At 46.8% G+C, this 144179-nt stretch overlaps 1 protein-coding gene across 2 annotated transcripts; it reads right to left on the bottom strand.

Moving 5' to 3' along the window:
* Positions 1-68359: 68359 nt before the first annotated feature.
* PLPP3 (phospholipid phosphatase 3) lies at positions 68360-137796 on the bottom strand. Of its 2 annotated transcripts, none has more exons than XM_046660194.1 (6): positions 137666-137796; positions 107673-107830; positions 94015-94295; positions 93277-93334; positions 82982-83158; positions 68360-70281 (listed from the first exon to the last, which is right to left on the bottom strand). In XM_046660194.1, exons 1-6 carry the CDS (start codon positions 137739-137741, stop codon positions 70156-70158), a joined length of 876 nt encoding a protein of 291 aa, XP_046516150.1. In that variant the 5' UTR covers positions 137742-137796; the 3' UTR covers positions 68360-70155. The 2 variants fall into 2 exon arrangements, with proteins under 2 accessions (XP_046516150.1, XP_046516151.1); XM_046660195.1 differs by lacking the exon at positions 137666-137796 and adding an exon at positions 108544-108658.
* Between the last annotated feature and the right edge of the window lie 6383 nt (positions 137797-144179).

Genomic DNA, 144179 nt, shown 5'->3' with positions numbered 1-144179 from the left:
GTGTCCTGAGGAGGCCCCATCAGGGAGGCTCGGCCGTTCTGGATGTGAGGAGGTGTCCACAGGGCCTCCGATTTCCTGGGCAGTGGCCCAGCAACGCCCAAGTTGCAGACACGCACACTCCGCGAAGGAGAACCTCTGGAACAGGACGGAATTCTCACAAGTAAACGGGGAGGAGACTCAGACTGGTGATCTGGGCAGCAGTGGGTGTGACCAGGCGGCACAGGGACCGTCCAGTCCAGGTGTAGATTAGGAGAACTTTTATTCCTTTTGTTTATCTACCCAGCAGGCCCCCTCCAGCTCCCAGCCCTCGGCACTGCTGTTTCCTCTACCTGATTCCTGCTCTTCTCCGTGGTCGCCCTTTGTCTTCACTCTCTACAGTGTTTATCAATAACTGATTTTACTTGTTTGTTTATTTTTCTCTGTTCCCCCCTCCAAAATATAAGCTCCATGAGAGCAGAGACCTCCACTAAACACACATTAAATCAGTGAGGAGTTGCCTTGCTGCCTCCTGCTCAGAGGCCCACCCCCTTGAAAGGGCTGACTCAGTCTCATCAGTTACTATCATTCAAATGTGACCTCCTCAGGGAGGCCTCCACCCCCTCCTGTACCGTAACCCTCCCCTCGCCACACTCTGTCAAGGCACGTGCTCGTCTCTTCCTTAGCCCTGCTCACAGTATAAAACCATCTCCTGTATTTGCGTTTACTGGTTTGCTATCTGCTTTCTAAAATGAACGGAAACCTTATCTCATCCCCGCTGAATCCCCAAAGGCGAGATGACTTCCAGAAATTAAGTAGGTGCCCAGTAAACTCTTATGGAAGGAATGAAGGAATGAGGAAGAGAGGGAATCTCCAGGGCCCGGGAACCAGTGGACGTGAGGAGGAAAGAAGGAATCAAGGTTGCTGTCAGAGGATCTTTGGGAGGTAACCAGGCTTTGCTCCACGAAGAAAGCATAGGTCGGCCACAGTCAAAATACCATGTCCGGTGAAGTTCAAATTTGAACCCAGGTCCCTCTTGACTTATTTTCCAGTTCTCTTTCTACTGAGTCAAGCAGCTTTCCTGTTGAAAACTTATCTACATAACTGCTTAAAGGATCAACAGTCTCGTCTCTCACCCTCGCTGGATTCTCCGAGGTGGAGACTGGCTGTTTGAGAAACCATAACTGAATCTCTTGTTGTTTGTCTTCACAATGCTTCAATTAAACCACTTTAGTGAGGCCCCAGCAGCAATACCAGCCTGATATTTTAAAAGTCTGTCCACACCTTCATGCCACAGCCATGCCTCTGGGCTCTCCCTCTCAATTATTACCTTCACATGCCCTGGAGACCTAAGGAGCCAGTTTATTTTGACTGGGAGCTTGTTAAACTGCAGGAGGCACATCCAGACACTGGCAGGCTATGATTCCCATTGCTCCATGTCCACAGGGTGCTGAGAATAGCCAGGGCCCCTTCCTGCTGGAGGAGGAAGTGGTGGTTTCCTCAGCTCCCGGAACAGCACTTCCTCTCTGGTGCCTAGCTCCGTGTCAGCCGGTTAGACAGCCGCCTCCCACCCCGAGCCCGCTGAGACCGGCCCAGCCTGCGGAAGACATCCTGTTTCCCCCCGAGGAAGCGGCCAGCTGGACAGAGGCTCCGGAGTATCTGAGTGAGGGGTGAGTAGGTGGTGGGGCAGGAAGGAAAGGACCAGTAGTAATAATGGCAGCGTCATCCAGTGTCAGCCGAGTACATGCCCCTCCCCACTCCCTTGTCCTGACGCTCAGACCTGAGTAAACTTGACCTGAGCTCTCACTGGCCTTTGATAGTCCAAAGTCATCAAAGATGAAAAATCCAGTTCTTTTCTTGTTTCTGCAGAAAATCTGCCCACGCACCGCACAGTCCAGGAATTTAGAAACATCGCAGGGGAAGTGACTGGTCACAAGGTGGAGCGTAGTTCCTGGCAAGTGGCTTCATGGGGTCGGCTCTGGAGCCAAGCTTCCTGGGTTCAAACTCCGCTTCATACTCCCTCCTCCCTATTAGCTGTACACTATTGGGCAGGACAGGGTCTCTGGGCCTCGGTTTCCCACCACCTGGGGAAAAAGTGGTATCTACCTCATCAAGATTCAGTGAGAGAAAGCACTTAGCACAGAGAACTTGGCACGTAGTTCAGTACTCAAGAAATGTTCCTCCTTGTTTACCCTGCTTCCTGCTCCTCTTTCAGAGGAAAAATAACACAGCTTCCTTGTCTCCTGAAGAATAATGGCGGCCCTTCTCTGAACCGTGGCATCAGCCCGTTTCTATGCCTGTGGAATGTCAGCTTCTCTAGGAATAGGCCCTATCAGGACATTCCTCTGAGTGCTCTCCTTGTGGGCCATTTGAGTGTTTAAAAATTTCTCTATTTCATTATTGTTTATTACCATTTAATAGCAACCACTCACCAAATGTTTTTTTATGGTATTATCCCATTTTTAAAAATAAACTTCATATTTTAGAATAGTTTTGGATTTGCAGGAAAACTGTGAAAATAGTACAGAGTTCCCACATATCTCACACTCAGATTCCCCAGTTACTAACATTGTATGTGAATGTGGTATATTTATTATAATTAATAAGCCAGTATTGATTCATTATTATTAAGGAAAGTCCATATTTATTCAGACAGCTTTGATTTTTAGCTAATATCCTTTTTCTGTTCCAGGATCCCACCCAGGATAGCACATTATATTTAGTTGTCTTGTCTCCTAGGCTCCTCTTGGTTGTGAGATTCTCAGACTTTCTTATGTTTGATGACCTAGACAGTTTTGAGGAGTACTGGACTATCCCTCAATTAGGCTTTGTCTGATGTTTTTCTTATGAAAGAATGGAGTTTGGGAAGGAAGAAGCTTTACAGAGGTAAAGCACCATTGTGATCATATCATGTCAAATGCACACCAGCACCATGACTTAGCATTGTCAATGTCGACCTCGATCGCCTGGCTGAGGGAGTGCCTGTCGATTTCTCCACTGTACAGTCACTCTTCTTTTCTCCCTCTCTATACTGCACTCTCGGGAAGGAAATCACTTTGTGCAGTCTCCACTTGAGTGGGGAAAAGTGCTTCACCTCCTGGATGTCAGAGTGTCTGCATAAATTATTTGGAATTCTGCTGCATGGGAAATTTGTGTGTTCTCCTCCACTGATTTATTTATTCAATCGTTTGTTTATATCAGCATGGACTCATGGATATTTATTTTATATTTTGTGCTACAATCAAATATTAATTTATTTATTCTGTTGTTCAAATTGTTCCAGCTTTGGCCTCTAAGAGCTCTTTCAGTTGGTTCCTGCCTCCCTTTGACATATGACATCATTGTCTCGCTTTCTTTCATTTTATTTTTGAGCACTTCCTTACTTTCTGGTCCTGTGAGATGCTCCAGGTTCATCTTATGAATTTCCTGCCCAAGACTTAGGTTCAGCCACTTCTCTAAGGAGAACTGGCTCCTTTTATTGTAGAATGGTGTTAGAAGCCAAGATCGGGACCCTAGGTGTGCTCATTGTGACTGGAGTGCCATTGCCTCTAGGCTCTCTCAGCTGACAGCAAGGACGTATATGTGTATATACTAACCACACTGATAACCCGTGTATTTGTACATATCTATAAACATTTCCATATGTAATCGTCTTTATCTATATTAAGCTAAACATGGTTCATACTGATGTCTCCAGTTTTTGTCCATTTCCACACGGATCATTCCAGCCTCGTCCTGTTGCTCAGCTCTGCACTCTCACTCCAAAGGAAGAACGCTGGCTCCACCATCCATTTATTTAATTGTTCAGTTCTAGTATACGGGCACAGCAGCATCAGAATTGTTAACCCATATTCTCATGGGAAACAACTTTTTAACTAGAGTACAGTGCTTACATACAGGTTCTTTTGCCTTTAGTTTTATGAACTCCACTCATTTCCAAAGTTACTTAGGTCAGGAACATTTTCCTCCACCCCATTCACTAAAGTTCTCTCATACATTTGTAATACAATTAGATGGTTTTGTCCCATTCTGTATCCTATCCTGGGATCCCTTGACCTCCTCTGATTTCATTTTTACTGCACGTACATTAAGGTTCACTCTGTGTTGTGAAGTTCTGTGTGTTCTGATAAATGCATGTCATGTATCCACAGTTACGATATCATACAGAATAGTTTCAACACCCTAAAAAATCCCTGTGCTTCATCTGTTCAAGCATCCCCCGAAGCGTCTGGCAACTACTGATCTTTTTAACCCACTATTGTTTTGCCTTTTTCTAGAATGGCGTATAGTTGGAATCATAGAGGATGCAGTCTTTTCAGACCAGCTTCTTTCACTTAGCAATATGCATTTAAGATTCATCCGTGTCTTTTCATGGCTTAATAGCTCTTTATTATTTTATTGTGGAATAATATTCCGCTGTGTATATGTACCACAGTTTATCCATCTGTTGAGGGACATCTTGAGTGTGTGTGTTGGGAGGAGGAGGTTCCAGTTTTTGGCAATTATGAATAAAGCTTCTATAAACACTGATGTGCAGATTTTCATTTGGACGTTAGTCTTCAAATCAGTTGGAGAAATAGCTAGGAGGGCAATTGCTGGACCATGTGGTGAGATATCTTTAGCCTTAATCATCTTTTCATGCGATTATTTACCTCTGTCTATCTTTTTTGGTGAGGTATCTGTTTAGATATTTTGCCCATTTTCTTATTTTTGAGCTTCAAGTGTTCTTGTATATTTCAAATGTAAGTCCTTTATCAGATGTGTTCTGCAAATATTTTCTCCCAAAGGCCTTTGGTGTTGTCTCTAAAATCTCATCACCAAGCCTCAAATGATTTCAGATATGTTCCCTTATGTAATCCTGATCCCACTGCTCTTAGGCAAGGGATGTTACATCCATTTTATAGGAGAAATGGCTGCTTCTCACTCTTTTCTCTGAAGTATCTTTAAACAGGCAAAAAAAAAAGAACTAAGAGAGAATGTGTAGACAAAAGCAGGTCAAGACACACATGAAATATCTTCACATCTCCTGTTCAGCCTTAAAAGTCACGAGCACGTGACTGTCTCCTCGACCACCTCGCTGGATTTGTTTTAATGTAAACATCACGCTCTTGTTGCCGGAGTACGCACACGAAGACGGTGCCAACGTTTGAGAAAACTGGTGCTCCATCGGGAAATCCCATGTGTGTTGTCTGGGTGACTGCAGCTCCCGGCACAGCGACATGCTCCTTCCAGGAATATTTGTACATCAGTTTGGGGTGCAAACAGGGCTGAGGAAGGGACAAGGCTCAGTAACTGTCCGATGTCACCCAGCTAGCAAGTGACAGATCAGGATTCGAGACCCGAATGAGCAGACCCCCAAGCCAGCCCTCCCGCAGCCTGTGGGGTGCAGCGTGTGTGCTGGCCCTTGGCCAGAGACGGCCTGGCTCAGGGAGGCTGTGCCATCTCCCTCTCAAGGAGGCGGCCTCCTCCCTCCCGGGAAATGGCCTTTGCAGCCTCCAGAATCACCCCATGTAATTGCGGCTTCCCTCTCCCTCCAGAGCACAAACGAGCAAAGGAAAAAGCAGCCCGGGATGTGCCTATCACAGAAGCGTGTGAAAGTGGGGGAGAACCAGCCTTATGGGGATGAAAAAGAAACTGAGAAAAAAATGGTAATTTTTTTAATAACAAAAAACTTTCTATAGCCAAACAATTTTTGCTGAAACAACAATGCACATAATAAGTCGTATTGAGAAACTTATAATTACGCCAAATTAAACTGTGTGGAAGCGTCTCTCTGGCCGTGAGAACCATTCATCTCTTGGTGCAGTCGCATTCAATGGCTGGGACCCGGGCAGCCGCAGTGCTGAAAGGAGCAGCTTCCTGAGAGAAAGAGGTCATTCTCTCCAAGGAATGGCCTCTGCCCTCCAGAGCCAGGAGCGGACTGGCTCCTCTGGGGAGAGTGGAGCGGGAGGCAGCTCTGTGAGAGCCTGCTTTCAGAGGAGTCCATTTGCCTCCCACCCCTCTCATCTGGATTGTATGCATTCAGCACACATGACCATGGATGGGTGCAGACCCGCGCTCCAACCTCCTGCTCAGGGCGCAGTGGCCTGGGAACTTCCCTCGAAGCAACCCCCTTTCCCATATGCTGTCCTGGAGCCCAAGCCCTGAACTTAAATCTCTGCCACACCTGCGACTAACTCTGTGACCCTGCTCCACCTCTGGCCACTTTCCTCTCATCGGCTGAACAGGAGTAATAGGACTCCAGGGGCTGGGCGGGTGCTTCCTCCTGCCAGTTTGAAGAAGATTGCTATTCTAGAGGAAGAACTGACAGGGCGGTGGCTCCATCATTGAGACAGGCCCTCAGAGCTGGCTGCAAAACTTCTAGTTCCCTCTGGTAGTGAGTGCTTCCTCTCAGGTGTATGTAAAACTCGGGCCGGTGTGCAAACTCAGTGAGGGCGGAGACCTTTTCCTTCCCTTTTCTTGTGCCTGCTTCAAAGAGCCCCCACCCTCTTTTGCATGCCTCACTGCCTGGGACCAGGCAGCTCTCCCCATGGCCTGCTCATGCCCTGATCCTCAAGCTTCAGGGTGACTGCTGCCATTCATGTTGCAAAGACTCCAAAATGGGGCTCTAAGTCCCGAGCAGCGTGACGGAAAGACAGAGCGGGAACAGGGGGTTTTGGGGGATTAACCAGCTCTCCCACTGAGAGGCCAGGCAACCTGCCTCACTAAATCCTCCTACTGGCTTAAGGCTGAGCCCGGAGATCACGACAGCCTTGAACAGATGTGACACGATGGGACACTTTCTGGGCCTTGGTCCAAGGAAGGAGCTAAAAGTAGATGGCACATGGGCACTTGGCACTTGTCACTCTCTCCCTTGGGTTATTTGTAGAGGCAGCAGGGTGTCTTGAAAAGAACAGGAGACAAAAGACCCGGGTTTGCCCCCAGCTCTGCCACTTGCCAGCTGTGTGACCTTGGGTGGGTTACTTCACTTCTCTAGGCTTCAGTACCCTCAACAGAAAAACAGAGTCTTGAAGGATTCTGAAATATTATCAAAATTTAGTTTCCTCAAAGAACATGTGCATGAAACATGAGTGAGACTGCTTCTGGCTGGGATGAAGTCCTGGCTCCAATGTGGCCTCCTATCTGTGGCTTCCCACATCTTCCTGCCTCCTCCATGCTTAATGGTGCCTTGCACACACTTCGATCTTAACACTCTGGCCTTCAAGGTCTGTAGTGTGTATCCTTGCTTCCCCACACTCGGCCACACCTGGGTTCCTAGAAAACTAAACCACCAAAGGAAAAAGACCCTGCGACTACCGGCCCCACTGGGGTCATTAACCAGTGTATCCATCAGCGTGCCCGCCTCTCCTCCTCGGCTACAGACTCTCCAAGGGCAGCGACCAGGGCTGATGACCGGGTATTCACCACGGCGCCAAGAGGACACACGGGGCGTGTTCAGAGAACACATGTGGAAAGCAAGAAGAAAGATGGGAAGGGAGAGAAAGAAATAGAACCGCCCTCCCCAACAGCAGCTCCCCCAGCCAGTCCTCCCTCCCTCTCACCACCGGGCAGACCCACACTCTCATTGTCCCTCTGAGACCAAGATCCAGATGTTTTCTTAGTCCTCCTGGCCGCAAACTCTACAAAATTCATAAAGTCCGGCTATGGCTCTTTTTTCCAGCAGGACTCTCCTGTATGAGGTTTAATGACTCAACCAGTCACCCAAAGCCTGCAGTCGCTAGGGACTGCCAGGGTCATGAGATAACCCATCCTGGCTCCATCGTGCAGGAAGATCCCCGGTATAATCTCTCCATAAAATGGGAGATTTCATTCACTCCCCCACTTAGACCCGACCTGCTGTGTTCGACCTCTGTATCTTTGCATGTGCTCTTCCCCTATGCCTGAAATGCCTTTATTCATTCCCCAAACCACCCCCCCACACTCTGAAATTCCTACAACCACCACTCTTGCCACGGCCAATTTGCCTGGTTGACTCAGACTTATCTTTCAAAATACAGCTCAAGGGAAGCCTCACCAGCCGGGAGGCTGCACAGCAGGCATGCAGAACAGTTGTCGGGACCCTGGGCATTAGAGTCGAACCTCAGTACTAGCACACAGGAGCTGTGTGACTTTGGGGAAGTCACCTCCCAACTCTGAGCCTCAGTTTGCACATCTGTAAAAAGGGAATGATAACACCTTCTTCATGGAGTTGTTATGAGAAGTAAATTGGTTAATGAATGTAAAGAGCTTGGCACAAAACTTGGCACGTGGAAAGCTCTCCGTGAGTGGCAGCTCGAGTTGTGTGTGAAGCATTCCGTGGACCCCAGCCTGGGTTAGTGCCCCTACCCTATAACCCTACAGCACCCTGTGCTTTTCCCTCTAGTTGCCATTTATCTCACTGTTTTGGTATCTGTTCATTACTTGTGGCCCTCCTAGACGGGAAGCAACTCATGGCGGAATCTCTCCGACTTGATACTCCCAGGACCCAAGAGCGGGTCTGTTTGTTGCATGAGTGAATGAATGGGTGGAATGAATGAACGCATGCATAAATAAAGTGCATTAACAGACCTTTAGGCTACACTGACAACGACGCTTATTCTAAGCCCCACGAGGGCTGGAGTTGGATCTGCCTAGAGCGGCTCAGGTCTGAACCATGCCTATGACATCGCACTGGGTCCATGAGGACACAGAGCAGTGGGGACAATGAGAACTAAAAGGTGGGCTCCAACACGTACTCTGTCACTGCTGAGCTCGCCCCTCTCACCTCCTCTCAAGGCCCACCAGCTGGTTGACCATCAATAAACATTTGCTTGGAATTCATAGATTTATTTATTCATTCAACAAATATTAATTGAGCCAGACACTGTTCCAGGCCATAGGGTGCAGCAGCGGATAAGACGGGCACATTCGCAGGAGAGACAAAAGGAAGTACGATTCCTTAGAGGTGACACAAACCAACATCACCTATGGCTGTGGACGCCGGAAGGGAAGGAGCAAGAGCAACGGACAGGGGGTCAGGAAGCCCACGTTTGTATTTTCACTACAGGCACAGCCATCTCAGCCAAGTCTTTCAGCTTCTCTCCGCCCCTGTGACATGGTACTTACACATGGTGGCTGTGTCTGCCCTACTCACCACAAGGTCAGATAGTCATACTGGGAATGATAGAAAATGCCGTGGAGTCATGGAAAGATGACAACTTGTCATCAAAACGATCTGACTCTGTGACCTTAAGCACATCGTCCACCTCTCCAAGCCTCCACTTCTTTGTCTGTAAAATGGGGATCAATACTCACTGGGCCTACCTCGCAGAGTCCTTGTGGGTCTTACCCTAGACCACAGCCGGAAGCAGGGTGTTATAACCGCAAGGAGCCCTGACACTGGAGCTCCCTGCTGTGGGCCTGTGCTTCAGCCCCCCTATCTCAGGCTCAGGGACTGGGTTTCCCTCAGGTGGATCAGTTAGCCTCTCTGACCCTCAGGGTCCTCATCTGTAAAATGGGAACAGTAATCCCTGCCTGGCCCAGCTCACAGTGTTGTGAGAATCTAATGAAATTGTGGGTGTGGGAAATCTTAGCAAAAGTTGACCTGCTACGTAAATGATAAAGTGGTCTGCAAATTTGAGGAATGGTTATTCTTTGTGTCATGAGGGATTATGCCCATTAGAGTAGAATTGAACTTGATCCCACATCTGTGACTCCCCGTCTAGAAAGAAAGAAAAGAACCATTGAGATGGTCTCCATGTATCCCAAACTCACAGAGACTCTCACTTTATTTATTTATTTATTTATTTATTTTTTTTTTTGCAGAGGAAGATTCACCCTAAGGTAACATCTGTTGCCAATCTTCCTCCTTTTTCTTCTTTTTCCCCTGCCACAAAGACCTAGTACCTAACTGTACATAATTGTAAGTTCTTGCAGTTCTTCCATATGAGCTGCCACCACAACATGGCTACTAATAGACCAACGGTGTGGTTCCACACCCAGGAGATTAACCCAGGCCAGGAAAGCAGAGCACAACAAAATTTAACCAGTAGGCCATCAGAGCTGGCTTCTCACTTTATTCTTGAGGTAACTCCACGTGCTATGCAGGAGAAAAAGTTTTTTCCATTATTAGAGAGGAAAATAGGAGAATCGGATTCTAGGCTGCTACTGTTGTCCCTACTGTGTGACGTTGGGCAAGTTACATTCCCTCTCTGAGCCTCATTGTCCTCATTTGTCAAGTAAAGAGGTCAGATTCTATTTAAGTTAGGATGCCTTTGGAGGGAAGAAAAAAATAGTGATAATCAATAATGCTGTTTTCTCACATAGCAAGAAGTCCAGGTGCCAGGGTCCCAGGGTGGGTACTAAGGGGTCTCAGAGATATCAGGGCCACAAGCCAGTTTCTATGTGTTTCTTTAGTGGTGTCAAGATGGATCCTGCAGCTGCAAACTTTACCCCTCTCTCAAAAATGCCCAAAGGCAAGAGGAAGTGTTTATTCTCTTCTTAAGAAAAGAATAAGGAGAACTTTCCCAGATGTGCCCTTGGTGTGTCCTGACGGGGGCGGGGCAGAGGGGTGGTCACGTGCCCCTTACCTAAAGAAGTCAGGAGAAAGGGAAAGGAATTACCATGACGAGCAACGGAATCAGCGTTGTGATGTCAAGAACCAACGTGGGAATGGCCACTGAGCAGGCACCCCTCAGGGCCTGACACAGACTCGGGATCTCTGAAGTCCCTTCACACCCCAAGGTCCAATGCTGAGACCCGCCCAAGGTCATGGACCTCCACAGGGGGAACTGAGAGCCCCTTCCCAGCCTCCAAGCCCGCCCCGTTCCTGCTGGATAGGACCAGCTGGGAGGTGAGGCTGGCGAGTGAACCAGGACCCCACAGCCGTGAACGGTTCTCTCGCCTGAGGACGCCCATTCGGCCAGGCCGCACCTCCGGCAGCTTTCTGGATTCTATTTCTAAAAACAGGCTAGTTCGGCAGGCCGCACTGACCACTTGCTTTCCTTCCTGCATCTTCCGATAAATAAACAGAAACTGGTAAGAGTGACTGGAACGAAATAGAAGTCTATTTTTTCCTCATGTAACAAGCCTAGGGCTCCAGGGTCCTCGGAAACTCAAGCTCCTTCCGTCTTTCTGCTGCTCCACCCTCAGCACATGTGCGCCCTCAAGGTTATATCCTGGTCCAAGATTGCTTCTGCAACTCTGTTACGATCATTATGTCACATTCTACAAGGAATAGAGAAAAGTGAAAGAAAAAAGACCTTTATCTGCCATACCCTCCTGCTTTTTAAGGAGCTTTCCCCCACATCTCACCCCAAAACTTCTTACGTCTCATTGGACAGAACTGGGTCACAGGGCCACAACTTGCTGCTAAGGAGGCTGGGAAATGTCCTTTTTAGACGGGGCATATGGCAACTCCCAGTCCATTTAAATGAATAAGCACGATGAAGAGAAGGGATCCTGGGCAGGCAGCTAGCAATCTCGGCTACAGCTCCAGGGCTGGTCAGCGGAGTAACATGAGTTCTGGATAAAGGGTCCGGGCGGTGGGTCACTGCCAAGTGTCGGAGGACAGGGGACATCGGGTGCGGTGGGGGTTGCTTTGTTCACTGGGTTTGGGCTGGCTTTCATCTGGCTCCCTATGAGATTTTGAACGCATCGCTTCATCCCGCTACATTTCCTCAGGTCTAACACGGACGGAGAGTCTACCAGGTCCACTGTGGTGAAATGAATCTGAGGATGAGATTCGTTCTTCCATGTGTCCGTGCATTTATTCCACGAGAATCTACTGCACGGCTTCTATAAGCCGAGTGTTGTGCTATACATCGAGGATTCAGAGATTCACAAAAACCCTGCTTTGGGGAGTTTATAGTAGATTGATAAAAGCCCAGGAAAACATCCATTACGATAGATTGTGCTAAATCTTACGTTAAGGATAAGTACAAAGAAATGGGAGGTTGGAAGAAAGGCACCTAATGCAGGCAGCGGTCCTCAAAAGCATCATCAGGATGCTTAAAGTATGAACAGGAGCTGGTGGATAGAGGACGAGGAGGTGGACAGCATGTGAACAGGTATGAACCCGTGAAAAAGTCTGTCATGTTCCGGAAGCATTTTCCCACTGCACACTAGCCCTCAGGGGAGGCTCTGCTCTCAGAGCTTTGTCTGCTGGCTGGTATTGTTTATTCTACTTGTTTGAATTCAAACAAACCTGAAATTAGATCTCAGCTCCACCACCTCACAGTGTGAGCTCAGGCGCAGAGCTTCGTCTTGAACCTGACCTTCGTATCACATGAACTTCAGTGTCTTTATCTACGAACACCCCCAGCCGTTGGTGGTATGGACGAAGGGAGATGTGAACGTGCCAAGCATGGTCCTGACACTCAGTCAGCTTTCAGTCCGTGCTTCCTCCCCGCTCCCTTTCCCCATGGCTACGTGGTGAGCCTAATAGGTTTCGGGGAAACCAGAAAGAGGAGACAGCCACAGGCAATAGCTTAAGGAGGGCAAGAGTGGTTTCTGTGTTGTTTCCAAGTGCTTACTGGAACAGGAAAAACTCAGGTGAGAGAGAAACCACGACGCCTGCCAAGCAGTAGACTGCATTGCTCACCCCTGGTAAAAGAGATGCAAAGAGCTTTTAAAGCAAGGGAAAGGTCAACCTCTCCAAGTGATCAAATGCCAAACCTGTGGCCCTGTGACCTTCCTCCTGCAATTCCCATGTGCTGGTTTCCTCCTCTGGAAAATAGGAGAGCGATCTCTGCCCTGCCAGGGCTGTCTGTGCTGTGTGCATAGGCTTGCAGGGGGGTTTTAGGTGCAAACTACATCAAGCCCCTGACGAGGGGCGTTACTTCTGTCTCGGTGCCTCTGCCAGGCTGGCCCCCTCATCTCCACGCTGTTGGCTCAGTGCTGCCTCTGGGCTGTCCTTCAGGCTCCCCTTCACCCAAAGCTCTCTCTTCTTCCTTTTACCTTCCAAATTCTCCCCATCCTTACCAACCGCATCTCCAGAAGCCCCTCCTGATGGCACTCGTCCACACTGATCTCACGCCCTCAAGAGGTCTTCAGACTGGACCGCACCATGAGACAGTTACTCTCTTTCTTCTGTCTTTTTCCATTCTGCCGCATCCTCACCTCACTCAGACAAGGACCGCCTGGTCTCCCACTTCCCCCATATCATCACTTTCAGAGGGCCCTCCCTCTGCTCCCACCTCTGCTCATTCCAAGTCTAGCGTCACCTTCATGCCCTAGTGAAGCCACTTCGTCTCTGTGCTCCGCCACGACCATTTCAGTTCCCTAAATGTGCCATGCCCTGGCTTGCCTCCCCTGCCTTTGTCCTTCGGGCTTCAGGTTAGATGTCTCCTCTTTTGGAAGCCTTCCTTTGATCCTCAGCTCCAACCTGACTCAAATTACGTACCTCTACTATCAGTCCCTTTTGCACCTGTTTCCCCCATTACTCCTCATCTCAGTGCTGAAATTAACAAGTTTATGCCTTTCTCTGCCTCTGACAGTAAATTGTATGAGAGCCAGGGCTTGTCTCTCCTATTCATCAGAGTCGTAGCTCCAGCACTGAGCATAGTGTCTACCCAGCTAGGTGTATGCATGACCTCTCATGAATTCCCCTACCTTCCAATGATTGCACTGAACTCATAACAGATGCACAGCGAATGTTATCATCAATCCAGTCAGTTCACAAGCACTTATCCAGTGCCTACTATGTGTCAGGCACTGGGCTAGGTCCCAGGATAGAATGATGAATAAGACGGACCATGCTCTCAAGAAGATCCCAGGCTGGAGGAGGAAAAAGACCACTGCAGTGTAGGGGGATGAAGCCCTGTGTAGAGATACAACCCTCTAGAAGTACAGAGAAGGAGCCAAAACTTCATCTGTGAGAGTCAGGAAAGGCTTCTCAGAGGAGGTGGCAGTTGATGGGTCCTTTCAGCTAAGGAGGAGTTTGCCAGATTTAGGAAAGAGGACTGGGCTGGCCAAGGTGGAAGAAGCAGCATGTGCAAAGATGGGAGGGAGCAAAAGGGTCACTGCCTCCAGGGCAGGTGAGGAGTTCAGGGTCCCTGGGTGTGGAGTCCAAGGTGGGGGTGGAGGCCGTGAGGCTGAGATGAAGGCAGAGCCCAACGGGGAAGGGCCTTGCCTGCCAGGCGATGCAGCCCTGATCCTGCAGGCAGTGGGGAGCCATGGAGGCCTTCGAGCACATTAGTCATGTGTCCAAGTTCGAGTTTCAGAAAGATGACCCTGAGCACAGTATAGTCTCATTTCCTACCCCCCACCCCGACCCCCGCTTCTCACAAACCCTCACTCACCTTTCCATCCTTCTTCCTGCAGACCAGAGGTTCTCAAAGTGTGGCCCTGAACCAGCAGTCCATATCAGTTGGGAACTTGCTAAACACGCAAATTCCCTGGCCTCATCCCTGACCCAGTCAATCAGAAGCACTGGGAGTGGGGCCGGCACCCCAGCTTTAACAAGCCTCCAGGGGACTTGAATGCACTCCCAAGCTCAAGAACCCACACGTCAGACAATTCTACCTTACAAGGAGGGAAATCCAGCCCCGGTGGTCTCACCACCACCACCACCAACGGGGTTTGTTTCCTGGTCAGGGAACCACACCAACGTCTGTCGGTTGTCACACTGCAGCAGCTGCGTGTTGCTTTGATGCTGACAGCTCTGCCACCAGGATTTCAAATACCAGCAGAGTCATCCGTGGTGCACAGGTTTCAACAGAGCTTCCAGACTAGACAGACTAGGACGAAGGACCTGGCCACCCACTTCTGATGAAGCTGGCCGTGAAAACCCCATGAACAGCAGCGGAGCACTGTCTGGTACAGCGCGGGGCGGTAGGAGGATGGAGCGGAATGACCGGGCAGGGGTTCGCTCTGCTGTCCACAGCGGTGCTACAAGTCAGAATCCATTCCATGGCGCCATTGACAAAAGAAGGGAAAAGACTAAATAGTGATATTCTTCCATTAGCTTCCTAGTTCTCCAGAAACACGCCAACGTGAAGGCCCCATCGCAGTGGACTTATTCTTTCTCCTAGCAAACATGATAATGCACTTATTACATAGAGATGGAAGGAAGAACGCTTCACCCCTATTCCTTCTCTGATTTATCCCACAGATACGTATTGAGCACCTGCCATGAATGTTTCCAGCTTGAACTCAGACACATCCGAGTTTGGGTCCCAGCTCCACCACTCATTGCCAAGAATGGAAACATGGTGGGGCAAGGACTCCACTGGGGAAGTGAGACGACTGCTGAGGGAGCTCCGTATCCGGCTTCGCCTGAGGCGGGGGCAGTTCCAGGGCACCTCTCTTAGGTGTGCGTGGCTGCATCCCCCTGCACCAAGCTCCCGCAGATGGAGCTCCCAGCTGTGCAGGGAAGGCTGTGGGGTGGGGCACGCCAGCAAGCATCAGTGACACATGTTTCATATTATACGCAACATTCTTTGTGGGAGCCCCAGTGGAAAGTGCGCATGGCCAACCATCCCTTTCTCAGAAGAAGGGGGCCCCAGGAAAGGGGATTTTGGCTGCTGGCTTTATCAAGAGTTAGAAACAAAGTGACGGCTCTGAGCTTGTTAGAAAAACAAACTGTCTGTGCTTGGGCTTTGCATTTTGAGGATCAGGACATGGTCAGGATATCAGCGGACCCCTGAAGGGCCCACCTGGGTCTCAAGACAATGGCAGAAAGCGCATGGAATGTGGCATCTACCCCAGCTCCCTGACTGCCTTGCTGTGTGGCGTTAGGGGATCCACTCACCTAGCTGAGCCTCTACTTCCTCATCTCGAATACGATAGTAACATTCCCCTCCCAGGGGAGACACTAAGAAGACCCTATGAAATGGCATTTGCAAGAGTGCCCTGTAAAACATACTACGTAAAAGGGATTTTTATTATCATTATTCTATGTTGACAATTCAGAAGGAAATATTGTCTGTCATCATAAACTAGTGGAAGAAATATGGATTTAAAGACATACAGAACTGGATATAAATCCCACCTTCACCACTTACTGGCTGTGTGGCCTCAGGCAAGTTACTTTGCTTCTCTGAGCCTCAGCTTTCTCATCTGTAAAATGGAGTAGAGTGTTCCCCACCCAATCTGCTTGCTGCCAGGACTAACTTGTGCCCTCTGTAAATGCCCCTGGCCTAGGGAAGTTGCTCCACACAGGTGAGCCCTGCAGTGCAAGGGTGTCTGCCAGGTTTGAGGCCACTCCCAGAGTCAGCTCTGCTGTGTACATGGCCTCACTTGAGGGGACACGGCTGCCTCCTCCCCCTGACACTCCTCTGAAAAGCTATTCATCCTCACAGCTCTGGCGGCCTCCTCTCACCACCTCCATCAAGTTACAGACGCCTTTGTTTTCCCCTTACCAAGCGCAAGGTCTGCAGCTTCTCCCCTTTCCCCTCCAGCCTGGTGAGCTGGGCCAAGAGCTCAGCCCCGAGCAGCACAGCCCAGCACCTCTCATTAAGGCACACAGAAAATGCCACAGCTGCCCCGTCCTCCTTCCCTGGTAAGTGTCTTCATCAATTGGCAGCCCCGGGAAGCAGTTCCCAGCCTCCACGTCTTTTCAGCTGAGTAAGATCCCTGGAGGGCAGCGGGACTTTCTTAAACCTGCTCAAACCCAGCCAGAGTTGGGACAGACCTGATCCAGGCCGGATGGGGCAGGGACTAACGTTTGCAGACCACCTCCCACGTCCAATCCCAGCGTGAGCATCGCCCTTCTGCAGGCGCCTCACCTGACCCCACAGGACTCAGTGAATCCGGTCACCCACTCCCTCGGCAACCTGCGTTTCTTCTTGCAGGACTTACGGGTGTGTGATGACCGTCCTTCCTGCTGGGTGAGCTCCCCGAGGGCACAGTCAAGTCTACCTCATTCTACGGTGTTCCTTTAGCACCTGCCACAGTGTCTGCCACACAGCAGGTGCTTAACAGACGTATATTCAGTGAACGGATGAAACCTCGTGCAACGCAGTGGGGTAAATATCATCATTTTCCTGATTCTACAGTGGGGAACTGAGACTGAGGGGCCAATGTCATACCCAGGCTGACACAGCCCACAGTGGTGGAGCTAAGATTCAAACCCAGGTTTTCCCCAGGCCTCCCTGCATTTGATTGACATTAAGATCAGGCCGGAAACGTTAACAAAGGCAATTTTTAAAACTAAAGAAGCTGAAACTGTTTGCCCAGAATTCCCTCTCCACCCCCAACACAGCGGGATTTGTACTGAGCAAGAGAGAGGATTCTGAGAGCTTTGTGCCACCCACGCAAGGCCGAGGAAGGGGACAGGGGCCGCCCTTGTCCCTCAGCTGCTGGGGACTGGACCCTCGCACGGAGCCCTCCCCGGCTCGTCCCCACCAGAGCAGCACTGGGATAAAAAGTCTTAGGAGAACAAAGACCACATTTTCCCCTGAGAAGCGGAGAGGCCGGTGCTGGGGAACAATGGCCGTGCTGGGATCAAAGACAGCTGGGGACAGAGCTGGATGAGAATGACAACCTGCTCTCCTGCTCCTTTCACAAAGGTCTCCGGAGAGCATGCAGGCCAGGCCCTTGGAGGGCCCCTGACCATCCCACCTCCTCTCCCCCCCCCCCCCCCCCCCCCCCCCCACAGAGCCCCTGACTGCAGCCTCAGGCTCCTCCCCACCGGCCAGCCAGCCGTGTCCTCCTCCGTGTCCTCCTCCGCTCTAGGCCGCAGCTCAGGCCTTTCCTCTGCCTCTCCCTCCTTTCCTCGTAAGTGCATGGAGTCAGCTTCAGTGTTTCGCTCAAAAGCAGCCTCCTCTCTGCCCTCCACACCACCCCCCCTGGCTGGAAGCCCTGGACCCGGGGCACCCTGAGTGCTCACCCAGAGCCCGCTTCCAGCCTCTAATTACAGCACGGACCGCACCAGACTATCACTACCAGTGTCACCGCCTCCCCCACTGGACTGTGACCACCACATGCAGGCTGAGACAATTTCTTAAGGATCTTGTGAATGCGTTGCCCAGCACAGGAGGAGGCTGATGGATAAAGGTTTGTTGAATGAATAAAGCAGTGAATGGTGGAGAGCGAGCTCTCCTAAGGCCTGGAAATTCACTTGGGAACCATGTCTTTGGTGTGAATCAAAACCTCCCTGACCTCTCGATCACCTTCGTTTAATTTTCTTCAGCTAACACTCTCACAGTGCCTCCTCTGTCCCGGGCACGGCTGGGAGCTGAGAGTGGAGTGTCAGCAAGCCAAGTCCCAAGTGACAGTCTAGTGGCCGGGACAGGGGACAAACAGTAAGCATTTGCTTAATTAGAAATTATGGTAAGTGCTGTGAAGACAGAGCACGGGGCAGGACAGTAAACGAGCGCATTAATTTGTGCATCAACACCTGCTGAGAGCCCACCACGTCCCAGAGGAGGTCAAGGCTCGGGGGGCGTACATGGGGAGCTATGTGTCTGTCACGGAGCGAACCTGGCCTCTAAGGGGGAAGCTGGTCCAGGCTGAGAAAGTGGCAGTGGAGCCAAGATTGAAGGGATGAGCCAGCATGGAGGAGGCAAAAGGCAGAAGGTGGGGAGACTAAAAGTTTGCTTTGATTGGCAAGAGGATTGGGTTGCCTGCAGGAAAATATAAATGCCTTTGCACTAAAAGGCCCACAGAGGACATGGTAGCAGAAGTCAGCAGAGCAATCAATGTGTGACGATCAGACTCAACTACCCACAGAGACTTTGTCTTGCCCAAGGTCACCCTGAGGCCCCTGGCAGATGGAGAAAAATGGAGCCCCAGGGCCCTGGCTCCAGCCACTGCCTCAGGATGCCCTGTAACTGTGAAATGGATTGGGGAGACCCTTCTCTAGCCCAGAGATGGACCCCTGGGATTGGAGAGCAAGGCATCACCAGGATGTGCCTCTCTGGAGGACCAGGTTTGACCTGGCATTTCCCATAAAGGGACTGCCACTTACCATAGCAAAAATAATGAGTGATGCCTTCTGGTGTGTTCATTCAGCATTTACAGTTGGCAATGCTCTTTCGCGTAGATAGTCCACCTCTTCTAAGAGCAATCGTCAAGCCCTAGGTTTCAACGAGACTGAGTTCTACTCAAGTCTTCTTGTTAACTGTGACCTTGGACTTGTTATTTCACCACTCTGAGCCTGAATTTCCCCATTTGTCACCTGGGACCAATTCTCCCTCCTGGCAGGGCTACGGTTGGGATGGTGTATGAGTCAGCCCAGCCGCCATAACAAAGTACCACATTCTAGGCGGCTTAGGCAGCAGAAATGTGTTTTCTCACAGCTCTGGGGGCTGGAGGTCCAAGATCAAGGCGTCAGCAGGGTTGGTTTCTTCTGAGGCCTCTCTCCTTGGCTTGTAGATTGTCTTCTCTGTCTTCACAAAGCCTTCCCTCTGTGTCCTAATTTCCTCCTCTTATAAGAACACCAGACACAAGGGATCGGGGCCCACTCTAATGACCTGACTTTAATCTAATTCTGTCTTTAAAGGCCCCATCTCCAAACACAGTCACATTCTGAGGTACTAGGGGTTAGGACTTCAATGTATGAATTTGAGGGGAACACAGTTCAGCCCATAACAGATGGAATAATGTTTCTAAATTTCTGCATGATGCCTGGCAGACAGCAGACACTGGCTAGATGGTAGGTGGCACTGGCATCGTTGGGAGAGACTGTGGGGTAGATGACGAGCGCTTCTCTCTCGTGTCCTATAATGGACGAACAGGAGTCGGGAGGTGCCTTAAGTCCTAATGCTGCCTGGCTGCCTGGATGACCTCAGCAAGACCTTGGTGCCTTCTCAGTAACCACGAAGGGGATGCACCTCATAATATATACATTCCTTTCCTTCTCACATAGCGCCATTGTATAAGTAGAGAAAAATGAAGTCCCCAACACTGGCCGCTCCAAGAGCAGGACAGCAAGGAGGCTAAGGTTCTGCCATTTTCAGAACCAGCCACGCTAATGTTCCCCAAGGGCTCAGCTTCCTGCTGCTGCTCTGAACATTCTTCTGCAATTGAAGCAACTCCAGAAAACGTTCCTTTCCTTACGTCTCCCCTACTGCCCTCCCCAGCATGTGGGAGACAGCATTTTTCCTAGAGGCAATCAGTTACATTATCAGGCACAGAAGATACAACTTAGGGAGCAGTCCTGATAAGACTCAATTGTCCCCAGGTCACCCACTGGTATCTTAGACCAGATTCATTCGTCTGGCAACCTGCCCTGCCCTGACCTGCCCTGGGGTGCCCAGGACAGCTAACCTTCCAGGAGCAGGTGACAAGGCCAGAAAACAACCTTTGAGGTACCTTTCCCACCGTGCTGCTTGCTCAGTGAGATGCTAAAGAGGTTGTTGGTTTTTCATGGTTTTTTTTTAAAGACTATATCAGCACATCCTTTTTGCAACGTGAGCCCAGGCAGTTCCTAAAGACTGGCTTTAGTCTATTGTATTGGCTTCCTCTTCGAACCCAGTCAAATCAAGATCGTGATGCCCAAAGAGATGAGTGAGCAGAGGAGAGATGCTGAAATGGCACTTTGGCATAGCAGGGGGCAAAAAATGGATTTTGAAAAGGTGTTAATTGATCTTTAAGCCAGTGAGGCCATATTTGGGGGGAGCTCTTTGTGCTCCATTCTGAGCCCCATATTTTGTGTTGATTTTCAAAATGACCCATGTTCACAGGAGAAAATTTGGAAAATAGAAAAATGTAAATAGAAAAATGTAAAGAATATACACACGCACACACACACACAATCTGTAAGCCCATCATCTTAAGAAAGTTGTTGAGATAAATTGTTATCAGTGTTGGGATGTATCTTATTCCAGGCTTACTTCTTGTGGAGCTGAGATCATACTAAAGATAAAGTTTCATATCTTGCTTGTGGTTTTTTTCAGCTTTGTTGAGGTATAATTGACATATCTTACTCGTTTTAATTAGTACTTTATCATAGGCATTTTTTTTTTCAAGAGAAACATCAATATATGTCTAATATCCCATTAAACTGATGTACCACTGTTTCTTACCCATTCTCCTGTGGTGGATGTTTAAATTGGTTCTGTTTTCTGTTTTACTGTGGATAGCTTTTCTTTTATTTGTTGGATTCTTATAAATAATGCTACCTTGGACATCCATATATTTTATCTACTTTTTTCTAAGGAAGTATCACTTCCTTAATTTCACATGCTGTATTCTTAAAACAACACTGAGAATTAGGTAGCATTCACACGGAATAGATGAGGATTCCAGAAGCCAAGTGCTGAAACATAGTTTGTAACCCCAGAACTGAAGCAGAGCCCACTTCTTTAGACCTCAAAGCCCACGCTCTTTCTACTACTCTGTGCTTCACGTTACAGGTGAAGGACCGTCTGATACCAGGTCCCATCAGGAAGAGTTGGAGGAACCAGGAATTCTGCACCTGCAGAGAGAAGACTTAGAAAGCAAAGACATCTTCCAGCATCTGCCAGGTCTGCCGATTGGTGAAAAAGCAAGCAAGCTTGTCCTGTGCAGCCACAGAGGGCAGAACTAAGACATCTATACAGACATTAGAGATGATTTCGCTCAGCGTAAGGAGAAAGTGTGGTGCCGTGGGTGTGATACAAGACAGACTTGAGTGTGAATCCCTGCTCCATTGCCCTCCAGTTGTGTGGCCTTGGGCAAGTCACTTGTGTTCTATGAAACTCAATTCCCACAAATTATAAACCATGTAAGTTTGGTCGGAGGATGAGAAGTAATGTGCATTTAGAATACAATTTGGTGTATAGCAAGGGCTCCAAAACTGGTCACTAGATTTTTTAGCCCTAGATTATGGCTGTCCAGCCCTGAAATGGGCCATGTTGGATGTTCAGCAGAGTTGGGATATCCGTCTGTCCAATATGTGTGGAGGCAGCCAGAGGTGAAACCAAGTGATCTCTAAGATACCTTATAGGAAAAATGTGAGGCAGAGTTAGGATTCCTGGACACAAGACCTTGCTCCATGACTTAGCAGGTGAGGCGTAAGGACAAATGATTTACCCATTCTGGGCCTCCGTCACCTTGCTTGTAAAAATAGGGATAATAACAACGTACTCCTCACCAGGCTGTTGGGAGAGAGAAAAGAGATTGTTGATATGCAAGCACACAATATAACTCCAAAAATTTCCACCAAAGTCCATTAATTGTATGATTATCATCCCAACACAACGACATGATGATTCTCCTGGGGTTGCATGGAGAAAACAAACTGTGCTTCTGATACAACTCCTGCCTCCCGGCCTCCAGCTCCCCTCACAGCAGTCACTGTGTTTTACAGTGTCGTTTAAAGGCAGAGCCGGCCAGGACGACCAGTGCACGCCTGGAGTGTGGAGGAGTTAGGATGCTGCCCGTGGATCTGTGTTTCATCTCCCAGGAATGTCTACATACAGAGCAGACAGCACCTTGTCTCCAGGACCGGGTCAGAGACTACGCGGACCCTTCCCCAGCCCCTTCACCTCCGGCTGTGGGACACTCAGAGGTTTCGGAAAGCTGACCCTTTGCGCTGGAATGCAGTGAGCTAGGCCTGACACATCTTCCATCAAATTCCTTGGGAAAGAAAGATCCCAGAGAGGCAGCCTGCATTCATCCCTCTGATCTCAACCATGCGCGTGTCATTAGGATTTTATCTCTTCCTTGATTGCAGCAACTGCCTGGTGCCCTTCACTGAAATGCCCAGTACATGAGGCCAGACATTCCTGATCCTCAGTGCTCAGACTTCCATCCATCACTTAGGAGTGGACAAGAACTGCATTCAGAGGAAGAAGTGGCTTGTAGCAGCTTCACCCCATAAATTCTGATCAGGTGTCTTCTTAGCCAACATTACCTTTCTTCCATTGAAGACTTGGGGTTTATAGCAATCCCCTATCAGTCTCCTCAAAGCAGAATCGTGCAGTTGAAAGCTCTGAAGGCAGGTAGACCTGATCATAAATACCAGTTATTTGTGGCATTTATTTGTGACACAAGGCAAGCTGTTACGTAGATTAAATGAGATGGTGTATGTCAGACCTTAGCCCACTGCCTGAGCCACAGTGGACGCTGTAAAGGTTGCTGTGACTTAGCTCGTGTAGTAGCTGCATGACCTTGGGCAATTCACACAGCTCTTACAAGTCTCAGTTTCCTCATCTGGAAAAATGTCATCTGTCAAAGGTGCTTGAGAACAAAGCAGTAGGTTCCACACCCAGAGCAGGCTATGTTCATTTTCAGCTTCTTTCACTTAGTAAACCGTGTGTCCTTGGCATGTTATTTAAAGGAACCTCAGAGCTTCAGGTTCCTTTTCTCTAAGTACAAATAATAACACCCATTTTGCAGAGTTGCTGGGAGAATTAGAGATAATATCTGGAAAGCTCCTGGCATGAAGAACAACTGCGACATTATTCCTGAGGGGTGACTGGCAGAATGGTTCCCACCTTGATTTTGAATGGCAGCAATTTAAATTTGGCATCTGAAGGCATTGCCTTCTTCTTCAAAGAGCGGAACAGTGTAATCGCCAGCCAGCATGGCAGCAAGCGGACATTGAGGTAGGTGCTGCGGGTGCAGTTGATGGCCCACATAAATTAAATCAGAACCAGGCTCAAATTACACAGCAGCCACCAGGTGGGGAGCTGGCAAGGGGATGACCACTCTGCCATCAGGGCTTCCCAGCCCCTCCCTGCCCCTGTTCAGAAGTGGACTGTTCCTCTAGACATGAATTCCAGGAATAGCCAAAATAAAATGGCCTCTAGTTTTCAATCCGTCCTCAAGCCCCACATTTACCTTAGTCATTCATTACCTAAAAGCAGCTTTGTCACAGGACTCTCAGCTCACAGAGCTCCAATGATCCCTAATATCTCCCCAATAAAGTTCAAATTCAAACCATGAAGTTAAAGTCTTCTGGAATTTTCCACCACTTATCCTGAAGAGAGTTCACGGTATAGGAAGGGCAGGGGGCTCTGGACTAGGAGGCACACACACCTAGCTGAAGCTTGGCCCATGCCACGCAGCGCCTAAGTTGTGCAGAGCAAATTTCCTGGAAGAAACGAGTGAGTTTTCCTCAAGGGCGACAAGATAAGACCTGGCGCTGGGCACTTCCACGTGTTCCCTCAGTTAATCCTCAGAACTACCGCTGCGAGGTGAGTTCTTATTGTCCCGTTTTGCAGGTGTGGGGACAGAGCTCCAGACCAAGCAACACAGGTCCAGTCTCCAAGCTCACTTCTGTGGGAGCAAACAGGGACCCCAGGAGCGCCCCCACCCCCCGAAAGGATGAGGCCCTGGACACTGTGAGGTGCTATGGTTTTGCCCACACCACTCGGCTGGAGCATTGGTGCTCTTTCTGGCCTCCTCATCCCTCCTTCATCTATAGCTAAACCATAGAGACCAGCATGGTGTCTGGAACTAGTATGCACCTAACAAAAATCTGTAAATATATTTTGGAGCCTGGACTCATCACCAGGTTGCCCTCAGACAGTAAGGAGGAAGTGACTCCTACCAGCCTTGACCAGAGCGGAGCAGGCCTCCCCGTTACACATTCTCAAAGTCCCACTGCATTTACCTTCTAGCTGGTACCATACACACAGTGCGGACGCTGAGGCTGTGGAGTCCACGAAGGTAAGCATTATGCCTGCTGCGCTCATCGCTGCATCCTCAGTGCAGCTGGTTTCTACGCGTCGGAGGAACGGACGGATTCACAGGACCTCTTCGCTGGCAGCAGTGCATGTGCGCCACGAATTGCAGCAGGAAGGAGCAGTGCAGACAAGTCACATTACTTCACACTGATGCAGCTCGGCATCTGCTGGTCAGGGTTTGTTAGCTCATAATAGCAGTGAGGAGATTGAGGTGCAGGTTGGTTATGAACCCCCAGGAGAGCCAAGGTTAGCCCTCAAGGACTGGTTCAGGTTCCACCTCTGCTCCAACTCATGCTGCATGACCTAGGGAGGTGCCACCTCCTGCTGGGGCGGGGCTTCCTCACCTGATATGGGAGGAGGCAGGATCAGGAGAGCTCACAACATGCTCCCAAGCCTCATATTCACCTTTCTCCACTGGCTAATTCCTCTAGCTCCAACTTTTAAGGACATTTTGAAAATACCTGAAAGTGTCTCCTGAATATTAAGATATTAGGGACAGCTACTGGGGGTAAAACATGTTGACCAACCCCCCACCTCAGAACAGTGCAAAGATTTAGGATAGAGGTAATTCAAACAGGACAAGAGGCTCCAAATATCAAGGTTAGGGTTTTTAATGTGATCAGAAGGGATTCTCAAATTGCCTTTCTCCCTTACTCACTCTCTCTCTCTCTCTCTCTCTCTGTCTTACACACACACACACATACACACACCCCAAGCTAATCCTGCTACCTATCTGGACCAAACAAACAAGATAAGGGGTTGGGAGAGGGAATTGCCATTTACTATCCTAGCCACACCCTCCTCGCCAGGTTTTTCTTGTTCAAAACCCAGCTCACTTGAGCAGGAAGCATCGCCTCATCAAAATCACCTGGCGTGGGGGCTGCAAGTCTGTCCAAATGCAGATTTCTAGGCCCCATGCAGATCTTCTAAATCGGATATTTTTCGCACACTCCTCAACGCCCCCCTTTCCAATGCTTCCTAAGTTTTGAGACTCACTGTGTAAATGTTTAGGCCAATGTGGCGACTATTGAAATGTGCCATGCACTTTATATAGTAGCCTGAAGCATATGAAATCGTCAATATTCAACCATTTTTAACCTTCAGAAGTGACAACTTTATATGGTTCAACCTAATCCATTGGCGTATTTGATAGAAACCTCAGCACAACCTTCCAGGTAGGCATCATTGCTCCTAGTTTCCATTTACAAACACGAGGCTCCGAGAGGTCACGCATCTTGCTGAAGGACACATCGTCAGTGGGGGGAAGAGGTGGGATCTGAAGGCAGGTCTGGCCACCTCCACAGCCCACATACGCCCCTCTGTTCCTGAACTTTCCACCACCGCTCCGCAGGACAACTGAAACACTAGACAGATGTGCATGTCTCGGCCACAGTGTCCTAGGTTGGCGCCACCTCTGGCTCAAAACAGGCCCCGAGTCTGTCCCCGGAGGCTTGGGCTGTGTGCGCAAGTGTTCAGAAAGCTTTGTTTCTTGTCAAAAACTCAGCTGATGTTTTTCCTGGAATGGCTTTTGGAAGGGAGCATGATTGCTGATTAAATATGAAGTGGTTTGAAACCTAAGTGTCTCTCTGAATAACGTAATGTTTGCTCCTGACCAGGAAGGGGTGCCAAGGGGCTGTCCCCTCAGGGTGATTTACGGCTCGCTCTCCGACAGCCCCCTTGGAAGCGCTGCAGTGGCTCTCCTTGGGTTTGACACCCCTCAAGGGATGCGTGTCCTGAAGTGGCCTGAGGGCTGGGAGGGAGCACGGCTGTCCCCAGAGCCATCAGCTCTGCTGGCTGAAACCGTGCCTGCCCGAGAACTGGCTGCACTGCTCCACGCCTGGCGGAGGAACAGAGATCGACAGACACACGCTCTCCCGCCGTCTCGGCTGGGGGCCTGTGAGGCTGTGAGGGAGTCCCGGAGGAGAGTGGAAGGAAGAAGAGCAGCTTTGTCTAGAAGGGCTTCGCCTCCCAGGTTACATCTGTCATCTCTCATTTCCTCAAAGACCCCTCAGGATGGTTATTCCTGTTGCCATTTCATGAATAAGAAAAACCAAGACCCAGGAAAGTGAATACTTTCCCCAAGTTCACACAGGATTTGAACCCAGGATTGTCTGATTCCACAGCCCCTGTTCACTTCAGGAAGGAAGAGGAAGCAGGAGGGAAGGGAACTTGTGCCAAGCTCTGTCCTGGATGACTTCCTCTCTATTATCTTTATTTTTCTTTTTGATGAGGAAGATTGTCCCTGAGCTAACATCTGTGCCAATCTTCTGGGTTTTTTTTCTTCTTCTCCCCAAAGTCCCCCAGTATATAGTTGTATATTCTAGTTGTAGGTCCTTCTAGTTCTTCGATGTGGGGTGCCACCTCAGCATGGCTTGATGAGCAGTGTGTAGATCCACACCCGGGATCTGAACCTGTGAACCCCAGGCTGCCCAAGCGGAGTGTGCGAACTTAACCACTACGCCACCGGGCCAGCCCCTCCATTACCTTCTTTATTCCTTCCACCGTTCCTGTGAGGAAGGTAAAATTCTGCCTATTTCACAGTTGAGAAAACTGGGGTTCCGTGTCCTGGAGCATCTGCCCGGGGTCACCCAGGCAATGAGCAGCAGAACCGGCTACCCCCAGGCTGGTTCTCGCTTCCCACTCCCTCAGGCCCCCCGGTCGACCATGAGTCCCACAATCGGGATGTCTCCTAACCCTGCCACTAAGCTGTGTGTGCTTTGCTTGCATGTTAGTCCTCACAACATCTCAACAAAACGTTTAGTATTACTGTGCCCATTTCACCAACACAGCCCCCTGAGGTTCAGAGAGGTTGAGTAACTTATACAAAATCACACAGTAGGCAGCTACACAGTAGCTGGCAGATTGGGAATACGAACCCTGATCTGTTTGACCTCAACACTTGCCGCTCTCCATAACTCAGGAGGCCTCATTGAGGAGCTGCATCAACACCCCAGTCTTTGCCCTTATTAACTGTCACCTTGCTGAAGGCGTTCAGCCCTCTGAACTTCAGTTTCCCTGTCTGTGAAATGGAATTGTGTGGGGACCAGGAAGACTAGATCCATTCATGTACTTAGCCGGGCATTCCACAAGCACCTATGGGTCTCCTTTGTGCTGTCAGGCACTCCGCTGGGTTCTGGGGTCCAGGAGCTGAATGAGAATCTCCACTGACAAAGACAAAAGACACAGACACAACAGGTGAAAAGGCAGCGTGCTAAGTGGTACGACAGGGCTGTCTGCACAGCAGAAGCACTGGAGAAAGTCCCACGTTCTTACGAACCTTATGTAAAGGATTATTATTGCTGTTCACTGAAACGTTCAAGGCTCATTTTCCTGAGCCTCACTTCCTGGGGTTCCCCCTTTAGGTCCCGCATTCTTCAGATGGACGCCTGGGCCAGCAGGACTTGTATGTGCAGCTGGTTTCAGAACTTGCGACACCCTGGACTTTTTTTAACCCTCCAGGAGCTTTTAACCCTCCTTAGCCTGGAAAACCCCAAAGGTGACTCAGAGACTTTCAGGAAAGGGACTCGAGTGGTAGCCTCTGAAGCCCCCGACTCCCCCAGTCCTGTGGCTGCCCCTGTCCTGGAGCAGACTGCGAGGGCAGACCCCACAGACTTCTCGCCCAGCGAGGGCTCAGCGTCCAGGGTCCACTGCCCCTCAGCCCTGCGCCAGTCCTGGAGCCCTGGGCAGGTCCCTCCAAGCTTGGTGTCCCCAGCTGTGGCATGGGACAGAACTTCGACCCCCCCTTCCTCCCAAGCCTGCTGTGAGGACAGAACGGGGAAGGACAGCACTGTGCGACGATCCTCTGGGATGCGGAGCCCCTCCATTCTCTGTTCATTCAGTGCGCACTTTGTGTCACCAACGCACCAGAATACCTAACACTACTGGGCACCAATTCCATATAGCAAATCAGTTTACAAATAAAACTGTTATTAGTCAATACTTAATATATGGAATTTAGAAAATAGAATTCTAAGAATACTTCGACCTACATATCCTGGCTAACGTAATCCTTGCAAGAAGCCTGAAGGCAGATGTTCACGGATGGGGAGAGCGTTTGCACAGAGCTTGCGTCACCGTGTCAGGCTGCGCATGCGGCTGATAGAGCAGAGCAGAGCCGAGATGTGAACCGGGATGCGAACCGGCAGGACGGCTCCGGCGGCTGTGCTCCTCACCTCCATGGCATCTCTCGCTCTCCACCGGCAAGGTCTGGCCCTGCCTTCCGGGGTTCACCGTCTGGCAGGAGAGATTGACAAGAAAGCAGACAATTACAATATCAAACCCCGTCTGGCAGGAGAGATTGACAAGAAAGCAGACAATTACAATATCATACGATGCCTGCTGTGACGGGGAAGCACAGGGGGCCCTGGGGCTGGAGGAGGGGCTCTGACCGAGCCAGGGGTATCACGGAAGGCTTCTTGGAGGAAGCAAGTACAGAGTAACAAAGTACCCCTGGCCGAAGCACCAGATGTGGGAAAGCTCCGGGGTAAGAAAGAGGCCGGTGCATGTGAACAACGGAGAGAAGTGGGAACACAGGGTGCACGTGGGGAGACAAGCTGGGGCAGAGCGCACAGGCCTGTAATCTGTCTCCGGCAGGGTCTCAGAGGAGAGACACACACGCTCGCCTGAGCCATTCGAGAAGGGAACCTCACCCAGGGTGTGGGCAGGGAAGAGCGAAGGTCATAATGGACGCTGCGGAGCTCCTGGGCTAATGGCCATTACCACCCTGAAGCCTGAGGGGGCGAGTGAGGGCGTGTGGGAGACAGTGGCAGGAGCAATGGACTTGGCAGAGGGACACAGCGCTCCATGGGGACCTGGAGGAGGGAAGCCGGAGGAAAGGCTCTGACGGTTCTCCTCCTCCTCGCCCTTCTCTTGGGGCTTCATTGGCTGAACCCCACTGGGAAAGGAAACGTAAGTGGGCCCGCTGACACCCTCAACACAGATCAGGGTCCTGGGGCCCAGGGCGGGTGGAGAAGGGGGAATGGCGGACCTGCAGGGGGCAATCAGATGACACCCTTGTCCAGGAGATTGTTTGCCCTGAGGACGGCGGGGAGCCACTGTAGAGACACTATCAAGTCTCCATTTCAGAACGGTGGCTCTGATCGCAAAGCGAAGGAGAATGAAAGCAGCCTGTGAGGCTGGAGGCAGGGCCACCAGCTAAGAGGCTACGCAGACGCCCTGGTGGGAGGCTGCGGGCCTGGACCACGGCAGCGGTGTCGAGGGTGAGAAGACTTCGACAGGTCGTTAGGTAAAGGCTTCCCAAACCTCAGGAAGCTGCCACCCTTTCCTCCTCCTCTTCCCCCACCTCCACTGTAACAGCTTTACCCGTACACACCCATGCGCAGGCACAAGCATGCACACATGCACATGCAGATGCGTACACACCCCACCAGCACCACTCCACGTGGCCTGGTGCCGTCACAGCCCGCATCTTCCATTCCTTGGATTCAGATTCAACTCACTCGTCCCGCAGCCCTGGAGTGGCTGACGCTGCCAGGCGTTCTCACTGTGTCATTTCATTCTGCTCCATAGGTCCGTGGTCTGGACGCTACGCCCAGCAATATGAAGCTCAGATGAAGCCAGAGTCTTGTTCAACAGCAAGTAAGCGGCACAGCCAGCACTTGAACCCCAGTCTGCCCGGCCCTGTCTGCCCAGGGCATCTTGGCCCTGATGCACCGAGAGTTGACCCCTCCTCTCTCCCTCCTTTCTCTTGCCCTCCCCTCCTCCCTGCCATGAGAGCCCAGAGGGTGTCCCAGGTGAGATGCATCCTCCCCTGTGGTGTCGTCAACAGACAGGCTGGGTGGCAGCTTCTCCCCATTGCCAGCAGCGGCCTGGTGTGGGCGGAGCCTTGCGGGCCGGGCGACGACCCTGCAGTGGAGGGCCTGCTCTTCCCACCCTCCCGAGCCCAGGCTGTGGCCTGCTGCGGGCCTCCAAGGCCCTTCCTCTAGGCTGGGAGCTATTTGAAGTGCTTTACGACGTTTAATCGTCACAAACCCTGTGCGGTGTGTACCGTGAGCCCTCCCATTTTACAGATGAGAAGACTGAGGCACAGAAAGTTTCAATAAATTGCCTGAGGACACAGGAGGGCAAGCAGCAAGGCTGGCTCAGAGCTCAGGCAGGGCGGCTCCAGCGTCTGTTCACTGAACATCCTCAGATGCTTTCTGTCCCAGCTGGAAAGCCCCAAAGCACGTCCACACTACCCTTCATCTTGAAAATGAAAAGGAGGCCCAGAGAGACAGAGTGACTTGCCCTGGTCAGTGACAAAGCCTGGGCTAGGCTCTGGCCCTGACTCCCAGTCCAGGGCTCGTCCCCCTCCTGGCTCTGCAGCTCCTCGGGTCTCCCTCCCGAAGCGCCGTGTGCCCCTGGCTGGAAGCAGGCTGAGTCTCTCCGGCTAACAGCTCGATTGCGCTGGGGTGAGTGCGCCCCTCCAGGAAGCCGGTTTACGGGACATTAAGTCCCTTGCTAATGACCTATGCTCCTCACGTCCAAACTGGAGCTTGGCCGGGACTCCAAGCAATGCGCTGCAGGAGTCAGGCAGCTTTTGGCCGGGGAATAACCAAAGCCAAATGTTTCCAGAGGCAGGAAAACCCCTAGGGCCCCATTCCCCAGCTCCTCCTCAGCCCACAAGGGGGTTGCTCTGCAGCCAGTGGAAGACATTATCTATTCTTCCTGAGACTCCCGGGTGACCCCTGGACAGCCTGGGTTACCGTCTCCCCCAGTCCCCCTCAGCCCACAATTATTCTACAGATGAAAAAAAACCTTTAAGATGGGAAACGTTTTTATCCAAACCCTGCACTGAACCAACGGGGAAACTGAGGCCGGCAAGGAGCCTGAGCCAGCTCCAAGCAACAGGAGGACCAGCACAGCCCGCGGCAGCCTGGAAACCTGGCCTGTCCACTGTGAATCCTGCCTCGTAAGGGCCTCCCAGCACTTGGTTTGCCCAGAAGAAATACTTACTGAAACTGTTTTGTATTATTCGTAAAATCCTAAACAGTTGGAGATGTCCTTTCAAAAACATGTTTGTAGAAATAAAGAAAAATAGTTCAGGGAATAACTTATCTCCCTCATCCCTTACTTAATCTGTTTACGCAGGATTCCTGGGCAATGACCAGGCTGTCCCCTGCCCTCCCCTTGGGGCCTTGAAGGAGGTAAATTTAGGATATATCAATGAGCTCAATGGACTGATTTTGGGGAAGCGCTTCAGTTTACACAGCGTTTTCATGTTACGCTTTACAGCTTGGGAGGTAAACACCCACATATTGCAAGAGAGGTCGTGCGGCCCGGCCGGGTCTCCACTGGACGCTGAGTGAGGTAAACCCAGGGCGGATCCCAGCACAACACCCCCAGCTGTGTGAGCTCAGCTTTTTATCAGCTCTAAGCTTCTATTTTCCGCATTTATAAGACAGCCATCACATCCCCCTCACAGACTTGTTGGGGAGATCGAATGAGACGAGGCGCCCGGCACGTGGTAGCACTCGGCAGTGCCCGCACTGGTTATCCGTGTACTATCCTCTGCCGGGGACCACACTACCAAAAAGATGGTTAACCCTGGGGTTTGTCATCCCAATACAGGCAGAAAATGTAAACGAGCACGAGCAGGTTTGATGGCTTCCAGATGACAAACCCACAGTGGGCGCTGGATATGTCCAGGACTGGCACATCACCCGGGTACCCTAATCAGAGAGAACCCACGTCTTGTGTGAGAGCTACTGGGAAGAGGCACGATTTTTTTTCCTGCTCAATGTGAACCTGGAGAATGCAGGCCTGGAGGTGCTGGCCGCCCTCTTGCCACTGAGTATGGATCCAGCATGGAGGGAAGGAGAGCCAGGAGGAGAAGATGGGGTCCCGATGACATCATTTGAGCCCTCCCTTCAGAAATTCTACCCCAGGACTTTTAAACCGTATGAACCAATACGTCCTACTTTGGGTAGGAGAGAGTGTATATTACTTGCAAGTGAAAGAGTCCCACAGTTTCTCCCATCGGCCTCAAGCGTTGTTGAAAGACCAAGAGACACACTAGCCTGCTGAGTGAGGAGGGTCGGCTGAGGCCACCAGAATGAGACACGTGGGGACTCCGGGCACCTGGGGGGATGTTCTGCTTCTTAGACGGGAGCGGGGTATGCAGGTGCTTCTCACGCTATTCTTTGTGCCCTGCATGTACAAAATATCTCACAATATATATTTTTTAATTCTACCTAAACAAGTATAGCTTGGAACAACTTTTCCAGAGACACTTTGGAATACATCTCAATTACAATGCATAAATTTATTCATCAGTTTGATTAATTCAATTACTGATTCAAAATTCACAAATCTTTTAACCCTAAAACTCCTCTTCTTATCCTAAGAAAATATTGAAACGTGCTGAAAGATTTATGTTCCACATTGTTTATAATTTTCAAAAATTGGAATGAACTTATGAGTTTTATCAATAAGGAATTGAGTAAATTATGGTAAATCCTTATAATGGAATATTTACGTAGTCATGAAAAAGAATATAGGAGATCTTTTATGCATTGACAGGGAAAACCATCTATAATATAAAGTTAAGTGGAAGGGGTCGGGGACAGCTGTGTGTCATATAGAAATTGCATCTTGGTTCCAGTCACAGAAGACCTCATCACAGTGGCTTCAAATCACAGGCAATTATTCTCCAATATCAAAGATGGCCTGAAGAAGGACACTTGGGGCTGGTGTGGCTATTCCTTTGAGTTATCAAAGACTCTGACACATTCTTCTGCTCTCCAATGTGTGGCTTCCATTCTCAGGGACCCTCATGGCCTAAGATAACCCTGGAACCGTACCTTCACATCTGTTTTGTAGGCCAGAAGGAGGGCAGACAAAAGGCTAAAAAGACACACCTCCCGTTTGAATTGCCTCTCCCCAGTAGCCTTCTTAGTGGGGTACAACCTGTCTGCTTATATGCTATTGGCCAGAACTTACCCACATGCACACACCTCACCGGAATGGAGGCCGGGAAATGTGGTCTCTATTCCAGGCGGCAACGTGCTCAGCTCAAAATCAAGATGCTGCACTAAGGGGTGTGTGTGTGTGTGTGTGTGTGAGTGTCGATTGCAACATATATGTTCATGTGAGTACAGAATAAAGTCTGGAAGCATATATACCCATAAAAAACGGTTATGTCCAGGAAGTCAAATCACAGAGTATTCTTTCACTTGCTACTTCGTATACTCCTGAATTAACAAAATTATTTTAAACCAACTTATCTTCAGAATCAGGAAAAAAACAAAGACATCTCAAATTTGAAGAATAGTGTTTAAGTCTATAACATAAGCTTCGGTGTGCATGACATAATTGACGACAGCCTTCCATGCCAGGGTTTGCGTGCACGCATTCATCCCCATGCACTTCTTAGGCCGTCTTAGAGCCTTCAGAGTGTGGTGGGTGCCGAATTACAGAAAGGCCAGACACAGTGGACATGAAAACCTCTTTTCTCATCTACAGACATTAGAACCTACTGATGATACTCTTATCGTGATTCAGGGCAGGCTTCCTTTTACGAACATTTCATCTCCTCTTGAGATCCATTCAATAAACATTAGTTGAATGCCTACTATGGGCCAGACGATTCATTAGGCCCTTTCAACCTTTTCTCATTTATCCTTAACAAAAACCCTGTCAGGCAGATACAATCATCTCATTTAATAGATAAGAACACCAAGCCTCAGAGAGATGAAATAAGTTACTTAACCAAATGCAGCTCAACATGAGGTCTGTCTGACTTCAGAGCTCATCCTTTTTCTCCTTCACTGGGGGAGGCCTTCGAGCTGAATCGGCTCCAGCCCCTCCTCTGGAGCCAGTGGATGATAAATGGTAAATAGTCCTCACCCAAGCTCCGTGTCTCGTACCTTAGGAGCCTCCGAGTCTGAGGCTTTCTAAAATTAGGTTGATCGCTTCCTTCCTCACCTCCAGCCAGTTTTAAATATAAGCTCTCCCATCCATCTTCCTTACCCACGGACATTTCCTCCGCATTTCGCGGACCATCAAACCAGCAGTATTTTTCCTATTGCCCTCGCAGCTTCCTCTGGGAGGCTGATCCATTACTCATTTTGGACCCGGTGTCTTGTGAACTTGTCAATGGTCCTCCCGACTTAACTGTCAGCTTTGACGCAAGTTACAAAGAGTCTCCGTGTTTTCGTTGCCCCTCCGGGATAGGGCCCTGGATGTCAGGAGCCCCTTCTATGTATCCTGGAGTGGGTTTCCCACAGGCAGTGGGTGTGGTGTAGAGAGCTGGGGCTTTTGACCCCGAGAGACTTGGAGCTGAAGCTTAGCTGTGCAACATTTCTGAGTCATGGTTTCCTTATGTCTAAAATGCAGGTGATAATACATTTTTTCCAGGCTGCATGTGAGGACAAATTGAGATAATGTGAGTATTTTAAGCCCAGCAGCTGGGGATTGTTCAATAACTTTCATTAATTATCTTCCTTCCAGTTTTCTTGATTGAAAATGCCCCGAAATTCTCACTTTTAACATGTATTATAATTATGCCAACAATTACACAGCATAATAGTTAAAAGCACAGACTGCCCGAGTTTGAGTCTCTGCTCTACCCCTTAGCTGCTGTGTGACTTGGGCATTTACTTAAACCTTCCAAACCTCAGTTTCCTCAACTGCAAAGTGAGTTTTATGATTGCACCTGTCTCAGGGGTTAATCACTTAGAATAATGCCTCGCGCCCTGGAAGCACTCAATTTGTGTGAGCTGTTATTGTTCCCACCCATCGGGCTCTTGCTAACTGGCAGGCTCTGTGTTAAAGCCTCATGCAGTCTCTCTCGTTTTCACAATAACGCAGGTCATATTCTTCGCTCCCCTGAGCTGGGGAAGTTGAGATTCACAGTGGGAAGATGACTTACCCTGGTTCCCGCAGCTAGCAGGTGGTGGAGGTTGGATTCATGTCAGGCAGTCAACAGCAGAGTCTTTTTCACTCCACTATGAGGTTATCTCCCTCTGACTTCCAGCTCATTCTCCAAGGAGCCCCCCCTGGCTCCTTCGCAACTTCCTATCCTGATATCGCAGGGACATTTCCACATTAATCTTGGTTTCCTTTGCTATTTATGTTCTGCTACCTTGCCCACGCTATATCACAGGGTTGACTCATCAGAACTTGTGTCTCGGTGGTTATGACCATAAAGGAAATGTCCCAGGACCCCCGCCAACCTGTCCCTGATCTCGGCTCATAAATGATAGGCTGTTTATTAGAGGGCAGAAGGCAGCCTATTGTTGGGATAGAGAAGAAAGGGGACCAGGTTAGAGTGTCATGCACAAGATGCAGGCCTCCAGGACCTGCTGAGTAAGCTGGTGTGCATGTGGCCCTTGGTAAACAGGATGATGACGGCCCAAATTGCTGACACTCAGCTCTGCTGTGCTGTGAACTGAGGCTTCCAGGAGCAGTGATCATCACCGCAGAGAGACTGATGCATCCATCTAACAACCAGGAGAAATTAAATCAGAGCAGCTACCTCTGACGGAACGCTCCCCACGTGCTAAGGAGGAGACACACATACCTCTCAGGTGTCAGCTCTTCCCAGTCCCTACCATGCTCCTGGAGCTCTGAGAATCCCAAACAACCCCGAGCTCCCCACAGGCACCATGCTGATTCTTGCCTCCGTGCCCTCATCCACTCATTCCTTCAATCAGTCAATGTATTCTGTCTCTCTACTGTGTGTCTTTTGTGGGTTGAACGTGTGTCCCTCCAAAATTCGTATCTTGAAATCCTAGTCCCCAGTACCTCAGAACGTAATCTTATTTGGAAATAGGGTCATTGCAGATGTAAATAGTTAAGATGCGGTTATACTGGAATAGGGTGACCCCCTCATCTATATGAATTGTGTCCTTATAAAAAGGGGACATTTGGACACAGACACACAACGCGGAGGTAATGCCACATTAAGAGGAGGGCAGAGAGCAAGGTGATGAGTGTTTACAAGAGACACCAAAGATTACCAGCAAACCACCAGAAGCTGGGAGAAAGACACGAAACTGATTCTTCCTCATAGCTCTCAGAAGGACCCACCCTGCTGACACCTGTTCTCAGACCTCTAGCCTCCAGAAACATGAGAAATTAAATTTCTGTTGCTTGAGCCACCCAGTCTGTGGTACCTCATTACAGCAGCCCGAGCAGACTACCACAGCGTCAGACTCAAAGTGGTGGGGATCCGCACTGAGCAAGACAGATGAGGGCACTGCCCACACCGAGCTTGTGTTCCAGCAGGAAAGACAGACTGTAAGTACACAAAAGTATATCTCACGTGATTTCAGATCACAGTAAGTGATGGAAAGGAAACTAAAGCAGGGCAAAGGCAGAGAGGGGGCCACGGTGCTCAGAGAAGATGCCTGCGAGGAGGTGACCTTCTGAGCAGAGCCCTGAGAAGCTATGGAGAAGAACATTCCAGGCTGGGCCCTCTGTCGGGACGGTGGTCCCCCTCTCCTGTGCGGCACCCCCGCAAGCCCTCATACCTGGCTGACGTCCTTCAAACCTCAGTTCAGATGTCATCTCCTCCAAGGAGATTTGCTGACCTCCAGGTTAAGCCAAATGCTGCTCCCCTCTGGGCTCCCAAATGCTTAGACTACAGGGGTGTGCCTGAATTCCCACAATGCTTTATAATTTTTTGGTTAGTTGTGTGTCTCTGTGCGTAGATTGTGTTTTCACAGAGGACAGGACCATGTCGAGTTCACTCCTGTATGCCAGCATGCAGCACAGACACTGCTGAAGAGAGGTGTTCAATACAAGTTCATTGGATGGACAGGTGGATGAGCGGATGGATGGAAGGACAGATGGATGGACAGACGCATGGAAGAAGAGATGAGTGGAATTATGTTATTTATTCATCACTACAACCTTGTGACATAGTTACTATTGTGCTCAAGGCATAGACGAGGGACTCTGGGTCCCACTAACGAGGGATCTTGGCTGTTCACACTGATCTTGTTCTAATCCAACTGGTCTGAATTTTGGTGCAGTAGCTGGTTGGGCAAAGCCGCCAATCAGGCCCCAGTTCCTCGAAGTGTATAGCCTCTTACAGATTACACTTTGACTTTCCATTAAATCCTCATAACAGCCCGAAAAGTATGCAAACAGGATAATCGTCTTCATTCGACAGATAGGAAAATCTTGATTCAGGAAGGTGAATTGAATTGCCCAGGGTCTCATAGTTGGTGCATAGAGCAAGCACTCTTGATCGACTGCTTTTTCCATTCATGGTGCTGCCTTCACAACTAATTGACCCTCAGCACCACATCCTAGATGCTCGGACACAAGAGGCACTTCGACTTCATCTAGTCCAACCTCTTACAGAGAAGGAAGAAGTCGCTCAGGGTTGGTGACTCTACGTTAACCATCCTCTCTCTCAGGCCAGTCCCATTTTACTTGCTCTGAAGAAATACCGGAGAGACACTTCTCTGTCCAAAGTCAACAGGAAACACTTGCCCTTTAAGACAAAATAAACAAAGAAAGAAAGAAACCGTTATGTGGACATAGCTCTTTTAAAATCCATTTTTCCCTGAGAACTGCCCTTTCTTTCTCAAAGTCCCTTTACCTTTAAGACCATAGGCTTTTCTAGAGGATTGAGTTGGAGGAGGACAGAATGATGATAAATCCACCAACCACAGTACCCCCTTCCATCAGCCCCTTAATGAGAAACACGTGGAGGTGGAGAGGAATGAAGGGATGGGCAGAGTTCAAGAAGCTCCTCCCTTTCTGGCGTGGATGGGGGTCTGTTGCAGATCGCAAATGGCCCAGCATTCCTGGCGGGAAATGGCAGAGAGCAGAAGTCCCACCGCAGCCAGCAGCCTGTGGGTCAGTACAGGTAACAAGGGCCTCCTCTCAGTCTGTGGATTGCTGTGACTTCAATCCTGGCGGTCCACCTTGCCAAACAGCCCTCGGTTCTGTCCTGGGCCTCTGTGCCCAATTCAGTGTATGGATTTGACCGGAGAGGTCAAGGTCAGATCCAGAAGCTGCAGTCAGCCCCAGGCCCCCATGTGAAAAAATCTTTCAAGCTTACAAAGTATTTTGGGGTAAAATGCCTCAAAACTTGTCTAAGGTTGAAGGCTCTTACCCCTCCCCAAGCCTGCTTCCACTCCTGTGTTCCCAATGACACCAACAATATTCACGTACCATTCAGCTAGAAGAATTCCATTCACGTACCATTCGGTGTCTTTATTCTCTCTCTGTATCCTTCCCATATTCAAATAATGCGCAAAGGCAGCTGAGTCTTCTGGAGAACACCCTCCCCAAGACTCCTTCCTCTCCATTCCTGGAGCCCCTGCCCAAGGTCTGGCCTCCTCACCCCTCCCTCTCCCTGCCCACTCACCCTACCTGTGAGTATGATCTCCCTGCACAATTCATCTGATCAGGTCTGTCCCCTGCTCCAACTGTTGGGTCCTATTTCCCATGAGATACGTCCAACTCTTTATCAGGGAACAGGAGGTCCTGCATAACCTAACTTCATCTCCTCATCTCGTACCCACTTCTGCCTTCCATTTTCCTCTCCAGCAGCTCTGAACCGCCTGTAGTGAAAACCACATCACACCATTTGTCACCTCCATTCATTTCCTCGTGTTATTCCCTTTTCCTGGACTGCTTCCCTTCCCTCCCCATTCCCACTTCCCATTGCCCTGCCTAATTGCTACTCATTCTTTGAGGCACAGCACAAGTATCATCTCCTCCAGGAAGCTTTGTGAGATCTCGCTCATCCCACCCCAGCTGAGGTAGGTGACTGAAGTGCTCCCACAGCCCTCACTTGTACACTATGCACCGTGAGTGATAGCCATCTGTTCATGTGCCTTTCTTCTCACTTCATCGTGAGCTCCTCAAGGGCCAGGGCTCCATTTTACTCATCTCCACATCACCAGCTGCTAGTCAAAGCCCTGGCAAGAGTAAGGACTGGACAAATGTTGAATGAACGAATGAATGGTCGATGGACTCGATATGACTTATGAGGGAAAGTGAGGAGTCTAGGATAATTCCAGGTTTGAGGACACAAGTGGCCGGACATTGATGCTTTTCATAAGCGTCGGAAATACAGAATGAATGAAGGCTTAGGGAGCAGATGGCTGCCCCCATTGGGTAGAGACTTCCACTAGGCAGTTAGACCTATGTACACATCTGGAATTCAGGAAAAAACATTATCTGGACGAGAGATATCATTTGGGGAATCACTGCAGTGGGAAAATTCCTCAGAGATGGGTCTAGAGGGAGAAAAACAGGGGAGGGGACCCTGAGGAACACTGGCATTAAAGCCTGGGCAGAGAAAGACAGTCGCATGCCAATAATAGAGAGAGAATGGCCAGAGAGGTGGACGCTGCTCCATCAGAGTGCGACGTCACCCAAACCAAGGGAGGAGAGCATTCTGAGAACAGCGACCAGCATTTCCAAACACAGCAGTCATGGCCACACTTCTTAAATGATGGGCAAGGCCCTTTATAATCTAGCCTTTGCCTATATTTCCTGTCTTATCCCCTCACACTGTAGATTCCAGCCTGTCTGCATGGCTTAGTGTTTCCTCAATAGACTACACCATTTCACCCTCCTATACCTTTGCTCAGTCATTTCCTCTCCCAGTAAGGTCCATATCCATCCACCCCAGAATTGTCATCATCAATTAAATGCCATCTTGAGCTTTTCCCCCTGTAAAGCCTTCCTGGCCTAACGCCTGCCCAGTGCGCAGACTCGAGCACAACCTCCTCCAGCCCTTCACTCTTCTGTGGATTTGGATCCTGCACATCACCTGTAATATTGCATTTTTATTTCCACGCCTATCTTCTCCACATGATTGACTTGTGTGGGGGCACAAGCTGTCTTATTCATCTCCATAATGCCAAGCAGACACAGGGTCTGGCAGAAAGTCAGCAGCCCATATATTTTATTGAACGGGAAAGAAAGAACAAAGAACTTTGCATATCAAGATCACTCAGAGAACAAATAACAGAAGTGCAAATATCAAAATCTGGTTAGTTGAAAGTTCTCTTTTGTTGGGTTTTGGTTAGCTGGGGTTCCCCTGGAAATCCCTGGGTTAATATTGCACAGGATGCATTGAGTTTTGCCCTGGCCTGGATGAGCTCCTGAACATAGTTGCAAATGAACTAATCTAGGTGGGAGGGAACACCTTTGTGGGGTTATATAGAAACATCCGTTTGTGCTAAGGCTGCCAAACTGCCTTTCGTTTGGCCCCACTGTACCAAGGGTGTCTCATAAATGTTAAATAATCATAATGACCATGCTCAGGGGGTTGTCAGTGGTCATAAAAGCTAGCTTTTATGGACACTTCCCTGCATCTCCTGGTGGGTGGTTAGAAATTGAGCAGGCCCGATGGCCAGAGGTCTCCATACAGGCTGCATCTAAGAGACCTATACGCTTGGGTGGCAGGAAGAGAATCCAATCTCAAGTTGGGAAGCCCAACCATTGATTGATTGAGGAAGGCCACCCACACTGAGCCTTCTGGAATCCATTGGTGAGTCATGGGCCAAAGGCTTATGTCTTCAATATGGGCCATTGGGCCTGATACCAAGGCATTTCCTGCTTACAGCCTAAGGGAGCTCTCCTTAATGAGGGTGATGACCTGTAGGTCCAAGAAATAACCAGACGAGAGGAAAACCCTAGTCTCATTTACACCTCGTGGGACATGGCTTCCTAAGCCTTTTCTGTTTGGTTCTGTATTCTCCAGCAGACCTCAGTTTACATTCATCTCATCATTTATCTGTTGTATTCATTCATTCCATGGACATTAATTGAGTACCTGGGCTAGCTGTTAGAAGTACAGAGAGAAATAAAACACCGTGTCCACCCTTATTGGTCTACTGTAAGGAGATAAGACACCAATTTTCACATAATGTGTTAAGACTATACAGCCACAGAGTTATGTACATAGACAAGAAAGGGGACCAGAGAGGTAACATTTGTACTGAGTTTTAAAGGATGAATAGAATTCTTCCAGGCAGGTAAAGGGAGGAAGAGAGGGTGCCAGGTATCCAGGAGGGTGGAGGAGGCATTTAAACAGTTAGATACATAGAGCGAGTGGAGCGCTGAAATGGGGGTCAGCAGCAGGACCTCCACCTTGCATAGTTCCCGGGGGTGCCACCTCACATCAGTGCCGACAGAGTCATGGAGTACAAAACCTGGTGGGTATATGCCCTTTGTGGCCCTGTCAGGAGACTTGGTCTCTGCTGTTAACTAGCTACACGACCTTGGATGATGCTCTTCCTGTTTCTCAGTCTCTTAAGTGTAGCATAAAGAAGCGGAGTGGATGGCTTCCAAATATCCTCTTCTCTTAAGAGTACTCTATGGGTCTATGAGTCCAAGCTGAGTTGAAATGACATAGTTAAAGCTTGTCATTTCAGGACTGAAATAATTACTGCCCTTGGAAATGACACTTTAATCTTCCCTGTGAGCCTTGATTTCTGTACATTTTTTACATAGTTTGGTTAAACATGATGCATAGGATACTAACACTAAAAGGGGAATTAAAGATCATTTAACCCAAGTGGTTCATTTCTGAGAAGGGGAGACTGAGGCCCCTAGACAGTGAACGATTCACCCAAAGGCGTACGGCAAGTTGGGTCAGGACCCAGACTGAGTAGGATGGAAGAATTCTTTGCCCTGAGCCAAGTAGTTCTCAAATTTGACCCTGACTCCCTCCAAGATATTGTAACCTCCCCGGCCCAAGTTTCAAGCTTATGAAAAAAAAAGAAAAAGAAAGAAAGGCAGTAGAAGGCAAAACTGGCATCCTGTTAAGAAGTGTAATGTTGCTAATGGCGCTGCCTGCAGACCTCCCTGCCTCCTGGCCACCCTGTTCCCACTCTGCTGGCTGCGAAACTGCAGGGCACGCAGTGAATGAACTTGCAGATCAAGGACTGTAGCACCTCCACCTGATATTTCTTTGAAATATGAGAATCCCAAACCCTATTCTTCATAAGTAAATTAAATCTATGTATATTCAAATCATGGTACATATGGCCAAAATATTCCAGGCACCATCCACCTAGGCACTCAAAGGAGAAACCCAAGTGTGATTCTAGCTCTTTCCCCACTCTCTCCCATTCTCTCATTCAAGTTCTAAAACATGAATAAAACATCTACCTATCCCCACCGACCAACTTCAGGGCCACACCCTTTCTCACCTGGGCTATTGCATTGGTTGTCTAACTCGTCTCCCGCCCCCCATCCATCCTCCTCCATCCTGACACCATGATGCTTTTGACTCTCCCTTCCAAAGGCAGACCAGGGGCACTCCCACACCTATCAGATAAAACCCAAACTCTTCAGCATGGCACACCACACCTTTTGTGATTTCCCCCCAGCCACCTGCCACCGTTCATCTCTGCCTTCATACTCCACAAGAGTGCATGATTGTTATTTATGGCTCTACAGATGTGCTGGGCTCTCTCAAGTCTCCAGGCCTTTCCTGAGGCTGTTTCCTATGCTGGGAATACTGCCCGCCCGTCTTCAAATCCGTCTGCCTTGTACGTCCCCCCTGCACTAGTCTGCTAGGGCTGCCATAAGAAAACACCACAGACTGAGTGGCTTAAACAACGAAAATTTATTTTCTTACAGCTCCGAAGGCTGGAAGTCCAAGATCAAGGTGCCAGCAAATTCAGTTTCTGGTGAGAGCTCTCTTCCTGGCTTATTGACAGCTGCCTTCTCCCTGTGTCCTCCCCCGGCCTCTCCTCTGTGTGCACGTGGTGAGAGAGCTCTCTCGTGTCCCTTCCTTTTCTTATAAGGACAGCGGTCCTATTGGATCAGGGCCCCACCTTTATGACCTCATTTAACCTTAATTAAGTCCCTAATTGCCCTACCTCCAAATACAGCCACCCTGGGGGTTAAGGCTTCAGCATGAATTTGGGAGCAGGAGATGCAATTCAGTCCATAACACCTCCGTCATAGCTTTGTCTCTATGTATTACAATGATTTCTTTTCATGTCTGTCTCCTCTACTGGCTTCCGAGTTCTTGAGGAAACTTAGAACCTTCTCTGAATCCTTATATCAGTGAGAATTGGTTCACTTTCGTGAGGCCGGAGGTTTATAAACGTAGTGCGCTCTCTCTAAGAAGGGGATTAAAAATTAGGTATGAAGTGAATTTAGAAAGGGCCCCTGTAAGAGGGGGCCCTGGAGCTGGAGCTTCATAGCTTCACAGTTGATTTTCCTCTGGGCTGAGGAAGGAGGGAGCACAACGAAAAGCCTCACTGGGGACTAGAGAGACCACAGGCTGGGCTGCATTCCAACTTCTCATCTCCCTGTGGGCAGACAACTTCATTAACTGCACCTCAGTATTTCTGCATATGGAAAATGCGCTGAGAATACCTGTCGTGTGAGGTTGTTTTAAAGATATAATCAGATAACCTGAAGATATGTTAAATATTTGTTTACTTGCTTCCTGTCTGTGTTTCCAATTACAATGCAAGCTCCATGAAGAAAGAGGCTTTGCCTTGGCCGCTGCTAAATCCCCAGTGTGCTGTGGTGGGACCCGGGAACAGCTGGATGCTGAATAAATATTCATTGATTAAAAAAATGTAGTACCTTATAGTACCTGAAAGAATGGTGCCTCGTATCCATCAGTAAGTAAGTTCTCCCGCCTGTAACATTTGCTATTATTAACAAACTTTAGTTAAATGAATAAGGAAGAAACACAAAATACCAATGATCAGAAGATATAAAAATCGCTACTAGCTAGACTCTAGAGAGCATTATGATTCAAAATTTCTTATTGTCCTAAATGTTTTTAAACCTAGAATAATTAAATATCTGGAAGGAAGGAAGGAGGGAGGGAAGAGAAGGGAGGGTGGGAGGCAAGAAAAGAAGAAGAGAAAGAGAGAGGGAGAGACAAAAACGAAATAAAACAGAAGAACCTGAAAACCCTTCAGGCAGTGGGGAAGGTCAAAACAGGAAAGCCCCAGAAATTTGACGTGTCTCAGGCGACAAGACAGATACTTGTCCGCTGTCCCACAGCTCCTTCACGCTCTCCAGGGAGCAGGCGCTCTGCTGGGTGCTGAGCGCTCTCCAGTCAGCGGTTTACAGCGGGCAGGCAGAGTCGTCATCAGACAACCTCACGTCACATGAGCCCCAGTCTCTCCCAGCCTGGAACTGTACAGTCAACCCTCCAACATAGCTCTGAACTCTTCACCCCAATCAATTGAGAGCAATCCCATCAAAAACCCCAAGTAAGTTTGCTTGGCTTGACCTTGATGATTTTAGCTAAAGAGACACCACTCCTCCTGGAAGAAACTATTATTTTTAATTGGTTCACAGTGATGGTTGAGGAGTTCAGGGAAAGTTAGACTGAGTCCCGGCACTCCAGAGCCAAGAGGGGCCTTAGCACTCACAGAGGGGCCCCTTCGTTACGACTGAGGCTCAGAGACATCGAGTGACTTTGTGGAGGGCACACAATTTTGTTATTATTCGTGTTAAAGGAAATCCCTTAGATTGATCTAGCTTCCTACACAGTCCATTTAATTCTTACACTTGACCGTGTCTGACTCGTGGTTCAAGATTAAGAGCGTGACCACAGCTTCACACACTTGTTTCAGCTTCTCATTCTGCCTCACATGTACTGTGGGAACTTGGATGAGTGCCTCCACCTTTCTGGGCCTCGATTTCCTCCTCTGCAGGACAGGGTCACAGCATTTATCTGCCATGCGTGTCGTCGAGATCACGTGAGAGAGCATTTACTTACAAGCTGTACTTTAGTGCTTAATAAATGCTGGTTTCCCACCTTCTTCCTTCCTCCCTCTTTCCCTTCCTCCTTCTCTTTCTTCTTTCCTCCATTCCTCCTTTCTCCCTTTGTTCTTAATAGGTGCTATGATGAATGCAAACAAGCATAACCCTGGGTCCTTGCTCACAGGAAGTCCATCTCCATTCGGGCTTCAGTTTTCACATCTACAAAAGAACGTGAAAGTGGGAAGAGTTGGCTTCTCCAGCCGCACGCTCCCCTGCCCTACTGCTCTGTTGTCACATGGGTTTACGTGCACTCGGCACAGACTGCTGAGCGCCTCCTCTTGACCCCGGAGCCAAGCTGCAGGGATGCACGGATGAACATTCCCCGTGCTCAAGGAGCTCACAGAAAACTACAGCTGAGGACGAGCGGGAGAAAACCCATAGTAACCCATAGAAAACCCATAGTAAGCTTGAAACCATATAAACATTTGCAAGAAGTCAGAAGTCATGTAGAGGAAGGGGGAAATAGCCACATCAAGGTCCAGCAATGAGATGTCAGACAGGGAACCCAAGAAGTACTGCAGTTCTCCTTGTCTAGTTAAAAAACAAGCAAACCAATGTTAAAAGGAAGTAGAAATTTGCCAGTTGGGGCAAATTATTTCTGGGCACCACATTCTCTGGAGAGAATCTAGTGCATGCCAACTACCACTTTATTCAGTCCGCTGGGGCCTGTGATTATTAAGCCCAGTGAGAAAAAAATATAAAATCATACGAGACTGAACGAAAAGAAAGAAAATGAGAGGAGGAAAGGAGGACAAAAGGGGAGGAAACTACCTTTGGTTGACACTTCCATCTACCCCTTACCAGGTCCCTTCACTTACTCATTCCATGAATGAAAGAAAAGGAAGGGAGGGGAGGGGAAGGAAGAGAGGGAAGGGGGCAGAAGGAAGGGTGGAAGGAAGGAAGAAACCAGTGAGATGGATATTATCTTCTTTCTAAACATGAAGAATGTAAAGCCAAGAGGTGAAATGCCTTGCCCAAGGCCACAGAGCACTAAAAGGCAGAAGCAGGAGTGAAAGCCAGCTGTGTCTGACTGCAAAGCTCCCGCTCCTTTCAGGATATCCTGATCCCCAGGGCAGAGTCCACTTCACCCCACAAATGATGGCAAAGTGGTAAGGTATAGTCTGAAGAGCCAGGACGCCATGGGATTAGGAATATAAAGAAGAGAGACAGGCGCTCTTCCAGGCGCCCAGTGAATCCGGTGATTATCCACACAGATTAACTTCTCCCTCTGCTACTGACCAAGTTAACTCTGGGCAAGTCACCTAACCACTTTGGCACCCCAGTTGCCTTATCTGTAAAATGGGTCCATCATATCTTCATCTTTTGATGAAGGAGACTGGCTTAGCTAAACTCTTGAGCTTCCTTCCAGCGGGAAGTCTCTAGGTTCTGCTCACATCACAGGATTTTATACCTGGAAAGGGCTATAGAAATCAGTGTTTCTCCAGCTTGAGACCCTTGAGGCAGAGATTTCTATTTGCCCCCTTTATCTTTTTTTGCATAGTGATAGAACTTTAAGTTGGTCACAAGACTGCCCAGCTAAAGAGCTTTCTTGGCTTCCCTTGCAGCTAAGGGTGGCCATGTGACCAAATTGTGGGTAGCGGGATGTGAAAAGAAGTGCTGTGTGCAACTTCTGCCCTTTAAAGACAACAGCAGGCTCTCCCCTTTCCTCTTTCCTGCTGGATGGAATGCAGACTTGATGGCAGGAGCTAGGGCTGCCATCTTGGATCACAAGATGGAAGGCATGTGTTGAGGACCACAGAGCAACATGATAGAAAGAGCTGTGGTCCTGATGCTCATGGAGCAATCACTTTAGCCCTGGACTGCCCATCTGGACTTTATATATGAGAGAAATAAACTCCTATCTTGTTTATGCCACTGTCTTTTAACAAATGCATCCCTTTTAAAGAAAAAAATTCACAAATTCCCCAATTTAGAAACACATTGCATAAAGAGTGAAGTGGGAAACAAATACATTCAAATGAAGCCACTGAAATCTCACGCCTACACCTGGAAATCGGGGTGGGGGTCATCCAGATAATCCAGATTATGTTATGTTGAGTGGGGAGAGGACTAGATAATCATTTCGATGTAAACTCAAAATTGTAGACATTATCACAACTTTTTAATTGCCTTCACTTCTACCCTGAGCCCAGGAGCCAGAGGAGCCCAGTTAGAGGAAAATTGATCTAATCCAATCATTTCAAACTAAATTCCACTATGACTCCTGGCAGTATCTAGTGGGGGCAGAAGTGCTGAGAGGATGAGGCGGGACAAGGCGGAGTGGAAACAAGCAGCACTCCAGGCCCCAACCCCTGCCTCAATGGCAGCGCCACTGCTGTCACCTGGCTTCTATATGGGGTTCCAGGGAAGGGCTCAAAGCCCTCTGTTCGTGTTTGAGAAGGCCCCCGCTCCTGGTTAACATAAAAGGAACTAGTGCCCAGAAAGGGGAAGTAACTTGCCCACAGCCACACAGGGAAGGAGAGGCCAAGTTCTCAGGCCTGGGGACCAGCCTCTTCTACCTGAATCAGATCTACTGATCAGGCCACACATCTTCTAACCTGGGGACAACCCATCCAGGAGTGGCCTCCCGGAGTCCCTCAGCCCTCTAACCCCAGAGACAGAGCTTCCCTTTCGTTCACGATTTTTCGGTGACTCTCATCTTCAGTGGTATTTCAGCCAGAAGAGAAAGAGCCTTTGACTACAGCAGGTACCACAGCCTGAGGATGAGCCAGTGAATTCCTATGCAGGCCCAGGAAGTCACAGGCCATCCAGCCTGCTCAGCGGGCCCCGAGAGGGCGATTTTCTTTCCTGGTCAGGACGGGCCTTGAGAGCAGGACAAGGAAAAGCATCGCAGTTCCCACAGCACTGTGATCATGACCAAAGGTCTCCTCTTCCCAGAAGCAGGATCAGGTAGGCGCCTGGTGTCAGAACAGGCTCCCAAATTCCTGGACGCTAGTGCTGGTCACTCAGATCAAAACTAAAAGTGATTATTCATAGAATGACCCAGATGTTTCCATTCTCCAGGCGCTTTTACTTGCATTATCTCATTTGTGGACTCGGACAACGCTAGAGGGAAGGTGGGCAGAAATCCATATGCCCTCATGATTCCCTAACAGACATGGGGCCAATCAGGAGCGCACTGGAACGTAAATTCCTCAAGGGGAGGGATCATGTGCATTTCGTTCACTACTCTTTCCCTGGGGTTTACAAAACTGAACTTGGAAGGATGCCCACCAAATATTTGCTGACTGAGTGAATAATGAACCACCTCTGCCAATCCTCCCAACCTCATCTCTCTCACTTTCCCCACGACACCACTCCCTCTGCGTCCTGGTCACACTGAGCCACATGCAGGTCCCCAAGTGAAGGAAGCTCTTTCTCAAGCCTGCAGGTGTGGGACATGCTCATTCCTCAGCCTGAAATGGACTCCCCCACCTTGGCCTTCTACTGGGCCTTTATGTCTCAATCTTGACGTTCAGGGCTGCTGTGTCCAGATATGCATGTTGTCCAGGCAAGAGTCTCCAGCCCAGGGGGCAACTAGGGGCACAAATATCTGCTTGGGCTGCTTGCCAGCTATGCATCCTGGTACAGGGCTGCATTTGCCCAGAAAAAGGGGCTCCTTGTTGAAACTTTCACAAAGATTCCAAAAGGGCTAACTGTTGACATCAGTTCCTCCAGGGGGCCTTTGCTCATACCCCAGGGTTGTTTAGAATCTACTTGCAATCTCTGGCCTTGTCTATTTCCCCCTCGAGGCTGTGAGTTCCTCCGCTGCCAGAGCTGTCTTGTTAGACGTTGTCTCATCCTAACGGTGCCAGGCCCACAAGAAATGTTTATTGAATGACAGAATGAATGAATGATGACTGAGCCCTAGAGAGGTGAACTGGCTTTTCCAGGGTCACATAGCCAGTAACTGACAGAGCTGGCTTGAGCCCCCCAGACCTCCTGGAATCTGGTCCAGAGCTTCCTTCCACAGTGGAAGCCCTCCTCCAAATATCCCCTCTGGGAGCCAAGCCCTCAGAGGCGCCTTGGTTAGCGATGAAGACAAGCCAGATGAACTTAATTAATTTTGAGCACTCTCCTGCATCTTGTTCACTCCGTCAGTGAGGGTCACTGACAAACAGAAATATTTGGGGAGACTCATTTTTGCACCCCCAATTCATAATTCTGTCCACGTGCCACCTTCTCCAGATTTAAGAGGTGCTAAGGAAGTTTAGGGCCGGCTCTCCTGACCGGCCGTTCCCCTTTGATTCTCATCCTGCAAACCTAAACCAAAGTTTCGGTACCAAGTGGCTTCTCTAAAGGGTCCCAGAGTTAAAAGCATCTCACACTTCGGTCTTTGGGGGTAATGTGATCCAGACCCCCGACGACACGCTGCACAGGAGGAAGTGAGGAGGAACACCAGAAGTCACACCAGCAGCCAGGAGGCCTGGGCCTGTCCTGCTCTGGCAGGTGACTCCTCACTGCAAAAGTGATAGCTGACAACACAGGCGGGCCAGGACTAGAGCTATTCTGCTGCAGAAGCCAACGTTCCCGAGGCAGAGCTGTCTGAAAGATCTGAAGACTGTCAAGAGGAGGGCTGCGATTGCCTCTCATCCAGGGTGTGGGCTTTGCTGGATGGAGTACAGACAACCAGGCACGGTCTCCGTCAGCTCCTCCACTTTATCACTCTGTGACCTCGGTCAAGTCACTGAACATCTCTGAGCCTCAGTTTCCTCTTTTTAATAAGGGACATAAAAATTTCTACATTGAAAGGGGTTTTTTTTGGTCACTCCCTTCTTTCCTTGTCTACATATCACTCCTAGAGCAGAGCAGGAAAGCACGCAGGGTCTACGCTCCCACTTGCAGCGTGATCTTGGATAAGTTACTTCTCTCTGTCTCAATTTTCTCCTTTGTAAAAACCTCACAAAGTTGTCACACGGACTAAAAGACACAAATGTATATAAAGAACTTGTTTAGTAAGGGCTAATCAAGTGTGAACCACTCTTACATTCGAAGTCTGACTACTAAGTTGTTAAGAAGAAGACAGACCACAGGTTAGAGGGTAGAGGCCCTGGGGTCCAGGCCCGGTTGGCTCCCTCTCTTGTTTGTGACCTTCAATAACTACTTACCCTCTCCAGGCCTCCATTTATTTCCTCACTAAAAGAAGGGCGGGGGGCTCCCTCAGGGCCTTCCAGTTCTTACATTCCCGGGTCCCGGCTCTCTGCCCCTTTGAACTTTCTGCTCCCTGGGCCTGAACTCTCCATCTCTGCCTGTGGAACTCCTGCTCATGCTGTATGGTCAAGTTAAACCTAACTGCCTCTGGGATTTTTCCCTGCAGCCACAGAAACAAGCAAAGAAGCGAGAGAGCATTCACGGGACACAGCACAGCACTCACTACTTTACTGACCATCAGCTCCTCTGTTCTCTCCCCACCCAGCAAAAGGCACCCCTGCAGGGCACGGCTCCAGCGGAGCCCTGGGAAAAGCAGGGCTCTGCAGGTAGGTGGGGGCCAAACCGAACTGAGCTCCTACCATCCAGACGATGCTGGGGAAGTCACTTCAATCCGCTAAGCCTCGATTGCCTTATCTAAAAAAGGGAGACGAATATCTACATCAGAGGGTCGTGAGGATGCCGGGCAGGAACAGCCAAGAGCCAGGACAGGAGGATCAGAGGCCTCACTCGAAAGGGCTGGAAATTGCCTTTCTCTCTGGAAAGGTTCCCAAGGTGTGACACAAAGGAAGTGCGAAATCAAGCTTCGGTGGACCGCACGCCGGGCACTGAGCTGCTTGGAAATCCAAACCCTCCAGATGCCAGGTCTCCACCAAGGATAAACCAGCACCGCAGAGCCAACGTTCACCGGCCCTCTGAGCCGGGGCCTTTCAAGATCGGGCCTGGTGGAGGCCGGGCTGCTCCCAGGGGCCGTGCCTGCGCCCCCAGCTCCCACCAGAGGTCTCCTGGAGACCACAGCCAAACCAAGCCCCTCCGCTGTGAGCTCCCCGTGCACGCTCTCCCAGACAAACGCGCAGCCGCCAAAGCCTTCTGTGCCCGTCGGGCTGGGGATGGAGACCGGAAATTGAGCCGGGACGCAGAGGCCCCGCACCTCGCGGCCCTGGAGACCCTGGCCGCGCGGAGAATCAGGAGGAGCAGTGCGGGGGAAGGACCTGGGCAGCTCCCCTGGTCGCCGTCCCGGGCCTCGGGCGACAATCGGCGCGTCCTTCTCCCTCCTGCACCCTGAACGACAGCCGGAGCGGGAGGAGAACGGGGACCAAAGCCTGCGGAAAAGCCAGTTCCGAAAAAATGGACCAAGCGGGCCACGCAGGCAGCAGAGGTAACACTGTGTGCACACCTGCCAAACCCCAGGATGGTTGAACGCAACTCTCCCGCCGCTGGGCGGCACGCGGCAGAGACTGGCCTCAGTGAGTTCCCTCAGTCCTGCGACAGTCCCGGAGCGGACTCTTCCCCACTCCTCTGCAGGACCATCTTACATCTTCTCTCTTGTCAGCCCCAACACCTCCTCCTCAATTCTTACTCACAGCTGCTAAGCTTGCTCTGATTTTATTGAGGAAATAGAGGCAATCAGAGCAGAACTTCCTGGGGCCACCACCACCCTTGGCCCGCTCCCCCACCCGCACTGCGGCGCTTGCCTGCCGCCCACCCTCCCTCCTGGGAGCCTGCCGAGTCTCCCTGGCCGCCCGTTCATGGGCCTCGCCTCACCGGTACTCTATGCCCACGCTCTTCACCACCCCAACAACTCTCCCTCCTTGCCTGCACCACCTCTTCTCCCCTCTTGTCTAAATCATTCTCTTCAGCACACAAACATTCTGTAATTTCTCTCATCTTTAGAAACAACAGCAAACCAAAACCAAAAATCTCTTTGGTTCCATATCTTCCTCCAGCTACCTACACATTTCTCAGCACCGCTTTACAGTACCACCCATCGAGAACGCCCTGTGCCAGTGGTTTTTGTCAACTTAAAACCAAATTCACCTGTTATTTTATCCTCAAAACCAGTTTATTCAGGAATAGCCAAAAGAAATTGCTATTCAGGATGTACATGCTAAGACAAACCATAGGCAGATCCGAAAAACAAAGGAGAAGAAAGGGGGAGAAGGGAGGGGCTGTATTAAAGGAAAGTCTTTTGGGGGGAAAGTAACAGTTCAGGGTGGCAACAGCTTCTCATTGGCTGGGCTGTGGCATTTCTCATTGGCTGGGCTGTTGCCAGGTTGGGAGAGAAATCTTCCTTCAGTAGTAAAGTAGTTGTACTTCCCTATGGAGATGTACTCTTCCTCTTTGTGTAACTGACAAAGTATGTTAGCACTGGAGAGCTCCCCCAACAGATCATCCTAACTCTAATTTAGTTACTGTTTCTTTTATTAATTTCCACATTTTTCCCTTTTGATCAAATCTTTCACCTAGAGCATCACTGATCAGCAGTCAGATGCTCTGCATGTAGTGGTCTTGTCCCTCCGTGCCAAGAAGGACCTTTCCTGGTTGCCGTGTCCCACGTAGCAGGGAAGGTGCATAGTGGTTGAAAGCCATTAGGCCACATTTGAGTAACAAGGAAGGTTAGGAGGAGAACTCTCAGGTATTTCCCACCTAACATCTATAGTCTAGTCCTGTATCATCCTGTTTCTCCAAGGTCGTAGGCATCAGAAAGCATTTCAAATTGTTGAGTTAATATCACCTTATTAGGTACATCAGCTTTATAAAGGTATGACAGGCAGTAGGTACACAACTTCACAACAAGGATACAGAGTAAGATTAAGAACAATACACCAAGCCTAGTTTGCCAGATGGTTCTAAACCGGAGCCCAGACCTGAAGGTAACCAGCTGAACAAACCAAAAGATAGTGGATTATTAGGTGAAATTCATTGTAGCCCATGCACTTGCTTTCTAATCTTATATAATTGGGTCTCTACTTCCCCAGAGGCATTGGAGGCACTGCTCAGGAGGTAAATAATCAAGGGCTGTATGATTATTCAAAACTACCTTGACTGATGAGGTAAGTGACCATTGCTGAGCTGATTGCTTTGGCTGTGGAGTCAGCCAACTCTCCTAGACTCAGGGAGAGATTCATGATCATTTCTTCATGGGCACTCACTCGATCCGTGGGAAGAAAGCTCTTCCCTTGGAGGCAAACCCAGAGCCACATACGCCTCCTGGGAGTTCTCGTTTAGAGTGACTATGGAGACTCAGTGGGAGAGACCAATGAGAGGTCTCAGCTTGGCTATGCAGAGACAACAGGACAGTGAATACAGTAAGGGCACACTGTCCCTGTCTTCTCCAGCTGTCAAGGCAATGAGTTGTCCAAGCATAAGGGCAATTATAGAAACCTCCACGGGTCAAGATTTAACCAGCGAATGTACATAATTCTCCTGCATAAGTGGAGGTGTCTATGGACTCATTCACTGGCATAGAGGCATTATCATTACCTAATCAAGGCTCAGACCCTAAGTTGTTACATACCAAGAGATTGCCTGAATACATAGACATGTTAAGAAATTACAAACAATTTGACTTATGTTGATGGATCCACAAAATTTTTCACATGAATGTTCAAAAGGCCTTGTTTCCTCCCCCCCCCCCCAAGTCTCAGTCAAATTAAAGCAAGGAACAAGTTTAGGTGAGTTTAGCACCCCGACTCAGTAAACTGGGGCAGCAGAACAATTTAGACAAACAACAGCATCTGGAATCTCGGTGAAATCGCTTACTGGGTGAACTAAGGGGTCATTACTGTCTTGGACAGACCAAGGTTTCTCATGACGAATCCAGCAGTCAGAGAAGTTCCCCCTTTTGTGAGGGATTGGGAAATATGTGCAACGGCATTGTCCTTCCAGGAAAGAGAGGGAGAAATAAAGGAAGAAACAACAGTGGGAAGAGGGTATATAGTCCTGGTCCAGTCATCTTGGGAAAGCTGTCTGCCTCAGATGTCGGCTGCTTCTCCTCTTAGTCGATTTGATTCAGAGGTCTCCAGTGTCTGCACAGGACCAGATGTCAGGCAGAGCCTTCTTTAGCTGTGAGATGTGTACCCAAGGCTCAAGTCCTTCATGTTTGGCTGCCATCTGGGCAGTGAGGAGGGCCTGGTATAGTCGCTTCCAAGGAGATTTCAAGGGCAGTAACATTGGAAATGTCAATTTGGAGTATCATATCCAGACGTTTAAGGGAACTAGAAGATTTGGGATCCAGTCCAGCTTACAGGTATATAACAAAACCTTAAAGACAATTAATAGGACTAGAATTTAACATCTACGAAGATGCAAACATAATTTCTCTCTCCGTGATAGCCTCTATTTTTATTAAAGATAATCATAATAAAACTAATTTGTTTGTATTAAATTTGGCCTGATTATTTATATAAATGCAGCAACAATAGTGATTGATCATATAAACTCTTTTTTAAGATTTCCGGGGCCGACCCCATGGCGCAGCGGTTAAGTTCGCACGTTCTGCTTTGGCAGCTGGAGGTTCACTGGTTTGGATCCCAGGTGCGGACATGGCACCGCTTGGCAAGCCATGCTGTGGCAGGCGTCCCACATATAAAGTAGAGGAAGATGGGCACAGATTTTAACTCAGGGCCAGTCTTCCTCAGCAAAAAGAGGAGGATTGGCGGCAGATGTTAGTTCAGGGCTAATCTTCCTCCAAAAAAAAAAAAAGATTGCTTTGCTGAAACCTTGTAAGCAAGGTAGTAGGCCAATTTTTCAAGCAGTTCTTTAAAGCTACCTGGTCCTATCTGAGTCTATGTACATCTTTCTTGAATAAAACATTCTAGGCAAACCCTCGGTAATGTAGCCAGTATTTCCAACTGTGTTTTGTTACAAGGAGACCAGACCTTCTCTTAACCCGTGTAATGTAAACATATATATTGTCATGAAAAGAATACTTAAGAGTTTCCGAATTCTGGAAGGATCAGGCAGAGAAAAAGATAAATGTTTCAACCCTTGTTGCAAAGATACGCTTTACCAAATTGTAAGTTATAGATAGCTTAAAGGAGAGGAGAAAAAAAGGAGTCTTTCATATCTAAAAAAACAAAACGTTAAAGCAATCCATTCTCCACTTGAGTTCCAGAAATACCCACCAAGTTCAGTGTTATGATCTTAAAGTCCTCAAAACCTGGATTCCAGAGTACTTGTCAAAGTCTTTTCTACCAATTTCTTTGAAAATGAAACATTTGTAAATGCATTAGAGTAAAGCAATAACCGTCTGTAACTGACAAAAGACTTATTAAGAAAAGGCAATGGGTAAATAAAATTGACACGAAAATTTGGGTATTTTTGTGACATACATTTTAGATAATAACTAGAATTACAGGTAACATTATATTAGGACACATCAGATATTTGGGAATTTTATACAATTTCTAGAACACTTTTTAGTAACATTCACCCATACAATGTAACCTAAAAATGTTTATCATTGCTTATTCAACCATGCTTCTCATGTAATTTGACATACCAAATAAGCCTAATTGGTGTAATCTCTCTCATTTTATAAGGAGAGGGAATGAATCTTTAGAGATGTCCCAGGTGCCCTCTGGAAAATCCCAAAGTTACATCCAGGTTGAAAAGATGTCATTTAGAACTTGAACATTTTGGGAAGCTTGTCAAAAATAGCAAAAGGTTTGGATACTTGACCCAATAAGATCAAAGATCATTATAAAATAATATGTAAATATCTATTTGACCAAAGTAACAATAACAGGTTTCAAAGGCAAATACAAAATGTTATATAGTTGTAAGTAAAACTTAACTCCTTCAATACTGAGAAGAGCGTTTTCCTAAGTACTTAAAGACCTGATAGAAACAACACAAAAAAATTATTTTGACAAAACACAAAATCTGTTTTCTAGGCGTATTGCTTAAAAGTAAAGAGGCTTTCACAATCTGTTATCAAGAGCAGACCAATAGCCCGAGAAAATCTTCTCCGAAACAGAAAAGAAAGACAATTTTTAATTTTGCTCATCTTATTTTGATATTAAAACTTATTTGTTCCAATCTTAGCCAGTCCCTGACTGCTCATAAAATTCTTTTTCCAAAATTATTTTCCATAAACCTTCTACACCTTTCTTTTCACATTCAGATTCTGTCCTGTTTTTCTTTTTTCATTCCACAATAACTAGCCTCTCTTTAGAACAAAATTTCTTTTTCCTCGACAGAATGCATCTCCATTCCTCATACTTTCTGTTACTGAAACACGCGTCCTGCTTTCTTTGCATAGAGAGGTGTTTCTCTTTTTGTTTCTAGGATATATATTGTTTTAGTTACATATGTTAGAATTCTTAACCCTTAGAATCCTCAATTTCTAGTAAAAACTAAGAAGTAAGCAACTGTGGACTGGCAGATTTCTAAATACATTTCATAATTTCTAGGAATATGCCCTTTGATTAGTGCAGTCTTTCAATGTGGCGCCAGACATGATTACCAAAAGACCCAAATTTAGCTTTAGTTCTTTTGCAATATGAAGCCAAAAGTAGAGAAACCTATTTTCTGCATCCCCAGCACTTTAACAAGGTACTTGGCACATATAAATGTTCAAAATTTTTTTAATGTTTACTCCTAAAAGTTGGAAAATGTATTTATTTGTTGAAGATTACTTAAATAATTCAAAATTCAAGTTCAAAATGATTTAAAAATTACTGCTTGCCTACTATGTGCCAGGCTCTGGTCTAGGAGACGGGACTATTACAAAGAACAAGGCAAGCTTGAGCTACACTCTCATGACACGTTCTGGTCGGGGTGTGAGAGAATCAACAACAAGAAAAAACAGTGAGAGAACTATCAGACAGCGAGCAGAAATCGGGTGCTAGAGCAGCAAGGGCCTGGGTTTATTCTCATTTGTACTGGGGGTCAGGGAAGTGCTCTCTGCAGAAGCGTTAGCTGGGCAGAGACCTGAATGACAAGAAGGAACCAAGCAGGGGAAGGGCACAAGGAAGGGCATTTCAGGCAGAAGGAACAGGAGCTGCAGAGGTCCTAAAGCAGGAAAGTTGTACTGATGCAGGCTAACGCCATATTATTCCTATTTCAGAGATAAGACAACCAAATCTAAGAGAGACACAGTCATTTGTCCACCTCTCACAGAAGTGGTGGCTAGATTGGAAGTTGAATACAGGCAGAAAGTAATCCTATTTAAGGGGTTTGCAGACCTTTATCAAAGCAGTTCAATCCTCTAAGCTGTAGCAAAACTAAAAAGCTTCTGCACAGCAAAGGGAACCATCAACAAAATGAAAAGACAACCTAACAATTGGGAGAAGATATTTGCAAACCATATATCAGATAAGGGGTTAATATCCAAAATGTATAAAGAACTCATTCATCTCAACAACAAAAAATCTAACAACTCAATTAAAAAATGGGCAAAACGTCTGAACAGACATTTCTCCAAAGAAGATATACAGAAAGCCAAAAGGCACATGAAAAGATGTCCAGCACCACTGATTATCAGGGAAATGCAAATCAAAACTACAATGAAAGGTCACCTCACACCCATCAGAATGACTATAATTGACAGGACAGGAAATAACAAGCGTTGGAGAGGACGTGGAGAGAAGGGAATCCTTGTACACTGCTAGTGGGAGTGCCAACTGGTGCAGCCACTATGGAAAACAGTATGGAGATTCCTCAGAAAATTAAGAATAGATATACCATATGATCCAGCTGTTCTACTGCTGGGTATTTATCTCAACTTGAAAACACGAATGCATAAAGATACCTGCACCCCTATGTTCATTGCAGCATTATTCACAATCGCCAAGACTTGGAAGCAACCTGAGTGCCCATCAAGGGCTGAATGGATAAAGAAGATGTGGTATATATCCACAATGGAATACTACTCAGCCATAAGAAATGGTGAAGTCCGGCCATTTGTGACAACATGGATGGACCTTGAGGGTATTATGCTGAGTGAAATAAGTCAGTGTATGATCTCACTCATAAATAGAAGATAAAAACAACAAACAAACACATAAAGACTGAGATTGGATTGGTGGTTACTACAGGGGAAGGGGGGAGGAAGGATGGGGAAAGGGGTAATTAGGCACACGTGTGTGGGGATGGATTGTAATTAGTCTTGGGGTGGTGAACATGATGTAATCTACACAGAAATCAAAATAGAATGATGTATACCCAAAATTTATATAATGTTATAAACGAATGTTACAGCAATAAAAAAATGATTAAAGGAAAAAAGAAATATCCTGACTGAACTTGCCCACTCCTCATTCTACACTCCCCACCGGGCCGTCTATCTCATCCCCTTCTCATGGTTTTCTCCACCTCCACCATGTGCAGGCTGTTGACTCCTCAAAGTCTATCTCTAGCCCTCTGGTACATAGTAGACACTCAATAAATATTTATTGAATGAATGAATGAATAACTGAACTGCAGACTTATTTATCCAACTATTTCCTGGATGTGTCCACCTCAATGTTCCACGAACACCTGAAGTTCAGCATGTCCAGAACAGAGCTCCTCATCTCTACCGCTCTCTCCTCCAGACCGCCCTTTCCCTCCCCTCACTCTCTCTCTCCAAGACCACTACACGCTCCAGCCGACGGCCCAAGTCGGAAACCTGGACATCGCATCTGATTTCTCCTCTCTGTTTTCACCCCTATCTAACAGGCAAGAACGTCTTCTCAGTCGTAACTCTTTATATTTCTAGAATCCATCTCTGCTTCCACATCCCTTTGGGCATACCTTGGCTAAAAATCTTATCGCTTCTCTCCTAGATTATTAAAATAGTCAGCTAATGGTCTCATTTCTTTCTGTCTCTCCTACAGAAACCTCTATTCTGTACAATGTCTTTAAGAGTGATAATTTAAAAAATATTTTTAAATTGTAAAAGCTAAATATTCTAGAGATATGGAAAGTAAAGAAAAACTTGAAAAAGAGAACGGAAATCACCAATAATCTCATTATGCAGAGGTAACTATAGTTTTTATTTTGTTTTTTGTTTTTGGTACAGTTCTTCCCAATAGTTTTGCTGTGTATTGATTAATTAACTAATTTTAAACCAAAACCAGAATCATTGTACTTAAGCCTTGAATTCTTCTTTTTGGGTTGACACTTTATGCCTCTCAATACCTTTAAATATTGCCAAATACATTTGAATGTTTTAAAATATTACATCAATTGGATGTGTCATAGTTTATTTAATCGTTTTCCAATTGTTTAAAGTTTATGTTGTTTCCAATTTCGTTATTATAAAACAGCCTTCAATGTACATTCTTGTACATAAATTTTGTCTTTATCTCTGATTGTTTCCTTATGATAAATTCCTAGAAGTAGAATTGGTAGATCAAATTCTATGAATATGCTTAAGGCTTTTGACACTTTTGTCAAGTTATCTCAGAGTAACTTTTAAAAAATGCCAATCTAATCATGCTATTCTCTTTCTAAAATCTCTGAAGACACAGTTCAGAAAATAGTTGAGACTTCCTAGGTAGGCATACAAGACTGCATGATTTGGCCTCCACTTACCTCTCTGACTTCAGCTTCTGCTGCTTCCACACACAAACCCTTTATATCAACCTCATCAAACTACAGATCAGCTCATGACGTGGCTCAGGCCTTTGGACGTGGTTGTGTTCTCTACCTGGAACACCATGCTCCCTTTTCTTCATCTAGCCGACTCCTACTGTTTGCTTCAAAATTCATCATTAAGCATCATCTACATAAGATATAATAAAATCTCTTCCATTTAAGTGCTTGCAGTCAGTCAGACTCCATGCTGAAACCTCATTTCATCTAATCCTCACAACCATTTTGCACAGCTATCTTATCTGCAACGCCCAACTGAAGAAGAGGCTCGATCACTGAATGGCTTATGTGGTTAAGTGGCGGAGTGGAGACTTCAACCCAAGTCTGTCTGATATCGTTTGCCAGTGTGAGTGGGATTTGCTTCCTCTCTGATCTTGTCGTCATTTGGATTCCTCTTTTCTGGGTTTCCACAGTATCCTGGGCTTACCTTTTTCTTTCCGTTTGTCCACATATCAATCTCCCTCATTAGACTGTAAATTCCTTGAGGGCAGGAACTATGTGTAATTCACAATATAGGAGCTCTGTGAATGTTCACTGAATAAATGAGGAATGAATAAAAAAACACTGGTTGTACGTGTAACTCTGACCTGGGTTTTCCTTAATTTCCTTTGCTGTCACTGATGATGACTTTATGAGCTTGTCTCCTTGGGGGATCACCACTCATTTCCTCTGCTGTCTTGATTCATGCTGGGGTCCTCCAACTGAGCCGTGGTGACATCATGGTCATAGAACTCCTCTGCCAGTAAAGGTGGACCCCAGACAGCATCCTGTGAATCAAGCCGAAAGAGAGATGTCGAGCAGCAGAGCCTGAAGAAGTTTCTGTTTGCCTACACATGCCGGAGTAATGAGAGAAAAGGAAACCCAAAAATAGAAGGCAGGGGCTTAATGGGATGGAAAGGGGCCCTGTGTGAGGCAGGAACCGGCTTCAAAGGATTAAAAGCAAAATGAAAAGTAAAAACTTCACACTTAGGCTTCCATTGGAATTAAAGAGATCAGGTCCTCAGGAACTGTTGTCCATCAAGGCTGTCCCACTGATGTCAAAACTCCCTCCATCCCCTCCTCCCGACTCCCTGAACCCAAGAGCAGACAGTTCACTTAAGTACAATGGATCCCTCCCCCCTTGCCCCTAGCAGGCACCTTCCACAGGGAGAGTTTCTGACCGAGAGCTGCTTGGACCACATATTCCACAGTTTGGTCACCAAAGTTGCAATTATCCTTTATTTCCTCTCTCCACTGTCACCACAAACATCACAGCATCTCCACAAGTGCCACCTAACAGTTTGTGTCACCCACTCAGACGAATCAGAGAGAACATGCACATATGCATATACTTAAACACATGCACACAGGCTTGCACGCATGTCTGGAGATGCATAATCATGTATTTGCAAATACATACATATACATGCTTGCACATATAATTACACACAGACACACACACTTCCACATATATAAACTAAAGGAGGGACTCTCTAGTCATCTGTTCAATCAAAAAATATTTATCGAGTACCTACTCTTTGCTGGCTATCGGGCTCCATCCTAAGGAAAAAATGAAGGCTAAGACCCTGTCATTGCCCTCAAGGAATTCACAGTCAATAGGTGAGACAGATGGACATATAGTCAATTGAGGAGCAAGAAGACAGTGGAAGGCCAGCAAAGCCATACGACCAACCTCTGGACTCAAAGTTTTCCCAGTAAAGATGGGGGCAGAGGACTAGGAAGAAGTAGTTATATGTGCAAAAGAAAAGTGGATGGGAGAATTACAAGTAGTTCAGCATGGCTAGATTTTAGGGCATAAGGAGAAAGGTAGGTGCATCAAAAGAAATAGGGGTAGAGAGATAGGCAAGTCCCAGGTCATGGAAGGAATCCCACAGTGAAATCCCAAATCCTGCAATGGAGCAGACTTAACTGACGTAGAACTGCCTTCCCCGGAGAAGACACATAGAAACACTGAGTAAAATACATCGACAGCCTCCATTAACAAAGCATGACAGGCCCCCGCCACCCTGCCCTCCACATCAATGCATGGACCAGATCAAAAGAAGTTCCATATATCAGAAATGAAAGGAGAGTACAAAAGCAAGCTAACACCTTCAGGCTGAAGTTCAAGTTGGAGAGGTATGTAGAGGCCACTTCATGCAGTCTTGTATATCTATCTAAGACATCTGAACTATTTTCTGAAATCCTTCTAATAGAGTTTAAAAAGAGAATTACAAGATTAGATTTGCACAGCCCGTGGCCCCCCGGGACTCTTCCTGGCAGGAACAAACACAAAACTGCTTTCTAAACCAGGGTGCATGGGAATCCCACAGAAAACAAAGCTTATGCTGTACATAAGCTCACAAGAAAAAATTATGAACCACACAAGCCCACCCTGTTTGTTTCCAAAATTAAAATTAAAATCCAAAGGGATTTCACTCATCCATACTTATCAGATTGTTAAAATTTAAAAGTCCAGCAATACTGGTTGTTGAGGATGGAAATCAACTGGAAATCTCATACACTGCTATCAATAGTATAAATTTGATACAACTGCTTCTGAGAGCATTTGGGCAATAATATCTATTAAAGTTGAGATGTATATATACTCTACCATCCAGCAGTTCCATTTCTTTGTATTTTGGGGCTAAAATTCCTACTCACCTGAACAAGGAGAAATATATAAGGGTGTCCATGGCTGCATTATTTGTCACAGTGAAAAACTGGAACCATCCTAAGTGTCCACCAATTTTACAATGGATTAATAAGGTACGCCTTTCCCAAACAACGATGTTACCGAGTGGTTAAATGAACATTACAGATCTGTGTGCCATCATGTATAAATCGTAAAAACACAACATTGAGTGATTAGAGTAGATTATAAAAATACATACTACTTTAGTAATATTTACATATTTAAAACTCATAAACTATGTAGGATTCATACATATATTGGGTCAAGTAAAAAACCCTGATTTGAAAGGACACACCAAAATTCAGGATAATGATTACCTGGGGGAGGCACTGTGTGCAATGGAGGGACTTGGCTTAAACTGCATCTTAACAGCTTCTTTCTTAACAGCAACAGTATTTGGTCTGTAACAAATAGCGCAATATGTTGATCTGTTATATCTATGTGGTAGACACATGGTTCTTACATTATTCTTTGTATCATATTAAATTTTTAAAATAAATTGACGTTTAAAAATGAGAATAAATTCCATGGGGAGGATTTTATTCCCTGAGCAGGTGTGTGACATGGTTAGATTTGTGCTTTGGAAAGCTCCCTCTGGCCCCTGTCTGAGGGCAGCCCTATAAGAAGGCAGATGGAGTCAGCGATTTCTGGCAAAGAGGCTGCTGCAATACGCTAAGAAAGAGTTAATGAGGTCTGGCATGAATTAGCGGTCTAGGAGTAAAGGGAAGGGATGGGTTGGAAAACTATTTAGGAAGTAAAGTTGCCAATATACTGTCAGTGTTTTGTGTTTTTTTTTGTCCCTTTGGTATTTAATTTTTTTACTTTTACAAACTTCTCTTTTCCCCTTTCAGTTGAAATAGACATAGAAATAGACAAGCACATAAATCATAAGTACATTGCTTAATAAATTTTCACAAAATGACCACCACTCCGATCAAGTCCTCTCCCAGTCAATACGCTCCCCAAAGTTAATCACAAATTTGACTTCTATCGTGATAGATGAGTTTTGTCTATCTTTTTTTTAACATTGAACTGAATTTATTGAAATAATAGAAGACTTTAGTTATCACACATAACGAGAAGTCTAGATGCAGGTGGTTCCAGAGCTGATTCACCTAGAGCACTGGGTCAGCCACTCTGTGAGGTTCTGGCCTGTTCCTGTGGCTGGCAAGGTGGCAGCCACAGCCCCAAACAGCACGTCCTCACGGTACAATGTCGAGGGCAGGAAGCAGCCATAACCAGGTGCATGAGACATCTCCTCAAGTGTTTTCCTGTTTTCTCAACACGTAGAACATGGTCAGCTGCAAGGAGTCTGGGAAAGCCAGTGACCCTCTTTCTTAGACTCTGAGATGGAAGGTGGGTAAGAAAAAGAATGCTGGTGTCATTACGAGAGTCAAATAATTTCCTTGGTTTCCTACCAGGCCAATTCAATGCTAGGAATCAAGTTCTACAAATATTTATTTTGGTTCAAGTGTCCTTTTCTAACTAAGCTATAAACATTGCTCTGGAATTTTCTATTCTTATTGAGCTTCTTGAAGTACTGTTTTTGTTTGTTTTGGGGTATTCTTTTTCCAGTTTTATTGAAATACAATTGACATATGGCATTGTATATGTTTATGGTATATAGCATAATGGTTTGAAAATCATGAAATGATTACCACAGTAAGTTTAGTTAATATCCATTATTTCATACAGATACAAAAATAAAGAAAAAGAAAAATATTTTTTTCCTCGGGATGAGAACTGTTAGGATTTACTTTCCTAACAACTTTCAAGTATACCGTACAGCAGTGTTAACTATAGTCATCATGTTGTACATTACACACCTTGTACTTATTTATCTTATAACTGGAAGATAATACCTTCCAACCACCTTCAGCCAATTCTCCCTTCCCTTACCTCCCCACCTCTGGTAACAACAAATCTGATCTCTTTTGCTGTGAGTTTTGTTTTTTTAAATTCCACATATAAGTGAGAGCATACAGTATTTGTCTTTCTCTGTCTGACTTATTTCAATTAGCATAATGCCCTCAAGGTCCATCCACGTTGTTGCAAATGGCAGAATTTCCTCCTTTTTTATGGCTGAATGATATTCCATTGTATACATATATACCATTTCTTCTTTATCCACTCGTCCATCGATGGACACTTAAGTTTCACGTCTTGGCTATTGTAAATAATGCTGCGATGAACATGGGGTGCAGATATTTCTTCGACATAGTGTTTTTGTTTTCTTCAGGTATATTCCCAGAAGTGGGATGGCTGGGTCATATGGTAGTTCTATTTTTAATTTTTTGAGGAAACTCCATACTGTTTTCCATAGTGGTTGTACCAGTTGACAGTCACACCGACAGTGCACAACGTTTCCCTTTTATCCACATGCTAGCCAGCATTTGTTATTTCTTGTCCTTTTGATGACAGCCATTCTAACAGGCATGAGGTGATATCTCATTGTGGTTTTGATTTCACTTCCATGACGACTAGTGATGTTGAGCGTCTTTTTATGTACCTGTTGGCCATATAAATATCTTCTTTGGAAAAATGTCTATTTGGATTCTTTCTCCATTTTTCAATTGTATTTTTGGGTTTTTGCTATTGAGTTTTGTGAGTTATTTATATATTTTGGATATTTACTCCTTATGAGATATACGATTTACAAATATTTTTTCCTATTCTGTAGGTTTTCATTTTGTTGATCATTTCTTTTGCTGTGAGTTTTGCCTGTTTTGAACTTTATAAAAACGAACTCACACAGTATGTATTCCATTGTGCCTAGTATCATTCACTCGATATTCTTTCAGGGAAAGTCACTCTTGTTGTTGCACATAGCAGGAGTTTGTTCATTGTCATTGCTAAATGATATTCCTTGTATGAATATTTAATTCCACTAGTTAATCATCCACTCAGTTGTTGATGGGGATTTGGGTTATTTCCAGTTTTAGATAGCGCTGCCATGAGCATCCTTGTAAATGTCTATTAGTGAGCTATTTGCATCCTTCCATTGGGTGCGTATTTAGGAGTGGAATTTCTGGGGGATAGGTTACACATACTATTGGCCTTAGCAGATACTGCCAAAGTTTTCCAAAATGGGTGTACCAAGTTACATCCCCACAAGAAGTGAATGAGAGTTCCAGTTGTCTCACATCTTCACCAACACTTTGCACTATCAGTTTCTTTTTGTAAGTTAGACAAGGATGCCACAGTGTGTAGCGAAATCTCATTGTGATTTTAATTTGCATTTCTCCATGACTAATAAAGTTGAGCATGTTTTTATTTTATCTGCCGTTTGTATAGCCTCTGTTAAGAAGTTTTAAAAATGGGTTGTCTCTCTTTTTCCTATTCGTGATTATTTATAAACTATTTTGGTATCAAAAGAAAACTGCTAAAGCCTCCCTGATAGCTGCCTTCGTCTCTGAATCTGGAGCCGCTCCTCCCACGCCTGCCTTTAGAAGGAAGTGTGGACAACCCGAAGGCCGTCGTGCGCAGTTAAAGGCACGCGCATCGTCATTGGAAGGGTGCATGCAGAAGCTGGCATTTTTGTTCAGGGCGGATGTTCTAGAAAGGATGCTTACATGGGAGGGGAGAGGGTCCACACAGAGGACTTCTGAGTCATGCCATGCATGCTCTCACAACTCTTCCCATAGGTCCCTCCTCCTCTTCTCACACTACCACCATTATTTATTTACTCCTTTGTCTCTTTTCCTAGACTGACCCTTTTATGGCTCTTCCCATTCATTCTGTTGGTGCAGGAGTGGTGTAGTCAGGCGTTGGCCCTAGAAGGTCTCAGGGAAACCCCCCGACAGGACAGGTCCTCCTGTAGAAATCTCCCCTCGCTTCCTTGCTCTTCCTTTATAACATTCATCTTAGTTCTTAACTATACAATTGTGTGAGCACGTGATTTTTTGCATTCTCCTCTAGCCTCTAAGGTCCTGAAGTGGAGGTCCTGTCCCTTTTACCCACTGTCCTACCTTGTGTGTTTACCAGAGCCTGGGACATAGTAGGTAATTCAGATCAGTCAACAAATAGATAGCTGAGACGGTTTGGATCTGAGACCCGAGCTGCCGTCCTGTGGACCAGCTCCAGCTCCCTCACGTCCTCATGGAAAGGGCTCCTTCTTCCTGAGACTGGTCTAGCCTAAGTGCTACTGGTAAGGTATAATGCAGGCGAGAGGACTGGTAGTGTTGGGTCTCACCAGTGCCTCCTGGCTGTGTGTTCCCCTCCTCTCCCCAGCAAGTTATTTTGTTTCTCTGGACCTTTGTTCCACCAGATTTGACGGGAAGATTTAGACTCGGGCCTTAAGGATCACCTTAGCTGCATCCTGGGGCCCAAAGTTACATTTCCACTTATGGAAAATGCTGAGAAAGAGCTGAGCTAGCACAGGCGCCCAAGTAGGGGCTCGCCTTATCCAGCTGTGAAGAGCAGGCTGACCTTGGCAGGAAAGGAAGCCACAAGCCATGTGAGTTTATTCCCAGGCCCAGAGACCAAATGGAGTTTGCTTGGCTGGATTTTGACATTGCTTGGGACTGATGACTCCTTTTTTCCTTCCATTTTCTCTTTTGAACAAGAATGTCTATAACTATTATTCTATGCCTACCCCATCACTGATTTTTGCTAACAGATAACTTGTTTCTCGAGTTTCACAGATGGCAAAGGGCTCACAGATGGAGAGCAATTGTGCCAGAGGATGAATTAAACCCAGAACCTCATCCTTACCTGATTCAGAGGATGCAGTTTAGATGATGAGATTTGGGACTTTTGAGTTGATAAAATTTAGATGGGATTTTGGATTTTGAGTTGATGCTGCCATGTGTTGAGATCTGGGGGGATGTTGGGATAGGGTGAATATATTGTGCATGTGGGACAGCTGTGAATCTTTGGCGGCCAGAGGGTGGATCGTGGTAGGCAGGATAGTGGCCCTCTTAAACATGCGCATGTCCTAATCCCTGCCTGGCACCTATGAATATGTTATGCAGCAAGAGAATTAAGGAAGCAGATGCAGTTAAGGTTGCTAATCAGCTGACCTTTATGTAGGTAGGTTATCCTGGACTCTCTGAGTGGGCCCAGAATAATACAAGAGCCCCAAGTGTGGAAGGCGTGGCAGAAGAGGAGAAGCAGAGAGGTGGCAGAGTAAGAAGGAATGGGCCCAATGCTGCTGGCTTTGAAGATGGAGGCGGAGGGCCAGAAACCAAGGAATGCAGACGGCATCTAGAAGCTGGAAGAGGCCCGGAAATAGCTTCTCCCCTAGAGCCTCTCGAACTCTAAGATAATCGATTTGTGTTGCTTTAACCCACCAAGTTTGTGGTAATGTTTCAGCAGCAATAGGAAGTGAACACAAGTCCTGGCCTGCGATTTTCTCTTCTAGGATCTTAGACAAGTCATTTCATCTTTGCATTCATTAGAAGTTCTTATTTCTCAAAATAAGAACTGCTGTAAGGATCAAAAGTGACAAACAGGCAGAAGTGCCAGGCATACAAGTGGCTCAACAAACGTGAACTCCCAGCTTCCCTTCTTCATCCAGGTGGAGGGAACAAAGAGAAGGAAAGCAGGGGTCAAAGGCCGTTCTCAGCACGCACCCCCGGGGCACCCCCTTCCTTCGACAGGCCTTCCTGGGTGAAGGCCCCAAGCTCACCTTATCTCCAGCACTGCTCCTTATCTGCCTCTGGGGGACCCGCAGCTCCTCCCTCCCTGATGAAAACCCCCTTAGAATACAAAAGTCCTTTAGATGAGCCTGAGATGAGAGCAGGCCCAGAGCCTCACTCTGCAAACAGACTTTCAGACATGAAACAGCAGCGCAGACATCTATCTATCCACCAGCCACCACATTTCCCACTGAAAGAATCAGGAGCTGGCGCCCTGAGGGGAGGCCAGCCCATTCGGAGCACAGCCTGCCATCCTCCTCGTCCTAACTCCATTCCCGAGACAAACATCCGTCAAGTAGTCCAGGCTTCTGATTCCTTAATTAGTTGTGTTATGAGCTTTTATTTAAAAAGCACATTTAATACAAGTATAGTTTCGCAGATACAAGTTTTCACTTTGTATTCTACAAAAGTCTTTGAATATTATTATCTTTACAAAATGGAACCTTACAAAAATACTGACGATTTAATGTTTTTATATACTTTTCTCTAGTTGCAGTTATTTCTTTCATTGTAAAACAATGTCTACCACAGAACTACGATATTTTAGTCGATATTAAAAAAAATTAACTCGATGCTTTTTTAAGCAGCTAATGTAAATAACACAGGTCGAGACACAGTTTATAATCATAGTGGATATAGCTAAAATTGTTTCAGAAATAATATTTTACATAGTTAACTTTTAATGTTTTATACATTATTTATATAATATTTATATATAAAAATCATAGCTTGCTATAAGTTGAAATGACAGGACGGCTTCTGTAGTAAGGATGTGCATGTGGTTGACCCATGTGGTTACATTTAGCCCTTTGAAGGGTTTGCATCCAAGATCTGAAAGCATTTCTTCCTCCTTTCCTCAAAGGTTCAGTAGAAGGAGTCCCTGTCTACTGCCTAGAGTGAGACCTTGCTTGGAAGGACACTTACGCACAGAGGATGAGGAACGCTCTTCACGGAGATGTGACCCACGTGTTCTGCCCAGCAGAACCTACCAAGAACTGCCCTAGAGATCAACCCCAAGACAATAGTGCTTCACACAGCTTAGCAAGAGTGACTCCCACAGAGACCCTCGCCAGCTCCGTTATCTAGAAGGGCAGCCTCTCAGGCGTGAGACTGTCTGCTACTCTGGCTCATTCTGACTTTTGTAGCCAACAGCTTGGCTCAATTTTCATTCTTGCCCCTTTCACTCCCCCATCTCTTGCACGAAGGCTGCTGTCCCTCAGCCAGTAGCAGATCAGGCCTTTGCTCGTCTCCAGACCCTCACAAGAAATCCCGGTGAGCACACAGCAAGGATCTCAAGAGAGAAAGCAGTAACGGAAGCTAACCATTACCAAGAGCGTGCGAGTGCCCGGTGATTGATGTGCACAGCATCAGCATCCTGCAACTGACGTTTCAACATCACAGGATGATGCGTCAAAAGAAGACAAATGAGGGCCTGTACCCTCCATCTCTTCTGAAATTGTGCTATTTGTGAAATTGACTTATCCACAGAGTCTCCTAGTCACCAAAGTGAGGGATCGTGGCTGCGGGCCTATGGGCCAGGGAAGTGAGTGATAAGGCCTTAGGATGGGGCATTTGGATTCAAGGATCTAATCACTTGACTGAGCTCTGTGCTTCCATGTACAAAGAAAAAAACCCAAGAAACTTCCTGAACCAAAGTTACAGTGGAAACTGGAGTGGTGTGGACAGAGAGACACAAGAGGGGAGCCCCTCGACGGCTATTTCCTTGATTCAGTGCTATTTCTGGCATCGTGTGCTAAAATGTGAATTTGAGTTTCTCTTACAGGCCTGGGATTCCCAGGTCACAAAAGTGACCGGCAGACCCTACTGAAATCGTTTTAGTGTTTGTTCCAGAACAAGCCGTGTTCACTAGAACATGAACATTTTAAATTAACTGCACATCCAGGATTCCGGCACTTGGTGTTAGGCTGCTGTTGTTTCCTGATAGGTGAACGCTACCTGTTTTGGAAGGCCACAGAGTAAGACTTTTTTTTTTCCTTTTTTAGATCAGTCGGGCAAAAAGTTTTCCCCTACATTCTACTGTCTGATGAGATTGGAGAGCAGCAAGGACTTGCTGTCAGCAGTCATTTTACAAAAACAGCTCAGGAGGCACGTGGATCTACACCATGTTGTGGTGATTGTTTCTGTCAATAATGTCCACAGGTGAAAGGATTTCCTTCCTGATAGCAGGGGCAGGCAGGGAGAGTGTCGTCTTGGTCTTGAAGAGGTCGGACACGAAGAAAACCTAGAAGCACAAATCAGAGATCTGAATCAATAACTGACATCTGGGGTCTGGCGCAGGCAAAATCAAGGGGAAGGGCATGGGAGCATGGACGTTAGGAAAAGAGGTCCCCAAACCATAGATCTCTGAATAGGGAAGGACAATAGAGGTCATATAATTCAACTTCCATTGTACAGATGGGGAAACTGAGGCCCAGAGAAGCAACATGCCCCGGGTCGCTCAGCTGTGGTAGCAACAGAACTCAATTCTGTGGACTTTCAATCCAGTGCTCTAGATCTGCAACCCCCACCTCCTTATTTCTCAAGGCAAACGAACAGCAATGAAAGATAAGTTCCGAAACAAAGGAAGCAAGTCATAATTAGTCACAGTCATTAGTCCACCAGACTTTCCCTTTCCTCACAAAGGAATCTAGGGCGTAACCAAAGAGATCAGCCAATACGAATTCCTATCAGCAGGAGCTGGAGCAAGGAAGCAGTTGTGACCACTTTTTCCTGAAAGCCCGGTGATATCAACAATTTGATGGGGGTTAAGAAGCCAGGGTCTCGTTGCTGAGGGAGTCAGCAGCTAACCCGGAGGAAAGGTCAATGAAACTCTCCTATCGCTCATTTCCAGCGTCCTTCCTCCTGAGCATGTGACCTCACTGAGCCCTTCTTAGAGTCATTGAGAAACATTTACCGAACAGCCACTTGCAAGGGTGTAAGGATGGCTCAGGCGTAGTCTCAATTAGCTTATGATGAAAGATTCAAGAACTTAATGAGTTACTGGAGCAAGAAAAATTTATGCTTTGCAGTAGACGGCAAAATAAATACACAGATATCCATTTGAGCCATTTAGCAACAGGAGTTCCTATTAAGTAACCATAAACGGCACCTATCAGTCATGTAATTTAATAGGAAACACATGGCTGGGTTTCGAAATGGGGAATAAAACACTTTAAAAGTGTTTAAAAAGTGTTTAAAAGTTCCTCTGTCTAAAGGCTTTCTGGACTGAAGTCTCTGTACTCAGATGATGATGGTGATGCCCTCACTACTCATGATGGCCCTGTTCCTCATTCTGGACACACTGTAAGCAAGAAAACGAAGTTCTTGATAAGACCGCACCGACACCAAGGCTCCAGCAGCCAGGGCCTGGCCATCACAGGGACTTGGATCATTTGTTGAACCAATGGCCACAATGTCCCTTTTGTAGTAAAACGGCAATCAACAAAATGCCACAAAAATCACGGCAACAAACTGGTAATGCCGGTTACCCCAGGAGACCTGGGTGGCTACAAGAGAGAAGAGAAACAGACTTACTCATCACCATAAAACGCTTCATACCTTTTGAATTTTGTATCCATTACATTTATTACCTATTCAAACATTTAATTATTTTTTTTTTGTAAAAAGATAAGAAAAGAAGGCTAGGCTATTTCTATGCTATTACAAGAAAGTAAAATACTAGCCAAGAAATGTAACATTTTAATACAGTTATAGTGTGAGTGCTATTGAACGTACCATTTTGCAAAGGAAACAATTAAGCCTTTCGTCACTTTCTTTTTGAAGGAGGAATGAGCAGTGAGACCTGGTGCACAGAGAGTTTGTCTCCTAGCCAAGGCCAAACTTGAGAACTAGGGAGGAAAAGGTCTGTCCCCAGCTCTCCCAGGAGGTTCTAGGCTCCGGCACTTGGCAACCCTTTACGAGAGGTCGGGACGGGGTTTTCAAGTACCCCCAGTATAAGGAAATACCAACGAACGTGATTCAAGTTAAATGTGGAGATCATTAAACTTTTCAACTCTTCTCTGATAGGTGCAGAGCCAATGTCCTCATCTCTACCTGGAAATTACCTTCCCTTCTTCCTTCACTTTGTCCCCGAGGAAGAGGTTTCAAAAAACCCCTCCAGCGCTGGCTCTCAACTCCACTTCTCCAGCCGAGCAGCCAGCTGCCCCAAACGAGGGCTGCTGCTACTCTCAATTCTTAGAGAGCTTTCCCTCAGCTTCCATCCCATGTGCTGAGCGCAAAGAGAGCACAGGACAGACCCCCAGCCCTAAACAAACATCCCTCCTTTCAATCTACTGGCTTATTTCCCAATTTAATTTTCTGAGCTCATATTTAATACATATTAGGGTTTCTGTAACTCCAAGGCAGGAATGATATGAAGGTTAAAGTCAACAATATACTTGAGAAGACCTAAACCTGTGCACGTATGCAGTTCAACAAAAGGCATTCCTTTCTCTAATGTCCTGGGCACCAAAGTAGTGAAGGGGCCTGGAGTGAGCCATGCTCTCTCACGTCTCCAAAACTCTGCTCATCAGCCTTTCTTCCAGATGGGCGGCTTCTTGAGGATACGGCCCTGTCCTGAACATCCTATATCACCCACGGCTTTTAGCATTGAGCCTTGCACACACCAAGGGCTCAATAAATGTTTGCTGTTGCATTTCTCAACTCCCCTCTACTGGGAGCAAGCACTCTGGCCTTGGATCTTATCGGCACGTGCAACTCCTACGGGCTTCAGGGGAACCACACACTCACACACCACATGCAAACGGCCACGTGGCCAGATGACAAGTTGAGTGGGGTCCAGCAGAATCCCCCTTTAAGCTGCATTTCGCTTTCAGCATGGCCTGAGGTTACACAAACACTTTTTTGGGATCATGAAACACGATCCTGTCAAGACTCAAACAGGGCTCAGTCTTCCTAATGCTTGAACAGCAGAACACAACAAGGACCAATAAAAGTGCAAACTTTTGGCTTGGAGCAGTGCCATGTCCTGCAGAAGATGCTCTCCACCCAGAAAGAAAACCCAGAGGCCCAGGCTGGGCAGAGTCTATACAAATGAGGTAGCTATCTTAGGTCTGTGGAACAAACCCACTGCCAGCCCACAGTCCCCCTCCCAGCTCTTCTCTGCTACGTGAAAGAACACACTGGACAACAAATACAGGCTCCACAAGCAAGAAATTTATACCCTAAGCACCAAGAAGAGTTCAAAGTTACACGGCCCTGAGCGTTTGCTTTCAATTCCATTTCTCCAATTCTTTGCATTTTATAAATTGCTTTTATTGAAAAATGCAATCACTAAAAACTTACTTAACAGCTGCTCTGTACCAAGCCCTGAGATTACAAAGATAAATATACATAAGACAGAGTCCTTCGCCCGTCAAGAGCTGAGGCCAATGAAGGAGAGATTCAGGCAAATAGACAATACAATACAGTGTTTTAAGGATTATGATAAAGGGAAGCACGGAGAATGCAGCATCTAACCCAGACTGAAGGGGAAGGGAGAAAGCCTTAGAAGGCTTCCCCAGTGGAGGTGTCTTTGAGCGTGGCTTTGAAGGATGAATAGGAGTTAGCCAGGCGGTGCATGCCAGGAGTGCTGCTCCAGGCAAAGGCACGGGAGGCAGATGGACAGCACGTTCAGGAGCTGCAGGGGCCTCAGTATGGCGAAGGCCAAGTGGGCATGGGGCTGAGAGGAGAGAGCTGGATCTTGAGAAGCCTCCTATGACACGGTAAGGAATTCGGACCTTTTCCTCTTGGCCCTGGGCGCCGTTGTCAAGGTGGAGGCAGGGAAGCAGCACGATGGAAAGACTCGCATTAAGATCAGGATGCTATCTAAGATGGACAAGGAGTTAGAAAGGGTGCAGAGAGCCTGAAGGCAGGGGTACCAGTCAGGATACAGTTGCGGAATCTAAGAAAGGATGAGTCCTGCACTACAGCCATGCCGTGAACACAAAAAAGAAGAGACGGACTTTGAAATGTTGAGGACAGAACTGCAGCTGACAGAGGCGGCGTGTATGTGTGCGGGGGGAAGGAATGCTTCTCCTTCTAGTTCTCTTTTCAACTCTAGAAACTTTCACCCTTGTTCCCATCAGAATTCTTAAAGTCTGGGTAACTATGCTAGAGAAAAAATTATAGCTCTGCTTTCCTCTGCCTTCTAAGATTTTGGCTCTTTCTGATACTGTCTTGAGGAAGTGGTTCTGACCCCCTCCTGAGTCAGAATGGCAGGCTCTTCTGTGACCTGAGGAAGTAAGGTGACCTGATTTACCCAAATACTCAAGACAATGCAGCCCTTCCATCAGGAGCAAGACCACACGCGGCAACAAGGCAGCTCCAAGCCAGAGGCATCCCATTCGCTGTGACAAGGAGATCAGGAATGTACAGGGAGTCTCCTTACCGATGACAACTAGCATCACTGTGTCACCGTCTCCCACCCCCATCCAACACACGCAGCACTGGTACCAAGCTTGGCTCTTTGGAGTAGGACAGACTTGTCTTCAAATCCCAGTTCTACCATTTCCAGAAAAATACCTAAATGAGGACACAATACCTACCTCAGAGGGTTACTCAAAGGATTATAGGATGTAACGAAAGGCACCAGCATGGCACAGTTGATACGCGGGAGCCATCATCATGGCTCGTTTGTTCAGTGCCTACCTACACAAAGTCATTCCTCTTTCCCCGCCCCTTGTGTGGAAAGAGAAGAAAGAAGAGACGGAACAAGAAAAAAGGAAAAGGAGAGGGGGGAAAAGTAGAAACGATTGAGAAAATGAATGAATGTGAAAGCCTGTAGAGTGTCAAGCTGGACAGGAAGATCATACGTGGATGGGAGTTTTCTACAGGACAGATAAGACTGGCCCTAAAGGCCGATAATTTCTGGGGCTATTTTGGGGAATGGGTCAGCACAATCAAAAAGGAAGATGTTTCTGGGGCCGGCCTGGTCGCGCAGCGGTTAAGTGCGCGTGTTCCACTTCGGAGGCCCAGGATTCGCCAGTTTGGATTCCGGGTGTGGACATGGCACTGCTTGGCAAGCCATGCCATGGGAGGCATCCCACATATAAAGTAGAGGAAGATGGGCATGGATGTTAGCTCAGGGCCAGTCTTCCTCAGCAAAAAGAGGAGGATTGGCAGCAGATGTTAGCTCAGGGCTAATCTTCCTCAAAAAAAAAAAAAAAGGGGAAGCTGCTTCTGATGTCTTAATGCCAGATTCACCCGCTCCAGAGACGCCAGCCCCGCAGAACATACAAGCCCAGCCCTGCTGGGGTTCTGCCTGGCTGGAGCTCCCCAAGAACCAAGCTGGTCAGAAACAAGCAGTCTGGTCGGAAGCCAAGTTTCCACTCTCCTTGCTGTGATTGCTCGAGTCAGCAACTTCTGAAGGTCATTTTGTTAAGGGCAGATTATGACAACAAAATTGTCCTTTTAATGTTTCTGGAGTCCCTGAGTATTTCAACTCCTAAGAGTGTGGAAGATAGGAATCACATCCTTATACATCAGGATTTTTGTAAGACCCCGTTGAACTTAGATGCCAACACAGAGTACACAGGTATAAAAGCTGAAGAATTTTGGAATCTTAGAACAAAAAGAAAACTGAGAGTTGTCTATTCCAGTATTTCTCAAAGTGTAGTCCTCAGAACATCTATTTCAGAATCAGCTGGGCGCCTCTCAAAAAAGCAGCTTCCTGGGCCCACTTGAGGCCTACTGGAAGGGTGGCCTGACATCTGCATTTTAACAAACGCTACTGCCATTTGTTATGCAGATGAACGTTAGGAGAACCATTAATGGATAGTCTATGGGGATGAACAGATGGGCTCAAAGCCTAACTCGGCCGTTTAATGGCTGTATCTTAGCTTGAAATCTCTTTGACAGCAGTTCCTGCATCTGGACACTGGGCATCGTGATACCTTCCTTGACCTCCCTCACCTTCCCCCCTTGGTACCCATTCTGAACTTTCGATGATCGCCTTAGCACTAGGCCACACATGCTTTAGTGCACAATGCTTTAAATGCTGTGTTGTGTTTCCCCTTTGGACTGTGGGCTACTTACTCAGAGGAATGAACTGTGCTCGGAGCCCAGCAGTGGCAGCCCTCAATCTAGCCCCCCACCACCGTGAGGACAGAGACCACGGTGCTGCCCTTTCTGCATACACCCCCGTGCCTTGGCCTTGGGGTTCCTTTTGACTTCCTGCTCTACCTCACTGAAGAATCTCACAGATGAAGGAGTCATTTGCTTTGGAGGAGAAAGCCTTAGGACCTGGCTCAGCCTCATGCCCCAAGGACAGAAAGTATCATCTAAAGAAAAGGCACCTTGACAGCTCTGTCTTCTGACTAAATGGGAATTAGGCGATTGCAAACATTACTTTTTGACCTCAGTAAAGGGTTTTCAGTGGCTTTTGGCACTGGGAATTTGCCAGCGTCTGTACTGAGTGAGTTCCTGGTGAACCTGAGAGGGAACATGATGGAGCAGATAAAGTGTTGTGCTAGGAGTCAGGCAGCACGATCCAGTCCCAAATTGCTACTGCTGAGTGATGGGGGCTAAGCCACACTCTTGTCTAGGCTTGAACTTATACAAAATGAAGAGGTTTATGGTTTCAGATGATGGACCTGCCCTGTATTTGTGAAGGTTACTGAAAAACACATCTTCCCATAGTTACTATAGGCTTAAATGGAAGATTTTTTGTGAAAATACTTTGTACCTATAAAGGGACACTCAAATCCTACCTCAGTTACCATCGTTTATGATCATCACTGCTACTGATGGACGTGAAGGAAGTTAGTCCCACAAAAAGGAGGGGTTGGAACAGCAGAGGAGAGAAAGTTGTGGGCAATTCTGAAGGAGAGCAGGCATCTGGGCCCTGCCAAGGAGCCTTACAGGAAGGCACCTCCAGGCTATCACCGAGGAGGGTTTCTGGTAAGGAGGATCCAGAGGGATCCAACAGAAGCCGAAGTTCAGGAACATGGTACCCAAGGATGACAGAGACTGGACAAAGGCAGGGGCCCCCACTCCCTGAAATCCTATATTTAGAAGCCAAAAAGAAGGGAGCTACTATTTATTGAGCTTCCCCCCACCCCGCCCCCACAACCCCGTTATCCCACAAGTTCTCCCGTTTTGAATTCCCAGGGTCAGAAGACCCACCATGTTCTCATCCGTCTCCAAGTCTTCGTGTTATTCCTTCTGCATGAAATGCCCTTCTTATCCTTTGTATCTCTAGAAAATAGCCATTCACCTTTCAAGAATCACCTCTAGAAATTCTTTCTAGCCTTCCAACATGCTCAAGAAGAATTAACTATCCCCTCTTGTGCCCGCACAGTGTCCAGGAGCAGACCCCATCCCAGCAGCTGAGCTCTTCTATCACACTTACTTGTTTTCACGTCTGTCCCCACTACACGTAATTTTCAAACTGCACGTCACAAGGCATTAGTAAGTTAACAAAATCAATTTATGGGGTGGTCACTACCAGCATTTTCAGAAGTTAAATAAAAAAGATTAGAATGTTTCACACACAGTAAGGGTAAGTCTTATTTTGTGAAGCTTTCAGTTACGTGTGGGTGCCTCTATTGGGTTAGGATGTAAAATGTAGTTCTTACTATGGATCGGGTCAAGACTTGGAAAGCTAATGCACTCTAGGCTCTTTAAGGATCAACTCTTTTTACCTCTGAATCTTTAAAACAAAGCATAGTACTTAACACATAATACACAATGTGTTGCATGCACCAAGCACGATGCGCCCTTGAATCCTCCATCTGAGCCTCTGCCCCATCGTGCACCCGTCTGTCTCAGCAGGGGACAGGGAAAGGAGATTTTGGAAGGACTCTGGAAACGGTGGGGTACTACAGAGATACCGTCGTCATCTACTGGGGGCCAAAGTTTATCTCTGCCTTTGCTTCCTTCTCTCTCCCATCCCCATGTTCCTGGAGCCCCTGCCCACCTGAGAGTGGGGACCTGGGGCAGCAAGGTCAGCCCCGGGGCCTACTGGGCAAAGAGCTAAGCTTTGTTAGGGCCAGAAGAAATTTGGGAGGTCATTTCGTCCATTCCCATCCATGCCATTTCATCCAGGCCACAGGGGAATAAATCCAATGGGAACAGATGCTAATCTCTCTCTTAGAGAAGGAGGAGATTTCAAAAATTCACGGCATAGACCAAGGTTTTGAGTTACTATTTTAGTCTTTTGAGACAGAATCAAGAGACTGGGGATCTGGTTCCTATTCCACCACTGTGTGTCCTTGGACGTGTGGCCTTCTCTCTGCACCCCACTTTCTCTTGAGGAAGTTGTCATCACTGAACTCTCTTTCACATTCGGATTCTTGCTTGTCTCTTCTCCCAAGGTCGCCTCACGGGGGCAGAGACAAAGAATATCCTCAGCCTTCCCTACATCCTGGAGGAAGACAGCAGCACACAAAAGAGCTACTGCTAGCTGAGCCACACCCCCGGGAAGAGGAAAACCAGGAAAGACTCTGCTGTGTGTTTATGAAATCCATGAGCAGCTGCTTCCTCTGCTGAACCCACAGTAATGGCGGCCCAGCCCTGCCCTGACCCCTCCCAGGGCCCCACAATTTGCCATCTGTTAGAGGGTCAGGGAGGAGGTGACCAGATAGCCAAGTTGTCACTAGACAGGAAATGAACTGGTGTCTGTTGCTTCATGGGAGTCCCTGGGTTACTGCAGGGGGTGCGTCTGATGAGGCCAGCTGTGAAGTTCACATCTTGGTGGGGTGACTCTGTGTGTGTGTGTGTGTCTGTCTGCAGGCACAACATGGGGACTGTGAGGGTCAGTATGTGCCTGTGTTGGCACCGGCCTGTGTGTGTCTGTGGTTCAGAGTGCTGCAGAGAGAGGACAGATGTCATGTGCCTGAGTATGACTGGGTCTGTCTCTGTGCCTCTGGGTCTCTCTGGGCACTGGTTCTCTACCTTTGTCTTATGTACCTGTGTGAAGGTGTGCATCAGTATGCGGCTCTGCCTGACCCTATGTGCCTGTGTCCCCATGTTCAGTCCATGACACAGGTAGGTTTTCTGTCTGTGTTGGGTGCCACTGTCTTCCCTCTCTGGAAGGGGCTCAATAGAGAACAGCTGGGGAGGAAACAGAACCTGTTACTGTTTGCCACGTGATTTTCATCTAGACACGTCTGCTTGCTGTGACAGGACTGACTCTCACAGACACAGGTATCATTGCTGGGCGGCCGGGCTGCTGCAGCCTTCTGCCCACGGCTCTGCAGCGACTGAACCAACATTCCAAGGTGACGCCCTACCCCCACGGGGACTGAAAGACATGTCATGACCCCCAAATAAAGGTCACCTTCAAGGGCATCGCAGGGAGACGGTTCCATCTGAGAAGCAAGTCCAGCTCAGTTCCTACAAAGTCAGCCACACCATTAGCATGTCTGTGGGAGAAGGTCACGGGGCCTCCAAGATCGAGTCACAGATGAGGAAATGAGGCTCGGAGGGGAAGCGTCTTGCCCAAGGTCACAAGCTAATTCCTTACTCATTCTTTAATGCTTATCAAGTACCTATGGTGTGTCAGCCACTATACCAGGCACTGAGGAAGAACAACGAGGAGATGGAGCCGTGGATCCTGCTATTAAGGCATCCACAGTCTAGCTGGGGAGACAGACGTAGGAGCAGACACTTATGATCAAACCAGGCCGAATGCCACAGCAGGAAGAGCATGCAAAGGGCCCCGGAGCGCTAGAAGAGTCAGACAATTCCGACTTCAGAGAAGACAGAAGGGAAGGTGGCATAGACCAAACAATGGCCCCCTAAAGATGTCCACGTCTTAATCCCCACAACCTGCAGATATGTACCTTACATGGCGAAATGGACTTTGCACACACGATTAAGTTAGAGATTGAGAGATGGGGAGATGACCCTGGATTATCTAGGTGGGCCCAGTGTAATCACAAGGGTCCTTGTAAGAGGGAGGCAGGAGGGTCAGAGTCACAGAAGCAGATGTGACAATGGAAGCAGAGGCCAGAGAAAGTGAAAGAAGACAGATTTGAAGATGCTCTCTTGCTGGTTTTGTAGATGGAGGAAGGGACCACTAGCCAAGGAATGAGGACAGATTCTAGAAACTAGGAAAGTCAAGGAAATGGATTCTCCCTAGAGCTTTTGGAAGGAAGGCAGCTCTGCCAATCCCTTCATTTTAGCCCAGTGAGACCCATTTTGGAATTCTAAACTCAAGAACTGTAAGAACATAAATTTGTGTTGTTTTAAGCCACTAAAGTTTGTCGTAATTTGTTACAGCAGCAACATGGGAAACTAACACAGAAGGTCTCATCACAGATGGGGTGACACTGGGACTGCATTCCATGAAGATGGACAGCTATCTAAGACAAGAGCTCAGGGTACTGTAAAGTACTGAGAAGCTGGTGTGCCTGGAGGTGAGGGCATGTGGACAGGAGCAGGAGGCGAGGCCCCTAAAAGCAGCCTGGGTCCTACAGCACTGGCTCCACGTCACACCGCCCGGGGTCAACTCTGGCTGGCCTGCAGCACCAGTGACCATCCATCATCCCCCTTGCCAAGTGCAGACGGCAAAGCTTTGGAGTCAGTGAGCGTCCTAGGAGCAGCTGTCAACTAGCTCTGACCTTAGATGACTTGAGTCGTCTCTGAGCCTCAGTTACCTCCTCTGTAAAATGGCTTCATGTGCCTAAAAGGAGCCAATGGGTAAAGGGTCTAGACCAGTGACAGCACAGAGTAGGTGCTTTACAAATGCCAGGACCAAATTCCTCTCCTGTGCTACAGTCAGCCAGAGCCAAACAAAATAAAAGTCTGACCCCTCATTTCCCCCCTTAAACAGAAACCCTGGTCCTCCCGGACACTTTGTCTAATTGCACATGGCCAGTGCACTAGGCTATAAAAGAGGAAGGCTATGAAGGATCCCTCCATTTTTTATTATTATTATTATTATTATTATTATTATTATTATTTTTGGTGAGGAAGGTTGGCCCTGAGCTAACATCTGTTGCTAATCTCCCTCTTTTTGCTTGAGGAAATTGTCGCTGAGCTAACATCCGTGCCAATCTTCCTCTGTTTTGTATATGGGATGCTGCCACAGTGTGAGTTGATGAGTGGTGTGTAGGTCCATGCCTGGGATCCGAACTTGCAAACCCCGGGCTGCTGAAGTGGAGCACAGGAACTTAACCACTATGCCACCAGGCCAGCCTCTTTAATTTTTTTTTTAACTGGGGATGGAGGAGACTCTAATGAGGCCAGTGGTGCGGAGAAGGAAACACAACAGCACGCCCATGGGCCATCCTCCTGCAGAGAGCAAAGCCCAGAAGGACACAGTCAGCAAAGGGCTACGCTTTAGTGCAAACACCCCTCCCCCGCTGCCCCTGCACGTAAAGGACCAGGCATCAGAAACAAGGTGGGCAGTGACAGCTGCTCTCATTAATGACTTGTTCCCCCAATTTCTTTCTCTTCTGGCCTTGACTGAAAAAAAAAAAGCTAAACTAATGAATAAAGCCATCACGCAGCAGTCCCTGGGCTGGGATCCTGTGCCAAGGCTGGCAGGCAGCTCAGATGCTACTCTCTTCATGGTGCCCGCTGTGGTCGTGCCAACCCCGTCTCTCTTCTTGCCCACGGCGCACTGAGTCAGGCTCTTGCCTGGTCCCAAAGTGCCCTGCCCGGGTCTCCACCACAGCCCCACATTGTCCTGTAATTCCCGTGTGTGGCCTGGCCGTATGAACAGCTACACTGGGATGTCCTTGGGAACGAGGGCTGTGCCTTATTCATCCCTCTGCCTTCAAGAGAATGTCCCTTCCAGTGTTCTCAAGAAAGGTAAGATCAGCTTCTTGACCTTAGCTGTTTGTTGATGAAGCGTGCATTTACTTACTCCGAGCTAGGATCCCTGAGGGGCCGCGGTGAGACAGGAGAACAACACACGTGATACCTATGGTCCCTGCCCCCAGGAAGCTACAGTCTAAAGAGAGATGCACGAGCACTGAGATTGCTGTCACAGAGAATGGGAGAGGCTACCGTGGGGGACAGGGGCTGCAGCAGGCTTAGAAATGCGGGAAGGACCAGGGGCCACTCCAGATCTCTCTGAGGTTCATGATTCTTACTGTGAACGAATGGGATCATACGAACAACAACACAACCTGCAGGCCAGTGCTGTGCTCTGGGCATCCTGCTGGACTGCCGTGAGCCCCCGGGGAGAGGCCAGGCCGGCACGGCACCAGACGAGCTGCTCAGTCATGTGTGCTGAATAAGCCCCTCGAAGGCTTCAGTGGGCAGGAAAAGCAGATTCTGGGGGGAGAGAGACTCAGAAAGGTGGAATGCCTTAGCCCACCCTCGCTGGGAGTCAGGGGTGAAGTATGTGAAAGGGCAACCATTCATTCGGGGCAAATCGGAAGGCAGCCCAGCCCACAGCCATTCTCGAGGGAGCTCTGTGATTTGATGTCCAAGGCCCTCAGGCTGGAGGAGGGCTTAGCTTTCACCAAATCCCCTCTTCTTGCACCAATACCGAGTTTAGGGTCTGAGTAAGTCACCCTAAAGGTCACAGTGGGAAGGGGAGAGTGTTCCAAGAAGCCAGGAAGTTCAACTAACAGAAAGTGTCCACTGAAGCAGCATGCGCGCACTGAGTCAGGACTCAGACTCTGCTAGTGACTTGACATGTGACCTGGGCAAGTTTCTTCCCCTCTGGAACCCTAGATGTCCTCATCGATAAAGTGAGCGAGTTGGACAACATCTAAGATCTCCTCCAGTTGCAACATTCTAGGAGCCCAAACCTTCCGTGTTTACGGAGAAGAGGCTTTACAGACCCTGCTGGATGAAAACTCACAGGCTGAAAAGTAGCAGGGACTGTTCTCATTTTCCTGGAGGGTCCTGGGGTGGGAGACTCTTCGGACACCCAGCAGACACGAGGATGGGGAGCTCCCTGGCTTTGGTCACTGAGCTGAAAACATTTAACAAGCAAGCAGTCTGGGGCTCTGCCTGCATACCGAGGACAAGCTGCTACTTACTATGCAGCAGGCCACCAGGGCGCCTTGAGCAAATCCTGCCAGGACATCGCTGGGATGGTGCTTGTGGTCAGAGACACGAGACAGTCCTGTGTAGAAGGCCATCATGATGAGAGTGAACTGCAGGAGGGGCCGGAGCAGGCGGGCACCTCGCCAAGTGAAGCGGGCCTGCAGGTACAGCTGGGGGAGAGAGAAAATGAACAGGCACCGTGTGACTCGCTGTTCACCCGCATTAGAACACCAGGTCGACATGCATTGCATTTTTGCTAAATGGAGCCATCTAGACCTTGAGTGGCATGTTGTGAAAAGAATATCCAACTTAGACATGACCTTAAGACAGTTATTTAAACCTTGAGCCTTAGTTGCTACACTAAAAAATAAGAAAAATGGAGCTTTTCTAGGGAGATAAGCTAGAGAGAGCTGAGCAAGATCATCCACGGGAATGGCCGAAGCACGCTGCCTGGCACACAGCACACACTTCATAAACATTAGGTCCCTTTTCTCTTCTTGACTGAAACAAATTAGAGAATGGTAACCAGGGTTAGTAAAGCTTTCTTTTCTACAATTGCTACGTTTTCCTGGAGATTATGGCTAAGCCATCCCTACGCTGCTGGCCTCTCAGGATTGCCAAGGAAATAGAATACACAATGATAACGGGAGGCAATCAGGATAGTCACAAGCGGATGCTTCTGCTGCAAAAGAAAGCAACTCTTATCAAAGGACGAGTGTCTAAGTCACTACTTGGAATTATGGGTTTTAACTAGAAAATAAGGAAACACATAAACCAACCAGACAATGCCAGAGAGCTTTCAAATGAGGTTGACAGACTCGACTGAGCGGGGTAGAGGAGTAACCTGAAGAAAAATGGTAGAAAAAAAAAAACCACCTCTGGCTGAAGCAAAGAAGTTGAAATGACGTCAACTGGGCATTGTCCCTCAGAGTTATCTTGCTGCAGTTTCCGTTCTAACCTCTGGGCACAACCTACTCCCCAGGTTCCTGTGGGAACCTGGAAATGAGGGGGAAGAGGCGATGGGACCAGGGGAGCTTCCGACTACAAATCAAAGCGAAGCACTTGGAGAGGCCGGGAGAGAGGGGAAGAGAGCCAGGGGAGGGGCCGGCGGCTAAAGATAGGCCTGGGCAGGGGCGAAGGCCTGACTGCCCTTCTGAGACAAATGAACACCAGCGGCCGGTGCTGAGGAGACCCAAGAGTGGAAGATTCCGGAGGCACTCCTGCTCATGTGGGAAGTGATTAGCACTGAATCCTCAACTACTGGGAAAACTATCTCAAAATCCCAGGCCTGTAAAACAGCAGGCAACTTTATAATCACTATGAATTATAGGAATGTGGTATTGGGAAATCTAAGAATAACAAATGAAAAAATAATAAAAAGATGCGTTGATGTTGTTGGCTGCTAAACAAATGATAAAAATCAGTGGTTTCCCACATATAAAAAGTAACCAGTTAAAGATCTAAAAGAAGAGGTAAAACCATCATAATAGCAAAGATGATTAAATAAACAGTAATTAACTTATGAAGAACTGCACAGAACCCTTATGAAGGAAGGGACATTAAGGACAATTGGAATAGAGAGAGAGCTAGAAGTTTCATTTTTAAGAACATTCATTCTTAAGAACATTCAACTTATAAACTCATAAATTGATATATAAATTCAGTGAGATTCCCATAGATATCCTAAAAAGTCCCGGGACTACGTGACGTTCTCTGGAGCTCTGACTGCTGGCTTCGAAGGTGTCACTCTGCCTGGAGCACACGCCCCTCACTACCGTCTCCTCACTCCAGCAAACACCTGTGTGTTTGTGTGGAGTAAGTGTGAGTGTGTGTGGGTGTGTTTGTGTGTGTGTGTGTGGGGGGGGGTGATGCGAAATGGGGCTAGAGGCAAGCAGGGGCAGTTTGTGAAGGGCACTGGATGTCAAACCAAGGACCTTGGCCTTTATTTAGCAGGCCAGTCTTTCCCAAACTGTTCTTCGTAGAATACCACGGGTCTCTGAAAAACAGATTAGGAAATGCTCTATATGAAATCTTTATTTTCATCACTTACAATACTTATCAGTATTCTTACAGAACACATAATTAGTATGTCCCAATCAAGAACGTCACTGTAAGCAATGGTGAAAAATCAAACAGTTTCAAGCAAGGCAACCAGTACCACAAAAAATAATCTGGGGGCCAAAGGCTACTCCCTCATTTCTGCTGAAATGACCCAACAGTGGATTGTGCAATCACGAATCAAAAGATCCTTCCTCTGGGGAGTGGGCATGGGGGCAATCCTGGCGTGGCTGCAACCCAAGTCCTTAGGCCAACGGCAAGTTCAGGGAACAAGGAGTAGTCTATTTGTGCTCTGTCCACTACGCTCTGGCCTCTCCGGCCAGTCCTCAAGTCTGGACAGGGCAGCGTGGGTAACTAAGATCACAGGTTTTCCTCAGAAAAACCTCAGGGAACCTCATTTTTCTCACACATAAAATCAGTGTGACAACCACTACCGGACCGGCTGTGGGACCGTCGGTGATAATGCAGATCTGGCGCTGGCACCGTGTGCTGCTCAATCAACGACGGTTGTACCCTCTAACCGGCTCTGAATTTGGACCTAGTAGCCCTGAGATTTTCTAATTTCCCTCAACTGGAAAATCTGCAGGTCTTCAGAAAAGGTTTATTCAAAATCCTCCAACTCTTCCCCCGCCCCACCGTGCAGAAGTCTTGGGAATCAGGGTGAGGCAGAGGAAGGGAGGGTTTCCCAACCGGACAAGGCACACATCTCCCCTTCCACTGACTCAGATACTTAAGACTGGGGCTTTAGAAAAGAAAACTATAAATACACGAGAGGAACTTGAGGAGAGAGGAAGAGACCCGCCATTAGAATATCTTCAGGAAGAGGGTGCTTGTTAATGAGAAGGGAGTAGGGGCCAAAGGAAAAGAATTTCTTCCGGAAGCAGTCAGACAGGGACTTCCGTCACCAGACGGACGCTTGCTCCCCCATCCACCGGAGACTAACACATTTACTGAGAAACATCTCAGGGATCAATCTTGGGATTGATCGTGGTGTCTGCAGCTGGGGCTTCAGGAGACAGCACAGCGGTAAAGTGAATCTGGGGATGAGACAGCAATGATTCTAGTTCTGGCTCCACCACTTACTAAGTGTGTGGTTACTTCACTTCTCTGAGCCTCAGTCTCCCCATCGGTGAAACGGGGAGAACAGGATCTCCCTCCCATAGTTGCCAGGACCAAATGAGACCACACTGCACCCTGCCTGGCCTAGGACGGGCAATAAAGTCACTCTTCAGAAATCTACCTCACCTTTTGCCTTGGTAAATGAGATTTACTCAATGACTGTGGTTGATTTCACCAAAACAAGTAAATTACTAAAGAAAGAGATTGCACAGTGACCTTCCACCCGGTGGCTACTTGTGATTTGTGAAGTAAGCTGGCCGCACCAGGATTTGAGGTTGATCAAAGGCTCTGATAACTCCCTCCATCTCACACTATCTAACTGCTGAATGGATTGGATTTGCTGGTTCATAGCTCCGTTTGAATGAGCCCCTCCAGGCCAGAGGCTTGGGCCTCACCAGGTCGGTGAGTACTTTCTGGAGCGCCCTGCTCCCTTGGAAACATGAGCCTGGGGACATCCTGTGGGTCAGGAGGCTCCACAGGGGCAGGTACCCCTTATGCAGGGGAGGAGGTCAAACCTCCTGACCACAACAATGCCATGTTCCTGTCCTGGACCAACACAAAGAGACTTTCCCAGAATCATGATTCCTGCTGCGGCTTCAGTAAAGTCCTAGGTGCCCTGCAAAAGGGTGGTTGGGAAAGGAGTGAGCAGAGCTGGACAAAATCAGAAAGTCTGAATCACCCTGACCGCTCGTGGTGGTCAGCAGCCTTGAGGTCCTGTCTTATCTATCTTCACTTCCCCATCTGCCTGAAGACCACTGGGCTGAGAGAACCCACTTCGTAGGCATCAGGGTGACGCTGCAGAAAGTGTCTGATCTGTAATCAGAGCAACTGGATTTGAAATCTTTTCTCTGCTACACACCAGCTGTGTGACCCGGGACAAGTCACTCTACTCCTCTAAATTTCTCCTTCTCACATGTAACACAAGGAGATTTGTTCATTCAAAGAAATCCAAAATTCTGGTAAAAAATCTGTGAAAGATACAGATATGAATAAGTTCCTTCAGGAAAAAAAAATATAACCTTAAAATCCCTTTCTTTTACTCAGATTTTTCTTCCAATTGCTAAAATAAAACTGCCAATTGTAGATACGATGATTACAATAGAAAGGTATCTGCTGCCCCACCCCCACCCCATCCCCACAGTGATGGCTGTGAAAGTCCCCGGCACACAGGACTCACTCCACAAATGGAGCTCTCCTCTCCTTTCTGGTCCTAGCTTCAAAACTGGGGTCGTGTGGAATTCCAACAAAACCTCCTGAGGAAAGTCTGGCTGAACTCAAGCCAGTTCCTCTTGTCTGAACCAGCAGAGTCAGATGTAGGCTGAGTCACGCTGCTTCTTGCTAAATCATTTGTGTCCCCATCACATGATCTGCATACTGGTGAAACAGGTCTGTGCTGTCCTCTCACTTCATTTCCATGGCTCTTGGGACTGCTCTGCTGAGAGTGAAAGGAGGCTTTTATCCTTCCTTAGGTCCCTGCCCGCTCTGTTCCTGGAAGTCTGTCCAGATCACCAACACCCACAGGGAGGGACTTTCTCCCTTCTCTCACCTCCTCCATGGCTCACGCCTGGCTCTGGTTCATGTGCCTGGTGACTCGTCTACGTGGTGCAGAACTGGAATTTCTGTCTGGGAGTTATAAAGCTACTTTCAGGACAAAAGAGGAATGTTTCCCTGCCTTTTCTCCTCGTTTAGAAGGGAATCAGACCTTGTTTTCTGTCACTATCAGGGGGAGAAAAAGAAACTACCAGTTTGCTGAGCACTAGACAGTGTGCTACGCGCTTTAAGTCACATCACCTGCAGCTGTCACAATCCATCGTGCGCACTTGACAGATGAAGAGATCAAGGCCCAAAGAGGCTTTGCCCAAGGTCACACAGAGCCATGACTTACACCGAGTAAGATTTGCCTCTTGCTAAGTCCATACTCTAACCACAGAACCACCTGCTTCCTTAGAGAATCAGCGTTTGCACACAGAGTCTAGGTCTTTGTGCTGGACTCTTCTGTCTTCGGAGAGAAGCAGCAGTTTGACGGGACCCCATAGCTGTCATGCACTAAAGGACAACTGGCATGGGCTATTTGGAAGTTCAAGCTCCTCGGTCTGACCTACACACTCTGTAACAGCCATGACGGAAACACAAGTGTATGGCTCTTGTAAGAGTTGGGATAGAAGGATCTCTGAGCTGACCTCAAGCTAAGGAGAGCCGTGAACCGACTGAGTGCCCATCACAGCTGAGCGGTCAGCCCTCCGCCCTGTGCTCCAACCCTTCAGTCCACCCCGGTCAGAGAATTTACCTAACTGTTTGGCAACTATTTACTTCTCGAGCTTTCCACACAGAATGTGAGGTCTTTTGGTGTCTGTGGGTGCTCATAAAGGTCTGGCACAGGAAAGGTACTCAGAAACTGCTAGATGGACGGATGGATGGATGAGGTACAGAAGAAAAACATCTGGTACAGTGGTTTATTCCCCTTGGAAACAACAATCTTGCTCCAGCAAGAGGTTTCACGAGACACTCCCAGGAGCTGTGGGTATGTCTCGTGGGCACACCAGACCCCACTGCTCCAGGATTCTAAACATGTTGAACAAAACCTCAATGACTAACAACCACAGGCTGCAGAACATGGCGGTCAGAGGACAGCCACTGCCCCGTTTCCTTGGTTCCTGACAAACCCTCCGACACGTAAACAGTTCTCTCGGGTACCACAGGAAGAGTCAATAGGTAAACAGTTCAGCCAAGAGCGAGCCAAGGCCTTCCCTACACCACACGGGCCCCTCGTGACCCATCGAGCCAGCGATGAGGAGATGAGCAAGACTCAGATGGGAACAGGAAGCAGACTAGCCTGGGAGTGCCACAGACGCATTCCCTCATCGAATATTCACTGCACCCTGAACTAAGTGGCAGATACAGGAGTGAATCTGGAGATAAAACCTCTCCTCCACGAGGCTTACAATTATCTGGTGGAGAGAAAGAAGTGAATATACAGTATGTCCGTCAGGGAGAAATTGGGGGAAAAAAATGAGGCTGCAAAAGGAGTTAGGGAGTATTGGAGGAGGGGGGCTGTCATTTAAACAGGGTACCCGGGGAAGGCTTTTTGACAAAGCGACCTGCAGAAGGTGAGGGGCAAGGCACAGATTCCTGGGAGAGCGGCACGGCAGTGGGGAAAGGCCGCGACACTGGACTGGAGCGCAAAAGGAGAAGCTGGGGCTGAGGAGCCCAGAGGTCTTCTTGGTTTTCAATGCACCTGACTAACCCTGCTGGGAGCCCTCCCTGGCTTCTGCCACCCTGCACTGCAGCTTAGCCCGGGTGCCCTACACATCCCCATGCCCCTCCTGCACAATGCACCAGACTGTTCTCACTGTCCACTTGCTCCTCTGAACTGAATTCCCCCAGGGCTGTGAGCAAGCCCTCAGTGAGGTCTCTAGTCCCACCCCTAGCACGGTGCTCGGGGCACACAGTCACTCAGGACCTAGTCGCCGAATGCTGAATATTGAGTGAATGTTGAGTTCCTCGAGGGTGAGGCCTGGGTCTCATTCATCTCAGTAACCCCAGAAGGTGGCAGAATACCTGGCACAACAGAGGAGACACAGGTATGCTCTATGATTTGGGGCCTGCCCTGGTGTTAGCATTTTATCTGGACAGCCAAGTCATCCTCAATCCTTGCCCGTGGCGGTGCAGGGCCAATCCAGATGTGGTCCCTGGGGTTTAGGCCAGGGCTCAGGAGTAGGAAGCACCATTTATGCTTATGTATGCTATGGGATTTTTCTCATTAGAATTTACATTAATCTCTTAACAAGGCTTAACCGCATCCTTAGGCTTCTGTGCCCGGAAGCAGTTTGGTATATTGGGGCATGGTTTTTCTAAGCCGATCATTTTACAAATCAAAACCTAATATGGAGTACCCTTCAAGCCACAGGAGGCTCTAGATGGCAGCTGGTACTGGAGTGGGGATGGCGGCTCTAGGGTCCTGGAGCGGGGATGGCTGGTGCTTCCGATCAGCTGCTCTCTTTGAACTCCACGGTAAAGTGGCATCAGTTTGTCCCTAAGGGCTTCCCACTTCCCTTTCAGCGCTTTGGGTCATTCAAACTTCTTTCAGACAGAAGCGCGGAGATTGAGGGAGGAACAGACACTATCTAACCACACTCTTTCATTTGACACATGAGGAAAGTGTGATCTAGAGAAGAAAGTGGCAATAACTCTGCAAAACAGACAAGATTGTCTCCACTTTATAGATGAGCACACTGAGGCTTGAAAGCTAAGTAAGCCACTCACAGCTCCATAGATAGTAATTGGCATGGCCAGAATCATCCAGGTCTGTCTGACTCTCAAGCCCAAAGCTTCAAAGCTACAGCCAGCCAGTTCAAATGCAGTTCTCCCCAGAGCCCCAGGGAAGCTGTGGCTCACAGGCTGCATTAACAAAAACATACGGTGCACGGGGGAGGCCAGAGTCTCGCCTGCCCAACTCCGGCACGTCCTGAAGCTTGCCACGAGAGAGTGGGCACGGGTCCAAGGGCTTCTCTGACTAACTGCAGGACTTCCTGCCCACCCTGACGGGCAGCAATGCGTTCTTCAAACTTGCTTTAGAAAGCTTTGCCAAGTGGACATTCACAGGGCTGAGACTGCTGTGTAATATCACATAAAAATGAGCCCTGGGGCTGGTCTGGTGGTGTAGTGGTTAAGTTCACGTGCTCCACTTCAGTGGCCAGGGGTTCGTGGGTTTGGATCCCAGGCACAGACCTACACACCGCTCATCAAGCCACGCTGTGGTGGCATCCCACATACAAAATAGAGGAAGATTGGCAACAGATGTTAGCTCAGTGCCATTCTTCCTTGCCAAAAGAAAGAGCCCTGGAAAAAGCATGGTCCTCCCTTCTTTTCGGCCCTTTGCTTCGGAGAGCTATAAGCAGAGCCTGTGTTTCTATGTTGTATATATGGGTGTCTGTGAGTGTGAATGGTGAAGATGTGCGTGTGTGCAAGGTTCCTAAGAGAGTGGCGTGTGTGTGCACGGATGAGTGTGTGTAATAAGATGCTTAGGAAATGAAGGATCAAGGAGCCTCTTCGCTTTTTCCTTCTCTCCTTTCCTTTCTCCCTCCTTTTCCTTCCTTCCAGGAATATAAAGGCACTATCATTTTTCCTTTGCTCAGAGACACAAATAAATATTCCATCACATCCACTCCTCCCCCATCACCCCCAGAGACCTCCTGCCTAAGGAGAGCTGGTAAGGAGCTGATGGGGGCGGGCGAGGGGGTGTCTCCCCCATTAAAGCAGATCTGAGGGAAGGCAGGTCACCTTCAGGTGAAACTGCACGTAGGGTCAGGAGCTTCCACTCTTTCAGTCGGTCCCGAAGAGGCTTGTGTGTTGTTGTTTTCGTCATGCAGTACAAGAGAAGAACACACACCAAGGCTGGAGTCATAAGGACCCACCTTCAAACACCGCTTCTGCCTCTGACTGAATGTAGAATTTTCATTACTTAACTTCTTCGCTCAGGTTTGCTTGCTTTAAAGTGAAAACAGGGCAATCACAACGCATCTCAGCGGGTTATTGAGAGAATTGAATGTTATATGTGAGCTCAACCCAGGGTGGACACAGGAGGCCCCGGCAACCGGCTGCACCTCTGCCTCCCGGGCAGCTGGAGAGCAGAGCACATAGTGTCGGTTTCAAAATTATCTAGTATTTTCCTCTTGGAAGAAAATGAAGGAATATGAAAAGAATGAACATGTACTCACTCCTCTGAGCACCTTTACAAAATACTGAAATTACATTTGTAAAATTGCTTCCATCCCTGGGCAAAATATAAAACTGGAACAGGAAACTAAATATCTTTGCTAAACTATCCTTTCCAGGAGAAGGCAAAAACAAATACAACAAAGAAGTCAAGAATGGAGGGATGTGCTATTCGTGAATAAATAAAATCCACATTCAATGTTTTTATAGATCGGGGCCCACCTTTTAGCTCTACATCCTAGGTAACCAGAAGCCCAGAGGCCTCCACACTTGGAAAGGTTTGGGGGAAAAAACAAAACAAAACAAAACAAAACAACCTCTCCACTGTTTTCTCTAATTCCTAATTATGTTTTTTTTTTTTAAATAAGTCAAAATCAAAATGTTCTTTTTCCAAACAGCTTATGCTCCTCTGAGCTCCGTCTGACCTCTCAGTGCCTTCTGGCTCTAAACTCCATCAAAGCAGCCGAAAGCAGGAAGTGCTCTGGCACAGGGACCTCATTCAGGGAGAGGAAAGGCAGGGAGACCACATTTAACTGACAAAGGGAAACAGACCAGCCGCTGTCTGTGCTGTGTGGCAGCTGGAGGGGAGCCGGCTCTTCACCTGCCCGGTCCCAGCCTCTGTAGGAAGTCAGAGCAGACGCAGCATGGCAAGGCCAACGTGGCCATTCAGACCACGGCTCCTCCACTCAAAGGACCTCCAACTTGCTGCTGAGCCTCTCTGGGCCTTTGGTCCCGGGATCTGAGCAATGGGGATAAGGATTTGGTACCTCACCATGTTTTCATGAGGTCACGTGTGCTCATGGATGCAAAAGTATTTTGTAAACCTCGAAATCACTCTAGTCAGATACTGATGATTTTTCAAGCCCTTCCATCAGTAGAGTATGGAGGAGGACTGGCATGGTGAACACTGCAAGGACTTTGATCAGAAGGCTTGGATTTGAGCAATAGTTCTGCTATCTATGTAAATTTTCGCAGTTCACTTGAATTCTCTGAGTCTTACCTAGTAATCCTTTCCCACAATAGAGATAATGTTACTTATAACACAAGGTTCTTATAAGGATCAATTGAGTTAATGGATTTTCAGAAAACAGTGCCTGTTATCACAACATGTTATACAAGTGGCTTTGTCACTATATAATTTCAAAATGGGTACATAATCCTTATCAAGTAGCCAAGGTAAATATTATTTTTATTTGAAAAATGGGAAAAGCTTGGAAAGTAAAACAACTTCTACTAATGCAGTGGGCAGGGCTCAGAACAGACGCTAATTTTTTTGGCTAAGCCCTTTGCAAGCATTTCACAGTGAAGTCTGTCCCTACCCATTCTGAGGGCTCTACATACAAGAGAGATTGGAGCTGGGGCTGGACTCCACCAGAATCAGAGGGAAGGTACTCACCACCAAATACAGCATCGTGTACATGGAGAAGGAGGCATGGCCAGAGAAGAAGGACTTCCTGCAAGAGCAAGAGAGGGTCATGAAAGGGCCATCTTCACATCCGTGACACACATTTGTCTGTCTGTCTGTCTTCCTCCCCAGACCTTGAGAGCAACACTGTCTTGTTGGTTTTTGCATCCTTGGTAGTGCTTTGGACACATTGCCTGGAACCTAGCAGGTACCCATGAATGCATGAACAAACAAAAGAATGAATGAATGAACAGACTTACCGATGCTATATCATAATGGTTTGTTTACCCACGAGTCTCAATCATTTGACTGACTGAGAATTAGGACTCTGCCTTACTTACCCATCTACACCAGAGCCCAGCACTGAGCCTGGCTCTTAGCAGGTGCTCAGTAAGTGCTCACTAAACTGCCTGCATCAAAGGAGTGCACACCAGGGCCAGCCCCATGGCCAAGTGGTTAAGTCCACGCACTCTGCTTCAGCAACCCAGGGTTTTGCCAGTTCAGATCCTGGGCGTGGACCTAGCACTGCTCATCAGGCCATGCTGAGGCGATGTCCCACATAGCACAACTAGAAGGACCCACAACTAGAATACACAACTATGTACTGGGGGTCTTTGGGGAGAAGAAAAACAAAGATTGGCAACAGATGCTAGCTCAGGTGCCAATCTTAAAAAAACAAAAAGAAAGAAAAAGAAGTGCACACTGTGGCCGTGGGAGGTGGCATCTCACCTGGCTTCCTGGACCTTGCTGTCGTCACCTCTGCATTTGTAGTTTTGGATGTAGCCCTCGGAGCAGTTGATCTGGCTGAAATCAGGGTTGCAGACGCTCAAGAAGTGAGGACGCAGGCGCCCTATGGAGACTTTGGCAATGTCTGTGAAGGACTGGCTGATGGCACAGCCGAAGAGGAAGCAACCCACTTGCTTATAGAGCGCTGCAACATAGGGATTCTGCACGGTCGACCGGGACTTCTCCTTCAGGTAATAGATCCGGTAGAATTCCCCTGTGATGATCTGAAAGGACACCGAGTGGGCAATCAGGCAGCATCAAGACCTGCCATCAAGACTCACTTGTAAAGAACATTTAATGACACAGGGAATGCTCAGTATAAAACTACAGTTACAATCTGTAAAATCCCAATTTTTTATTTAAGAAGTATACAGACGCAAATTTGCATGGGAGGAAAGATCCAAGTGCTAACATGGTCATTTTATCCTTTTCTTAAAAAAAGTCCTACATGGTCATATAGGACCTTTGCACCAAGAAAAATATACAATCAAATATACTTATATATAAATATATATATATTATATATATAATAAATAAAAACAGATTTTTTTTATGTCAAGATGTCAGAGGACCTGAGCCATGTCAGGATTCTGGGATTTGGGGTAAAGGATCAGCAACAATGGTCTAACTCCACAAAGGGCCTCCGCCTGTGCCAACACCGAGCCGTGGTGGGGGTTTCTGTAGGAAAGGGTGAAGGCCTCAAGACCACATCCTGTGTTTGGATCCAGGCTCTCCCACCTACCTACCTGGTATCCTGCAGCAGCCATGGAGCCTCTCCAAGCCCCGTGTTCCTTCTGCACGAAAGGAGGCTACTCACCTCCGCAGTTGTGGGCTTGAATGTGCTAATGTGGGTGCGAAATGACCCGGGTCATAGAAAGCAACTCTTTGTTGTACTTTTTAGAAGTATGGTATGATGAAAACAAGACAAGTCTAAAACTAAGGAAATTTTAATAGAATGTCCTTCAGTGTTTGCGAATTTCCTCATGTCTGCATGTACCATCCTCTCAACCCTGAAGGACAGCGAGCAAGTCTTGATTTTCGTGCCCTTCCTCCATCCCACTGTGTCTCCTCCTTGACACTTAGGAGGCATTTATCACTACTAAAAAAAAGCCACCAACTATCGATCACCTATTGCATACCAGGTATTGCTTTTATACAGTCATGGAATTCTCACAACAACCATGCCACAGATACGCTGAGGCTCAGAGAGGCAAAGCACCTCAATGGAAACTGCCTGGTTTTACATGAAGAGTGGAGAGCCCGCTGATTCTCTGTAACACAGATGCCTACAAAGCAGAGGGCCAATTCCGCTTTGGTGATACATAACCCCACGGCCTACTGCCCTTGTCTTAACTCCACAGCGCAGCCCTGGCCACTTCCTCATTGCGACCACAGTCCAGAGACAGTGATGCTCCATCATCATTTACCACAAAGTCCCTTTCGCACTTCCTCACGTGGCAGGACAATGAGCCACAACTGCCCTTTCAGGGAGCAGAGAGCACATTCCCAACCACAAGGGAAGCAATAGACTGACATATCCGGGCACTCCTTTCCCCCATCTCCCGTTATTCTTATACAGCTGGGGAAGGCGTCCAGGCACGGGGTCTGATCCTGATCCTCGAGGGCGCCCAAGTCTGGGGGTAGGATGGCCATGCAGGAGGAAATGCCAGCTGGGCCCAGGGGCGAGCAGGCGCAGTCGTGAGAACAGCTACTAGCACTGCTGACGTTAACTCAGTGATTCTGTGTCTATCAACGCTTGATATTTCTAAGTACTACATTTTGGTTTCCCAGATCACACTGAGTGTGATTCCATATTGGAGAGAGATGGTCAAAGCCCGTTCAATCCAGCGTCCTGGCAAAGCCATTCCCTGGGAGGGCAGGACTAACACCTGGTCCCGCGGAGGTGCCCAGACACTATTGGCTGAATGAACGAATGAAGGAAAGGGGTCAGGACAGTAGTCCTCACAGTTGTTTTACTGCAAAATTGGAAATATCCTGTAAACATTACCTAGAGTCCTTTGATAACATGCTGCAGAGATTAAAATGTGAGAAGCATGGCAAGTCAGAAATGAAAGGGTCCATTATATACAGAAGAAACTGAGGTCAAATTAACTCACAGCTGAAGATTAGCTGCAGGTGTCTGACTCCCGCCCAGCATTCTTTCTTGTCCTTCATGGTCTAATCCCTTTTTGAACCTGTTTATTCTTTTACCCACGTAACCTCACAGGCTAATAAGTTCCAGATGTTATTACCACCACCAGGTTCTCTAACTCTTTCCTACTCCTCTTTATTTATAAATCATGCTTACGTGACTTTGGACGCGTGGGGAAGAACACTCAACTAGGAGTCGAGGGGCCAGGGTTCGAGTTCCTGCTCACTGAGTGAATTTGGGGTAAGCCAGTTTCTCCATTTGCAAAACGGGGGCGCTAGACTCCGTGATGTATTACTTCATAACTGCAATGCCATTTATTCTCAAGTCCTGTGCTAGCTGCACCACTAGCCTCCCGACCATGCAAAGGTAATAAGAAGCAGCGGAGGAAAGGCCTTCCTCAGAGATGACACCACAGGCCAGGGGCTGAATAAGGCCCATAGACAATCCCCGCCCTTGGATTGTTCTTCAGGTCCCTGAACTGTGCCACTGCCACAGATTAAGAAACTGTTTCTAAATTGGGGCTAGAGTGTGATTTGCTGTTTGATCCTGAAAAAGAACACACGGGTTTCCATTGCAAATTAGCATCTCACATGAATTTACTGATTAATCTCAGGGGAGTCACCTCTCTGCTTCAGTGATCTTAGAAGGGGTTTCATTACATCTTGAGGACTCCTTTCAGCTCTAACATCCCTTCATTCTAGAACTTCAGTTTTTAGTGCCATAGTCTTGCAAACAGTAAACTGCTAATTAAAATGCTTCCTCCTCTCATGGAAAGACAAAGGGGTAAAGGGGACATTTTGTGGCACTTCAAATTCCTAACAACAATGGTAATAATAGCAGTAATCTTTCTCATTTCTTTTGCACTTTACAGTTTCACTTAATCTGCAACTCTGGGGAGAAGGCATACCGATTCCACAGATGGGGATCCTAAGACACTGAGAGAGAGTAACTTCTCTGAAGGATCTGAGGCTAGTAAGTGACGGAGTTAAGAGCAGAGACCAGATATTCTGACTCTTAAGTTCAAAGACCCGCAGCAGACTACATAGGGATAATTTGATTATTTCTCTTGTTATTAAAAACAGTATCCACAGGAGAATAACAATTGCACACAGTCACGCGCTGCATAACGACGTTTCGGTCAACGATGGGCCACGTATTCGATGGTGGTGCCATAAGATCAGTACCATAGAGCCTTGGTGTGTAGTAGGCTATACCATCTAGGTTTGTGTATGGACACTGTGTGATGTACAACAAATCACAGAACGATGCATTTCTCAGAACGGGTCCCTGCTGTGAAGTGACGCAGGACTGTATTGTCAAGGAAAGGGCCAGGCTGAAGCCATTTAGCAGACACATGACTCCAAGACCACGTGGTTTCTGGGGCAGCCCTGACAGATCTTGGAGTTAATGAGCAACAAATTATGTATTTTCTCTATCCCCTCGTACAGAAGGGGTCGGGGAGTCGACAACACGGCCATAAATCATCATTATGAACCAGCCGGACTTGGCTTCTTGTAATCCTAACCCTTAAAAGACCATTTAATGAAATTCGGGCTGTGAAAGGCAGCTGAATACCTCACCTCTGCGGAAGAAGCGAAGGCTTAAATTGTTCCCCGACACGTTACACACCTAACTCTGCAGTTCCAGATTTACTGCTTTCGGACTTTATTCATTACTCACAATGTTTTTATTCCTGGGCAATAAAATAAGGTCTTCCCTCCTCCTCCCCTCCACCCCCACAAAGGCCTGTCTCTACCCCAGACTCCTGCTGGCGGGGGCCCTCATTTCTGCTTCAGTCAGCAAGGCTGTGATATGTAAATGTCACTGCTGAGAAAAATGCAGTCAACGTTGATCACTTTCTGAACCAGCAAGCAGCAGATTCTGGAGGGGATGGCAGGCTGCCAGGCCAGCAGAGGAGAATTCTCCCCTACCTGCCTTTTAAAGCACTTGGCACAGAATCTGGAAACTAATAAAGCGGGAAAGCATTGCAATTAAGCTACGAGGGGACAGAAAGGGACCATTCCTTGCCCAAGAACGGCTGGTTTGGAGGGAGGGTGTCTCCAACTCTAAGACAGCTCCTCCTCCTGTCTTTTCTGGTGTAAAAGAGCTCAGCTGCCCACATATTCACAAATATTGAACTGTTCCGGAGAGGAAATTTGGAGAAACATTAGGACAGACTTTTTGGAAAGGAGAGAGCACAGGGTGATGACAGAAGCACTGACTTTGGAGCCAGGAAAGCCTCAGTCTGAATCCCATCTCCTACCTTAAGCAAGTGACTTCACCTCCCTGGACGGAGGGCTCCTCGCCTCTAAAATAAAATCAATAACGTCTACCCGGCAGGATTGCCAGGGCATTCACGAAGGCGATATGTCAAATGCCTGGCACCCAGCAGAAGAGCCTTCCAAGAGTTAATATTTTCCTCCTTCCCTTGGGGTAGGGAAGCAAAAAATTAACAAATATTTGTAGATAATATATTTTCCAAAATAATTCCAAGAGCTCCTTGGAAAAAAAACACTCCACATTAAAGAGTTTGACAGTACCACCCCTCCAGGGTAGAACCAGAAACTATGTGGATGACTACGTTGGTTTTGACATGTAATAGGATGTCTTTTTCAGGGAAGCAAAGTGGAAGAGAAGTCTAAAGCCAAGGCCGCACGGGCAGCCCTACCGTATTGTTCATAGTATTCCACTCTATAAATTATGCCAAGAAAAGTAAGATCTTTTGCACACAGTCTCTTTTAGAGACTGAAAACTCATCTTCCCCTGTTGAGTTCGAGGGATAAACTTCCCTATATTCTGATCTGCTCGAATAATATTTGAGGAGCACTTTACAGCTTGCGAAGCATTTTCACATCCACGGTGTTATTCACTTCTCGTGACACCCAATGCATGACTAAATTATTATCAGCACTTTATCCGTGAGTGTGGTGCAGGCCAGAGACCCGTGAATCGCCCTCAGTCGGAAACGCGGCAGGGGCAGGGCCGTCGCTGCAGGCCAGACCCCCTTGCTCTAATTTCTGTGCTCTGTCCGATGGTGTCAAGCTGGCTTTCTCTTGGAAGTCCTTGCAGGCAGCAGGACCTTGTCTCCAGTGAGATGGACACGTAGAGAGCACCTGGTGAGGCGGTGTAACCTTGTCAGGCACTTGCACATCCAAGCCCCTGCTAGCCAGAGTGCCAGGCTGTTCTTGCACAGCTGAGTTACGTGGATTAATGAACTTCTTTCAGTCCATAAGAGATTCATTCAACAAACATTTGATGACAGGGAATAATCGAGAACCACTGTCCTCAGTCCCAAGGGAAAGAAAAAATGTAGTGTATCTGGGTCCTGCTTCTAAGGATGGAGACAGAAGTGTAGCTGTATTTTCTCCGAAGCTGAATGCTCCGTCTACTACAATAAAATGTAGCACCTTTAGAGACTAGAAATAATTGATGAGAAACTTAATCCTTGGTTACTAGGTTGTCTTCAGCTTGGCAGGAGATTAGCGCCTCACAGACTGGGAAAGGCAATGAGGACCTAGCTCTGTCCAATGCCACCAGTAGAGCTTCTGGGCTCTATGGGTAAGTCAAAACTCCAATGTCTACAATACGGACAGCAAAGAGGCCAGAAGGGGCCGGGCCACAGAGGCTATTTAGGGTTGAAATCAGCAGTGGCCACCTTAAGCCCACAAGCTTTACGAAGAAGGCAGTCAGAAGCATGAAGCATCGTTATTTTCCCAAAAGTCAGGGACTCAAAGCCACGGGTCTCCTAGATGACTAGCTCTGCCTGTCCACTCCAGACTCCTGGCTGTTCTTTCTGTAGCAGTGCCCGCTGCCCATTGCTTACTCCTCTTTGATATTGAATTTCCTAAATTCCATCATATTGCATGGGGTGATTTTCTTCCTATTTCTCAAACACCTTCCTCCTCCTTCTAGTGGCTCTACCTCTGGGTTCTATCAGATAAATCTAAGTCTTCCTAGGACTGTATCCCTGCCGTTCTGCCATGATCTCAGCTGCTGCAATAGCGTCAATTATTACCTCTGTGAAGATGACCTCCAAAAGAGCATCTCTCTCTCTCGTTTCAGCTGACCCTATCAGTCCTATTCCAATCTTCTGCCAAACCTCCCAACTACTTAGCAAACCGACATTACCAGCATGTCAACTTCACCAAGTCTAAGATCACAGTCATTCCAGCCTCTGCCCCAAGCCTCATTTCTCTTCCCTCCATTTCTGCTCGAGGTGCCATCAAACATAACTGCAAGGACATGAAATCTTAAACTCCTCCCTCTCCTCGATCCCACTGTCATCCAGTTCTGTTCACCTACCTTTTGCAAGGTATCCCACAGCCATCTTTGTTGCTCTCTTCCCCTCGCACTGCCACCACTGTGGTTCAGGCCTCATCCTTACCTTGGTTGGAAAATCGATCAAGCTAGCTTAAAATACTTTCACCAATCTCTAGCCAATTAATTGGAGTAAAAACTCCTCGGCATTCAAGGAATTTCACAATCTTGCTGAAATCTTTTCCTACCTTATCTTTGTCTACTCCCTTAGACTCTAGGTCTCCAGCCAAACAAGTCCACTCTGCATTTCCTGAAAACACTATTTTGTCAGACTCAACCATCGTTGGAGCGATCCCCTCTCCCTGGAATGTCAGGATTTCTGACGAAAACCCCACCATTCTTCCAGTGGAGCTCAAGTGCCAACTAAGGCACTGGTTAGAGTTTTGGCTCTTTCACTTAGCAGTCTTAAGACAAACAACCTCCATAACTCTTAGTTTCCTGAGGTGTGGAAACAGGGATGATGAGAGTACCAAGAGCTCAAGAGTTGTGGTGATAATTAAATGGGACAAGTGCTCGATGAATGATGATGATGATGACGACGAAGCCTTTGCCAATGAAAATAACCTTTCCTCTGAATTCCCATATCACTTTATTTATACCTCAGGGCATCTACAGCATCCGACCTGTTTTGCCTTGATGCTCTCACCTCTCCAGGGCCCACCCCCCTGCACTGCCCTGACTCCCTTCTTAATTCTCTGACCAATTCTTTAGTCTCCTTGAAGAGCTAACAGTGTAGTCAGTCTTGGACTTGACCTGCTCCCCCTTTAGACCCTAAACTCTGAAGGCAGCCTCTGTGTCTCATACATCTGCTTCTAGGCCAAGGTGCCTACCATGGCGCCTGCTCGTTCTGAGTGAGGTCTCACGGAGCATCTACCGACAGACAGCATGGTATCTACCGCCTTCTGTACAGACCGCTTCATACAAACACTACCGCACACCGCTGACCTTAGGCCGTTGTCTGCCCTGTGGTCCAGATGTTTTATCCTTCTCCCCGCACTGAGCTCTCCAAGGCCAGGAACTAAAAGCTTTTATAGCTCACTAAATGAACAGCACACTCTGCAGCACCTAGCACAGAGTGGGCCTTCAATACATGTCAGTTCAAGCGCTTGGGCTCTGAAGCCAGGCAGACCTGTGTTTTCATCCCTGCTCCCCCATTCACTAACCTGAGTAACCTCACACTAGCCACATCATGCCACTAGAAGTCCCAGGACCCTCCCTTATTTGTCAATGGGATAAATAATACGTACCTCATGTAGCTGCTGAAGAGGATTTAAGATAAGGTATATTGGTTTCCAGCCCATTAGATAGCTAGTGAGTGTTATCCGGCTCTCTACCCCATCCCCTAACACACACTGACTCACACAGGATGGATTTCTCAGCCTCCTAAGCATTAGCATTTAAAATGGAGAATCTCATCACCTTCCTATTAGATACATTTTTCAAATAGTCATTAACCCCTAAGAGCTATACAGAAGTAGGGAAGAATGGCCGCAGCACTCACATCTTCCAGGGCAAAGGGAACAGACGGAAGCCTAATCTCAAGGCCCCGCGTTTGTTAAATTGCAAATAGATGCCCCCTCCCACCATCCCCCCAGGCATAAAAAGGTTTTAGAAGAATTCTGTAGCCATCTGATCAGGGGATGACACAGTTGAAGGATTAATGTGGCCACTCTCTGTTGGTGGTCTTGGTAATTGCACAGATGCAGCGGATTGTAAACTGGGGGACTGGGTCCCCCACTAAGGCACCGCTGGGCCAGCACGACTTCTCTTCTTTCAGAATTGAGAACTCGACTAACCTTTAATGGGGAGGCAATCTTGGGGAACCTTGTTTTCTTGGCAGTGCTCTCTCAGATAAAGGGCGAGGGGGGCAGGGAGGAAGTAATGAAGTCCAGATGTAGGCTAACTGAAGCCTGATCCTGAATAAACAAGACCTGGAGGTATTAAGCTCTTCTTGTCTCTCTAGCAAGAAATTTGCACATTCCCATGTACATCATGGACCATATTTAAGATCCGAGGAAGCAAATAGGACACTTCTCCCTGCTCCATACGTCCTCTGACACCTTTTGGCCTAATGCTTTTGATTTTCTGCCCAAATTTATAGCCTCCTCTGTGATTTTTAACAAACATTCATTGTGCATGGACGTCTGTGCCTTGCATTAGCAATACAAAATCAAATCTGACTGGTTTCAACCCTGATGCAGCTAACAGGGTAACAAGAAAATAGACAAGTAAACAGACATGACAGTTCAACCTAGTGACTGCAAAGACAGAGGTGGACCCAGGGATCTCTGGGACCTTTAGAAGGTGGGGGAGAAAGCAGCCAAGGAATGCTTCTTAGAGAAGGAGGTGTCTGCTTGGTGTTTATTTAGTACGTACACATCCAAGAGGAAAAGGCCTGGTCTCTGCCTTCCAGGAACCTATCATCTAGCTGGGCAGACGAGACCCGGCCACAAATCATACTACAAGGCAATATGTATCGAAGGTGCTATTTGTCTGCTTGAGATAAGGCAGCTTCTGGCAGTTTACTGTTGAGAGACGACATGCAGCTTAGTCGGGCTGAGGTTCACTGTGTCCCCAGCACCTGCTACACCACGGGTGTTTGATAAATAATAATGGAAAGTAGGCAGGCTTCAGAAAGCAGCAGTGGTGTCATTATTTAAAAAAGCCTTGGCCTCAGAATCAGAGGACTCCTAGCTTGGCCCTGCCACTAATTAGTTATGGGAAAGTCCCTTAATATCCTTGACCCCAGTTGCCTTAGCTGTAACAATCAACCTTGCAGGATCACTACCAGATGCAAATAAGAGAATATGCACATAAAGGCCACTTTGTAAACTGTACGTCACTGCAGAAATGGAAGGCATGATTCTCAGTGATGACACACGTCACGTGATTTGACCCCCAAAACAAGCCTATCGAACTGGTGAACTACTGCCTGTGATTTACAGAAAAGAAAGGTGCAGCTCTCTTCCAAGGGGGTCGATGTCTTGCCTGAGCTCAACAGACAAGTAACAGAAAGAGTGAGCACAGAAGTTGGGAATGAACCTAAGTCAGATGATGCCAAAGTCTGAAGTTTTTCTCTAGTTAGGAATATTATTACAGAGGATTAGATTCAACGGGATCTGAGAGGAAAAGGAGCATTTTTATGGCTAGAGGGAGAAGGGGGTTCACCCATGACTCACCCCTGTGTCAACCCCTAGATATTAAGACTCTACATAAATGCCTTTCAGGATTTGACCAAGGCAAGTACTGAGCCCATGTTTATTTAAAAAGACTACAGAGCATTTTTTCCATATGGAAATCTTTGCCCATAATACTCTTCCCAGCACAGCGTAAGGCAAACTGCCGGGAGCCAGATAGGAGATGATTCTTTACTGTTCCTCCCAATCTCAGTGCTGCTAGAGTCATCAAGGCTTTACAAGGCAGGGAGAGGAGCCATTGCGTTGTGGATTTGGAAGGAATTCCTATTATGCTATAATTCCAGAATCTGAAGCACATCTGAAAAAGGGGTCAAAATGACGAGATTTTTCCATATCTCCTGCCATAGACAGGTGTCTGCTTTCTCTATAACTTCAGATGATTTGCATCTCCAAAACCGCACTCTCAACTCCCCTGGCATTCCACTCTTTGTTGCGGGGACTTTTCGGACTGGGACAAGGGCATCCGAATCAGGCAAGGCTTCTCTTGTGGTTTCAAACAAACCTAACACGGTAGGAGAAGGCAGAAGGCAGGAGAAGGTGCGGGCAGCAAGCAGCAGGATGATGAGATTTCCAGCTCTGGGTGCCCCTCTGCCCTCCCTGACTGTCATTCACGCCCTCTGATCAGAAGCAGATTCTGGATGCAGCCAGCCAGGCTCTAGGGCCAGTCATAATGGGAAAGTGGCAATGTGCTGTTGTCGTTTAATTTAAGCAGTAAGCTTTTCCAGAATTGAGTATACTAAAGAGAATTACTCACTTGTCCTCTGAGGTCTTTGCTTTTACTTTTTCCATGGGTGCTCTGGTACTTAATGGCAGGTAAGTGGGCAAGAAGACCTCATGAGGAGCCACATGTCATACAGGCCTCCAGGTGAGATACAGGGGCAGCTGGATCAGCAGCACAGTGCAAAGAGCACTGGAGTGAGAGTCAAGAGACCTGGCTTCTAATCAACCAAAAACGAGGAAAGAGCAGGAGATACGATTGTGTTCAAAGGCTGGAGTTCCTCTCCTGATTGTATTTTTACCAGATAGAAGGTCTTGGCTAAGTCACTTCACCACTTTTTGACTCAGTTTACTCATTTACAATAAAAACAGTTAACATTTATTGAGTATACTGTAGGTGCCAGGCACTGAATTACTTTCCATACATTAGCTCATTTAATTCTGAAAACCTTAATAAGTAGACATATTATCTCCATTTAACAGATGAGCCTACTGAGGCTCAAAGAGGTTAATTAACTTGCTACGTTCCATAACAGAAGAGCTCAGCTGTGAACCAGAGCTTAGGCATTTAACTCACGCTAAACTGAGAGCCCTAAGAATGAATGCCTCGCTCTCAGGGTTTCCTCAAGGATGAAATGCTTGAACCCGGTCCACAGGTTTCTACAGCACACAGTGGACCTGTAGGAGAGCACTCTCCCAACCTATTTTGCTGACATTGTATGGCAGGAGGAAGCAGGGCAGTTGCTCTTGCTATAACCAGGGCCACAGCACATGATCGCTTCAACAAAGCCTGGGAGGTCAGAGAGCATTTTAGTTAAAACATCAACATGAGCTGAAGAGAGACATGAGGGACAGCTAAGCTCTTAGGAACAGATTTTATTTGGAAATGTTAGCATCTCCTGAGGAGGAAGGGACAGGTCTTGGCAAAAACAGGAAAAGAGCTGTTGACCTAGAGTTTTGCTTGAAGAAGGAAGAACAGAAGACAAGCATGGACCCCAAAAAAGCTACTTTAGCACCAGGTCCACCTAACCCACAGTTCCAAAGCGCGTGCCCACAAATGACAGCACTTGATTCTTAGAGCAATCCTTACATGTGAATTCAAACACCACTCTCATTTTACAAATGAGGAAAATGAGGGCTAGAGAAAGCAGTGATTCGCCTAATTTGCAGAGGTAGGGGGTGGCAAGGCCTCTGAAGAGTGTCTCTTTCCAGGGTGCCAGGTCTGGGAGCAGCCCACTAGGCAAGCCCGGGCTAACCCCTCGCAGAGCGAAGAGCTGACATCCCTGTCCCTGGGCTATTCTTATCTTAACCTGTAGTCGGCTTCGTAAAATCATTCAATTAACTGATCCTCCAAGGGTCAAAAGCACCTGTTCAAACCTCAGTATGAGATACTGTGTGATTATTTGCCTTCCATTACAAATGTCCTTTCCAGGCAAAGCGATTCCTCCTAAAGGACTCAACCCGACAATGTCAATTTGGAGCAAACAGTAAAATCAGATTTTTATATTTCTCAGTTTCTGAACACAACGATCCTTAGTCCACCCTTAAAAACTACTCCAGCTGCCAAATGGACTGTTTTTCTTTAAAGGTTGGAAAGAATTCCACTAGCCTCCCTTCCCCCTCCCCAATTTCAAACTGTTGATTGTGTGCTTGGTTTACGATGTTATTAAAAAACAAAGAGGGGTCTCAAAGTTTACAACCAACCCCCAGAGTGGGGAAGTCAAAAGAAAAACTTCATGAACTGTGGTTCATGTACCATCAGCAGCTTACATTAGGTCCAGAGCAGGCAAAAGTAGCTGACTGCCTATCCCCGTGAGCAGTTCCTTTGGACAAGAGAGCCAACCTCCCATCCAAAAGCGAGTCTGCAAGATGGAAAGAGGGCTTTGAAATAAGCCAGGCACAGGCGTGAAGTCCACATTTATTAGCTGTCGACTTTGAGCACATCATTTAACCCCTTTGAGCTTTTGGGTTTCCATTGTATAATGGGGATACTAGCACTGATTTCACATGGAGTGTTGTTAATGCTAACTTCCTCCCTTCTTGGCTTGCTAACACAGGCCAAAGATAAGTTTCCAGGCTACAGCTAATGCAAAGATGACTCAAGGATCTAAGACAGAATTTACGATTTTGATGCACATGATGCGGCTCTTTCACCCAGATGGCTGGGGTTCAAGGGCAAAGAACAAACAGAAAATACTGGACACGTGGAACGGACAGCTGTGAAAATGCATAACTCACAAATTACAAGACGGGATTACCCTCAATTCCTCACCCCCTCTCCTGCCCCAGATGGACACATCTAGAACAGGGCAGAGACCTTCCAAGCAGAGTCCAGGTGGACTATACCCCAATTCCCACGAGGCTACCATTGCTCAAAACAATTCTGGGCTTGTCCAAGTCTACGTCACATTTTTGCATCCTCGGTGAGGACTTCATCCTTTAAGGGAAGATGTGGACGTAAGTCTGGACTTTACACTTGCATATGAGTAACCTGCTCAGCAACTAAGAGTTTGCAAAGTATTTCAATATTCATGATCTCTTCCACTCCTCACCGCAACGCTACGGCTGTGAAGCAAGATGGTGATCCCTGGTTCTAGAACCTAGGTCTCTGGATTTCAAGTCCCATTTTATTTTCACTTTGACACCAGAGCCACTGGATGAGAGAACTAAACAATACGCCAGAGAACACCAGTGGCATTATCACTGTCACAGCAGCACAGCGCCAGTATGGACAGACACAGAAAATGCCGTGCTACCTGATGAGCCATGTCCCCCTCCTCTGGGGCTCAGCTTTACGGCACAGTTGCTCAGAGCTCAGATGCTGGGGTAAGGGACAACCAGCTTCAAAACCCAGATCTATCACTTACTAACCAAGTGGCCTCAGGCAAATTATTTTTACTCCATGGACCTCAGTTTCTTAACTTGCAGAAGAAAGATAAGAACCCTATCTAGACTTCATCGGATTGCTGTGAGGATAATGCATGCAAAGTATTTTCGAAGGGTGCTTAGCATAATTTTATACTACTTTTAGTATATATGTGTATATATATATAGTGAGTGTTTTAAAACACCTTTAGTAACAGTATCAACTGCATGAAATAAACAGTGTTAGTCAAATGAAATTCTCCTTGACCTGCCAAGCGTCTGCTGGCTCAGACATTCTATCATGTGACACAGGGTAAGTCAGACCGGTTGAGCCTGGCAGTCTGGGCTCTTACCGCAAGGATGGCGATGACAATCCCCACAGCGCAGAGCACAGCATCATTTATCGTCTCTCCAGTTTTCAGGGGATACTTGATGCTCTCGTCATTGCAGTAAAACCCTCGATGGTAAGGCTTGATGGTGCTCGTCTCAATGATGAGGAAGGGCAGGCCCGCTGGTCAAGATGGAACCATCACACACACCGGAAAAGAAAAAAACAAGGGGAAACATCAGTGCAAGCAAGCCAAAGCAGAACGACCTACAGCAAAGACCACCCCGAATGACGCCATCGACAGGGACATGAAGGCCCAGTGCTGGCAGCACTCTATACAGCCTGTCGCGAGCTTCACTACATGCACCCGCTTTCCTCCTTTGGTCACCCCTAAGAAGAGAGTGGCATCGTCCTCTCAATTTGTCCAAGAACACCGCGGGAGGCAGTGGAAGAGCCAGGGCAGGAGCTTTCCCACTGCTCTACAGCATCCTGCTAAAAGTGAAAGTCCAATTTATAATAATTACTAACACAGCCCAAAATCTCACGATGTCTCATTATGCCTCCTAGTGTGTTCCTAAGTGGTAACCATATCCCCCTTGAGAAACTCGTCCTGAGGCCATGCTGCATGGAGTACTGAAGGCCTTGGAGTCAGATCCCAGATCCACCACTTCTTAGCAATGGGACCTCTGGTTCTCACTCCATCTTTCTGAGCCTCAGTTTCCCCACAAATGAGTTGTGGTGATGACTAAAGGAGAACAAAGCACATAAACCTTCTAGCAAAGTGCTGGCACACAGTAGCTGCTCAATGAATGCCATTTGCAATCCTTTTCCTTCACTGTTCAGAGAGTCACTGACAAGACTGAGCAGAGCCAAGCCGGGCCCTGTAGCCTGCAGACCTGGAGCAGAGCCCAAGGGCCTCCTGGAGTGCCAGACCGCTCCTGCAGCTGCTGCTAGTTTATCAGTAACTGGCTCAGATGCCATTCTCTTAAAGGTCATGGCAAACGGATTCCATCACCTGCCAGGAAAAGTCCCTTACAACCCTGAAGCAAGTGAAGGCCCACAATCTCTCTTGCTTGGATCCTGCAATAGCCTCCAAATCAGTCTCCTGACCTTCGCTGCCTCTTACACAGATCCACGTCTACTTCCTGACCACAAGCACGCCTTGCCTGGCTCAAGCCTCTTCATTGGTTCCACATTGCACAGAACAAGATGAAGTGCTTAAGTGGGACCTCCAGAGCTCCCTATGACCTGAACCTCTCCGCTCCAGACTCAAAGTGTGCTGCTCCCCTTGACATGTCCTCTAAGAAAACAATCCACAAAACTCTGTCTTGGTTCTTGCTCTTCTCTTAGACTAGAAGGTCTCTTCCTCCCCTACCACAAAGTTCAATACCGAGCCCCAATGCCACCTCACAAAGTAAAAGGTGAGCCACCGATGTTCGGACTAGGGAAGACCAGGAAACACATCTTGTTCATGCTAACAGCCACCATTGATGTGCACCGACAACATGTAAGGTACTTTATATCCACTTGTCTGCTGAACCTTCCAACAAGCCTGAGAGGTCATTTTAACGCCTCACTTAAGCACTCCTATCGCTCGCCTTTCAAGGGGAGGGAACCGAGACTCAAAGAGAACACTTAGCTCACTCTAGTCTCTTAGTCTCACTCCAAAACGCCTAAATCCCTAATTTAACTTTGCAAATTGGTTTCATCCAAATGTGAATTTCATTAGCTGAAAAATCCTAAGATAAGCGGTTGTTTAAAAGGTAAAATTCCATTTTCATGTTTTTCAAAAAGAATTAAATTCACGTCACGTTACTCGAAGCCCCAGACCGCCTCTTAAAAAAAATGTACCGTGAACTCCACAATTTTTCAATTACTTTGGTCCAGACCAGCAGTGATAAAAATGCTCACTTTCTAAAAAGTGTATTTACGTATCACTGTGCATACACACATGGATTTATTTGGTTTTATTCTTTGGATTTATTTGAATTCTACGGCTATTTATTTTGTGAGCCCCTAACTGCTTCCTGCTAGAACAACAATTTACTTTATCGAATTCATACTGGCGCTTTGAAAAGAAAGAACGGCAACACACCGCAGCCTTGTGTCTGACCTCCTCAGAGTAAACACAAGGGGCCCGTGGAGGCCATCACCCCCGGCTCTTGGAACCCTGTCTCTGCAGTGGAGTGCTGGGGGCACGGGGAGGCAGTGGACAAAGCTTCTGGCTTAGAGATGGTAAGAGCAGCTAGCTGATCTTTTGGGGTTCGGCGCAGGCAGAGAAAAGATATCATATGGGCCTGAACCATCCATCTTCAGTCCACTGCCGACACATTTTGAAATGTGGCCAAGTTGGCCACGAAAAGTAGCTGAGAAGCCAGCAGTATGATATTAATAGTCTGCTTTTAAAGTTCCACACATCGCGATAAAATCGCCGCACTGCACGTCCGAGTCCGGCTGCAGCCTCTGTGGTGCCCACAAGCCAAAGCGTTGCCAATAAACCCAGGAAGGGAACAGACCCCGGGTGCCTTCCATTTGCACTACACTCTCAGGCCTCCAGCTTCTATTTTTAATAGTGTTCACATGATAGGCCTGTAAAACATATGTTTCTAAGGACAATAAAACACATATAAGAGCTGTGGAGTTAGATAGAACAGGGTTAATGATCTCCACTCTGCTCCCTCCTACTTGAGCAGGTTATTTCACATCCCTAGAAACCCCTCATCTGTTCAATGGGACAAGTGAAATCTAGCTTTGGGATTGCTGGGACGATGTCAGGAGTTAAGGTATTAACTCATTCATTTATTCAACAAATATTTAGTGAGTCTTAACTACGTATACTGAATACAAAGATGACACAAGACCTGCCCTCAGGGAGCATACAATCTAGTAGGACAGGACACGTATCGTCGACTAAAATCAACACAGGAAGTTGCTTCAGCTGGAAGACACCAGACAGCAGCACTGGGAATGGCAGCGCCGTCCGGCTGACACTGTGGACACTCAACAAACGTGAGAAGGAAGAAGGGGGCGAAGTCCCACAGAGAAACCTAGGAAAGAAAATCTATGCGCTCAGGTCCTTCACTCTCTTCACCTGGGAGCAATCCAAATCCTTTTTCTTCCTTCCTTGTCCAGGCTTGAGGAGGGTTTCCGGTTTTGATTATGTGGATGAGGACCACAAAGAGACAAGAAGTTGGATCTGAATATGTTCTGTTTATTTTCTTGAAAGGCGTGGAGATAGCATTTAGAAAAACCAACGGCTTTTCGGTCTCCCCTACAAACTTGTGGTATGACTGGGGGTGATGCCAGTGAAATCTTGACTTTGTTCCAGGAAGAGAGCAACCTCCGATCCCTCCAGCGGATGAAAAAAGCATAAACATTTCCCCCAACGGGGCACCTGGTCCTCAAGAGACAAAACACCACGTCTTGCCTCTCCAAGACACAAAGAGACTGCTCTTTTCCAAAGCAGCATCTCCGTTTCTAACTTTGGCACCCTATTTATTACCAACCACTACAGTCCCTGATCACGTGATTTCAAGAAAATCCCAAGTGCTAGTCTCTGGGAATCTAGAGGTGAACAGGTCATAGTGCCTGCCCTCAAGAGGCTCATGGTATTGGAACAAAGTCACAAAAACAAGTGCTCAACAATATTTCTAGTGTGAGGACTGATATATGTACAGAGTGCGACAGGGGTACAAAAGACTGCCCTACGTGACTCGAAAGATGGCCCACAGAGGATGGGAGGCTTGGCTTGACCTGAATATGAGGAGAACGTGTCCGGGGTCCCAGGGCTAAAAGTACGTTAATGAAAACTCAGTATAGTTTACTGATTCCAATAAGGCAGTCAACCAAACTGATGGCCATTATGAGATTACAATTTTAAAAGTAACTATAGTGCTGGAAGAGATACACAAATAAACAATGAAAGAAAGGAAAAAACAGCACAGAGAATAATAATAATAACTAACACTTACTAAACAGCTATTATGTGCCCAAATTGTGCTGAGGATCCCCACATAAACTACCGCAGCCTGACAATCTGGCTGCCGACTACATTCTAGGCACTGACTGGGCTACTGAAATGAAGGAGTGTAAGTCCCAACCTTCAGGTGGCCCACAGGCTAATGGAAGAAAGGGTTATAAAAACTAACACCTTAAGTCACCCTAAGGTTCAAAGGGATTAAAGTGACTTACCAGAGTCACTCTGCAAGGAAGTGGTGGAGCTGGACGGGGTTCAAATTATCTGACTCCTGGGTGCTTTCTAAAGTGAGTGAGTCACTTAAAACAGAGAGCAGGAGGCACCTATGAGTATTAATAGATTAACTGAAGCTCAGCAAACCTCATGGTCTTCGAAGGAAAAAAATGCTTTGTTTGGAACCGTCAAGGCACCAGCACTGGCTATTGTTCACTGAACACTGACCATGTACCACGCACGTGCTCAGTATCTAAGTGAACCAAAGCCCTGAAGCCAATATCCTGGGATTTAGATTCATCTATAACGAAAGGTACATTACGAGCTTCTTGCAAAGCAGAACCAAAAAGAGTGTGTGCTTATATATACACTTACATATACACACATACATATATAAACACACACATACCGTTTGGCGGTTCTAGACCCAGACTCAAGCATTTCTCCTTCTTTTAATCAAGGATCAATTAACTTCCTATCCTCCAGGGACCTCTTGGGATGTGTAGGCTGCAGAGGAGGTGAAATATGAACTCACTGACAAACACTTAATGCGCAGAAAATCAAAGCATGAAGAAAGGCCCCTGTGTTGAGTTCAGGCCTTTGAAACTTCTTGGGTTTTGAAAAACCAACAGTTGGGCAGGTTGGGTGGTTTAGGAGTGGGGTGTAAAAAAACAGAGGATAAGTTTTCGCGGCCCACCCATTGATAAAGTCATGTGGGAAGTGTTACAGAAGTGACCCAGCCTGAGATCCCTGCTCCCCTCAGCCACAGCTTCACATTTGCACAAAATTAAACACAGCCTCCTGCCCTCAGCGTTTCTTAGAAAGCCCTTGTGAAGGCAGGGGAAGAGTGGGGGTGGGAGAGTGAATGGGAAATCTTTGTGCTTTTGCAGGACCAAAATCAGAGCATCAGGGAGGGGCTTCCCATGGCTCCTGTATACAAGTCCTTCAAGTGTCTTTTCCAGAATTGTCCACCTTTCCCCTTAGTCTGATCTGTAGATACCTTAAAATATGCAAAGTCCAGGATTCATGAGAGTAATAATTCAACTAATATCTGCAGAAAGCCTACATACCTACCCACAAAGAATACTGGACGTAGAATATGTGTATAGCTATGAAGAATAGCACAGCTGCAGGGCCGGCCCAGTGACGCAGCAGTTAAGCGCGCACGTTCCGCTTCGGCGGCCCGGGGTTCACCAGTTCGGATCCCGGGTGCGGACATGGCACCACGTGGGAAGCCATGCTGTGGTAGGCATCCCACATATAAAGCGGAGGAAGATAGGCATGGATGTTAGCTCAGAGCCAGTCTTCCTCAGCGAAATGAGGAGGATTGGCAGCAGTTAGCTCAGGGCTAATCTTCCTCAAAAAAAAAAAAAAAAGAATAGCACAGTTGCTCAAATCAGGCACCTATTATGATTCTCTGACAAGAATTTATACATCCTGCCTACAGTATAGAGTTCTACTCACTTTACAAACAGAAAAACTGAGGCTCCGGAAGGTTAAGCAGCTCATCTGAAGTGCAAAGGTAGCAACCGGCACCAATCTGGGCCAATCTGGATCAGATGCTAGAAATATAGGTGGAAGACACTGGGCTTCTGATTTCAAGGAGTTTGGAGTCTAATTAGGAATTAATGTATTTTAATCTCCACAATAGCTATGAAAAGTTATGTTATTATTTTCATGTATACTCAATAGAAAATTAAATCCAGAAGTTTTATAACCTAAGGTTCCCAAGGGAGTCAATTGGTCACTGGGATTTGAACCCAGGTCTGTCTTTCTTTTGGCTCATGTTTTCTCACTCCATGACCTGACCCTGCCTTTCTTTATAAATGTATGCCCTGTTAAAATACGAAAACCAACTGATTTTTTTTTAAATCACTTAAGGCCAGAATGGTCAACCCAACTACTACTTAGAGGTTCAAAATACAAATATTTATGTTGCTTGTAAGTGACAGGGTTTCTATTTAAAGTAATTAATTGCTACTGGTCTTAGAAATGTGCAAACTTTCTTTGGTTTATGATATTTGTCCAGATTTTTAGACTGGACACAATCCAGATGAGACAAAACTAAGTTTACTATGAAGGCGTCTCCCCACCTTTGAAATAGGCTGCCATGAAAAACACTTGCTGTTGGCTGGTGTGAACACGCAATATTCTGGGTCTAGAGGATTTCTTTGACAAACGCTCAATTCTTCAGTATTGGAAAGTTCAGGCCCTTTCTTCACAAGAAGAAGACTGTCAGAACTAAAACCAACTACATGGAAGAAACGAAGAAACTAACGGCAGAGCTGGTCCTGGTCCCGGGCTTCCTGACTCCAAGCCCAAGGTCTTTAGTTGAATTCCACACACACGTATGGACAACTACTGAGTCCTGGGAACTGTGTTAGGTGCTGGGGACACAATGATGAGCAAGAGACTGCACTGTTTTTGAGTTCCTCAGCTTCAGAAAGTCTCAGGTTCTACAACAGAGACACCTGTCTTTAGTCTCATCTTGGGTGTGGAAAAAAACTCGAGATGGCCTTTCATATTTCAAAGTGCTGAAAGCAAAAGCATTTCATTCTTTAAAACAATTTATATCAGCTGCCTTAAAACCCCCAGCTCTCTTGGTCTTTTCAATTGGATTTTTAAAAGGTTGCCACATCTTCCAGGAACTAAAAAACAAACTGACCAGCAGTCCATGATTCTTATCTTTCATTGAGAGACTCCAGGCCTCTTTTGCCACCATTATGTATTTCACAAATGAGATATTTTATTTTTCGTAATACACAACTATCAGAGCCAACAGGACTTACAATTCCTCTACCCCAGGTAAAACTGGGTCATCTCCCAAGACCTCCTTTCGCTCTTTTGATGTCTCTTTTAAATAAGGATGAGAGTAAATTTACATTCATTGGCCATCTATTACGTGCCAGGAGCTTCGGATACATCAAGTGATTTAACTCTCAAAACAATCCTCTAAATTATTAGTATATAGCCAAAGAATTGAGGGTCAGAGAGATAATAACTTGCCTTGGTGTCCACTCTGCTAAGAGGCGTACCCAGGCCGCGTAATAGATTACTGACTCTAAAGGTCGTTCAGAGAAGGGGCCAGTTAGCCTTTCTTGTTAAGTACACATGAACTATGTCTCTGCAGATATTAACAAAGCTAAAAAGCTCTGGAAAGTGTATGTTGACTTTGAACAAGGATAAAAAGCAAGCTCCTCCTTAGATGTTGAGATGGATTCATACAGATCCAGCCACTCTCCTGCCTCAAGACTCCCTTATGACTGACCCAAATGTGTTCATTTGCAATATGGCTGCCCAGGGCTAGGACACAACAAGAATTACACGTGTGCACACAGTTCTATCGCTTTTACACAAATAATCACATTTGATCTTCCTAACAACTCTGTGAAGTAATGTTTTTAACACCTGGATTAAAATACCACTGACAAACTCCTATTCATCCTTCAAGACTTAAACATCTCTTCTACAAAGGATTCACTGAGCCATATAATCCACTCTGACAAATTTACTTTTTTCCAATTTATCCATGAACTTCAGAGCCAGGCAGACAGGATTTCACATCCCACTTCTATCACCTGTCATGCTTACTGTATGACCTTGGGCAAGTCACTATACCTCTCTGAACTTCATTTTCATCACAGTACAATAGGACTTTGTACGATAGTTCCCAACATACATAGTTGATTAGAGGACTGAGACACAGTTTATAAAGTATTCAGTAATTGCCTGGCTCCATAAATGTTAGTTCTTGCTTCTAAATGTGACAGAAAGCCACTGAAAGCTTTTAAGCAGGGTTAAGATGTGATCAGCGTTCTGTCAAAAGCTCACTCAAGTAGCCGTGGGCCGACGAGCCACTTCCCAAATGCAATCTGATCCCAAGGGAAAAGCATTCTCATAAAATCCTCTAATTCCAGGGGCTTCTTGGGATTGTGTAAACAGAAGGGGCTTCGACATTGGTTAGCAGGACCTGGCACACTGATGCAGGCAAGGAGCACCACAGCAGGAAGCCTGCCAAGCATTCTCAAAAGATCACAGAAGACTGAATGGGAGCTAAGTCTATTCTAAGGGTGAAAAAACATTTCTTCTTATTTTCCCAACAGTTAAACATACATTTGTCAGCATGTGTGCTCCCATCCAAGCCATGCTGCCTAGGTGTACACAAAACACCAGGTTCACTGGGCGGTAAACTAAACAACACGTGGATTGGCAGGACATCAGATAGCTGGGAGGGCCGACGTTCGAGATAGTCAAAAGCTAAGGCTGGAGCCAGACGCCAAAACGAAGAGGTGAAACATTATCAGAGGCCCTGAGAGAACAAAGTCCTGTTGGCAGGCCATCGGGGCACTCCAAGGTAACCCATCAGGCGACACGGGCCAAGTGCTAGGTCAAAGGTCACAAACGGGCAGCCCAGGCCATGGCCTGCAGAGATGTTCTGTTTGGCCCACCCAGGGTTTAAATTGTTTTAAATTAGTTGTTAACATTTAATAACGGGAGGTCTCACATAACAACTAGATTTCCAGCTTCTTAAACCAGCTCTAATGCATGTGGCAATGCAGGCAGTAGTGAGTGGAGCTGTACGTGTTCCCCAGGGCACCACCATTCCCTATCGTCTCCCTGACGCCAAGGCTGCGTGTCAGCTGCCATTCTCATTGAGCCTGTACTGTCCTTTTTCCAACATCTGGTCTACTCCAGTCATTTCTGTTAACTGCCTGACCCCCATAGACATTGGCTTTTCTATCCCTGCTCTAGAGAATATGGAAGTCCGTGGACGAACCCCAAAAATAGAAACGACTAACTCTTGACTCAACGAAGTCCTCTGTGGTAGGTAATGGCCACATCAGACATGTATATATAAGTATATGCATGTGTTTATATATATATCTTCATATTAACCCAAGACCGAGCCTCCTATCTACGTTTTCAATGATAAATCAAAGGATTGTGTCAAGTTACCACTGCAAGGCAGTCAACAATATCTGCATTTTAGATATGGGGAAACTGAGGCCAGAAGCTAAGTAGCTTGTCAAATCCCTCACAGTTAGCAAAAGGAATGAGGATCGGAAACCAAGGTTACTAAACTACAAAGCCTTTACACTTCTACTCTGTGAGGCTGGCGGTGGGGCCAGAACGAATCACGCTTCAGAAGAATTAAACCCAACTTATTCCTCTCCATGGGACACTAAGTGGAGTTACGAGAGAGTTCTAATTTTTATGGCGATAGTTATTTAAAATAAAAAAAAAACAGCCTCCTTCTGATAAAAGCTCATTCATTCTAAAGAGTAAAGCCAAGTGAGAAGTGACTTAAGAATTAGAGTCCATCAGATATTTGTTGGTGTTACAAATACGACTCTAAACGGAGTGAGGCACATTTCAGTAATATCCTGATACACTTTGGGAACTACATCTGAGGTCTCTCCTCAGATGTCATTGACTCCCTTTAACAGGTGGGATAACTGAGACCCATCATCCTGCAGCACTGTGCATCTATCTCCTGCACTAGCTGAGAGTCTCTTCAGCAAAGGGTCCACATTTATTCATCTCTGTATCCTCGGCACAAAGAATAATTCCTGGCACTTACTGGGTGTCCACAAATGTGTACGAATAAATGTAAAGGAAACAAACTAAAATTCAGAAGATCTGGCTCCGCCCCAAATACACTCTGACCTGGGGATCCTGTTTTTACCCCTCCTTCTGAATTTTAATCCAATCTCTGTCAAATCTCAAATCCTCTTTTTCTATCACAATATCCCAAAGCAATACAACACCACATATCCTCACGAAGAGCTAATGACCCCATCAGGGATAATTCATGGGGAACCTAACCAGCCTCAAGTCTCAGATGGGTAATTGGGCTAGATGATCTTTAAGACACTTAATGGTCAGTCTCCCAGTCTTTTTCACGTAGAAACCATCAGAAAGCACTTTGTAGGGCACCCCAGGTAAGCTTAGGAGGCCGATGCTCAGTGATTCAGTGGCCTCACCCGACCTGGCCCAGCTACCCCAGGGCGACCAGATCAATTTCAGCACACCCCTAACTCGCCTGTTGTGATCACCTTGGGAATAAATCTCTGCCTGAAGAAAGCTCTAAGCAAAAGGAAGAGCACAAATCTAACAAAGTAACTCAGACCTGGGTTTGAAAGCCAGTTTTGCCGCTTATAATCTCTGCCATCTTCGGCCAGCTGCTTAACTTCTCTGAGCCCCAGCTGTAAAAAGAGGAGGATGCCAGTACCCACTTCGAAGAGCTATGAGGATAAAGCATCACGTGGTAGGCACCTAACTCAGTCCCGAAATCTACTAGCCAGCTGTTCACAGGATGCCAGTCAACTCGCTTGACTGGTTTCCTCAAAAAGGCGGCTGGAGTAACCTGGACAGGGCTGTGTCAGCTCAGACAAGGACTGTCACTCGAGCTAAGCGAGACTGAAGCTGCTCCAGTGTGCTGCGGATAAAACAGCCCTCCCCGGGGAGCACACTCCCCATTCCCAGCCCTGTCAATGTTCCCTTTGTAAAACACAGAAACCTTCTTCAAATCTGACAGCTGCCACCTGCACAAATAATTCAAGGATGTAATTTTGTAACTGAATACAAGCCCTGAAAACTGAAAAGTTTGAAGTCCAAAATAATCCCTTTAACCTCCTGCCTAAATGCTCACTAATCACTTTTTAATTTGTAGCTGACTTCCTCTGGAGGTGCTGTCCGTATAGGCTACGTTTTCGCTTTAGAAGTATCCAGGGAGTGGATGGCATTACAAAGCACCCGATTAAAGCGCGAGTCAACGTCTTTCCCAGACATCTGAGGCTCGGTGCCTGCCCCTCCGAGTTTCCCAAACTGCGCTGGCGGCGAGAAAGTGAGGGAGAAAAGGCTACTTTGAAGGAGGAAACTGCTCATTGAGCGAATTATGGGCTCCAGAAACTAAATACGATGTAGTCTCTGCCCCTAAGAATGCATCCTCCAGAGACAACTGCCCCCAGTGCGACGTGACAAGAAGTCCATGGAGGCGTTTCTCAATGCTCAGGGAACACGGAGGACACCCTTTAGCACATGACTTGGCAGCCGGTACGCGTGCAGCACCAGTTTATCGACTAGCCCAGTAAATGCATTTCAAAGATTCCTTGCTGCCATTTGAATGCCAATGATGTATTCAAGGCTATAAGAAAAAAAAAAATCCAGAACTGGAAAGATTCCCCCCCAAAAAATTAACAAAACTGCTGCTGTCTTCCACTCTCATCCTCTACCCAACTTTTAACCCTGAGGAAAAATGGGAAAAGCCATTTGAGGGAGCCCATCTAATTCCTAAAACATAGATGCTGAAAAGTACGAAAAAGGAAAAACTGGCAGTTTAAAATGCTATTCAACCCAGAAGAAATTTCTTACTTGGGAAAAAGGTTTCTAGTTTAACCATCAGTGGGATCACTATAAATTGAAGTAAGATGAAGCCAATACATGAATAGATATATTGATATATTGGGGTCACTCTACTTTGTGTGTCTTTTCTAGCAAATTAGCCAACCTTTCACCTACTGGGTAGTGAGAGTCTCAAGCAGTCTGAATTGGGTCAGTTTAGCCAGTATCTGGGGAGGAAAATGATTTCCATACTAGTTTTTGGTTCAGTAAAGAAATACCTGATATCAATAAGATAACACAAGCAAGTTTGGGAGTATTAGTTAAGTTTCTCTCGCCAAGACTGCCTTAAAAAGCAAATACTAACCAATGATAATTGATAACAGCAACTTGCATTCATCAGTGTTAGTTCTGCTGTTAAGTAACTACATAACCACTCTTCTGCTCTCAGGCTCTGTGTCTTCATGTGCAAAATGAAACGCTGGTTTTACCAGGTGTCTACGGACCTGTCTAATTGTAGGAGTTTTCAACTTTATCCAAGGAGTGCAGAGTATTTTATAAACAAACTAAAAGTTTCATCTCCCTGGCGTCCTTACAGAGCAGGTGGGCATTACCACCCGCACACTACCCGGCTGGGGTAACAAGCACACTACTTCAAGTTTGTGAAGGTGGACCAGCAAAGCAGAGCCCTCTGGAGTTCAAAGTTGCTCCTTTATAGAGAAAGCTCCAGAAAACTCCCCAAATCTGCAGACTTTCAGATCCAAAGTGAATTAATGACTGGCAGTTCTGGCTCTGTCAAAGTAGGTATCAGCAAAAACACGGTGTGGGGGGGGGGGAGGCAGGCGTGAATTAGCATCAGCTACTGCTGCAAACTGGACACTGTTCTAGGCTCTTTATAGCTGGGCCTCATTTATTCCTCCCGGTAATCCTTTCCAGGTAAGCGGGAGGAGCTCGATTTTGCAAGGGCCAGAAGTGAAGATGGGAAACATGGCGGCAGAGCAGCAGGGCAGCAGGCCTCTGGGTCAGGGAGGCACCCCACAGTGCAACGTGGCCGTCTCTTTTCCAGTCTTCCCATGCTTTGGACGGTACCCGAGGAGAGGCGCCTCTCACACACTGGCCGGCCCTCTGGAGACAGAAATCCATGTGCTCCGAGGCCACCCTCAGCTGTTCTGGCAGCCCCACCTCTTCCCCCACCAGGATGGGGATAACAAAACGTGGGCATTCACATACACGTGGGAGAGCCGGCTGCAGTAAATAACTCCTAGGTGGTTTGCCATAGGAACCCTATTGTTCCAGAGGGAAGCGCTTTTGCCAAAAACTCTCCAGGAAGCCACTGCTCTCTGATGCATTTTTCAGCTGTTGAGAGAAAAGGGTAGTTCCTGGGATGTTTCCTCAATGGTTCTGGAAGTCGGGTACTTAATCCTTACAAGGTAGCAAGGAGCCAGCTTCTCTTACAGGGATAAAATGTCTAGAGTCCTTCTTCCAAATAAAAACATAAAAACTGCCCAACTTCCCCTTGACAACCTTTCAAAATCTGAGAATCAGGCAGAGGGGGAGAAGAGGGTATGGAAGCCTAAGGCGGGGTCCAGGCCTTCTCTGCACCCCTTTCCCCTCATGACCCTGCCCAGTGACCCTCTCTCTGCAGTAAATTACAAAGCCCCCACTGTTCTCTCTGCCCATCCCCCCCCGGAACCCCCCACACACACATAGACTTTTTTAAAGGGCGAAATGCCAAATAACATTATTCCCCTTCACCACGGGATTGCCATGAGAGCTGCCTGGTATGTTTGCCTGAAAAATGGAAGGTTTTCATGGAAATCTGGGCCTCCACTACAGCTCTCCCTTTGTGGAAGTGGACTTGGAAAGAAACTGAAGGGTCCTCAACTGGAAGCTAATTGGGCAGACAAGGGCAGAGAGCAGGGCCCCTGGCGTTGCTCTAAGGCCTCAGGAACACCTGACTGCACCCCTGGCAGCCGGCGACAGGCCGGCGCTCCTGGGCCGCTTCTGCAGCCTCTTCCACTCCCCCGCACGGTGCAGCTCTCGCTGGTGGGTGGTCTCGCCTTAGAGCAGGGACGCTCTGAGATAGTTTGCGGGGAGGGGAGCATTTACAGTACATATATTACCCACAGGATGCAAACAGGTTTCCCCGAGCATGATGTAAATCCCGGGAGACTGTTTCACTGCCCGTATTAATCACCTGAGCACCAAGAAGATTCCAAAAGAGTTTTCCGGGTTTGGTTTGGTTTGGTGACACTTTGGAATTAGCAGACGTAGGTCCGAGGCCCTCCCCTCTCTGCCAGGTGTGGCAGTGTGACCCCGGACTAGTGGATTCTCAGGACCTCAGAGTCCTCATGGCAAAGCAGGGGGTGCAGCCTGGATGGGCCGTGAGGATTTCCTGAGGCGGTGTGGCCAACGGCCTAGCCCGAAGCAGATGCACTAACGTTTCTGCCTCCCCCCAAAGCACGAAGGGGAGGGGGGCACATTCCCAAGGAGGAGACTGCGACAGGATGGTGAGAAATAATCTCTCCTATCATGCTCCAAGCACTACGGAGAGCAAACCTGCATATGTGGGCTCCCGCCTGTCTGTCAAGATGACAGAATGGGTCTTGGGGAATTAATTATTCAACAAACTCGCCCTTCACAAATCCCATCCAAAGGAACAGTTTGATGCCTTTCAGTACGCTGACTATTCAAAATACTGAAAGACTAGTGCACTTCAAAAGCCTCACAAAAACCCAGGCCTGGGTTTGGCAGGAGTTCCTCAGCCACTGGGTTTTTCTGTGTGTGGTTTATAATAACATGCAAACCTGAGGCCAAGTCCTAATCTATTAAGGGACTGCCAATTAGCAGGCGGCTTAGAACTGCAGGTCTGAGAACCGGGGAGCAGGTCTAATTACGTTTGCAGTCCTTCCTCCCATCACCCTGTCAATCTGACACAAGGTACGCTAGCCGAGTGTCTGCACACGTCCCTTCCGAATTCCGACACACACAGTTGTCTGTTTGTTTGTTTGTTTGTTTTAAGGCTCCAGGCCTGAAGGCTAGTGCTTATTTTCACGTCTGTCTTTAAGGGTAAAACTGGGGACTGAACAAGGATATCCTGTAGATAGTGACTCTCAGGTTTGGCCAGTCATCAAATTCATCAGGGCACTTATTAAAGAACACAGGCCAGGCACTGTGACTCAGTAATTGAATCAGAATTTCCAGGGCAAGGGCCCGAGAATTCTCATTTTTAACAAGATCCTGAGATGATTCTATCCCAGGGTGATTTGGCAATCACTGCTCTAAAAAGTAAAAGCAATTTCATTTCTGAATTCAAGGACTTTAAAAACAATTGATGTAAAAGATAGATAAAATGCAATTTATATAGGCATACGCCAAATAAACACAATTTTAAACACACTGAATATCAAATATTCACTGAGTACTATTGCGCACTGGGGCTGAGAAATCCTGAGATGAGTAAAACAGAGTCCTACCCTCAAAGAGCCACCTGTCTAGGGGCCAGCAACAGCCCAAGAGAAAACCGGTCTTTCCTCTGCAGGGATCCTGCGAGGAGTCAGACCTGTAGGCTCCTCTCGCTCTCTCTTCTGCCTCATTGTAAACTCAGCTTTCCAACATCTTTGCCAGGACGGCTCCAAAAAAGAAACAGAATGATTTCAGACACCAAGCATCAGAGGCCCGACTTAGAAACGGAGAGAAAGCCTGACAAACATATGGTTTCAAGATACACGAGAAAATATGTGCCTTAGCACCGCCTGGTCTGAAGACAGAAACACAGTGGAAAGTCAAGCTAGCAGTACTCCGCCCCCCACCCCTCCCCCAAAGCAGAAAAAGCCCTGGGCTGGGGCTTGGAGCCCAAGGTTGGATTCTTTTGCGGCTTAAGAACGCCCCTTTTGCTCGTTGAGCCTCCTCATCTATTAAAGAGAGGAGGCTGGACTACTTGGCATTTCCCAAAGCATATTCAGCATGAACCTTTCTCCCTGGGGCCTTCACCGAAGTTTACTGTTGAGTTTCAACAGGGAGATGCACTACCCAGGAGAACCAGAGTTCTCCAGAACACTACGAAAAGCTGGCCCAAAGGATCTCTAACCAGCTCTAAAATGATGTCTCATGTGCATGGCTTTCCAATAAGACTGATTTCCACCCGGCAGGGACAATGCTTTCTATTTATCCTCTACACAGCGCTGGATACACAGCAGAGACTCAAAACAAAGGCATACCTCTGGGGTGGACAGTGACATGGCCAGGCTGTGTTTCAGAACGATGACTCTGGTGGGCCCGTGTAAGGTGGACTGGAGCGGGGAGCTTAATAACTGGAGCTCCCTGCTAACTGACGTGTGAGCAGCCACCTTCCCAAGAAGAGCCTTCTGCCTTGTTTAGACACATCCCCACCCGCCCTGAATGAAATGCAGTGAGGCCTCTCACAGCCTTGATGCCACGCTAGGTCCTGGACAGCACAACTCCGATAAATACTGCCTGCTCTCCAGGGGCATCTGGACCATTTCCCTCTTTGCTTCAAACCTCTCTCCCGGGAACTGATTGCTGTCACCTCCCTATTCAGGCTCTCTCAGGTTATCTTAACATATAGCACTATTCAAGAGCATCCCTAGGTGTAGGTTAGAACTAAATGGCTAAAGAGGGCAATCCCTCTGTTGGCAACTGAAGTATAAGGGCGAAGAGTAGCTTGGTGTGGCTCCAAGCGTGTGGATTTTCGAGTCAGACACACCTTCAATAAGTTGGTTAACCTCTCACAGTGATGTGAGAGGAGTAAGGTATTGTGTGCAAAGATACTTCTTACAATGCCTGGCACACAGAAGTGCCCAACAAATGTTACTACCATCAATATGGGATGGTGTGTCTTCTGTAAAAAGGAGAGAGACGTGTTATCTTGGTCCATAAAGAAACTCATTATTTACTTCCCATATAGTTACTTAATGTGTATTATGAAAATCACCAAGCCTTTGGTTTTTTATGAGATCGACCACACGGATTATCAAAAAAAGCACAGGCTTTGGGGTAAATAGATTTGCGTTTGAAGCTTGGATATGCCTCTTCTTAGTCTTGTGACATTGAGTGAGCTTCTAACCTCTCTCAGCCATCTGTAAATGGGGTTGGTAGAGCCCATCTTGAAGGGTTACTGTGAAGTTTAGAGATGCAGTACCACAGGTAAAGCGCACTCAGTTCATGGGACTATCATTATTGTTCATGGTCTTCCCTACAAAATACATTAGAATGAAGAACGATGCCCACGGGAGCCCTTTGTCCCCATGTGGGAGTTCCTATTCCTTAAAGCAAACAAGGGCAACAGTAAACACAGAGTTTTCAAACCACAAATGTCTTTTCAATATTTGACTATTTCCAGCTAAAGGGAAATAATGGGATCTTCTTAGCACTTCATGCTGGTTTGCATGGAATGTCCCTCGGGACCTCTTTGGTCCACTTCATGCTGATAAGAGCCTCCATCTATGGAGACTATTTGCTCCCCTTCCCTTCATTACTTTTCTCCAGTAAACATTTATCATGCACCTACATTGACAAAGCATAGCCGACGGAAGAGCAATGGGAGATATGCAGCCATCTTAGTTCAAACTCTTTTCTATTCAGGTGAGGAAATTCAGAAAAAAAGTAGTGACTTGCCCAAGTGTACTCAGTGAAAAACGGACATAGCTATCAAGGTACTGCCCAACCCTAGGGGACACTACTCACAGGCTTCAGCTTCAGCCTGGGCTGCAACGGGCCGGTATCCTTTCTACTACTCCATCACAGGAAGGCAGAGCAGGCCCACCAGCGCCTTCTGCTCAACAGCTGCAGCAAGGCCTTTTGTCTTTCTTGTGAGCAGGACACCCTGAAGCCACCATGAAGGCTGCCCACATTAGCTGGTTATTGCTATACTGGTTCTCACCGTCCCCGGGGCTACTGGGGTGTGTGTACATGGGATGTGTGTATGCGTGTGTGTGCCCACGTGTGTGTCTCTGTGTATGCGTGCACGCAGCTTGCCATAATCATTTACGCAGGAGAAGGAAAACAAAAGACTAAAAGGAATCTACAAAAAAGACAGAGAAACAGGATAAAAATTGAGGACCAACACTTAATATTGATTGGTTTTGCTATGGAATGTAGTTCAACTGCTAGGGAATTATCAGGATGCCATATAGCCTATAGGTGATCGCATTCCCTGGTACTTTTAAATAAGAATGAACTCATCTGTGCGACAAGCTTAGTAAATGCTTTAGAGCAATAAAAATTGTAACTAAGCACAGTGAGCTGTACTTCGTTTTTTAATAACATGATTACACAGATTTCAACTGGTCAAACTCAGTTAAATTTAGCAGTTAATAACCATCAAACATTGTCTTACACTAATCAAATTCAGATCAAGGAAGACTTTTTTTTCTTTGTTCATGGTATTTTCAATTCATGGGTAGAAAACAGGATATGATGATAACGCACCATTTCAGAGTCACATAGGCCTAAATTCAAATCTCAAGCTACTTGGCCTGGGCTTCAATTTCCTCACATATAAATGAGGGGTGTTATGGGTTGAACTGCGCCCCCTCCCCCCCCCCAAAAAATTCATATGTTGAAGTCCTAACCCCCAGGACCCCAGAGTGTGACCTTATTTGGAAATGGGGTCTTACAGAAGTAATCAAGTTACAATGATGTCATTAGGGTGGGTCCTAATCCAAAATGACTGGTGACTGATGGAAGGGATGTTAAGACACAGAGCCATGCACACAGGGCAAACAGTGAGAGTGCCACGTGAACATGAAGACAGCTACCACAAGCCAAGGAGAGAGGTCTGGAGTAGATCCTTCCAGCACAGCCCTCAGAAGGAACCACCTTGATTTTGGACTTCTGTGCTCCAGAGCTGTGAGACAATCAACTTCTGTGTTTAAGCCATCCTGTTTGTTGTGGTAGCTTGTTACAGCAGCCCTAGCAAATAGGAGACAATGGTACCCGCCCCAGAGCGTTCTGATTTGGGGGAGGAGGGCAAAGGAAAGCAAAAGACAATAAAGAGAAATCTATGTGTGATTAAAGCATGATGCTTAATCTGAATGATCATAAAGGGTCATTTGGTCAAGTAAAGATAAAATAATTATGCTGACTAGTAGCAACATAGAAAATCTTACGTATATATATATATATGTATGTATATATACCTAAATAACTAAAAGAAAATCAAATAAAAACGACTAAAAGGAAATACGGCCAATGGTAACAGTGTTTGTGTTAGGTGGTAGAAGAGGTGACTTTCCCTCTTCTTCCCAAATTTTAGATGATGTAGTTTAAAACATCAATGAGGAAAAAGAAATTTACCTTTTAGAAAAAAGGCTAAAGAATTTACGCTAGTGTCAAAAATGACTTGGGTTTTTCTGTTTTGTTTAGCTTTTACTGAACAACTTATATGTACCAGGCCCTGAGTTAGGCACTAGGAATACACAAGTAAAAAGGGGAGGTCCTGCCTCGGATGTCATTGTCAGGGCTCTACATAACCCCACACTGATTCCCATACCTGTCCAAATTTTAATCAACCGTACAAACACTCTAATTCAAAGGGCAAGAGAAGTTGAGTGTGCGGCCCAGCCAACTATAAACACATCAGAAACTTTTCTTATCAATGTTGCTGTTCAATAAACCAATCAGCCAATGTAACTTCTCTGATTAAGCTCAGTTGTCAAAAACACCACCTGCGGCACAAATCAAAAGGGAGAAACCCCATCCCTACGTCTCATGACAATACCTCACTAACATCAGTGTCAGGGTGACCTGCATGCCGATTCCCGGCCCTGGCACCGCTGAATTCAAGTATGTTTGCATTCGCTGATCAAGCATAGGTCTGTAACACTCCCACGCAGGAGCACTAACAGTTAACGCTACAAGAGAGGGCTGAACAAGCTTGGATTCTCGACTCTTGGAGGACATGCAGAGTGGGCGACACCATCAACACACCTTTGAGGCACAGTACAAACATTTAAGAACACTGATCTATGAAAATTTGTCACTTCTCACCTCACATCTCTGAGCCTTATGTGTTCCAGAAAAGTCAGTTTTCCAAATGTGTGACCCAAAACCACTGCTCTTCTTCTCTGGTGAAGAGACTGGGTGGCCCAGGCCCTCTCAGCAGCAGTTCTCTTGTCAATGGTTTGCCAAACCCACTCTTTTCCTTTTGTTGTTCCTATTGTATTTCCATCCCCACCCCGCTGTCTTACCAAGCAGTTGACAGGAAGTGGTCTTTTCTGGTCCGGGAAGTTTTTGCTTAATAGGTAAAGTTTAGATAGATAAAAGGAACAGAAAAACAATGAAGAATAGAAGGCACCAGGAGTTCAATTATTTTCTCTTCCTTGACTTCCATCATTGAGTCTTCTCCCGTGTTGATAGCCCTTGTAAGGCTGAACTATCCACGCCAGACTCTTTCTGCTGGTCAGTTTGCTGCTAAGCGTTTTAAGTATCTGTGGAGATGAGCACTGGCAGTTTCACTTCAGGGAAGCTCAAATTTAAAAAGCTGTTGGGTAGTGGGGGCGGAGGGTCATGTATATGTGAACACAGCAGGAAGTACTAAGGAAGAAAGGCTGTCTCCTTCACTTGAAATCTTCAAGCTTGGGTCAACTAGATTCGGAGCTGCTTGAGTAGGAATTGCGCCATCTGAACTTCATAGTCACATCAAACTAGCATATAGCAGGTGATCGATTCATGTTGCATGATTGAGTGGATGAATGAATGTATTAAAGCATGTGGTTGCTTCAGGTCTTGAAAGAAAAATCTCTGGTCTTCAGGTCAGATATCTTTGCTAGAATGGTAACATCTGTGTACCTTGATGGATCATTCCCCTTTTCGGCTCAAAGACATTAAAAGCCACATTTTATAGGCATGCTCATTAAGCTGACAGAGGAAAGACATCTTCTGAAACCAATTTCGAGGGTTTTGAAATAAACTCTCACTGTATGGAGAAATTGCATACTTCCTCCATCCATCTCAGTCCCTCTTCTCCTCAGCAACTCCCAGGGCGCTTTTCCAATCCCACATTGCTCTGTGCTGAAGCCAAAGCCCAGTTTCCTGCCTCAAAAGGTCCTTTGTTTGGGCTCTCTTTCCAAATCAGCGTATCCTGAGCTTGAACCCTCTCGCTTTTGAGAACTCCGATGCCTTGGCAGCAGAAGCCTTTGCCAGCAGGTTTGTGGTCCTAACAGCTTTCAAAAACCTCAATGTGAGGGCATGTCTATAGCTAAGAAACTCTTTTCATGGGAGGGGGGTAGAGGGAGTGTTATTTTAAGAGTTGCAAAAACAACTTCAAATTGACTCTTTAGTCTTTAATTGCTACCAGAAGACTGAGAACTTCTTGTTCTCTTGTATTTCATTAAGATGATAGTTTTAATCAACTTTAAATGATATTGGTTAATATGCTCCGCTCAATCTCTTAGGCGAGTTTTGCCTCAGAACACTGGCATGCATTAAAGACAAATTTCCAACATGTTCTCTCCCAAATGGAAAATACCTTCCTGCGGCAAGTGCAGACGGAAAGGTAGCTCCATCTGTGCGGCTGCCCTGTGAGTCTCTGGAAGGACTCCAAAGCCACTTTTCAAAGATGAGATAAATTTCATCTAATCCGTACTCTATCACACATGCTATGAGTCCAGGTAGCACTCTCTTACTTACTTGTTCTGAAGCTTGTCAATTATGTGTGACCGACAACAGTTTCTAAACAAAAAGTTTTTAGGGGGCAGGGTAGATCAATGTGGAAGAACCTACTGTCTGCCAGGCAGCTTCCAACCTTGGGACAACCTGTAAGATAGGAATTATTGTCCCCATTTTACAGATGAAGAAGCTGAAGATCAGAGATTACACCCTCTCCCTCAGGTTATAAACAAGCAACTGGTGGAGCCAAGATTTGAGCCCAGAACTGTCTGAGCGCAGACACACCCTCTTTCCGCTGTGCCACGCCGCCTGTTCAAGCTGAAAACTTATGACTCAGTTAAAATTGCTGGACTTCTTATGGTGAATCTCTTCATCTCTCTTGTATGTCACAACCGTGTGACAGAATTCGGCAACTCAACGAGGTCAAGACCCCCAACTATGAAGCACTGTTTCAGGTGCAAAGTCTTTTATATTTGATGACCTCGGCAGGTCTTAAAGACATCTAATTCAACTGCCCCATTATTAGGTAAGGAAAGTTACATCAACAGAGTGTAAGGGGTTTCTTTAAGGTGGCTGACTAGTGCCAGAGCTGGACTGACTTGAAATGAGGAGGTGAAAGTAGCCCAAGGTTGGAGTAGGGAGGGAGTGGGATAAGCAAAAATCAGCCTTAAGATGGATACTCTTTCCCCCAGGCAGAGAAGAAGGGGAAAGAGCATGATCAAGGCCAGAAGGCAGACATCTGTGGGGTGTGTCTAGGAAGCAAGGAGACCAACATGGATGAAGGTGGATGTCAACGAGAATACCCGTGCGTTCAAGATAAGGCTGGCAGGAACCACATCTGTTAACAGTAGATGCCTCTGGTGAGTGGAATTTGGAGAGATGGTGAGAGGGTAATCCCCTTTTAACAAAATCATATTTTGGGAATACTTTTTACTATCGGAATCATTACTGTGCTTTGGGATGTTATGTTAAGGTTTAAAAGGCTTTGTAGATTACTGACACATGGGGCCAATATCTAATTTGCAGAATAACCAAATCCAGTGTAAGGGGATGCTTTAAAATACGGTATTGACTGGATTTTAACTTGAAGCCGTACAAGGTAAGAGTTTTTATTTCCTGTGGATTTTACCCATTTTCTAAGAAAGTTAACTTCTCTGGGCCTACTTTTCCCACCTATAAATTGGGAGTGGGCAGGAAAAACTCTTGAAGCTTGGGCCCCTCCCCCTCCTGCATTCTAAGATTATTCCGAAGGACGGTCATTGGTGCCGGTCTGAGCTAAGGCGGAGGAACCACCCTGCCAAAGGTTATTCTTCAGCGTAGTGCCTCCTTTGACAACGGTGCCGACCAGCATTCTCCTAAGGTGCCCGTCCAAACAACCGTGATGTTACTGGCTCCATCGCCCCACGGCTCAATCCTGCTACCTCTGTGCAGTGTCCACATTGTATTTCTAGAACTGCATCTGCCCAATGTCCACTCTAGAAGATTCAGGGGCAGGGACCACAGCCAAGTCATTAGATCCCAACGCCCAGCACAGTACTTGATACATTAAATGTGCTCCGTGAATGTCTGTTGAAATGACTCATCACCACCCTTCACTCAGGGCTTTAATTATAAAGCTGATGAACATTATTATTAATGCTAATCGTTATTTACCAACACAGTACCAAACATAGCTGATGCTGGGTTAAAATGATAGGAAGAGAGATTTTATATTAAATAACCTTTTGAACAATTAGAACTGCCTTCAAGGAATAAACTTGCCATCACGGCAAGTATTCAGCAGAGGTTTGATACGAACCAAGAAAAGATGGGTTAGAGGGGTTGTGCACCGGGTGGGGGTGCGAATGGTTGTGAAGCCTGAGGTTTGAAATAAGATACAAAGATCTGGGATTAAATCCTAATACTTAATCTCTATCTGCCTCAGTTTATCATTTGTGATACTGGAGTAAAAGACCCATTCCACAGGACATTGCAGGGACCAATAAAGCCCGTGACACACCAGAACATGTGAGCTGCTCTATACCGTTGGCTCCTTTCTCTTCTGAATTGGACATTTTGGTAGTTCGGTCTCAGCCCTCTCAGAACTGAGAAGCAAGACTAACCCAGATAAACACCTAAGAAGGAAACAGACAAACGAGCAGGGCACCAGGCGAGTAGGGGATTGTTTTCAAAAGTTTTTCTGATATGATCAAAAATAAAAAGGTTAAACAGAGAAAATCATTCCTCTCCTCCCCTTCACTGTGAGCTTCACAATGCTTTCAGGAACAAAGACTTCAGAGGAGGCACCCAGGTGGGCCAAAAGTTTAGAGAATTCTTTGTTCTGGAGGATTTCATGGTCCCATTTCACAAATGAGGCAAGAGTCACAGAGAGGGAAAGCTGGTTGGCCCAGGCGACCCAGTAAACTAGCAACAAAGTTAGGACAACAGCCCAGCTTTCCCGACAGATTTCTGCTCTCCCCATTCAGAGCCCCCCATTTCGGCAAGACCACTCATTCTAAGGACAGTCCTAGCCCTTAGGCTAAGTTAAACATCATTTTCATAGAAGCTGTCGCGGTTAGCACAAAGGCACTGTTGACCAAGTTCTACACGTCCTAGGAATGCAAAAGGCAAGAGACACCGCCTCACCGCCCCCTGAGTGAGCGACGCGCTCCCACGCTCTCAGGCTGGTCCACACTTTATTATGGGCTGTTACAAACTCCAGCAAGCGGAGGTCTCTGCCATTTCATCACATTGACTCACAGAAGGATGTATTAAGCACCCAGTGTTTAGCTTTATAATTATCCTTCATAATAACTCAGCTATTTACAGAAAGAAGAGATACTGTGCCAGTGGCTACCTTGGGACTGTGATAGTACGGGCAACACAATTTTACTTTTCTTTTTGTTTCTTGTCTATATTTTCTAAAATAACTTTTTACTGACATTTTCTTCAGTAAAAATTTGAACCCCTATTATATACAAGGAAGTCATAATCTATTAAGACGGAACTGTATAAAACAAACCAAAAATCTTGACCTAAGAAAGGTCAACACAAAGTGCTCTGGAAGCCCAAAGAAGGACTAACCCTGCCCCAAGGAAACCAGGAAAGGCCTCACAGAGGGAGGGGCACCTGAACCCAGCACAGACCAAGCAAAGAGAAGGAAGGACATGGTGGGAAAGTGCCTAGAATCGCCAGAGAATGGAGACAGTGGGGACAAGGGTACAGACGGGAGTTGGGGGTGGGGCAGAAGGAGTTGGTGAAGGGTATGGACGGGAGTTGGGTGGGGGTGGGAGGGTGGAAGGGGTTGGGGGAGCCAGATTCTGAAGGGTCTCCGATATGCAAAGAAGTTTATTCTGTAGCCAACCAGGGGTCCTAAAAGTCCTGCTCTGAAGAGAAGGGCCTCCGTGAGCCGAACCGCAGTTGTTAAGAAATGACTCTGGTATACTCAACGCATACAGGATACACGGGGACTATCACCCTAGAGATAAACCTGCACAGAGATGTCTTCAGATCTGGGTGGATGACAGCGTGCAACCTAAAATGGGGCAGAAACAGGGAGAATGGCGAGGAGACAGCAAATTCAGAAGACCAAAAAAATCTATTCCTTGTACCAATATGACTTCATAATTCCAAAGTTCCAGTTCTGTATCTGTGTGATCCCATCCCTCTGGTCTCAGCAGCGATGTGAGACAGGTGGGGAACGAACCATCGCCCCTATTTGACCATTTCTAAACTGGCAGTGATTTGCTGAGGCTTCCCCAGCTAATACAACGAAGCTGGGAAGAGAGCCCAGGATCAGCACGGAGCTACACTCTTAGACTCTCTATTTTAAAAATTTCATCTAATTACCACCTCAAGACACCTGGCTGTGTTTTTTTCCATGGACTGTTTGTGTGTCTATCTTCTCATCTTCTCACCCGCCCCTGTGAGGGCAGGATCCGCCCCCAGAACTTCTCTCTATCTCGCTCAGTGCTTTGTATTTATCTCAATAAATACTGAGGGCCAGATAAGATAGCTGAGTCCCAGGAATATTCTCATCTGTAGTTTTCTGACAACAGAGAGGTCAATAGCCAAGGACACACTTTCCCAGTGGTCTGTGGGTATTTCCATTCATCAACAGCCCCAGTGGAGGAACAGCCCCTGCCGTGACTCCTATAGTCTGAGGTGCCTCTTGCCAGCTGCTTTGCTCCCCTGCATTCTAAGTGTGAAGGACCTGTACAAAATGGGCCTGCTCGAAGTCCTATTTAACTTTTCCATGGGTCTGTGTTTGTCAAAGCTTCATGCCAACTCTGTCAGAAAAAGAAATGCCACAAAACTTCTTTTAGGGAAGAGAAAAAAGACCTACTTTATAACTTGCTCTCATGCTAATCACACCACCATTCAAACCCCAGCTGAATAGGAGCCCGACAATAGCCTGGGAAACACACAGAGCCTTCAAGCCAAGTGGAGGCTACTCCACTCAAAATGTTGCATTCCTCTGGCTTTTTAACTTCTTTAGAGAAGACTGATAAGAAGAAGGATTAACAATACAATCTGGAGTTGCAGTCCTTCTGCAGAAAAGTCATTCCATCTCTGTACCAAATTGGCAAAGTATTCGCCTGCCGTGCCTTCTGCCTTTTTTTTCCTAAGGCTCCACAGAATTGGAGCTGAGATTCTCTTTGACATATTACCAGATTCTGAGAAAACTGAAATGAACTCCAACCTCCTCCTTCCTAGGGTTGTCCTGAAATTCAAGCAAGCTAATAATGCAGGTAAAGCCCCTGCCTGCCAGAAGTATTCAGTAAAGTTATGCCCTTCCCCGTTCCAGCCTAGAGGTTTTGAGTCTAATTTCTATCCTGTAGAAATTTACAAAGAAACAGGCAATACTAAAATGGGCAAAAAACTTGAAACCCCAAATCACACCTGAATACTTTACAAGGCCTGATAATTTCATTTCAAAGCTTTTCTGGCTTGCTTGCTTGCTTCCTATGCTTACAACTGAAAACAGTGGTCAATGCAAATTCCAACGCCAGTGTTCACTGTCGGAAAAAAAGAGCATAGGTGCTGGTTGGTTCTTATCCCAGACGCTCCACCATCTTCCAGGGGCAGGATCCCCAAGAAGTCACTCAACCTCTCCGATCGGCAACGGCCTCATCTGTAAAATCAGTCAGAGCAGTGTCTCCCCTTCGGGGCTGGACGGGTTGATGAGACACGTGAATGAGCCTGACTACAGTGTAGTGGTTCAAAGATGTTTCTCTTCCAGCTGACGTTTGGGAATGATATTCTGGGTGAGGTGGCATTAGGCTTTTATTTTGTTGGCTTTTCAGGGCTGGGGAGCTGGAGATCGAGAAGGAGAAAAATCAGTTGAGGCAAGAAAGAATGTATACATTCAAACACTCAGAGGCATACATTTTCATTTGGTGGAACTATCATTGATTAACAATAAATGTTTGGATCTCACAGCTGAGGCCAGCACAACCACAATGTAAGGCAAAATCGTAATTAAAGGTTCCTCGGCTCCATGAATGGCCTTAGGAAAATTAAACCTAAAATCAAGATGGCGTATTTTCCCTTGGGATTGAAAGCCCTCTATTTCGAATGTTTTGACCCAAGAAGCGTATTTTAATTTCCCACCAGCCCCTGGGAATTCTACCCTCATACAACGCCTCCGCAGAGACCTTCCATAGCACTGGTTGACTAGGCTGCATGAGCCCGTCACCCCTCCGGTCCTGTCACTGGAGCCAGCTTCCCCACACAGATGTAAGTGAGACGCCCACTAACCAAAAGACGCCAGTAAATTGGTAACACCTTTGGAAATATTTTAAAACTCTCGGCTGGCTGGACGTTCTTCCCTGCAATCACAGTATGTGTAGCTGCTTCAAAAGAAGACACGATGCATTTAATCAAAACGTCTGTTCAGGCCAAGACGACAGCAGGACAAATGCAATGATGAGAAATCATGTATTAGGCCCTTGCTCCCTAGAAACCTACAGAGGCCAAACTGACCAAAACAGCTACTCTGGGCAAGTGTCTAATGAACTCCACTGTGTGGCTGAGAGGCATTTCTGCCACTTCCTGTCAGTGGTGGCTAACTTTACAACAATGTGGGTCATTTGTGGGGAAGAGGCTACGGGTAGAAGTTCTATTTACTGCATTTAATGAAGGCATCGCGTCCGCAGCCACTAAACAGAAAGGCTCAAAATTTCTCAGCACCACCCAAAGGTTACACCAAACCACAAGGACAGCAGATAGAGCTCCTGGTGCAAAAAGGTCACCAACAGAGCGAACCACGACTGCTGCCTGACGTGGGTGAGGAGGCCAAGTTCACGTCCCTCGGCTCTTTAGGAAGCCTTTACAGATCCAGCGGTCGTCTTCTCCTCTAAATTCACAGAGCTGCTTGTCCGTTCTAGAATGCCCAACGTTTTCGCGACCAAAGATCCCTCGCAGTTCCTTCTGGACCCTCTGTGACATCTGGAAGACAGCTTTATTTACCAAGTAAACTATATTTTAAGTCATTTCTCCACTTTTGTTAATCAAAGCGTAGAAAGTGTCCGTCTCCTCTCCTGCTTAGTGAAAATAACCAGTGAGACCTGAGGGATCTGACAGGAGTCATCCGTCCTTCACGTCCTAAGTGCAGGACACTGATGCTCTGACCAGTCGCGGCAGAGGCTGATGCTCCGAGTTAGCCTCGGCAAGTTAACCACTGGTCGATGTACAGCACGCCTAGATATTTTTGAAATACTGAAAATAGCATTAGATGCCTCATGATTGCCTTAATAGACCTTTACGGGCCCAGAGAACCCAGGGTGAGAATCACAAGTCTAACTCATTTTGAACAATTCATGGCCTGTTGCTGATGTGAAAGCCAGCATGAAGTAGTGGGGGAAAGCCTGGGCTTCAGAAACAGCTGGAAAACAAAAGCAGTGTAGCCTAGTGGTTAAGAATAGCCTCAAGAGACACACTTCCGGGGCTGGCCCGGTGGCGCAGCAGTTACGTGCGCACATTCCACTTCTCAGCAGCCCAGGGTTTGCCGGTTTGGATCCCGGGTGCGGAGACGGCACGGCTTGGCAAGCCATGTTGTGCTAGGCGTCCCACATATAAAGTAGAGGAAGATGGGCATGGATGTTAGCCCAGGGTCAATCTTCCTCAGCAAAAAGAGGAGGATTGGCAGTAGTTAGCTCAGGGCTACTCTTCCTCAAAAAAAAAAGAAAAAAGAGACAGACTTCGTCAACTCTCAAACTCACTTGCTGCATAACCTTTCGGTAAGCTATTTTTAACCTCTCTGAATGTAAGAACAAAGTGACACTATGGTGGTTTCATGAATGTGTTAATTCGAAAGGTCTTTGGTAAAATTTTTGTATTCTTATACATTTTAATTAATCTTAAGATATTTCTAAAATGGTACAGCCACTATAGAAAATAGTTTGGTAGTTCCTCAAAAAGCTAAACATAGAGTTACCATATAATCCAGAAATTCCACTCCTGGGTATATATACCCAAGGGAATTGAAAACTATATCCACACAAAAATCTGTTTGTGAATGTCCATGGCAGTATTATTCACAGTAGCCAAACAGCAGAAATAACCCAGAAGTCCACTGACTAATAAATGTATAAGCTACATGTGGTACATCCATACAATGAAATATTATTTGGCAATAAAGTAAATGAATTACTGGTACATGCTGAACACACATGATACAATATGGATGAACCCTGAAAACATTATGCTGAGTGAAAGAAGCCAGTCACAAAAGACCACATATTATAACATTCCACTTACATAAAATGTCTAGAAGAGGCAAAATCTACAGAGACAGAAAATTGACGAATGGTTGCCACGGGCTGGCAGGAGGAGGAGTGTAAATGGGGAGTGACTGCCTTCAGGTACACGTTTCTTTTTGCAGTGATGAAAATGTCCTAAAATTGACCGTGGTGATGCTTGCCCAACTCTGTGGATATTCTAAAAGCTAGTGAATTGTACATTTTAAATGGATGAACTGTATGGTGCATGAATTATATCTCAACAAAAGTGTTTTAAAAATACCATTACAACCCAAGAAAAACTGTTTCTCTAAACCACAAGGATTTCCAATGGCCTATTTATTTTAAGAGGCATATGCGAGACTAAAAAATTCCAGAGCGAAAAAAGGGGTAACTCATCCGTCTAATAAGGCTACGAACGTGAAGACGCATATACTAATCCTGTAATAGATTTCCTAAGTCTTCTAGAAACCCTGCATTTAAAGGGTTTGTGGAGGGAGTGGCATCACCCCAGTTCAGAGGTTCCCAGCCAGGAGATCAAGAACTACCTGTAATCTCTTTCTTCTCCATCCTTCTCTTCTCTGTCCCCACGCTTAGGTCCAGCTCTCACCTGCCTCCCATTGGTCTCTCTCCTCAGCCTCCGATTTCCCTCCCCTCAAACCGAGCAATCTCAAACACGAATCAGGTTAGATTAACCCTCTCTGAAAAACTGTTCACAAATATGTTAATTCCAAACCTTGTCTGTAAAACTTTTGTAATTTTTTTTCTTCCATATTTCAGCTAATCTTACGATATTTCTAAAATGGTGCAGCCGCTATGGAAAAACAATTTGGCAGTTCTTCAAAAAGTTAAACATGTAGTTACCATATGACCCAACAATTCCACTCCAAGGTATATACTGTGTTTGGTTTCTATATGACGTTTTCCATAATAAAAAGAAAAACGAAAACAAAAATAAAACTTCATTTGCCCTGTCGGTCCTCCAAAATAAAGTTCAGGTTCCTTAACCGCCTGCCATTTATAGCCCCCTTTGGAATCTGGCTCCAGCCCATCTCTTCCAGCCTCACCTCCAACGTCCTCTTTCCCCGACACAATGCAAATACACAATCCTTCACACTCCAGCCTCCAACTACTCACCCTTCCCAAATATGCTGGGTGTCCCCCGGCTCAGCACCTGTTGCTTCCTCTGCCACAATTCCCTCGCCCCCTTCATGGCACGTGAGCTACTGTCTCTCCTGTAAGGCCCAGCTCCATGCCCTCCGGCAAACTCCATCTCTCTCAGCTGCACTGCCGCAGGCCCTCCCTAACCACCCCGAAGTGCCCAGCACCCAGCGAGTGTCATTGTGCACGTCTGTTTCCCATTCACCAGCCTGGGAATTCTTAAAGGGCAAGGAACCCCAGGGGCCTAGCGCGTAGTAGGTGCTCAAGAAACAGAGACTTAATTAAACAGGCTTTCTAGAAATTATACTGATTGATACCGCAAACTAATTTGGGGGCTAGCTAGGAAGAAACCATCAATGAGAAGGGCTTCCTTCGGTCAATATAATCATGTGCACTCTGTGCTTTAGGGGTACATAAACAGGAACCGAAGCACACTGCTTATTATGACAAGGCGCTTACACTGATTTGCATTTCTCTGCAAAACTCTCTAGGCATATAATTTTGTTAATTTGTGACAAACCTCAACATCACACTTACCACCAAAACTCTGATTGCAATGTACGCTTTCAAAGCACACAGACATCAACAAGTTCCTTTTGAAAGCTTCCAATTGGATCTTACGTGTGTTGTTTGGTTTGGTTTGGTTTGAATTTGGGCATTTTAATGCAGATCATAATTTATAATTTAACCTGGACCTGAGGGAGGAACAGTTCTACAAGATGTTCGAGAACCTGACCCAGCCTGCTTTTGAACGCTGGCACTGCCAATTAATGCACAACTCTGAGAAAAGTATCTAATCTGAGACTCAGTTTCCCCTCAGTCAAATGAGAATAATGTCCACCTCGAGAGGCTTTTAAAAAGCAAAAAGTCGGAAAATGTGGGCTCCCTTTCTTCTCTCCGGGGATGCATCATTTGAAAAAGATGGTGCCCGTTCAAGTTCAAATCAGTCAGCAGTGATCTTTGGTAATAAGCACTTTCTAGAACAAGTTTGAAGAAAAGTGATATATCAAAAAACTGCCGAGGCCTTCAAATTTGCCCCATGGATCTCTGGCCTCACTCCACTATCATCCACTGGTTTGGATTAAAAGTTAAACCTGTTTGTCTTGTTCCTCTTTTAATTGACACAGGCAAAAGAGAGAAGAGAGGCCAGCTCTGAAGAACTACCTCATGAGTGATATCACATTTCAAACTGACAAGTAAACACCAGAAAAGCAAAATGGTATAAAGACAGACCTCGGTTCTCGGCCCTGCTCTTTCACTAACACCGCACAATGACTAACCCACCCAGGCCTCAGGGTCCTCACATGTGAGTCAAGGGCACTGACCAGGACATGGTGACAATGACGACAGCAGCTACCACCTGTTGGTGTCCAGTGCCACACACTGTACCAGGCATAGCCTTGCAACTTATCTCATCTTACAAACAAGAAAACTGAGGGCTCGGAGACATTCAGTAACTCGCCTAAGCGTACAGCTACTCAGAGCAAGCAAGCTTCCCTCCATCCGACCCTCAGGCCTCGCTCCTCCCACACATCCCCCGCCCCTGTTCAAAGGGGCCTGTTTTTCTGACTGAGGCAAAAAATGACCTTGGTATTGCTGATAATGAAATCTCCAAGGTACTTTCCAACTCTAAAGATTCCATGAATCTAGGCGATGAAGAATCTTGCCAACGGCGTTTTCTCCATTATGCCCAGACAGGCTCATCCAGGACACTCTAAGCTGTCTGGCAATTACTTATCTATCCCTCTGTCTGCTCCTCTGCCCAAGACGATCCTTGAGTTAAGACTCATATTTGCATCCTATGTTGGACCCTGCAGAACATATTGTACATATTTGGACTCAATAAAACTGAAATAAATGAAATGGAATGAAATAGAAACAAACGAGCATTAATTACATTGAAAAGTGGGCGGCAAGGGAAGCGGACAAGAGCCCTGGAAGATTATGACTACTTACCAGCTGGGCACCCTTGTGCCAGCTACTTCACTTCTCTGAGCTGCGGTTTCCCCATCTCTAACAGGAATCTAACATCTACACCACATGGCTGGCCTGAACAATAAACACGGTCACTGGCACAGTCACTCCTTTCCTCAGGAAACATTAAGAGTGCCCTGGATGACGAGCATTTTGGTCATTTTTCATCCTGGCTCTTGTTTTTAGTTAGATTTTCCCCTGGGCTGTCAGAAGACACAGATAAGAGGTGACCCTACATCAGACCATTTGTCCAGACTCCCTCCTACCCTCTAGGCTATGCTGTCTTTCTCTTAAGATGATGTGGCCATGTCCCTTTCCAAGGGGAAGAATGCCACCCCCAAAGGCTGAGGAGGTTCCTGCACTGGGACTGTCCAGACAGGCTTGGAAACCTGGCCCTGCTGGTTTGTTCTCAGGATCCCTTCACAATTTCTTCCCCTAATATATTTCAGGCAACTTTGCTGCCCCCAAAAAAAGGACTTCATAGAACCCTTGAGGAGTGAGGACACAGGAAGGATAGAAAATACTATTACCACAAATAACAATAGCAACACAACACCTGCTAAGACAGGGCTTCTTAACTCCCACAGTGCTTTCAGACTGGTGATGCCACCTGAGATTCCCTGTACCAGGCTGTCACTAGGTCCGTCTGCTTCTTTAACATGCGAGGAAATGGAAGCCTGGCAAGGTGGAGTGATTTTGCCCAAGTCACACCTACAGGTGACTTTATGTCAGGATTCAAACCCAGATCTGGGTGCCTCCGAAGCTTGTATGGTTTCTCTAATACTTTGCCAAGCTCACTTTGATCTTTGAAAGGCTCTATTCAGGAATCTAATTTATTCCTTTCATTTTTCACTCATACAAAAACTTCAATATCTCAAAAGAAAATATTGATACCTCATTTATCCAAAGTAGTCACTTGGCTGGCAACTTGCACTCCACAGAACTCAGTTTAGAACCCAGAAAGAAATAAAAATCTCAGCCTCCACCCATGGGGAGACACCACCACTCCTCACCCTCAGAGTCACAGGCCGGCACCCAGAGGTAAGTTCTCCTTTTGAGAGAATTCTAACAAGCTTGATTATCGATACTGAAAAAGACAGGTGCACCAGCCAAAAACGAAAAAAGGTACAGAAACCTAACATTGTGGAAAGTGCCAGAACATTCAGTCCAGGGACAAAAACTCACAATATAATCAACTGCCCTTAAGACATTAGCTGTTAAACAACATAGTGATTCTCAAATTGGCCTGATAAGAATCACCAGAAGCTTTTATAAAATACAGAATCCCGGGCCCTGGCCCAAAGCCTACTGAATCTCAATCTCCCGGGAAGGAGCCTGGGAATCTGTATTTCATACCAGATAGGTCTCCTTACTAGGTGAGTTCGTGAGATACTGACATAGTGGGCATCCTCAAAATAAATTACTCCTCCTCAAATAATGTGTACCGGATTGAACCGACACAGAGGGTAGGGTTTCTTAATAAATATAACTGCCTACACAGTGAAGAAGCCCTGGACTATGGTCTCATTAACATCATGCTGTGACCAACTGGGCTTGCCAGCCCAAACACTGAACAGGAAGAGGGAAAGAATCCAAAATTGACAGGAAATCAAAAGGCTAAAAGTGGAAAAGGCCACCAACTCTGGCTTTAGCCGTCTCCCACAGAGGCAGCTGTACCCCATGGTATAACTCTTAAGTATAAGAGAAAGTTAGGGAAGAAACAGCTAAGAGCTAAGGGAAAAAAACAATGAGGAAATAGAGGTTTTCAACCACCCTGGACAAGTCAGCAGGGCTTCCCCACTAAACGGAGGTCCCCTTCTTTATTTCAGTCCACGCAGGACACTTGGCCAGGGGGTTCACCAGCTGATTAATGAAAACCTGCTTCTATCTTCTGTGGTTCACATAGTAAATTAAGTTATCAAAACCTACTGAGTTATTAAAAACACATACTTAGTGAACATAGTCAAGCAACAAAAAGAAAAGTCACCTGTTGTGCTTGCTGACTTGTTTGCTTGTGATTATTACAAATTTCAGGAAGCAATGTGAAAACAAACATCACGGACGGAAAGTCTAGTCAATCTGGCAGCATACTGGACTAACCAGTAAAAGACGGTGCTTCCTTCCCCGCAGAATGAACACCAGTGTAAGCTAATTGCATTGTCAGCATTAATTCTTTGGTAAAAAAAAAAAAAAAGGAACAAATCAATTGCTGACAAACCGTCTAAGAGAAGCAATGACTGGGTTTCTGCATCACAGTATCTATCAGCACAGACTCATAAAATTCACAGAGCTAGAAGGGGTCCGAGAGATGACGGAGCCCCTTCCCTTTGTTGCGATAATAAAGAAACCAAGGCCCAGAAAAGTCAAGTTAATTTTCCTAAAGTCACACAGCAACGAAGCAGTGGTACAAGACCAGAACTCATGTTTCCAGGCTCGTCGTTGTGAGGACTCACTCAGCTAATAATGTACAATGAAGAGCTAAAGGGAATGCATGCATGAGGTAGACATTCAACGTACGTGTCATTTCTCTCTACTAGCAATCGGTCACAGAATGTTACACGGCAGCCTTAGACATCAGACATAAGCCCAGTCAACCAGTCATTTTACTGATGGGAAAAACTGAGACCCACAGAAAACCAACTTGTCCACAACCACGCAACTAGATGGTGGCATTGGGCAACCTGGAAGCTGGCTCCAAGTCTCCATTCTCTTCACGCCACCACACTGCCTCCCTCTCACTATAAAAACTGAATAACACATAATAACACATGATGATTTCACGTGTCCCATATATCAAACCAGTTCTACCATTTTATCTCGACCATTTAATTGTAAATCAAGAAATGTCCAAAAATATCTGGAACCACTAAATTAGAGAGCATGGCTGCTAACCATCCAAATTCTACATTATTACCTATTTGAGCTTCTTTCCTTCTGCCTCATGGTACTCTACCCACTGACTTCGTTCCCCGGTGGGGCATGCACAAGAGTCAGGCCTTTCAAACCAAACCTGACCACCACCTGCTTCCTTAAAGGTCTCCCACCCCTCCCATAACCTCAGCTCACCTACCTTCCAGAATCAAAAGCCAAATGAGGAACACTCTTTCTGAACAAAAAACCTTTTCTAAACAGGGCTCTGGGTATTCTGTAAGGGTAAGATGGCTTAAGAATTCTGTGAAATTTTAGGAGCTGCCTTCCCAGCTAAAGTTTAGATCAACGATGAAGGAAAATCATCTGTCTACAACTTACTGGGCAAATGTAACATTCTCCTATTTAAGTGAGTTCTTCATGGTCTCATCTACCTATGATTCTGAGACACATATACCAATACAACCAAAAACCTTAACCTGGACCTCCAGATTATAAATCCCTTGCATTTGCCCAAGTCTTGAGAGATGACAAATAACTTTCACATCCAATATTCCTTCTGATCCTCATAGAAATGTAATGGAGTGGTCATTCTGATTAGCATTTTGCAGATGAGCTAACTGAGCTCAGAGGATGAGGGGCCTTGAACAAAGTCCACAGAACAAAAAGCTAGACCTGTCCAAAACTGCCTACCCATCAAAGTGCATCAACCTTCAAAGGGTTGGTAGGAGACACTCAATAACTATCTGGGGAGGTGGACAGGGAGGAGCGAAGGTAGGGGAATCAATGGGTTTACCAAACCTCTGCATTTGTGCCACACCACGTACTGCTGTGTGTTCCTTCTCTGGAACCACCCTCTCATGGGGTCAAAAGGCACCCTCAAAACCTGGGAAGTACTTGGTGCTAGAGCACCCAAATCAAACCAATGCCATGGAGCAACGGGACCATATCACCAACCAGAAGAGCTGAACCTGCTCTGCTTTGGTGCAAACGGGTAACTGGGAAATGTGGAGGCGGGACTGCCTGCAAAGCGAGCTTCAGGATTTTCTGCTGAGAATCTGAGTTTCAGGATTCTTCAGATGAGGAAACGAAAAGGGGATGGACTCCAGTCATGCTCACTGAGAATTAGGGATCAACTCAAACAGACTTCAACGTGAATCTCAGGTTTCTCATCTATAAAATGGAGATAATCTTTCATAAGGATTACAGCAAAGAGCACATAAACTAATTTACATAAAAAAGAGGTTAACAGGGTTTAGAAAGCCAGTAGGTGATCCTCCAGTCTCGCCTAGGAATATCCTCTGCTGCTCTCATGCAACCGCGTACACCAGAAGCAACGCACAAGAAACAGGAGGCAGTACATATTTTTACATATTGAAAGAAAAACAAAATCAGTGTCAGAAAAATTGCCACGCAAAGATTCATAACAGTATCTAGAAAAGCAATTAGTCAGCAGATAGCTGGTAAACAGGAGGTAAGCCCCCACTGGTATTCTCTGACACCAGATTCTTTTTGCCTTCAAACATGAATGGACTTTCAGTTTTTTCACCAAGAATTTAATATTCCAAAAAGATATGTGAAACAAGTTAAGCTGCTTGTACATTTCCACTTACATAACACTTGTAGAGGACATGAGCTTTTGTGTTTT

Source organism: Equus quagga, chromosome 5 (assembly GCF_021613505.1).
Source record: "Equus quagga isolate Etosha38 chromosome 5, UCLA_HA_Equagga_1.0, whole genome shotgun sequence".
In the NCBI taxonomy this organism is placed as follows: domain Eukaryota; kingdom Metazoa; phylum Chordata; class Mammalia; order Perissodactyla; family Equidae; genus Equus; species Equus quagga.
The sequence above is the reverse complement of the archived record's forward strand: the minus strand, read 5'-3'. Positions and strand labels throughout refer to the sequence as shown.

Bases quoted from the DNA above. Each gene is read 5' to 3' on its own strand.
- PLPP3 (XM_046660195.1), bottom strand. From the start codon at position 108,643: ATGACCTTTAAGAGAATGGCATCTGAGCCAGTTACTGATAAACTAGCA. The intron at 94,296-107,672 runs GTAAGAGCCCAG...GTGTCCTTTCAG, and splicing joins TTGTCATCGCCATCCTTGCG to ATCATCACAGGGGAATTCTA. The intron at 83,159-93,276 runs GTGAGTACCTTC...TCTCTCCCCCAG, and splicing joins ACACGATGCTGTATTTGGTG to CTGTACCTGCAGGCCCGCTT.